Here is a 133,637-nt window from a genome sequence, read left to right as displayed (position 1 = left end):
GAGCGATCCGTGACTACTAGTACTTCATGACCATACAGATAGGCTCTGTAGTGTTGTATAGCCCACACAACTGCCAGTGTCTCAAGTTCTGTAATGCCATAGTTTCTCTCCGCCTGGGACAAAGATCTACTTGCAAAGGAAATTGGGTGAAGTAAGCCATCTCTTGACTGTGAGAGCACCGCTCCTAGACCACTAGAGCTGGCATCGGTCTCCAGTGTAAATTTCTCATCAAAGTTAGGGTACATCAGTATTGGGCTCTGTATTAGTCGTTGCTTCAGTGTCTCAAAGCTTGTTGACATTGCTTGTCCCAACTCCATTGGGTGTCCTTTTTGGCTAACTGGTATAATGGTGCAGCTATCCTGGAAAACCGTTTTATAAAGCGGCGGTAGTAGGAGGTTAACCCCAAGCACTGTCTCAGCTGATGTATTGAGGTCGGTACAGGGAAATCATGTACTGCTGCTATTTGTCTGGGATTAGGCTTTAGCCCTGATGGTGTAATTATGTGGCCTAGAAATTCAACTGACTGTCTAACAAAATGGCATTTAGTTGGTTTCAGCTTCAGACCAGCTTGCCTCAGCCTGTCCATCACTAGCCGGAGATGAGTTAAATGGTCCTCAAGCGAATGTGAGAACACCAGCAGATCATCAATGTAAACACATACAAAATCAGGACCATCGGATGGATTCAACCCACTGATCACTCTTTGCATCAATCGTTGGAACACGGCTGGAGCGGTAGTTAAGCCAAATGGCATAACCCTGAACTTGAAGAGTCCTTGCTGTATGGTAAATGCTGTTTTCTCCCGAGAACTTTGTTCAATACGTATCTGCCAATATCCTGCTGCCAAGTCGAGGGTAGAGAAATACTGAGCCTTACCCAGCTGATCCAGTAAGTCATCAATTCTCGGCAGTGGAAACTGATCTGCCTTAGTGACCATATTCAATTTCCGATAATCTATGCAGAAATGCATTGTGCCATCCTTCTTGCGTACAAGAACAATAGGACTTGTACATGGGCTGTTTGATGTTTGAATCACTCCATTGTCTTGCATCTGCTTCAGTTGGTGGGCAATCTCACTCCGTACTGCAAATGGGACACGACGTGGTGGCTGCCTTACTGGTGCTGCATCTCCTGTTTCTATATTCATTTCCACCCAGTTAGTCTCTCCTCTTTCACTGTCATTAAATGAGAAGACATCATGGTACTCTGTTATAAGTGACAGTAATTCTTCCCTGTCCTTGCCTTGCAGAGGGCATTCACTCAGGAACAACTCTGAGCTTGGCCTTCCTTTGCTCCAACGCTGAAATACCTGGCAAGATCTTATTATCATCAGTTGTCAAACTTTGCACCTCCAGATGGGGGTCTGCCATACCCTGGGTTGATTCTGCATGTCTTTCTCCTGCATCAACAATCTCAACTGGTTGTGCTGTTCCAATCTGTACTCCACCACCCATCTTCTGTGTGAACCCTAATCGGTTCAGGATAGGCACATAGAACTTCTCCTTGTGATTGAGCAGAACAGTCTCCATTGCATGTATCCTTTCCTCTGCCAATGACACATCAGGCTCAAACAACAATGGCTTCCCTAGCTCACTTATTCCCTCTCTCTGTAGTGTAACCTCAGCCATAACATGCTGATTGGGGAGTAGTCTGATATCATGAACCAACTTTACTCTCACCATTGGGACCTTACAGTTGCTGACTGCATTTGATTCTGCCTTCACTGTCACATTCCCAGGTTTAACTTCCGGATGGTACCTTATTACCCCCAACTGGCGACAGGCTCCTTCTGAAAGCAGGAGCTGTTCTGGTGCATCCATTTTAACATACACCCAAGTCTTCATGGTAAGGTCACCAAAGCTGATATCCACCTCTATCCGCCCGTCCACATGGAATGGCTGGAGGTTGTACGTACGTGGTTGTTTTTCTGGAGACTTAAAGTCCCTCTTGTGCAGCTTAGCTACACTGGCAACCTTCTTCTTGCCAATGATCATAATGTCAAAGCCACTATCCACTACACCATCCATTGGGACTCCACCTACTATAACTTTAACAGTTTGTGGTTGGCTGCCTTGATCCGCTATTCTGACTTCATTTACTGCCAGGGGATCTTCAGAATTGGATCCATCACTCAACAGGTACAACAGAGGATTGTCACTCTCACTGCTGGAAGGGCTGCTGCCACCATTCTCTCTATCTCTAGTCTCATTGCTGGAAGGGCTGCCATCACTCTCTCTGGTCCCTGTACTTGACACCATCCTGGAGCCACGTGGCAACTCAAGTTGCCCACTACTCTCATGCCTGGGTCCTCTACAGTCAGCTGCTATATGGCCAGCTTTCCCACAATTCCAACACCTTCCTCCTCTGAATCTGTCATTGGCTGCACTGTTCCTCATTGTGGTCTGAGCAGATGCCTGGCCACTAGAATTCTTGCCTTTGTCAGGATTACCCTTGTTGTTATCACTTCGCCTTAGGGTATTGCTGAGTTTTGGAAGATCTGACTGGTATTGTTGCCGCCGCTGTAGCTCTGTCAACCTCCGTTCTTCACTACGTGCTGCTTGACACAGTTCATTGTAGTTCCTGGCTCCTGTGACTTCATCAAGGTATACTTAAGTCCTTCTTGGAGTTGGCCATACAAGAGTGTGTCTCTAGTCTCCACTGACATACTTTCATGTCCATACCCTCTCCTAAAAGTTTGTTCAAGCCGCAGAATGAAATTGGAAACTTATTCCGACGATTGCTGGGTGGTATGACAGAATTCCTGGGCTGCCAGTGCCTTGGTGCCACGGTCTAGTCTCTTGCTCAAAGCTCTAGTGGCGGATGCAAACGCTAACTTGTCAGTGGCTGGAAGCAGTGTCCATTCTTGGGATGCCTTACCTCGCAAGTGGCCTGCCAGCTGCCACAGTTTCTCTTCTTCCGTCCAGTTATTCCAAGCCGCAGCTAACTCAAAGGTGGGGAGCCAATCTTTCCATAGCACATCACTCTGGTCTGTAAAAAGATCCACAGGGGGGGGGGGCCTTTCCTTTCCTACTAACCGACAATACACTGTTGTGCTCCAGCTTCGGGGAATACAAGAGCCGCTATTCCCTTGTTGAGATTTCGGAGTGGACGACACGATGTATGTAATTTCACTCTGTGATGCAGTGGCAGTAGTCCCTCCATGAGTTCGAACAGCAGCCAACTGGGCCCGCAAGGACGCTATCTCAAGTTCCTTTGCCTCAACCAGATTGTCGTTCTCCAGCATCTGCTCGCATCTCATTCTCCAGAATCACTTTGCTTTAGCGGTCTGGCTGCGTACTTCCGCCTTCAATCGCTCAACCTCCCCAAGCGGTATCGCGGACAGAGTCGCCTGCAACTCGGTGATCTCGGACTCGAGCTTATCTCTCTCAACACAAATACTCTCCAGTTCATTACACTTGGCCTCGAGGACCGACTGGAGTTTCTCATTTTCTAGGCGCGCCTCGTGCAGTGCACTGCGTAAAGACTCCACGGACTCGTGTGATGCGTCAGTAACGTGCATTATTTCATCATTGGGTCATTCCATGTCAAATCAACAAGGAATTTAGGGTCACTTCTCGGATTTTGACGAAACTTGGTACGTTTGTAGTACCTGTGGTGCTTATCACTCATGCAAATTTTTAGCTCCATACATTCCACAGTTTCTGATTTATAACCACAAATATTTTGAATATTTCATGAAAATTTGGTCCATCTCTAGTTACAAAATCAACTGCAACTTTGTACTGTGTAAATATTTTTACACACAATTTTCACCGATGGAAGACTGTTGATTGACCTTTCCAGTGATCCCTAAATTATGGGATATCTACTTAATTAAGGTTCAATAGTACTTCATTGAAAACTTTAAACCTTTATATTTTGAAAAATGCTGCTTGAAATTTTTTGAATTCTTTTGTGAATAATGATTGGGTCATAGTCTATGTTTGATAAAATTTTTGTGGTGGGACCACAATGGGCTCAAGAGGTATAATGAATTATGTTGTGGTATGTGATGGAATTTGCAGTCTATTATTGCTGTATTGGAGTCTACACCTCCAATAACCACCCACAACAAGGCCATGCCAAGTTTATCTTACAGAGTGAAGGTGTCTAGGTACATTGCAACCTGTATTAGTGACCACCTGTATTGGAAGACCATCTATAAGCTGCAGCTAATTTATACTTTAATTGGATCTTAATGTATAGCACCAAAGCATCAATCTTTTCTAGTAAATCCAAAAATGGTCCTTATTAGACAGGTTGACTATAAACGAGATCATCATGCGTCCATAAACACATTAATGTTGTACCATCTCTTCAGTTATACCTTATTTATTTTATTAAGTAAAATCTCGCCATTATGCACTTACATACATATCCCCACTCTACACTATTCAAGTTACGTACATGGCTGCATAGGTACAACAGACCTCCTCAAAAAGGATATCTGGGCACCTTGATAGCCTCATGATCTTACTTTATAATTGTACGTACATTTTGGACCCAAGATAAGTCTGTGGTTTCTCAAAAATGAACACTTCATCAATGGTCCAGGGAATAGAAGAGTTACACTATATACGATAGATGCATTACTTGTACCAAGAGTTTTTATATTATTAACACTTGTTTGCACCTCAATGTGTGATTTGTAGTACTGTAATTACTAAAATTAATGGTTTTTAAAAGTATTTTGCGTTCACGTTTTGAAGATCTTTACAGGTAAATGTTAAATATGTGGTCATCACGTTTAGTTCCTACGTGAGTATGTGTATGAATTTATGACTTGATCTTCAAGTGGTCGTGAATGTAAAGTAATTTAGTAGTTAATTTCACACATTGAGGTGTGTAGTGCATGTATACAGTAAAACCCCTCCATCCCTAGGACCATAATCAAGTGCTCATATTACAGAAGCCACAGAAGTATCTTGGTCTAAATGTACGTGCACTGCTAGAGTGGGAGTACAGTGTATAAACAGGTGTTCTGGTTATCAAGGTGTCCAGGTATCCCTTCTGAGGAGTTCTGCTGTTTGTACCTATGCAGCCACATATGGAACTTAAATATGGCTAAGTCCACTACAGTGGGATTCAACTTAATTAAGAAGGTACTTGTGAAGAGATGGTACAACATTTACATGATGTTTATGGACACATGGTGGTCAGATCTATAATTTATAGTCAACCTGTCTAATAAGGACCATTTTGGATTTGCTAGAAAGGGTTGATGCTTTGGTGTTATACATTAAAGAAGTATAAGTTAACTACAGCACATAGATGGCCTTTCAATACAGGTGGTCATTAATACAGGTTGCAATGTACCTAGACACCTTCACTCTGTAAGATAAACTTGGTATGGGCTTGTTGTGAGTGGTTATTGGAGGTGTAGACTCCCAATACAGCAATAATAGACTGCAAATTCCACCGCATACCACAACATAATTCATTATATCTCTTGAGCCCATTGTGGTCCCACCACAAAAATGTTATCAAACATAAACTATGAGCCAATCATTATTCACAGAAGAATTCGAAAAATTTCAAGCAGCATTTTTAAAAATATAAAGGTTTAAAGTTTTCAATGAAGTACTATTGAACCTTAATTACGTAGATATCCCATAATTTAGGGATCACTGGAAAGGTCAATTAACAGTCTTCCATCAGTGAAAATTGTGTGTAAAAATATTTACACAGTGCAAAGTTGCAGTCAATTTTATAACTAGAGATGGACCAAATTTTCATGAAATATTCAAAATATTTGTGGTCATAAATCAGAAACTATGGAATGTATGGAGCTAAAAATTTGCATGAGTGATAAGCACCACAGGTACTACAAACATACCAAGTTTCGTCAAAATCCGAGAGGTGACCCTAAATTCCTTGTTGATTTGACATGGAATGACCCCATTATTATTAACCACAAGTACGGTTGTGTAATTGTAATTATGTTGCACATGACTACCTGACCTCTCCTGCATCTCTGGACCTGCTGCGATGATCCCATCATCATTCACCGAGTAAAGCCGTCCATTCTCCTGGCCGATCACTACCTGGACACTTCGTGGTTCGAACCCTCTCTCCATCAGCTTGCCTTCAATGAGCTGTCTGGTCTGAGTGCAGGTTGCTTTCGCTGTCACTCCTAACATCACCGATAACACTCTCAATTGTTCCAGAACCAATTTTCTGGAATTAAGGGAGAAAATCCTTCCTTCTGGAACTTCGTCCATGCGTTGCTCTGTCGCCGCATGAATTACACTAGGCGATGCTTCGGTGTCCTCCAACCCGGGTGACCTGTGTTCTGCAGTTTCCATTGTCGAGTAATCTCGGTAGGATCTCCACTGTAACTGGTTTCACCGAAAACAACAGGTACTAGAATTGTTGACAATGTGTTCTCTCTTATTAACGCACACACTACTTTGTACAGGCACACGTGATATTGTATTACATAATGTTTATATAACACAGTTAAGTTACTAGTGTTACATGTGCGTGTGTGTGTGTGTGAGTATCAGTGTGTGTGTGAGTGTCAGTGTGTGTGTGTGAGTGTGTGTGTGTGTGTGTGTGTGTGTGTGTGTGTGTGTGTGTGTGTGTGTGTGTGTGTGAGTGTAAGTGTGTTCGTCCATGCGTTGCTCTGTCGCCGCATGAATCACACTAGGCGATGCTTCGGCGTCCTCCAACCCGGGTGACCTGTGTTCTGCAGTTTCCATTGTCGAGTAATCTCGGTAGGATCTCCACTGTAACTGGTTTCACCGAAAACAACAGGTACTAGAATTGTTGACAATATGTTCTCTCTTATTAATGCACACACTACTTTGTACAGGCACACGTGATATTGTATTACATAATGTTTATATAACACAGTTAAGTTACTAGTGTTACATGTGCGTGTGTGTGTGTGTGAGTATCAGTGTGTGTGTGAGTGTCAGTGTGTGTGTGTGTGTGTGTGTGTGTGTGTGTGTGTGTGTGTGTGAGTGTGAGTGTGTGTGTGTGTGTGTGTGTGTGTGTGTGTGTGTGTGTGTGTGTGTGTGTGAGTGTAAGTGTGTGCGTGCGTGTGTGTAAGTGTGAGTGTAAGTGTGTGTGTGTGTGTGTGTGTGTCAGTGTGTGTGTGCGTGTGAGTGTCAGTGTGTGTATGAGCGTGTGTGTGTGTTAGGTTTACGTCTTTAGGTATAATAGGGGTTGAAAAGCCTAAAGCATAATGCTGGCATAATGGAGCATAATTAGCAGCATAATCGGGTAAATTTCTGACACAATAAGTATAACTTCTGCTCATTTGTGGGTGTGTGTGTTCTTTCACTTCTTTGTAGTGCATGCATGCATGTGTGTGTGTGTGCTTGCATTTGTGGGAGTGCGTGGGTGTGTGCATGTACATGCGTGCATGTGGTGTGCGTGTGAGCGCGTGGGTGCATGCATGCATGGGTGCGTGCGTGTGTGTGTGTGCTGCTGCTGCTGCTGCTCTAATTACATGATGACAATGTCAGTCCCATTAGCAAATATCACTGGAACCTATCACTATTTTTGGGTACTTGTCATTAGCAAGTAGCTTCCTTAGGGTTCTGGTCTACTTTTCCTACCTAATATCACCTCCCTGTCTTTCATCAATCATTGTTCCTTAGTGGTGTTGAACATCAAGTATTGTTGCATAAGCTTCTAATAAATGTTAGTTAAGTAACATTGCAAGCATCCTACTCAATAATGTGCCAGGATTGTAAAGACCAACTATATAATGTCAATACCTGACAACAATGTACTGGTGATAACTGCATGTGTTGTTTTGAAAGACGATTTAGATGTAAACTACTTCATCTGCCACTTTATACACATGATAATCATTCTATGGATTCACAAAGCATTGTGCAATGTTTAATTTAGATGCCATTCATTACGTTGGTTGTGTTGACATATACCACACTCCAAATGATATTTAGATTCCCCACGTCATATCTGAATAACCACAGTGAATGATCATTATTGTCAATGTTTCTTCATTAGTCATAAAATTTTTATGTTCCCATATGGAATGAAGCCTTATATCAGTTGCAAAAGTGATTCTAGTTGTTGTTGCTTATAAATTTGGCTCTCAAGCTTACTCTTTGAAACCACTCATACTCTATTAGAGCAGTTACTACGTAATAGTTTAAACAACAACTATCCTCTCATCTGCTTTAAACTTTGAAACATCAGGATGGGTTATACACTCATAGTTGAAGTGACATGATCTTTCAAAAATTGTGTTATGGAATTTATGCAGTATTTCTTAAATGAAATGTCAAAGTTTACAAGAAATGTCAACCAGTAGTCAACTTCAAATAACCATCATAAACAGGTGGGGACATATCCAATCAAGACATGTCTTTGTGTTTGTAGTGTCACTACTGGACAAGTTGGCCTTGAAAATCCAATGAAATTTTCAAACAAACCTATGGAAAGTCAAAATTTCATTGGTGTACCCAATGAATTTTTATTTCCATTTTCATTGGACAAATCAATGAATATCCAATGAAAATAACCAATGAAAATTCTATGAAAAATAATTTCATAGAGTATTTATTCATTGGTAAAGTTTCAATGGATTTTCTTGTGTTTAATACATGTGTTGATGTTTATAATGCATACAATTAAATATAATTATGCTGCTGAACTGTACTCTAGTTTCTGATATTGCTACTACCACCACTACTACTACTTCAAGCACAGCTGCAGCTGCTACAATAATTTCCACTAGTAGTATTGTTAGTGTACTGAAATTACATTCAACAACAACTGTAACAACTTCTCCTTCACCCTCAACTTCTACTTTATCCCTAATTCATAATTTATCCCCAACTGCTGTCAGCAATTCTAGTTCCTCTAGTTCTGATGTCGGGTTAATAGTAGGAGTGATACTAGCAGTTATCATTATCACTATCATCATCATTATAGCTGTGGTTATAATTGTGATGTGGAAGGGAAAGAGAAGCGCATCCACTAAACGAGAGGGTGTATATTACAGTACTATTGATGAGGGAACATTAAAAACATCTCTACCAAACAAATCAGAACCAATTTACTCTGAAATGAGTGATGAACAAAACAGTGTTAAGAATATTTCCAACACCAGTCCCACCCAGCAACATGTCACCATGCAGGATAATCCTGCTTATTCTGATCCAAAAGAACAAGTTGTGTTACAAGATAATCCTGCTTATTCTGATGTAGTAAATGTCCAAGTTAAGTTACAAGATAATCCTGCTTATGGGAGTACCTCAATAGATATAAAGAATTGAAGGAATGATGACTCTTACTGTATTAACCATCAAAAAGTATTTCTCCCTTTTAGTTATGTAGAACTGAATATATCAGATGTTCATATTTGTACACTAGTTGAACATTATGATTAATTGTGACAAGATATAGCATGTGGCAAGTTTCTCACAAATCATCCAACACAGTAGCAGTAAGTAAACAAGATTTAAATTCATTGCATGAATTTCTGATGTACTATAGTGGAACAACATTGAGACCACAGCAAACTTTCAATAACGTGCACCACTGTACTTACAAAATGTGAGACCACAGCAAACTTTTAATAACATGCACCACTGTACTTACAAAATGATTGTGCGTGTACTGTGTGTGTGTGTGTGTGTGTGTGTGTGTGTGTGTGTGTGTGTGTGTGTGTGTGTGTGTGTGTGTGTGTGTGTGTGTGTGTGTGTGTGTGTGTGTGTGTGTGTGTGTGTGTGTGTGTGTGTGTGTGTGTGTGTGTGTGTGTGTGTGAACATATGTAACTCACATAATAACTGAAATTCAACAATGTGAATTATAATGCTGGAGTATTCACAACTAAAATGTGTATGCATGTTATTGAAATGATGAGCTAAGCACCAGTTATTGTGTAAGCCATCCAGCTAGAGTCAGTACAAGTTAAACTATACAAATGTTTGTGCAGATACATTGTCAGAGTTAGATGCTCATCACACTGTCTTGTGATCTATCATACAAACAAATAGGTAACAAAAATAATAAAGATTATTACCACACTATAGTACTTACAGGACATGTTTGTTACCCTGTATGGGTATGGAGGAAAACTACCTCTTGAGTAATGGATGTTGAGAATGTCTTTAGCCTGGTAAAAATAATTGTTAGCTATATACACCAAACATGAGCTTGCTTGTAGTACTTACCTCAGAACTACTAGTGATACAAAGGTTAGTACAATCACCCACATCTAAAGCAACTGTCATGTTCCACCTGTTTAAAATTAACCAACGAGAGAACTTACACATATATTATTTGGAAATTTTAACATATTTACTACAATGCACAATATTTGTACTAGCTGATACCTGTGTGTAGTCCTCTCCTCTGGTTCAACTATCTCCCTTACATCCTCAATGATGGGTATACAGTTCAATAGATCACCTAATGTCACTAGGAATAAATTCCAGTTTAGTCTCCTTGTAGAAATTCTCCCCCTTGCCGGTAGCGTTACAATAAATGTTAATAGTCCTTTTGCCTGGTTGGGAAAAGTTACTAGATCACAAAATACAGACTATGTACACAATGTGTATGGTACAAAGAGCAACATTGTTTCAGTTTGTGTTCATCAAGCTCTCGTTTTTCTTTTAACTCTTGTTACACGGGCCACCAGCCAAAACACTGCATCCTATAAAAGCTAGCCTAGAAATTATAAAACCACCGGTACCAACATGAAGAAGAACAAGTGTGTTATTTAATTAAGCTTGCAAGATTTCTTGTACATTTAGTTTTGGAAAATTTTGGTCATGAATTTGTAGCAAAAATGCTTTTATAGAGTAAGAGTCACATGTTTTCCTTGTTGGTAATACTGGCTTTGTGGGAGCAGAGGTATATATGAGTAGGTACATGAATTTATATAAATGTTTTCCTTATTCAAAACAAGTAATGTCTGCAATTTTATATACTAGAGGTTATATTTCCTGAGTGTGTACGTGGAATTCCAAGTGTGTATGTAAAAACTATTTTATGTGCATATTATGTGTTTTCGTGCAGCACAAGTGTGTGCATTTATGTGTGGTGCACATGTCTGCGTGAATGTTGAAATTCATACCAGTTTAACTTCAGTCTGTGATTTACAGTCACCTCCATCAAACAGACATTCTTGTGTGTTACACCTCTGGTCACATTTCTGATTTTGGAAACGGTTTGCACATTTCCTATATAGCCATAAAAAATATTTACACATCATCCCATAGAGCTGCACACTACATATCACTACATGTATCATGACTGTATAATGGCTATACATTAACCATTAACTGTATGATTAACATGTAATCATGAAATACTAATGCAATTGGTACGTACAGGCCTATGGACCTATATTATTAAAAGATAAAAATTCATAGTGACTTGTTAATATGTATGCTCATTTGCCAAGTGCATTGGCACTCAAAGCAAATACTTCTAATTTTACAATGTATGCAAAACGCAGTTGCGAGCAGCTAAATAGCTGTGTCAAGCTTAAACCAGAAATATTATTTTAACTATCATTTGTGTACATTCAATCAGCTGACAATAGTCCAATGTACTAATAAGTCACAACTGACTTACCTGCGAGGACACACTGGCAGACAATCTTTACCATCCAGAAGACACTTTGTAGTAGCACACTCACTGTCACACACTCCATTGTTGAATAACTCTTGACAAGATTTACCATCAACCATCACTGAACACTGATTCCAGGGGTCTTCTGTCTTGATCAGACGACACTCATCATTGTCCCAGTGACATTGCTCATTATTACACTCGTCCTAGTATCAAATGAAAACATGTGAATTATATATACATGTTTGGACTTTGGTTGTGCACATGATTGAAGCAGACTGCAATGAGTAGTTGGCTTGCAGTGGATGAGGCCTAGATATATGCATGCCTGTGATACTATAGCATGACATACATACATACAAACACTGTATGTACACTAGTACATATGTATAGTTTGTGCATACAAACCCAACACTTGTACACACTTACATCACATATTCCATTATTTCCCTTCTCTTCACATCCAGACACAGTACAGGCACAAAATGGTTGCAGGCAAACAGAACAAGTGGCTCCAGAATATCCAACTGGACAATCACATGAGAAACGTCTTCTAGTACTAGAGCAAGTTCCTCCATTAAGGCAAGGGTTTTCTTCACATGGGTCAAGGCAAGTTTTACATCTGCTTCCAGTACAACCATCATAACATGAACATTTTGGTCCAGTGTGAGTATTCCAACAAGACCCAGCATTGTTACAAGTGTTAGCCATACATCTCTCTATAGAGCAATTAATACCACTGTACCCTCGTGGACAATGACAAGAATAATATGTTCCACGATCTTGACAGGTGCCATTGTGGAGGCACGGAGAGTTCTCACACAAGTCCACATCAATTTCACACTCTTCTCCTTCATAGCCAGTCTTGCAGATGCAATGGGGAATGGATGGATTAGTGTAGTTAGTTATACACCTGTGATATCGATACGGACTGGTGCATGGATTCCTATTGCAATATGGAACTATTCCTTCACACAAATCACCAACAAATCCATCATTACATTTGCACTCAAATACAACAGTGATAATTTCCCCTCCAACAGAAATTTGCCTGCCATCTAACCCTCCAAGATTTTCAATACAATTTGAAGTGTGTCCAGGGGCACAGCCAAATCTAGTATTGTTAGCTCCTGCACAAGTTTGATTGGTTAACCACTGACAATATTGTCCGTGATAGCCAGAGAGACAGTTACACTGAAAGTCATCTGGAGTTGGGAGACAATTATCATTCTGACATGCAATGTTTGTGCAGATGTTTATGTTGATTTGGCAATGATCACCAGTAAATCCACTGGTGCAATTACAGTGAAATGATCCAGGAAGATTTGTACACTCAGCACCATTTTTGCATAAGTCATTCTCTGAACATTCATCAATGTCAGTGGAACAGTCTTGGCCAGTGTACCCATCAACACATTGACACTCTGTGTAATATTCGCCTGTCACAAAGTGTGACCAACAACTACCACCATTATGGCACTCTACGTCATCACAAGGATCATATTTTGATTCACAGAATTCACCAGTAGTATAAGGAAGACAAGAGCAGTGTTGCCCAAACTGCAAATTATTATAATCTGCTTCAACTTCATAGCAAGTTGCATTATTCTGACAAGGATTTGTGATACACTCTAGTAGCTCAACTTCACAGTGTTTCCCAGTGAAACCTGTGAAGGATTGATCCAGGTATATGTGCATAGTGTAAACACATGTGCAACATTATTTCACAAACACAGTTACCCTACTCTAAAACCTAAATCATAAAAAAAGAATCAGCAGTTAAAATAGTTGTACAAGTAAACAATTTCAAGGAGCATAGTATTTGCATGCAGATTTCTCAGATTTCGCATTTTTCATCTTTAAAAATTAAAGAGATTAGCTCTATGCTCTATAATAGGTAGTCTGAATGAACAACAAAGACTGTCTGACCGTCATTTTTTTCCTTTAATATACCACAACACAAACTGCACATAAATATTACAGTTTAATCTCTGCTACCATCACATTGTACCTTACCAGACCCACATGTCAAGGGATGTAGCTACGTATGTGCTGCAAACATGATTACTAGCTTACACAATAGCACTCGCAGAGATAGTCCATGCAATGCAACAAATATTTTACTGTTTTCCAAAATTTGTTTCAACTACTCTAATGGAAGATTCATTATTCCAATAAAAACGTCTTTTTGGCCATTTTATTGTGACTGTTTTCTTGTAATTGTGTACATAAGGGTCACAGGTTTCACTGGTCAAACCTCAATTTGTACCAAATTGGGGTTTGCTTAATTTTACACAAATATATACCAGAAAAACTTCAACTTTTAACTTTGACACATTTTTCTTTAAAAAGTTTTTGGTGTAAACTACAAACTATTCCTGTTGAATTAACAAACAAATAAAAATCAATTACACGGAGCAAAAGTGAAATAAATTCAAAGAAAAGGTGTGTGTTTTGTGTGTAAAGAGTTAGCTGCTATGCCTGCACCTGTTAGCTAATTAATACCACTAGCAGCTGAATGTCAGGCTTGAGAAGCAGTGAATCATGCTTAGCTATATAGGTGAGCCAGTGTTGAGCTCCTTGACTGCTTATCGTACTGAAGTACAATACTCAATGACAATAAATTTTGATGCCAAATTTCTTCTAATTCACTTTAATTGACGTATAAAGCACAAGGAAAATACAGAAACTGTAAAGATCAAGACAAACAGGCCCAAGAAGCCGGCGCGCCACACCGTGAGTATATTTACAGGAAGAAAGAAAACGCGATTTTCACACCTTTGTAGCTCCATGATCCCTTATCCGATTGGAACAAGTTTCACTACAGAGGTGTCCGCCAGGTAGGCCACGCCACATACCAAATTTGAAGAAAATCTTCGTAGCCGTTTCTGAGATATGAGTGGCCAAAGTTTCGTTTTAATTTCTTCGTTTTCTTTTCTCTACGCTGTAGGGGGCTACGGGGACTTCAATTTCTTTTCGCACACTTTGCAAAAATTGTTATAAAACACAAACTTTTAACTCCATTGTATCGATATTTGGCACACGTAAAGAGCTTATAAAGGTATATTCGTGTACCAAATTTACTATGAATCTGATAAATATTCAAGGAGTTATGAGCATTTATTCACGTAAAAAAGATGAAACTTTTGTCACGGCTACAGGGTAAACCAAGTAGAAGAATAACTTGAAAATTCGTGTGTACATAGGCTGATCATCGTAGGAGTGCCTTTTGGTGGTTAGAACAGCAACAGACTTACAGCTACAAAGTTATAAAGCAAAAAACGAGCAAGTGTAAAATCGTGGGATCAAGATACTCTAATAGAGCAATCACTGGGGGGCAAAAAAAAAAGCTACATAAATCTAAATGTAAAATACTACATATAGGTCAGTTTAATCCAAGATATTGTTATAAGATGGATGGGATAGACATTGTTAAGGTAAATGAGGAAAAGGATTTGGGGGTTTTGATTGATTGCAATCTCAAGTTTCATAGTCAGTGTTCGGCAGTGGTTAACAAAGCTAATAGACTTCTTGGCCTTATTAAACAGACCTTTTCGGATATTTCTGTAGATTCATTTACATATTTATACAAATCAATAGTACGTCCTATTTTAGAATATGGTAACTTGGTTTGGGGACCTTACTATAAAACAGTTATCCAAAAATTAGAAAAAATCCAGCAGAAAGCAACCAGAATGATCAAATCTATAAGAAATCTTGACTACGAGGAACGATTGAAAGTACTTAACTTGCCATCATTACATTATAGACGTTATAGAGGTGACATGATTGCTGTCTACAATATGCTACATGATAAGTATGATATAGACTATTCTGATTTTTTTACTTTTTCACCCATTACCCATACCAGAGGTCATACATTTAAGCTATTTAAATATTTTTCAAGAACAGATGCCAGGAAATATTCTTTTACAAGAAGAGTTGTTGAACCATGGAATAATTTACCCCAAGAAGTAGTATGTGCAGCATCAGTTGATGATTTTAAGAAATTGATTGACCACTATTCATCTAACACTATGTATAAATGTATGTAATTAGTCTACTTGTACTTTTTTACCTGTTGATCAGGTGTAACAGACTGTTTAGCCTTATAAGTTACCTGTAATAAATAATAATAATAAATAATAATAAAATGTCGAAAAAATCTACTGATCATGACCAGAATTCGAACCAAGGACCTCCATACCTAACGCCTCCATCCCCACTAAACCACTGCTATCTCGGCTGATCACTTCACTTAATTTCTACTTAATAAGTAAAACTGATCTACCAATAGAAAATCTAGGTTGTTCTAGAACATTCTATGTGTGTTCTATTAGATGATTTCGACGAAAGCAAAAACGTGCACTCTATTAGAGCATTAGCACCATACTATTGTTGCAACACTTTGAGGCTCAATCTAGTAGCTATAGAGCCATTTTCATATCAATCAGTGGTATATTTGCCGTATTAACTCAGTTTCTCCCCCAGGCAGTCTGCAAGCAGACTAGTATGACCGACTCGCACCAATCATAATCATCATAATAAGTACTATGCTAGCAAAACTTGTGATACAACAGCCTGGAAATCATATCCCAGTAAAAACGTGCAGGATTTGGTTTTTGAAAATACAAAAAGAAGTGAAATCCACTCAAAAACAGCCAAGCTGTAAAAAAAGAGTGCTGCCCTCAAAAGCCTGGGTGAAAAAAGGCATGAAATCAAAGGTGGCGGCCAAGAAATGGCTGCAATGATGTTAATGCTAAAAACTTTTAATAATGGCTGTGTGCATTGTTAAAATTTATTAGCAATAACATCATTGCAGCCATTTCTTGGTCGCCACCTTTGATTTCACAACTTTTTTCACCCAGGCTTTTGAGGGCCACACTCTATTTTACAGCTTGGCTGTTTTCGAGTGGATATATTGTATCTATAACAATTACCTGATGGACATGTACAGTTGTACTGAAGGCCATCATCTTCACAACTGGCACCATTATGACAAGGATCATCTGCACAGAGTACTGCACGTCTTCGACAACTATGAACTGCCAACCAAGGAGGAGGACAGGCACATTCATGTCGCTCTTCTTCTGGTACATTAATGCAAGTACCACCATTGGGACAACATATACCACTATGACAGCCATTGGATTCCTCAGCATTGTGTATAGAACAGTAGTCCACATCTTCACAATGACTACCAGTGTAGTTTACATTACAAGAACAATAATAGCTTGATATACCATCCACACAGGTACCATTGTTACAATTAACACCCACACACTCATCAATATTCTCTTCACAATATGATCCACTAAATCCTACATCACACTCACACTGATAACCAGATGGATCAAGATCATTATCTGAACAGTTACCATGTCCACTACATGTAGTGTTACTACAGTTAAAATGGCTGACTGTGCAAAATTCACCACTGTAATTCACAGCACATTGACATTCATAGTCAGTATAGTTGGCTAGTGGCTGACAAGTGGCGCCATTTCTACATGGGTTAGCTTCAGGACGATCACAGATGAACTCTGAACAGTCGTCACCATACCATAGAGCATCACACCTAAGGAATATAAATTATAATAGATAATATGAAGAACAGAATAGTAGGCACAACAAATATACATATGACCTATACTAGCTCTGTCCTTAGTCAGTATTGATTCACCCAATATGTACCAAGATAAAATAGATCACTAATCTATTAATGACTCTAGTGTCATTGAGTATTAGGGCCTGTGGTCTGTTTCTGTCTGAGCCTAGGTAAAATGTATTTTGACGTGTAGTTCCAATACTGAAGTACAGATGGAACAAATACAGGAAATATTAGCACATAATTTTTGCTGTGGGGGCTGTGCAATAATTAATTACAGCAAAAAATCATTATCATTATACAATTGTCAATTCCAAGGATACAGTCAGAAAAGTTAGTAGGTAATGAAACATGGCTGATCTATTAAATCCAAAGGTAGGTAGTGTGACTTCAGAATCTTTGCTATATTAGAGCTCCCTGATCTTTGTGGTATACTAAATTCTAACTTCTCTTAACTGAGACAGTTGTCTCATTGCCTCAATGGTAGCTACACAATTAGATTTTTTGACCCAACAATAATACCCTTTACAGTGTTGCTTAATCCACAGGTACATCCTATATTCCCCTATAGTGCCCACACACTATTTGCACTTGAAGAATCGTTGACTACTACTTACATGCCACAGTATTACCATAGATTATTAAACCAATACACAGGATAATAAGTTTGAAACATGATATGTATATGTAATGATAAGGATCATGAGAGATAGCAGTCTCATCTAGCTATACTGCATCATTATTACCTGTAAATTGTAGCCAACTGGTAATCAGAGTTGGCACTTGATAACACTCCTTACCTACACCATTTTAAAAGAAGTGTGGTAGCTAATCCACAAAAAGAATTCCATTGTATTTGGGGAACATGGTAGCCTACGACAAATACCATATTTACTGGTTAAATGTCACAGCAGTTATTACCTTAGTTTTAAAAGTTGATGTGGCATTCAAACTTGACCACTACTTGATGCATACACAAATGTTTAAGCTCTTATTTTCAAAACTGATTGAGGCAATACTCAAGTACAGCTACTATTTAAGGTGAGGCAGTAATATAAATACGCTATATGCTCTGAGTCATTTTAATCTGCAGTTTGGTCTATAAAACACTTTGAAGCTTGTGCCCCAATGTCCTTTAGGTTGTAGAACACTAAAACATAACTGGTATGGCTTAAGATACATGGCTACTACTCATGTATCCCCTAAGAAACCACTTCAGTTATGCTTATTTCACTTCAGAAATTCTGTAACTAAGGAATACACATTGTGACATGATGGTTTCTACATACTACTTCACCACTTGGTTTCCACCTCCTACTAGGGACCTGTAAGCCTGTTACTCTGTTGTATGTAAAAAATACCCCAGACCCAGTGGTGACTAGACTCTATACACCCAAAGCATGTAACAACACACAATACACAGGTGATAGTGTTCCACATAGTGGATTGAGGTGTTTATTTGTACATGAAGCCATTGGTGGTGTGAACTGAGAACTATACTGTTCCAATTAAAGCATGTACAGCAGCCATAAAGAATGATAATTCCATATATGGAGAGGTTTAGCTCTAGACATAGACATTTGCAAAAGAATTATGAATTTACCCAAATGACTGAGGTTGTCGTTTAGCTGGCTAGTTATACCATCAGCTGGTTGACAGCTACTCAATTAGTTCATGGCATTTGTAAAGTTGCTAAATCAAATACAGTTAACAAAGCAGTGACCAATATCGAATGAGTTTCACAAGTTCAAAATAAGAGTAAAAAATAAGAGTACAGAGGATCCCACTGGTATTTCTTTGCACCACTGTAATGATTGTGTACCTTAACATTGGAATTGTCTGTAGACAGTGGACATTGGCTACATGACTGATAAAATATTTCAATAAAAATGTATATCATTATTCAGGCTATTGTGGTGCATTCCTTCCCAGGCAAAGTGTCGGATTATGTCTGGGAAAGAATCTACCACAGAGACAATGTGTCGACCACATTATGTAAAGATATTTATTTTTTCTAACCACCATGATATAAACAGATGTTGTTATTTGCTGACTTGCCAGGTTTGCCGACCGCATGTAAATTGTGGTCAGCAGTGTAATCCATTCTCATCAAGAAGTCTTCAGTAGCTGTCGTTATCAGTTGGCCATGTTCCCATGACCATTCTTGGAATATACACTCAATACTAAAGTAGTCATGGTAACCTGTGTGGCTGATATGGTTCAGCTTATACTATTACATAATCACTATCTGTCCATGCTGAAAACGATAACTCCTCCTTGTGCGATCATAAATTGACTGTTATATAAGTACTGTATTAATTAATGTATTAATGTGCATGTAAATTTGAGAAAAATATCTGGACTTTGAAAAGTGACTTTGAGAGTTAGGAATTCCCTGAAACATCAATTGCCTATATGTATAATTTGATAGTCACACCACTTTTCCATAAATGGAAGTGTCTGGCAACTCTTTGTATTAGAGTAATAACAAATGACCCACTTTGCAAAGTAAGTACTGAATTTTACAGAATCACTGACACTGTATAGTTGGTAGGTATGTACCTTAGATTGCTTTGACCAACAAAATTTATAATCACTTATCTTATGATAACTACAGTACTGTATTCAGTTGCTATTAAACAAATTTTATTTAGGCATCATCAAAACAACAGCCATTAAGATGCAAAATGAAAACGTTTGGGACAATGTCATGAAACAACTCAGCAATAACATGATTCAATTTAATAATCATGTAGCATAAATATTCCAGTAACGCAGTACAGGCTCACATGCAGGCCACAATTATCAGAGAGACCTTTTCTTGTAAAGAAGTGAGTGTTATCACATTACATACCATCTCTGCAAGTGCAACATGAGGTGAGACCACGAGCTATATTTTCCAACAGTACATATTGTAAGTGTACATGTGTAAGTGTATGAATCTGGAGAGAAGAAAGAAGAAAAGTAAGCATCTATATAATACAGTTTATCATGATCTGGAACACCTTGTACTTATTCGTGATTAGCAGCAGATTAATTTAGTAAACAGGCCCACATTTTCTATAGACAGTTGAAACATTTGGACATTGGCTACATGACTGATGTAAAGCTACACAAAACAATGTATATCATTATTCAGGTTATTGTGGTGTATTCTTTCTCAGTCAAAGTGTCGGATTATGTCTGGGAAAGAATCTACCACAAAGACAATGTGCCGACCATATTATGCATATTATGCAAAGATATTTAATTTTCTAACCACCATGGTACAAACAGATGTTATTTCTTTGTTAATTGCTGACTTGCCAGGTTTGCTGACCGCATGGAAAAAAAATTGTGGCCAGCAGTATGATCCGTTATCATCAACAGAAGCCTTCATGATCAGTAGCTGTCGTCACTAGCTGGCTCTGTTCCCACAACCATTCTTGATCAATTAATACTAAAGGAAGTGCATGATAACTTGTGTGGCTGATATTGTTTCCCTTGTTCAGCTTATACCACTGCATATGCAATGTCTGTCCATGCTTAATATGATAACTCCACCTTACGTGATCATAAATTGACAATTGACTGTTTTTTATTTAAAGTAGCTACAGTACTCCCGTGAAATGTGTGTATAACGATGAGAAAATATCTGGACTTTGAAAAGTGACTTTGAAAGTTAGACAATTCCCTTGTCTACATATGTAATTTGATAGTCTTACCACTTTTCCAAAAAATGCAAGTGTCAAGTTGTATCACAGAAATCAACAAATTTGGTCACTTTGCAAAAATAAGTACTGAATTTTACAGAACCATTGCTTGTTTTGCACTGTATATAGTTGGTAGGTTGTTGCTTCCACCAATAAAATTTATAGTGATATGACTTCTCACAGGTCCCTAGTGGGATAGCATTTACAGAAAAATGATTTACTTAATGTGTGATGACTACAAACAACTCCAATTTGGGGATCCTCAAAATGACAGCCATTAAGATGCAAAATGAAACAACAGTCATGAAACAACTCAGTAGTTGCTATTTAATTTCAGTAACACAGTAAAGATCCACATGCATGCTACAGTCATCAAAGGAAACTTTGAAGGTGCTGTCAGTTTAAATACTAGTTAAAGCACTGCTGTGAGTGTATTTGGTGCAATACTGCACATGGATAAGGTTGAGAGACAATAATAGCATGAAGCGAAGCCAAGTGCTGTATTTGGTTTGAGACCTCACCAGGTGCTATATTTTCCATAGTGTGGAGTGTACATAGTGCTTGTTCTTGTTAATGTATGAATTGGGAGTTGCAATCAAGAAGAAAATAAGATTAACAGGGTTTATTATCACAATCTGATACGCCATGATGGAAGTGAGAAAACTAGTACTTACTTTATGATTAGCAGAAGGTTAGTTTGTAGCAAACAATGCCATGTTTTCACACAGTTTGAATGCAGAACCTGCTGCACAGGAGTAATCAGACAGGAGGATGAGGAGAATGACTATGGAAGGCTAGCTATTTGAATATTGAACAGTTTGCACTGCTATCTAATCGTTGTTCATAAGTGTGGCCTGAGGTGTGGCCAACAATGCAGAAGGCATCAATCTATCACTGAATCTAAACAAGAATTTGCTGTACTTACGATGGTGGACAATTTAAGACTAAGTCGTAATATTATTGTGTTGGAATTTGTGTACATGGCCATTGAATCTGTTGTTAATTTCTATGGTGATGATGTTGACATGCAGCTATGTTAGTGGGGGGTTATTGTGGTCATTCCAGTGTCTCCACACATGCATGGATTTCATCTGTGTCATGTTTACCTAAAGCATACTTTATTGCCATACAGAGGAAATTAAAGCAATTTTGTGGCACATTATGAAAAATAATGCACACTTTTCCTTTGTGAAATTAGAAGGAATAGCTAGGTAGGAGAACAGAGAAAATTTTCTTTTTATTTCTCTTTTACTGCTCAGACGCAGCTCTATAGGGTCTCACTAATACATGTAAACTTTTTCATTGATTGCGTAAGCCATACAGCTGAGTTATTTTCTTCTAGCACTAAGGGAAGCTATAGACTACTCGTAATACAAATAGCCAGCTAGGTAAACAGTATTACGTACTTGCAAAATTATACACTCCCATATTCTTACCTGCAAGCATCGTAACTTTTTGCATCACCAGCCACTGATATACACACTCCATGAACGCACGGAGGATCACACGTTATGGACACGGTGACTGTAACTAACACTGAGGTAAAACAAGATGCATGGTCGTAGCTATATACGTTGCAAACTTACTAGAAGGCAATAGCACCAGTACGAACACCAGTGAATAGTAGCACATCTTAGTATCTTACTAATACTGTAGTATACGAGTGGTACATACTTCTGTTCTTATAGTACAGTGTAATGCATCTAAAACGCGACATCACGTGACAAATCGGGAGATGCGTCATTGGTGAATGATCTATTAAAGTGTATTTCTGCCTTATACAATACACTAATACTGATACTATGAGGACAATAATATCATACATGTGACAGAGCATATACACCATCAATGTACTATTTGTTATGCAAAATGTTCCATCAACAGCTGATACAGTGATAGATGTATAAATACCTGTATTATATTTTTGAGTGATAAATGATTGGAATTCTTTAGTGATTGACTCCAACTCCCCCAATCAATTTAAGAATCTGCTGGACAGACACTATAGTAATATAACATGTGATTTTTAAATGGGTATAACTACTTTATTGTGCGTATGATTTGGATGTACAGGCCACGCCTCTATCCAAAATATTGCAATTACAGTTGTATATGAGTTAGCTACTAACTACAAAAATACTTAATCAAGAGACAAGAGGACATGACAATCAAGGAGTAAGTTTGACATTTTATTGACCAACACTACCAGACTGAGAATGTAGTTTCTAGAGTGGTTTGTATGGAGATGATGATTGTTCTAATGTCACTTATTCTTTAATTGTCATGGGAACAATATGTCCTCTATCCATCTTATCTGTACTCCTCCTGCCATTAGGGTGCCAGGTGTATTTCTTTGAGTGTTTCCATTTTACTAGCACTCCGGCCCATAGGCAATTCTAAGGGGGGGACAGGTAAGGCCATGGCCCCCTTGTTGAAAAATAACTTTTTAAAATTTTGGGGAAAAGTTGCAGTATAGATTGGCATTGCTATTTTTTAGCATTTTTCATGTTTTTAGCATAAATGTTAGGCTGTTTTCAAGCCTTTAAATTGCAAAAATCCTGTAGTTTCTGGGGGCTGCACCCCCATGCAGATCCCCCTGAAATTCTGCTTTATACTACAGCCAAACAACAATAGCTATGCTGTTCCCTACTTGGCCCCCTGTAGGTCAGGTCTAGAATCACCACTGCTCCGGCCAAAATTAGAGTAAACACCAGAATTATCAAAACTCCTACAAAAATAAATATGATAACAATAACTGCCACAGCACAAACTGATGTTGCTTGCATTGACACAATAGTAATGGTAAATACTGCAGCTACAATGGAAGTATTGAGATCATTTTACCCACAGAAATAGATACATAGAGAATAGGGAAAGGACCTTTTCCTCCACCACAATCACAAACTACATCAGTCTGTGTAATAACAGTAAAATAAAGATCTAATTTGAAATTTAGTGGTAGCTATTGTTTCTTACAATAAGCCCTCATCAACACTCCTCTTAATTGATGAGCATTAAGAATATCAGTAGCCTGAAGTGTATATAAGTACATGAACTATGGATGGTATTGTATATACCTGAGAACATGATTCAATGTACAGTTCAGTTCAGTGAGTTGATTACATCAAAATCAAGTTCAATAATCCACCTGTAGTACAAATTATAATGTAACTATTTATTGTTTTGTATACGGAACACAATTGCAAAGCACTACAACTATGTTGATACAGTCAAGGGTGGATCTAGGATTTCAGAAGGGGGAGTGCTAACAATTGTTGGTTGGCTAAGAAAAGTGAAACTGGTTACATCTAGCTATAGTGTGCGAAGCACACTCAGCATGCGGAGCATGCTCTATCTAGGGGGGTCTGGGGGCATGCCCCCACAGAAAAATTTTGCAAATTTAGCCTATTCAGTATTAAAATATGGCAATATTTTGACTGAAAAATGATGCCACTTTGTTTAAGTGATTCACAATGCTTTCACAATGATTGTAATTAAAGCATTATGATTCACCTAGGTGTAATAACGTTGAAACAACACCATTATTCCAGAACAGTTGTAACAGCTACTAGCTGCATGTCATATATGGCCACAGCCAGTAACTAAAAATATATTCTTTACAAGAACAGGAAGGAGAAGTACACATATGATCAATACTTGCTATTAATTTTGTGTTTGAAATGCCTTAATTTAGTGGTACATTAAATTTAGCAATTTTAGAGTTAGGTTTTTTGCTAATTGATTGCATCAATTCATGAATTAATAAAATTTATATGCTGAATTCATCAATATACGAGATAGCTAAATTTATAGTGTATTGCTTGGCTTAAGGTATAGCTAGTGTGCTTTACAGTCTCATGGCTCAAATTATGACGTCCAAACAGTAACAATGAAGAGAGGGCTTGAGAGGGCAAGTATGCACTCACCATGCAGTGTGTAGAGTACATACACGTAGAATTTTCCAGCTAGGGGTGATGCTCCTTTGGGAAATTTTGGAATATAGCTATCACAAGATTGAATCTGGAAGCTATTTTTAACCAAATACTCTATTGTACTGAAAGATTGTGGGGGTACAAGATGGATGAGTTCAGTTGTAAGCAATTTTAGAAAAACAGAACTACACCTTTAAATGCTATTGGATTATAAGGCAATACATAATAGTGGATTGTCAAAGACATACACAGGATTGGATCTTAAGGTCATTGTAGAGATTTAAAATGCACACAAAAATAACTTCAACTTTGTAGTGTATATAACCACAGACTGTACTGTTACTATTTCAATCTGACTTTTTACAACTATATGGCCCCATCACCATATTAATATTTTACAACCAGAGTCCCAAAATCACTTACATAAACAACTAGTTTTTGGCCACAACTAACCTCCTTATATAATGTGACAGCATAAATGCTGTGGTATCATTTGAGCTTATAAAGTTAAGCTATAAGGGGTTTGGGAGTGAAAACCCTGCATGACATTAAATTTTATTAGCTTCAATTGATGCTAGATTCAGATAAATGCAGCATGGAACTTTGGTACTGATAAAGCAAAAACAAAGAGTTTTCAGGTACTGCGGCCTTGTTAACTGTATGCATGCTAAGAAATTAACCATTTTACTTAAGCACGTCAACCAAAGCATCAATGTAGCAACAACTGAAATTAAACTATTTGACAGAAGTTGTTAGTGCACAAGTCAAGAAAACACCCTAGAAACTTCTTTTTTTTAAAACATTATGATGGATGTTCTATTAGAGTAGTTAACTGTTCTATAGAGTTATTTCAGAACAGAAGTTTTTTAAACATTATGATGGATGTTCTTTTCGTTTGACTGTTCTATACTGTTCTATAGAGTATTTCGATTTTTAGCAGTTTTTAGATTAAGTCTTACACCAAAAGTATAATTTGAACCTCTCTTAGTAATTCTAAGTAAAGATTAGCTATTCTCCTTTCTCTTTCCTTCTTTTCATTGCCCGTGCATACGTATAAGATTCAATTGCATCTATACTGAAACTTCTAGAAGCTTCCTAGCTTGCTCATGGTAAAATTTTGGAGGGGGGGTACTTGAGCACCCCAAGCACCCCCTAAATCCGCCCTTGACAGTAGTGCGCTAAACTATTTTTACAAACATACCATCTCACCTTTGTGTGGTGCTATCATTTGGAGACTGTTGGGTAATTTGTGTAGTATCCTATGATATTATAATGGGAATACAATGCAATAGATCAGCTATTGCTACTAAAAAGTCAACTTTCAAATCTCCCAAGAATATTACACCTTTTGGTAACTCTATTTCAATTATCAATGTGCCAAGAGCCTAGAAAAGAAAAATTACATTCAACAGCCAAAGAAAAAGAATACCACTGTACTATAGCTGACTTCAATGTAAAGTGTATAATGTGTAAATGGATCTACAAGAGTCCAAATATGGTTTAAAGATTATGAAATGTTGTGCTATAACCTATACAGGAAAAGGCCTAGATCATGATTAACAGAACTAATTCTTATCTTTCAAATTAATATGTTAGAATTTGCTTGTAGATTTCCTACCACTTTAAAATATCTTTTCCAGATGTGTTGCTGTGCTAGAGATACCCTGATAAGAGTGAAGTGACAATGTACAATGTTATACCAACACTTTTACAAGCATAAGAACACAAACCATTCTTACTGGAACTACATATAAGTTGATAATAATTTCAAGTCACCTAATATAGCACCATGTTGATTCCACCTGATCATGCAAGCTATGTATAGTCCTCTTATATCTACTAATGCAGTTCTGGAAGCAGATGAAGCTACACTGCTTGAAAAAAGAAAAACTAAAACTCCTTTTACGGTATGAATATATAGCTGGTTGATTTATCTAAATACTTTTACCAGCTATGCACTGGAGGGTGACACACTGCGAGATGTTCTCTGGGTAGTATAACACACTATGTATACCATGTGTCTTGACACAACTTCACCTCAGATTTGGGTGATAACCATAATATTATGTTATATTGCCATACAAGGGGGGTGCATGGGGAGCTGAAGCACCCCCCCCCCCTCTACAATTTTACTATATCATGCTAGCTAGAAAGATAGTAGAAGCTAAAGTACAGGTGCAGTTGCATCTGAGCCACACATGGGCAATGAAAACATGGAAAGAGTAAGAGAAGAGCTAATCTCTTCTAGGAGTCAACAAGAGGGGATCAAATTTACTTTTCAGGAGTAAAAAGCTGCTACATCGAAATACTCTAATAGAACAGTCAACTACTCTAATAGAACATCCATCTTTAGAACAAAGACTAAATTCTAGACCCCTTGAACTTCAACTTTGAACTCAAACCATATACAGCAGCATTTATGCTGTGCCATTTATATGAAAGCTAGTAAGCTACCACTGCTAGAACTAAAATAATGATTTTACTTAAAAGTGGCTCACAATGTTTATTCAATAAGGTTCAGTCTAAATTATTGCCAAATTCAACCTCAGATCTATAAATTTGCAAAATCTTGAGGGTTTGCCACACAACTCCTAGATAAAGTATGTTCCTCGTGTTGAGTGTGCTTCTCACACTGGACTACTATATAGTTGTATCAACCAGTTGCCAGATTTTTTAGCACCCACTATAGATGCCCCTAGCTTAGCACCCCAGATCTGCCCCTGCCCTAGTACTGAGATAGAGTTAAAGTGTGTTTTTCTGTATATGCTGTCTACATGAGCATGTGGGGGATGTGATTTGAGGATAGTCAATCAGTTGAAAACTCCACAAAATAATTTTTCAAATTGTGGCAACTTAATGGAAGCCTTTTGGGTCTTATTGAAGGCACTTTTATGCTTGAATAAACCTAAACAATAATTCCAAGATGTTGTGAAGGTATTGTGAAGCTGGGTTCTGGTCAATATTCTTGTGCAAAAGTACATCCTTTTATGACCCCTACTACACAGTATACACTACTATACTGTATGATGATATGGAGCATTAATGCGTCATGTGAACAACTTGCAAATAAGATGCAATTTTTAATACATCACAATAAATAGAAAATAACATGCTTGTATGTAGAAGTGGGATATTTACCTGCATACCTAAGTGCATGATTTATAAAGTTAATGTTTTGTTTCACAACTTCCTAATAGGTACATGTTTAATTAGCTAGGTAGTGACTGAGGATTGAGGATGGGTGAATTAGATGCTAGTTGTGTACTTGTAAAAACTTACACCAACTTTAACTTGTTTGACATAGCAGCTTTCAATGGTTATATCTGTTATGTTTGGTTGCTACTGATCAAGTGCTGCGGTTTGATTGTATGTTTATATCATCGGCTGTTTTGGAAGACTATAATATGCGTACTTAGCTGTGAATGCAATGCCCTCTTTGTGGAGGGACCCGTATTATGGTTGCCCATTATATATTTCATCCAAACTCATTATCTTAATATTATTATATAATCTCATGTATGTACTAATATCATGTGCTATCATCATGTCATTTTTACTTGTTAATTGTTTGTTATGCTTTGCAAAAAACATTATGTGCTTAGTGTTAGGACAAAGTAGGCAACATTAGAGCTAGTGTGGTGGAAGGGTGCTAGACAAATATACTTGACTGTGTATATATCAGCACACACACACGCACACACCCATACACATAAATGGAGCCCTGAATATATAGTGGCATCACCATTCTGTGTGCCATGGCATGTCTCCTTCGAAATTCATGGTGGCAAGTTTCACAAATAAACTGTACAGAAAGAGCAGTGTTCTGTACCTTCTTCAGTCCTCACACTACACTTTTCTGACTTTGGTAAGGCGGTACTATTGCACCAACGTTGGTTGCTTTGTATTTAACCAGGTGATTCTGACTATATGCAAAATATGTGTGGAGTGAGTAGGAAAGCCTAACAAATCTATATTATACACTGAGGTCATCATCATGGGGAAGTTTCCTGTGTTGAGTTTTAGAATCCAGTCTTTATCAGTCAAATAATAATGGCTACAAGATGAGATATACTCTATTAGAATGGTCACAGTGACCTATTCAAAGCAATGTTACTAGGTAAGAACTAAGAAACTTGCATAAATGAGTGTAGAGTTAAAAAGGAAATTATGTTTAATATAACTCAGAACCTTAAGTTCTTTTTCCTATCTTATAATCATATTGTTTCTCATTTCATGGCAGAGGTTGGAAGATGGACCCCTACATTTGCATGGGAGAAATAATTCTACCTAGATACTATACTTCATACTGATAAATTAGAAAGTTTACACTGGCACCACTTCCAGCTGGGGCAGATTTTACAAGCCTATTTACTTGATGTTGCAGTTGTAATCTTCTTCTTCTCCTGTAATAGGAAGTAGTTTGACCTAAACACCAGTGGAACTTGACTAAGCCAGTCACCTTCGGGCCAAAATTTCTTGATCTTAATAGGCAGGTGGCTGCTTTTGACAGGTGGATTGGTGTATAGACATCTCATTTGGGAAATTTATAATTGGCCTTTATAGAGAGGTGGTCTTTCTATACAGGTGGCTGCTAAGACAGTAATTATATAAAATGGAAAGTACTATAGTCACAAGTATGGAAAGTACTTTGTATAAAGGCTCCAATAGTGAATTTATCACCATGGTGTTATAAGCACTATCTCAGTTGGGACTTTTAATAAAAAGGTATAGACTTTACCTTCTTTGTACAATTAGTAAAATAACAATAGTGCAGTGGTCAAGTAGTACAAATATAAACTTCAATAAAAATCCTTGGATGTTTTAAGATTAGTCGACTGTTCTATTAGAGTATACTAAATCTAATTTTGACCACTCTCATTGATTCTACAGGATGTAAGAGCTCAGCTCTTCCCATCCATTGCTTAAGATGTAATTACACCTGTATAGCTTCTACTATATATGATCTATAGAAGTTAATGTATAATTATGGTAAAGCATTGAGGGCAGCTTCATTATCCTAAACACCTCTTAAATCTATCCTGATTTGTCTTCAGACAATTAAATTACTATGAATAACATTTGTGTCTCATTACAGTAGGTACTCAATTATCCAAACAGTGTGAATGACTGTTCTATTAGAACATTTTGACACTTACTGTATGTTCTATTAGAGTAGTTGAACTGTACTGTAAATAAACGAATGAAATTCACTTATCCACACAAATTCACTTATCTGAAATTGAACTGGCACACAGGTGTTCGGATAACAAAGAATCTAATTTATTTTTAAGTATTGACAAAATAAATACGATTGTGCTGGTAAGTGTCATATATCAGTGTATCACAGCTAGGTAGCTAACTATACCAATAAAGCCAAGGGCACTCCAAATCAGACAAGTAGTCTCATGTCCTGATGGTTTCAATAGAGGCTTATTAATCATTATTTAGATTTTAGTAGCTATATGGTTACATCAGCACTTTAAGAGCATGTCTAGGTATGTTGTTTCTCTCTTAGGAGCTGCCATTAGCTGATGTCCCAATTATGATGACATTGCTGGATGAAAGGCCAACGGGTAAACGTATCGTCATGTACAGACAAGGCTGTATCAACACCATCAACGAAGTTAATGGTGAGACAAAGCTACTCATTACTTTAGATGCCAAGGTACATAGGTAGCTATTTTTAACATCACTGTTTATCATTGAAGGTATTCTTTTTTTTGTGGCCCTGTTGGCATTTGAAGGAAACGATCAATGTTTGCTTCTTCTTGGCTACAATTGTAAGGGATAGATGTTGTGCTGGTGTACATATGCTTATATTCATAAACTGGATTAATGCATAATGGACTTGTATGTCTGTGTAATTTTACTTTCATGTTAATTCCCAGCCTTTTTGCTGTTGCATGTCTCCTGGTTACTCAAAAAGCTTTTGGCTACATACTAGTATGGTCGGTTCTGACTGAACCAGAATTGGGATGAGTAATGTGTGGACACATGCGCACACACACACTATCCGCATAGCTGTACATGTAATACATCATTTTGCAAGCATTATACAGTAGGTTATTACATCTTTAGCAATTATATTATTATGTGGTTTTGCTCCCTGAACTTATGCATTGGATTTTTTTTAAATCTTGCTTATACAGACTGCTATTGTGGTTGATGTACTGTGAGAAGCTAGCCACATGCTATATCACAATAAATCACAAAGTTTAAAAATGGTTACAGTATAGAAATTGTTATGCATGCTTGCTACATTATTCTACACAACTAAAGGGGCAAGAAACAGTTCATGATAACTGATTCAAACAGTAAGAGTCAGCATTCCTTCAATTCTCTTTATATCTAGAGGTACTTCCATAAGCAGGATTGTCTTGCAACACAACTTGTTCTTTAGGATCTGAATAAGCAGGATTATCCTGCATGGTGACATGTTGTTGGGTGGGGCTGGTATTGGAGATGTTCTTAGTATTGTTTTGTTCATCACTCATTTCAGTGTAAATTGGTTCTGGTTTGTTTGGTAAAGATGTTTGTAATGCTCCCTCATCAATAGCACTGTAATATACACCCTCTGGTTTAGTGGATACACTTCTGTTTCTCTTCCACACCATAATTGCAACCACAAATACAATGATGATGACGATAATAATGATGACAATAATTGCTACTATTACACCTGCTATTAACCCAATGTTGAAATCAGTGCTGCCACCACTAACTGGGTCAACTAAAACAGTAGTATGAGTAGGTGTTGGGGTAATAACACTTCTGCTAAAAGTAGTAGTAGCAGCAGTAGTAGTAGTAGTAGTAGTAGTAGTAGTAGTAGTAGTAGTAGTAGTAGTAGTAGTAGTAGTAGTAGTAGTAGTAGTAGTAGTAGCAGCAGTTAAAAATGTAGTAGTAGTAGCAACAACAACAGCAGCAGTAGTAGTAGTAGTGGTGGTGGTTGTGACTGTAGTAGCAATGGTTTCTGTTGTACTACCATAGGCAGCTACATGTGTATAGGAATTTTTTCATTTGAGTTGAGATAAAAAGTAATAAAACAAGGGAGCTGGAGGTGTAGATAACTTCCCATATTTCATTACCTTTTATTCTATAATCCCTACACTTGTATATGTAATAGGATGGATGGCTGTGGTATTTGGGATTAATAGTGTGAGCATTGTAAACAGGATGGAGTAAATAGTGTGAGGTGAAGCCGAGCAACTATTTCCTCCCTATTTCCTTCCTGTTTACAATGAAATCCCGAATACCACAGCCATCCATCCTAATCCAACAGCCATAGCAGCTGTTGCTAGGCAACAGAAATACCATTGCAAAAGACCAACCACACTCAGCACCGTGGGAAGTGAACAATGATTCTGCTATGTTTTCACCCATTATACAGCACTACAAACAAAAAAAAATTTGAGAAGCACCTCTGCAATCATGTGGTATGTGCATGGTAACCCACCATCATCATATGGTAATGGAGAACTCTAAATAGTATAGTAAGGTAATGGAGAAAGAAGTGGGACACAAAGGGAAAAAAAAGGAAGTCCATTGTGTATGCTGCAGCTGGCAGAAGGTATGTCTCGGGCCAAAACAATGTCAAACAGTGAAGAAATCAATTCCACAGCATTAACCATAGTCAAATTATGGTTTGTTGAAGGCATAAATCATCAATTAGTTAGTCAGGAAACTTCAGGTAAATAAGATATTTAAATTCCATAGAGAAAAACTTCTAAAGGTATTGGTTATGCCTAATTAAAACTGCAAAGCTGTTATGAAGGGAATTATGTTTGGTTTTTAGGTGATATTCTTGGGAAAGAAAGGCCTTACCTCCATGATTCCTACTGCATGATCACTATACTATAGAAAATACTACCATACTGCATGACATATATACAAGTTAAGTCTAGGTGTAGAAAAGGCTATGGGGTTGAATACTCTAATAGAACAGTCACAACAGGGTAAAAAAGTGGATTGAAACTACCAGCATTTGAACCAAGGACCTCCATATTGAACACCCCAAATCCTTAACCACTGAGCTGCTGCTATCTCACTGTTGTTCACCTCACTTAATTTCTACTTTATAAATGAAGATTCTAGCTAAAATTTACTAAATATTTAAAGTTCATAATTTCGTAGATCTACTAATGAAACTTTTAGATGGTTCTAGAACATTCTGTGTGTGTTCTATTAGAAATTCTCAAAAAATATGAGAATGCGACTTCTTTAAACCTCAAAAGGTTTTAGCTATGATGGTTAACCTATACGCATACTGATTATTAAGTTATTCCCATAAGTGATGTACCCTGTAGGCATGACAACAAGTCAGCCTTTTTTAATGCAAATAATTGTCCATAGCTCTACGACTATTAATCAGATTTGTACCAAAATCCTCTAATATTACTGCACCAATTTCATGGCCGCCACCTTTGATCTCACAACTTTTTTTCATCTTGAAGGCTGCACCCTTTTATACAGCTTGGTTGTTTTGGTGTGGATTTCACTTCTTTCTGTATTTTAAATTATACCCCAAAGCCAACCATACACCAGTAGCGTAGCTACCATTGAGGCAACCGAGGCAGCTGCTTCAGTAAAAATGCTCAACAACAGGCTGAGCAGGCCTGAGTTTTTGGCACCCCAAATTTTCTACTCAAACGTTACTAGACAGCATTACTGTACCCCAGTAGCTGAAACGTGTTCCAGCACCATGCAAGGCACCATATCATCATAGGCTCCAGCCCTGCTTAGTACTATTTTGTGTGGTTTGAATTTGTGAAAGATCGAGATACTCTAATAGAGCAGTCATCGTAATATACTCTAATAGAGCATTCAATACAGATTATAGCCACTGGTCTCATTACACTGCTTGATCAATGTTAACTGTCTTCACACTACTTTTCAAAAGTTCAATGAGTCAACTGCATGGCATTACATTGAGCTAAATGATCATGCATATCATGCATTAGCAGTTACAATCAAACAATAACCTGCTCCACATGCCATTTCAAAGCATATATTTTCAAAAAAAGTAGTGCACATGATTATGACGTCCATTGCAATCCATGGATGGCCTGACCGTTCAAAATATCTCCGGAGTAAGTTGTGTCGCATGCAATTAAACTAGTCTAATAATTGGAGCATGGTATACAGTAGCATTAACTTATGCTGGAGCATTACATATGACATGTAGAAAAATGCTCAGAGTCTTCTGAAACAGTTTCCTCCTTCCAACCAGATAGTCAACCTGCAAATGCTGTACCACCCATACTTGAAAGTATTTGTGAATCAGTTGAGCCAGAACCATTCCCTCTTAATTTGGTTGACAGTGTATAAACTTTGTCTCCGTAAAAAAATTCCTGGCTACGCCACTGTACACTGGCTTTGAGGTTTGTTTTAAACATATCATTGTTCTTCTTATCTATAGATGAAAGACAAACTAGTGCTCTACCAATACAGAAAAATATTTATCGATCTGATACCATGTAAAGACTGATATAATAAATTTGTGCTTGCTTTTTCATATAAAGTTACCTGTATTTATTTGCAATAGTCTTGTAAAGTCTTTCCAAATTAGGCATACATGATTGCATTATTTGTCAATTAGGATTTTGCAGTGATTATTCTATTAAAGTATCTTGATTTTTCATGCAAAACGTGGTAAGTTGCAGTTGCTCAATTTTCACAAAGCAAATCCTGTACCTTTAATGCTAGAATATGATTTACAACCTGTTGTCACAAGTTTTATTAGCATAGCACTAATTATTATGGTTATGATGATGACTATTGGTGTGAGTAGGTCTTATTAGTAGTATACTACCCCGGTGATCTGTACCAAAATGGCTATAATACCAGATTTGATTCGATAGAATACTAGAAAAGTTGCAACAGTATCGTAATACAGAGTTTATTTGATTATTTTTGTAATACTCTAATAGAGTGCACATTTTTTTGAGGATTTCTAGTAGAACACACATAGGATTTTCTAGAATAATTTAGATTTTCCATTGGTAGATATATAAAATTGTGAACTCTTACTAATTTTAGCTAGAATCTTCATTTATAAAGTAGAAATTAAGTGAGGTAACATAGCAGCGGCTCAGTATTTAAGGATTGGGTGTTCAGTATGGAGATCCTTGGTTCAAATGCTAGTAGCTAAATTTTTAGACATTTTCTATGCACTTTTTACCCCATGGTGACTGTTCTATTAGAGTATTTTGATCCTGTGATTTACAGTTGTTTGGTTTTTGCCTTGTAACTCTGTAATGGTCATTGCAATTTCTTTAAATCGCAAGAGGTTTGAATTATGACAATTAACCTATACGCATATTGATTTATAAGTTATTCCCATAAGCAGTGTACCCTGCAGGTGTGACAACAAGTCGGCCTTATTTAACAACACAAATAATCATCCATAACTCTATGAATATTACTCAGATTTGCACCAAACTTGGTACGTAATTGTGCCACACTATGTGGTTAAAGTGTACTAAAGCTCAAGAAAATCTAACTATGCATTTGCATTTAACAATGGTTTTTGTAAAGTGTGCAAAAATAATCTAATCCCCCACATGCCTCCTAAAAAACTAAGAAATAAAGCCAAATTTTGAAGGCTAATATTTCACGATTGCACTAGGCAAATTTGCTCATATTTGGTATGTAGGGTGCTGAATTTGCAGTATAAAAATGATTCTAATTCGAGAAGGGAGCATGGAGCTACGTATGCATGAAAATTGCATTTTATTACTTCCTGTAAATATACTCATGGTATGGCATGCCGGCTTTCTTGGTTTCTTGGCTGCACGACACACTACCACGTGTCTTGATCTTGCAAACACATGCCACACAACTCCATTAAGATCTGCCATGTGCAGATTATATACATGATATAAACAATATCAAATACACACTAACATTATATAGTTCACATAGAAAATGATAGGTCCCCATGCACCAAATCAGTTTATGCTCCAGCTGCTTTGTTAACATGCACCAATAAAAAGGTGTTTGATCTCAGTGTGGTTTGGCTTTATTTCATTTTATTACAATGACTACCATTACACTAAGTTTTACAACTCAAGCACCATTACTTTTATAGATAAGAGCACCAACATTATTTTTATAAGAAACTCACATGTGATACACTACAACCCTACAATACTATATACCATGCAAAATTGCTATTTCATTATGTGGGATCATATGTAGACAAGTTGACATCAGAGGCAGATTTAGTATTTTAAGGGACTAACAATTGTAACAAATTAATAGTGGGGCAGAGGCTAACAAATTTAATGGTAATTGTTTGATACAGTCAATACAATAATGGACAAAGCATGCTCTATACAGTGGGGTCCAGGGCATAAAAGGAACTTTTGCCTTTTGAGATGGAATTTAGTGACAATTTTGTCTGAATAATCATAAGCACTATATATAGTCACTTCATGTTGTAAGAAAACCATTGGTACTGAAGCTGTCAAACAGAGCTAGTGTAGCTACAGCATAAATGTTGAGACTTAGATTGAAGCTGCTAAAATTAAAATTCTACAACAACCATGTAGCATCACTTTAAATTCCAAACTTCAGATAGATATGTTCCAGAAAAACACAGTATGAATAAGTCAGACTAGAGATTACCTATACCATAAGGGATTCATTTACTCTTTGTAGAGTGCTTCAACTTCACTTGGTCACACAACTTACCACATACCGTGACTTATTGCACTCTTACGTACTTACCACAAAACAACACTTCACTTAGGAATATATATAACCCGTCAGTAAAAGCCACCACTATTCTTAATGAATGAAACATCAAACCTTCATTGATAATGTCAACATTTAGTCTGTGTAGTCTGTTCTCCACAGGTACTGGAGAATCACTAGTATCAATACTGATCTGATTGGATGGTGTAGTGGAGTCATCATTTGATGAATACAGTGTCAAACTGGGGATTTCTATACCACCGTTTGGTGCATTCCAGAACCACATACTGATCCTACGGATAATAACTGGTTGATCAAATCTGAACACCACAGACACATTTCTAAGTACTGAACTGGTCCTGTTCCATACAAAATAAGAAGATAAATCTGAAAAATTGATATTTCTGGTAGGTCCACGTTCACAGTCCATCAAGGTAGTCCCCACTCCACAGTTAATGGTCCCTTGTCCATCAATTGGTGTACATCCATCATTACTGGGTTGCACACCACCAAACTCATCTGACCTCATCGTAGTATATGATAATGGTGGTTGTGATATTATAACAACATCTACAACTCATCATGTTACACAATGATACAAAACATGTCATACTCACCATCACGATGACAATTACCACAATTAGGATACTGTTGACCACTAGTGGAGTGACCCAACAAAATAACCAGTGAAATGATAATCATGTTAGTCTGTATAGTCATCATACATGCTGATTACACAACAACACTAATACATTATACAAGTGTTGTGAATGAGTACAAAGTGCATGATACAATGTTTTAATTTTCCAGTGGGAAGTATAGCATAACTACCAGACATAGTTGCAAAATGTATACCTACAGTTAACTTGCTTATATATCAGAGGTCTATTTCTCTAGACTCAAACATGACTGTATACTGTAAGTGCTGTGAACACTTTGTGTGACTTGCTTTATTATATTTTATGTGACTGGATGCAAAAAAGGGCATACCAGTACACAAACTTTGTCTATACTTTTCCAAACTTTCAAGACTTGTAGTTACATTGAAATGAAATACTCTAATATAGCAACCAATTAAATAATTCAAGACTATGTGATGCTTAAACATCAATGAAAATGGTCTGATACAGCAATAAACTGGCATTATTAGCCAATTATGGTGGAATAATTTTGGGAATGATGGGCAGTTCTCAAAAGCATAATAACCTCATGCTTAATCACGTGACGCCTAAGATTATTTTTGTAATTGCTGCAGAAGATTGAGATACTCTAATAGAACAGTCAGTTGGTACAATTTTGATCTCAAATGTAATGCTAGTTATCTGATTACTTAAAACCAACGTGTTCCTCACCCCTGGCTATACTAATACATCAGTGCTCATTGAACTACTAGCTGTACATTTACAATTATAGTTACATACTAGAAGGGATTTGATAGGTCTGCATACAGCTAAATTTTTCTTTAATGTGACTTACATGACATAGTATATGACTTGTAGAGGGATAGCTGTCTAATAAATAATAAATTGTGACCAGAAATCATAAGCATGTCTAAACCTATAGTTACTAGCTGTTTTTTTTTGTTTTTTTTGCCTACCAACCGACACATTGTGTTGTAAAATAAATCTGAGCAACAACTTTTCAAATAGGTATGGCCTAAGTACTCCAGTACAACATGTGATGTGATTTTGTACCCATACAGTGTATATACATCCCATTTTGTGCACTCACTCGAGCTCGGTATAAACTATTAGCTATCATTAAAATATTTAATGAATTCTTTTAGTTACTGAACAATTATTATTAATTTTATTGGAAATTGGTTCTACAAGTTGTGTGTACATAATCTGTTTGGGAAAAATGGAATTTGCAAGTCAGCAGTAGTTGGGAGTTGACTTCCAATGATAGTAGTAGGCAAAAAGGTGTAAAGTCTTGTAAATTAAATATGTTTGACAAAAGGGATTCATATATCCATGCCATGCTGCTTGTTATATCAAGTGAACAGCTGGTTTCTGGATATATACACTCATGTTTGTTAATCGTACTGTATAGTAGTGACCACAAAGGTATGGTCGTAGCCCATGAAAAAACATCACTCAAAACCAGACTCACTTTTACCAGATGACAATGAAGCAGTATTGGTTAGGTAAAACTAAGCCCAAATAAGCCTTCAGATCAACCCAAAATGCTTTCAACAAGTTGCTATGTAATTAAAGATATTTTAACGGATTTTAATTTAGTGGCTACTTTGATTGCCGAGGTGCTTTTCAAACAATTCTTGATTCATCATGCTGTGTAACTTGTTGAACATAGCTAACAACAAAGCATTATGGATACTTCACTTTTCAGATGATAATTGATATAACTGGGGCGCTCGTAGCCCCATTTCTTTCTTTCAATGTGGTATGCGTAGATTGCAGAGGTGCTTTCTGAACAATTCTTGATTCGTAATGCTATTTAACGGGTTTAACATAGTTGACAACGAAGTGTAATGGATACTTCACTTTCAGACAATAATTGATAGCTGGGGTGTGTGGCATCATTTCTTTCTTTTGATGCAGTATGTATGGGTTCACCAATCATAATAATTATTATTTATAAAAAAGTTAACAAACAAGTACACAAAAAAATTTGGAATTTTCAACTAGAGTAGGGACCATAGCACATTGATAAAAAAAGTACTGAAATAAGCTGGAGTAGTGCATGATATTAAATTTCTCCTTTCTCCACTTTTTCAAACACGTTTTATATAACAATTAACTTTAAACAAGGCTGTAGGACTGGTGTCCTACAGACATCTTCAGCACTTATGCTGTAAAGTTTTAATAAATAAAAAGAATTTTAAAAAATAAAACAATAAGAAGTGTTATATCTCTATTGTGCATTTCCGTTATGGTATGGTATCTTGAACACAGTAGAGATATAATACTTCTTATTATTTTACTGTGATTTAATATCACACACTACTCCAGCTGGTCTCATCGATGTGCCATGCATGGTCCCTACTCCAGTAAAAATTCCATTTTTTGTGTGTACTTGTACAATAGGAATATATCAAGACACATGGTGGTGAAAATAAATTCTCCAAAAGTAGTTGCAATATACATAATTCAGTATAACATTCAGTTGCTGGTCATGCATGTCAAATTCACTAAATTGGCACAAAATTTTCCTGTGGTGGCATCCCCCTAGATAATACTAAGTGTACTTTGCATACAATACTACGTAACTATAGCTACTACTATATATGCAGTTGTCACATTTCTTAGTCCCTTCTATAGATCTGCCCTGCATTAACTATATTACCTGCATCTTCGTATATAGGCTCCGATATCTACGATTTAACCTTGGATTTAACTACATCTAAAATTCAGGCTTTTAGCTGAGCTGGCAGCCAGGTGGTGGTAGCCATACAGTGGATATGAGACTCTGACATAGCATTAAAAGTGACAAGACTGATCCAGCAAGCCCAGAAATCCGCTCTACTGAGCCTGGCTACAATTTTCAATGTTATGCACCCAGTTATACAAGAAGTTACAAAAGGCATTAGTGCTAGCTACCCACGTTTGTATGAAATCAACATGTGATCATTTCTCCCCCCACACAGAGTAAACCAGCTGCTCACAAAAAGGCGCCACTCAATGTATTGTATTTTTCAGCCTTCTGTGTACCTCACTCCCAGTTGTTATTGAAACTTGAATGTCTGGAAATCAAAGGTGATGTTTTGCAATGGTTGAGGTACTTCCATCAAAGAGTCATTGATTAGCTAATGGTTCATTTTTAAGGTGGCTGCCTGGAGTACCCCCAAGGTTCTGTGCTTGGTCCTCTATTGTTTTTACTATACATCGATGACATCCACAGCTCAGTTTTGATGTTTGCAGATGACATAGCACTCAGAATCACATCTCTTTCTGATCAAGATCTTCTACAAGCTGATTTGTCTCAAGTTATTTAATGGTCTCGCTAATGGTTAAACTTGAATCTTTCTGAATGTGAAATAATTATCTGAATAACCATCTACTATTAGTGATGTCAAACCCCCTGCGAAATTCTGGAATTTTTCTCCTGTAAATTGTATTGCAAGAGTGACACTGAGTGGCACAATGGTTGTGCGTTCTGTAGACGGGTTAGGTGGTAGGTGCATTCGTTTCATAGTGTTGACTTAGTAAAGATGGTGCTCTTCTGGTGAGTTTCTTCGTGATCAGAGCAGAAAGGCTTTTGGTTAAAGTTCTTCCCATAGAAAACATATGGGAGAAGAGCATCGTTGCTCGCTACATGTAGAAGTAGTCCAACTCGTGGGTTGAATGGTTTTTGCCCATTGCAAGATACAACTTGAATGTCTACAATAGTTTATTGGTGATGCTATGCACTTCATAATACTAAGTGACGTAATTCCGCATACGTCACTTGTTTTTGTTTTGTGCCATGGCTACCAATGGTGTTCAATAGAGATGTCTGGAGAACCGCCTACTTGTTTGTTTAACGGTTACTAGCTATTACAGAAGCAAATGTGGCAAACCTATATATCAATCTGCAGTATTCTTCATGCTCTACAAGGTGCTGTAGCTAAAAATTGACTTTTAAAAATCATGTGACCTCTCTACAGTACTATATCTGTTGTCCAATACTTTGACATGTAGTGGTCAGATCATGTCAGTTAATAAGTTTAAAGGCAACTAGATCCTTAATATTCTTCAACGTTCTCTCTGTACACATACTCTCCCTCAGTCAAAGCTGCCGTTTACAAATGTATTTACATTTGTAGACGGCACTATTGTCCGTTCCATCCTGGGTATGCCTCTCGCCTGTGTGGTATACGTACCTGCATTCATCTCGTGACTCGGACATGTGGGCTACTCGCGGGCCTAGTCGCGGCCAGCCAACCTGTAGTCTTTTTGTCATTTGGTCGCTGGTAACACTAGGTACACATTTCCAGGCTGATGGTGCCACATTTTCCTCCCCGTCCCAGCACACAACTGGTCTGAGGCGCCGGTGTGACGCCCCTCGTCTGAGCCAGCCGTGGATTACTGCAGTAAAAATTCTACCAATAATTATTGCATACGTACCTGTGTATTATGTGAGATGTCAGCAGCCATTGCGGTCCCAACACTGTCCACAAGTTGTCTTACATCACGTGACTGAGTAAATATACGTGGGAGAAGTGTTGGCAGTATGAAGACTGTGAACTTCATGCTTCTGTATTTAGTACAGTGCAAGATTTACTAGCTATCTATTGCTGACACTATAGCTAGTTAAATCATGAACAATATATAGCAACCATTTATAATAACATATAGCTAGCAGTAATCTGAATTGTTGTCTGAGAATAGCATGAAGTCCTGTTTTCTAAGGCATGTGGTGGCTCCTTATATAGGAAACAGGAACTTTACAGTTGAATGTCCTGTAATAGCTATGCACAGCTGAGTGGCATGATATAAGACCAAGAGTTGATCCAGCTGTAGTATACATCAGAAAGTAGGTTTAGATTAGCTGGGCCATGTTAGGGTTTATATATTGTATACTTGCCAATTGTGTGTACCTGTGTATACTTGCTTGTGTATATGCCTGCTTGTATATTTGGTGTATATATGTCTTGTTGTACACATGTGTACACCTGTGTTTACATACCTGCATATATACCTTGCTTTAAATAAGAAAGACATGCAGATACGCTAGCGTGACTGGAATCTTTGGGATGGCCTAGTTTGCAAAGCAGAAGAACAAATGCAAAACTGATGTGTTACAAAATAATTAATGATATTGTTGATGTTGACATTGATGACAATATGCTAGTACCAGTAACATGTCACTATATATGTGGTCACCTCATGCAGCCATACACAAGAGTAGGCATGAGGCTATTATACTCCAAAAATTGAGCATTATGCTTTGAGCAGTGCTCAAAAACTCATCTATTATGCTTTTGAGAATTGCCCATTATTCCCAAAATTATGCCACAATTATTGGCTAATAATGCCAGTTTATTGCTGTATCAGACCATTTTCATTGATGTTTAAGCTTCCAATAGTCTTGAATTCTTTAGCTGGTTGCTGTATTAGAGTATTTCGTTTCAATATGACTGCTTTATTAGAGTAAATAATATTCAGTGACTGTTCTATTAGAGTTTCTGACTGCTCTATTAGAGTATCTCAATCTTTTTAATGGAATTGTGCAATCTGCAGATTTTCCTACTGTTAAAAGCTTTATAATTACCTCAAAATGCTAGCATAATTCCTGATTCCCACACATACCTATTATGCCCAAAATTATGCCGGCATAATTGCCGCATCCCTACGCAAGAGTGGACGCATACAAATATTCATATATGCCATCATCGATTAAACTTTGGAATACCTTTCCGGGAGATGTTGTCAATCAAAACTCAGTGGAAATTTTCAAGCCAACTTACACACGTACATGCACACACTTGTAATTAACTGACAAACAACTAATGTTAATATACATTCACACACAATCATAATTGTGATTCAGATATGTATGATTATACTCCACTTGCGGAGGTAAGTACATCAAATCTATTACCTGGTATCACCTGCAGTATACTACTGTGTATATACACCAGTGCAACCTATATAATTATAGTGTATATCACAACACCGTCATTCAGTTCAGTCCATATCAGTGCATGCATATGTATGTGTTGCACTAGCTATGCATGTATACCCTAGCTGGGTACATCAAAAAACACTTAATCCTATATCATGTCATATCCTGCATGTTAATGTATGCATAGTAATAGTAATAACTTTACAGTACATGGCATGGTAAAATTACAGTAAAGAGACGGATAATTATATAACACAGATTACATATTGCACTGATGGTCTGCTAGCACAGGAGCAGCCAAAAAAACTTGAATTACATTAATGATTAATTAAAATTAAAATTAGGGGTATAGGAGCAATGTTGCAGCAATTATAATAAGGATAAAGGAGATGATATGTGCATGCATGGATTACTTGGCAGATTAAAGTGTTCTGTAAAATGGTTCGACAGGTGCTTGTAAATTATTGATTTGATTGTGTTGAAATGTAGTTCAGTGTTGATAGGGGGAAGAACATTCCAAAGTCTGTATAGGGAGGCGATTGGAATAGAATTTACAAATTTTATTATTTTGATGAATAATTGTGAAGCAACTTGTAATCTGTAGCTGATCTTGTCCTACTATTAGAGAAGGCTGCATAATTCAGAATATTAAAGTGATCACTTGGCTGTTTTAGTGATTTCACAAAAAAGTAGATCATAATATTTTTTTTAATCAAGAGTATACATCAGCGACAGTAGCTTTAGTTGAAGTGGTCTTAATCTGTAATCTGATGTGTGCCCCTGTACTCTCTCAAGTGTAGTAATGTCTTTAATTAGGTATGGGTTCCACAATTATGATCAATTAAGTCATTTGAGAATGGACAAGTGCCAAATAGAGAAATCTTCTAGCCTCCATTCTTCCAAATCTGCCAAATGCTCTTCTTAACAATGCAAGGAGTTTATATGCCTTCAAGCAGATCATACTGTAGTGATTATTCCATGAAAGATTACTAGACATCTGTATTCCAAGATTGTGATGTTCGCTTGGATAGGATAGCACATTGGAATCAATGTGGTAAGATGTCATTAATTTAATTTGTTGTTAAAACTAATGGGACACACATTTGGGAATTCCAAAATACAGCTCATTTACTAAACTCCAGTTGTAAAAAGAGTCAAGATCCTTTTGTAAAAGTAAACTGTCTGATGGTTGAAAGATGATTTTCAATAGTTTTGTGTCGTCAGCAAACAGAAGAGTGTGAGGAACTGGTAGCTGTAGGTAAATCGTTTACATAAATTAGAAATAATAAAGGTCCTAGAATACTTCCTTGTGGCATCCCAGCTAATAAATACTCACACAGTGCCTGTGATTAGTCAAATCATTTTCAAATCGCTTCCATAAGTTTCCACATATGCTCATTTTCCACAATTTAAAAGTAGTTGACTATGTTGAACCATGTCAAACGCTTTCTGGAAATCTAGGTATACAACATCTGTTTGATGACCATGTGAAATTGCTTCGTAAATTAAGAAATGACAAGAGCTGCTGGATAGTAGATTTGTATTAATTGAACATGCAGGAGAGATTGTGCAAAGCACATGCTTACTAATGTTATTGAAAATTAGTCTTTCCAGTACTTTAGGTGTGTTAGAAAGTAGTGATATGGGACGGTAATTATTAACAAGTGAATAGTCATTTGACTTATAGATAAGAATGATTATATGGGTTTTCCACTCTTGTGGTAAAGATCCAGTAGATAAGCTAAGATGGAATAAATGACAGAGTGCAGTTTGGAAAAGTGCATGTTAGAGGTCAAGCAAAGATTTCACTTCTGGTTACATGAAATCCTTTGGATGTTTTATTAAGAATAGTTGACTATTCTATTAGAGTATTTCCATCCATTGCATAAGAGATGCAGTTACACCTGTATAGCTTCTACTATCTATAGGAGTTTGTGTGGTTAAAAGATTGAGGATAGTTTATGTTCTTGATTGTACAATTAACAATTTTGAAAGTGCAGACTCTGATTAGAGAGCATACATATCAGGCAAAGCGTGAATGCCCCGTGTTACAGCTAATATGTAACACTTATCAGGCTGATAGCCTGTACAGGGTGATCAATCACTTATCTATGATAATATCCACAGAATTATAACTTGCATTGTACAACTGGCTACACAGTTACAATTAATATAACAGTTAATTCATAACATATGATCAACCTGTGCTTCATCACTCTAGACACCTAACCTACATGTATCATATTATATTAACAAGCTAACTGTTGCAGATTACCTGTAGACAAATCACTTAATGGTCTTGTTGTTTTTTATCCAGATGTCTCGTTTTCTTCTAGTTGCCTCCAAGTCCCTTTTACTAGCCATTATCAGGCGACTGTGGAAATGAAAAATACAAAATCAGAAATTCTAGTGGTGGATTTGACGTTCAAACCAAGAAATTACGTACTTTAGCTAAGACACTCTAATAGAACAGTCACTGAGCATGCAACACTAAATGCCCCCCTAAGTGTGTTTACAAAAATGTCCTACAGAGTATGCTCATAGCAGAGGAGGTAGGACATGCGTGTGCATTGCTACAATTATTATTATTTGGAATTTCATGTGTTTCAATAGTCGTAACAGAAAACCAGCAAACACTGGAGTTCACAAGGGCTTAGTTGATCTTTAGATAGCAAACTTCAAGAAAATGTACTTTGTCTTAAAAGAGCCCCTGTTATGCATGCAAAACAGTAATTCTTGTCATTATGCCTAGAAATCCAGGACCCCTTACAATACAAAGTGCATATTCTCAAAGTTTATGTGAAGTGCTATCTTATATTTAATATCTATACTGAGCCTTGAAATTCAACCAATTGTCATTCAGGATGTAAAGCAGCCCAGTAAGGCTTAAACTTATGATTGATGACTGTTAATGTACATTTTAAGTCACTGACTGATAATGTTAAAGTTTAGTTGCACACATAATGTAGTCATATCAACAGAACTCATTGATTATCAAAACCATTAAAGTGTCATATATCAGTGTATCACAGCTACCATGTAGCTAACTAAATTTTTGTCTTTATATGGGTATAACCAGCAAAGTAAAATCAATTCCTGAGCCAATCCCTAAAAATTTGACTAAAACATAGTGTTACATGTCTGCCAAGTTTGCAATAATACATTTTTACTTACTTTAAAGAAGACAGTTCATCCAGCAAGGCTGTTACTGTAGGATCACTGGTAGTTTTATTACCATCAAATTGTACACTGGTATCATTTGTTGGGAGATCTACTTGTATACCAACATCAATAAACTTTGTTGTGGACTTGTTAAATGTTGCTTCTTCCCCTTGCTGTTCAACTGTTGGGTTGGCTGCAACTTCAACTATCATAACTGCTTCATTTTCTACAGCAGGGAATGATGAATTGTCATTTGTGCTGGCCTTGAGATTTACAAGTGTTTCGTTAACAATTTCAACAGGTTGTAACTCGTTAGATGTTACGGTCTGTAACGGTTGTTCCACTGTGTCAGACTCACTCACAATAACTGTTGTATCTTGGCTCAATGGCTTTTGGGTAACATCACCAGTGACTTCTGGGGATTCTTTCTCATTATTACCACTCGTGCTCACACTGGTGTCCTTGTTGCTAGGAGCCGTGACAGTGTCTTCAACATAGCTGTCTGGGTTGTTGGAAGCTATCTCATTTGTACCGTTTTCGGTGGATTTCAGTCCGTCTCCTTTCGTCACACCAGCAGAAACCTGTAATGACACACATAAAGATCATCGTGGTCTCACGTACTCGGCATTTCCCTTGTACCTCCGCCTTGCCATCCGTTATTGCTATGTCTTCGAACTGTTCCGAATCTTCAGGTTCACTGTTTATCTTTAGCTTCTTATTGAACTGTGGTACGTATTTCCCAGAAGCTTCTTGGCTGTCTGTACGAGTAGCCCCCTTACGTTTTTTGCCTTTCGTCATTCCCTCACGTCGAAAATAAGGAAATCCCGGGCAATTATTAGATAAAGCGCATGCGCATTTATTCCAGTTAATACCCACTTGACTACAGCACATACACAAACACATAATTACAACATAAATACACAGACTAATAATTATAAATATTTACATGGCTGTTGTAAGTCACACTGTTAAATAATATTTAACTCTGCAAAATAGCAGCACTGGGAGTTGATGAGGCTGAGTTAAAACCACTGTCCAATTTGTTATATGTTGTAAGTGTTTCGTTCCCATCATCAGATTTATCAGATGAATCTTCAGAGTCATTTAGTTCATCAAGTACTTCAAAATGTTGTTTGACAGTTAGAATTGACATGCGTTGTGAGGAGGTAGAATTACCAAAGTCTTGTAGACAATTTTTTGTTAATTCTGGTGATGTGCTGCCCTGAGGTAGCAAATTCTTCACCATCGACTTTCTTATTCTGGCATTTGGTGATGCAGGATAGAGAAATTCTCGACTGCCATTTAAACCACTGTTACTCTTAGGTGATGTAACACACTCACTTTCAGAATCATAACTTTCCGTATCGCCGGTGACAAATTTAACACTCTTTTGGCTGGACACTTCTGGATCTGTTGTCTTACTTGTTGGAGTAGGTGTTTCAGAAAAAGTTGATATATCTGACTGAGTACTGATTTTATCAAGGCTTTCTTCACTACCATATGTGTTAAGATGGGGAGACAATGTGCTTCTGATTGTTTCAAACGTAATCTTGTGAAGACAACAAGCTTCGACTGGAATAATCTTACTACCTGACGTTTTTCTTGACAGGTTCCCACTACTGCTGCTCTCCATAATTCTTGGTAATTCCTGAATTGATGAATGTTGAGAGACAATTGGCGAAGTTGTAGTAAAATAAATGTCACCCTACGAAACAAAAACAAAACTTTATATCTTAGTATTACATGACTCTAACAACCTACCTTGTAGGACATTAGACGCAGGTTGGATGCTATAATATTCCGTACCAATGAGCCATTACTTGCAGTACGGATTTCAACGGCATTGTCAGTGAATCCCAGCATGTAAGGGTACTTGTAGACTGTGTAGACAGAACAATTGATAAGGACACATGAACATTAAAAATTACATCCAGTCTCAACATTTCAGAGGATAAATGGTGGCAAAATGTGGTGTACATACACGTGTGTTGTGGTCTATTGATATACACAACACAGTTGATGCTGTACAAACTAGACTAAATAAGTAGTAAGGGAGCAAGAGCCACCACTTACAAAAGGCATGCCCTACTGAAATGTACCATCAAGTTTATCTCATGTGAACTACACCACAACCATAGATAATATGGATTTGCAACAGTGACATTATTCCCATAGGAACTAATAGTTCCAGGCAATCCTCATTACGGGTCCAAGACTTGAGTGGCCATATCTCGCTAACTCACCTTGATGGTTTCCTATTCACTATTTACGTCGGGTGAGTGTTATCAAATCACGGCGGTACAGAGCCGGATGTCTCATACTTCATCATTACAGTTACTCAGGCCTGATACCAATAATTTTTGTGGTGCTATTGCAAAGGACGCTGACAAGGTATGAGAATTTTTTCAAGTCCATAATGGTTGAAAATGATTTGTATGAAGGATATATTTCATGAACTGAGGCTGATTCTGTCGACTACTGAACTCATAACCAAGACAAATCAAACGCATAACAAGGATTGTTCGTAGTGACATCACCTTTGCGAATCCCTTTTACTACATTATCTAATATCTATGCCACAACATCTTGTTCAAAATATTTTCAGCACAAACAGAACCATGTAAAGATCCATTTTAGGTACTAAACACATGAGAACTTGATCCAATAACATGTTGAGGCATATGTACATAATAATAGTGATGATTCATCACATTTCATTAGCCAATTACTAGGATTATTTATTATTCAATAACTGTAATTTGAGACATCTCATATTAATCTAGTTAAAAATGTATTTCCAAGGTAAACCTATTATGTATTTCAAACTTCACGCCATTTAATTAAAGCAGCGCACATGTACGCACGCACACACACATTATCTTACCATTGTATTTAGGCTCTGATTCCCATACCAGATCTACTTTAGTTTGTGGAATATCATCAACTATTGATAATACTTTACAGTTCACTACACAAATAAACAGACACACAAATAATAACACCAGTAAACCTCATTACAGACAATGCACCATTGTGGGAAGAAAACCAACAAATGACTTGTAACTGGCCGCTTGAGGGCCTTCAATATATGTGTAATCAAAACACTGTTACCAGGTGACACCATACTGCATGAGACAAAGCTGAGCACTGTACAAACAAAGTCTGAACCACAAGACTTCAACTATTAAGCTAATGCACACAATACTACCCATTCATCTTAGCTAGGAGTACAACTACAACTAACATTTGATACGCCTGTGCAAGCATGAATCAAACGACTTATGAGAACAATAAAAAATATTTTTATATCCAATCTGTAAAGCAAAGACAGATTCAGGCTGATGTTCATAAGTGGTATTATTCACCCCCAATTACAGGATTGCTGTTTGGTATACAAATTTATTAAAGAAACCCAGTGGTAGGTCCTCACATGACATAGGTATGACCCCATCAGAACACATCACAGTAGTAATTTAGTAATCAGGAGACGTACAATATTAGGCAGTTACAGCCCAACTACAATATTAGGCAGTTACAGCCCAACTACAATACTAAGGCAGTTAAGGCCCAATACACACTAACATCACAGTGTATGATTCTTTGTAATGTCGAGAAATTGTTTAATAACAAATGTTACCAAGTACATGCTCGAGAATGGCTTCTACTTTACTTATGCAAACTACATTAGTCTGTTACATGTTAATTCTCCAACACAAGATTGGCTTATATGGTATCAAAAAGGCTGGGAATTAACATGAAAGTAAAACTACACAGACATATAAGTACATTTATGCATTGACCGAATAAGTGTGTACACAATATCTGTTTCTTACAATCGTAGCCAAGAAGAAGCAAACATTGATCGTTTTCTTCAAACGCTGACAGAGTCACTAACTTATTCTAACAAGAGAATACCTCCAATGATAAATAGCGATGTTACAAAGTAGCTACCTACCTTGGCATCTAAGGTAACGAGTCGCTTTGTCTCACCATTAAACTCGTTGATGGTGTCGATGCAGCCCTGTCTGTACGCGACAATAAGTTTACCAGTCGGCCTTTCATCCAGCAACGTCATCATAATTGGGACATCAGCTAATGGCAACTCCTAAGAGAGAAACAACATACCTCAAGTGCTGATGTAACAGTATACTAAAAACTATTACAATGTGTTAAACACAATACTGTAATTTTATATCACTAATAACAGTATGAATTTTGATATGAAACCTGTTGGAATAATTGTGAAAACCTACGAATTACACAAAACACAGCCTTCAAAGAGTACACCTGTACTTTAAAATGGTATCAACAGAAGATACAATGGAGTTGATGGATTTATGTAAATGGTTTAGTCTGGCATCACTCAACTATACACTCACCTTGTTTTTCACAAAACTTTTGACAGGGCTGTCCATCGGTGATGGTGGTTCTTGTTGAGGCATTGGCAAGGCTGAATGCTTCCAAAACCACATGTACGCCTTGTTCTTAATGGCAATCGCCACACGTAAGAAATTGTCATTCAACAATGAAGTACAAAATAAGTGACAGCCTAGAAAATGGTATACACAATAAGATGGGGCACACACAAAGGCACAAACCTTTCGTGTGTGGCAAGTAGTATTTGTTTATGTTATGTTTAGTAACGATCGACTTGTGATCAGTGAAAACATTTCTCAGCCAAAAGACACAAAAGTGATTATCCTTGCTGAAACCTTAATGATGTAAATAGTGAATGAGGTATTGTTATGGACACAGAAGCCATTGCAATTCTCACCTGTCCTAAACAGTAGCAGATTGTGACGATGAGCTACAGCTAACTGAGCAATGGGAACTGTCTTATCGATGATCAAACTAGTCCCACCATCTGGAGAAGAAGGAAATACAATTGGTAAGGATTCCACAAAGCACTAAATCATTAACACATATAACATGTCCCACCAGGAACTCATCAAAAGTCCATCCTCTGGATTTGATGAGCTCCTGATTTAATGACATCCTGTAAAGTTTCCTCGAAAAACCATTAAAACTTCATCATGATGTATAAGGAATAAATTATGGGTGTACCTTCATTAGAAATGAAGTCATTCTTATTATATTTCCACCCAGGAAGTAGGTACTTAACTAAGCTATACAGCTTAATATAATTCTCATAATTCTTACCAGGGTATAGCAGGAATGTGCCATCTGTAGCTGTGTGTATAACCAATGAACCATCTTCTACAAGAAAAAGCATCTCAGTGAAACAACCCCATAACTTTGTGAGCAAAAACTAACCACAGACATCTCCTAGCACAACTGTATGAGCGACATCCCTTATAAGAAGTGTCGTCTCAAAAGGCTGTAACCACAAGGAGGTAAGCATATGTACTAGCAAATATATTGTGCTCACATTAGCACGATTCTCTGATCCTCTAAAGCTCGTAGGATGGGTACCTCGCTGGATACACTGTACCTTCAAACGCTGTGAGGGATAGAGGAGATCATAAAGCAGACACACCATACACAGAATCCTAATATGAAACCATAGTAAGGACAATCCACCAGTTGAAGATATTGGCTAGCTATTCATAAGGTAGAAAACAAATCAGGAAAGAAGAATCATTAGATATTCTAAAATGAAAAGGGAAATTACATTACCATTCTGACTTCTTAAAACTTCAAAAACAACAGAAGCAAAATCGACAACAGAAGCAAATTAAAATCACTTTCAAGGAATATTATAAACCCCTTGATATATTAGATAATGAATTACAACTCCCCAAATTAGGGCAAAAGGACAAAAGACACTTTAGTCCCACAGATCAATGTTAATAGAGGACAATCTCCCACTTGGACACCACAATTTATGGTCCCCAAGTGACTATAATAATGAGATCAGGTAAATACCAGTTTTCCTAACCTGTCCAAAATCTATAAATGCATTTTCTTTGCTCGACCGTCTGTTTACTGGTTGTGATGACGACAATGACTGCAAATAAATACGAAGAATGATATGTAATTCACAAATTCTAACCACCAAAAATTGCTAGGGTGTACCTTAGTATTGTTATAGTTCTCCTCAATGTGTTTAAGAAGGAGATCAAGAGTGCGCTCTCGCTTGTCGGCAAACACTGGTGCAGAGTTGGCTGCCTTTTCTCCATTTATCACTGTTAAACAGAAAGTTGACAATACATTGTACAAACTACACACAAAAATGCACGCACGCACACAATTAATACATACATTTTGTGAGTAAAAAGTCTTTAAATGATCTGGGGTCAGTGAAGTCGAAGTTTGCCACCAAAGGAGGGTTGAATTCTGGAACGCTTTCAGCTGAGTACACTATTAGCCTACAAGAAAAGCCACAAAATCACAGAGCAGTGCTTCAACAACAAACACAACCATACTTGTAGCTGTTCCTGCTCCTACTGTATGTGACAACCGCAAATATATCTTGAGTCCATGAGTCAAGGATTGTGTATATTTGTCATTACATGCCCAGTGAATTTTAAAGAGAAACAAACAAATAAAAATGTCTGTGGTATGCACAATTTAATATTAAAATTAGTGCCGCATATCTGTGTGCAGTACGTGTGTGTAGTGTATTGTGTGTGGATGACGTGTAGTGTGTACATGTATGTGTGTGGGGGCACTGTGTGCATGCGTGAGACATAAAATTTCACAAGTTTAAGGATACGGTTAAACTTAGACTTGATGTTAGAAGGATCAAAAGACAACGCAGCACCCATAGGATACTCATCATCGTTACTCTCAATATAAATTATCACAGCAATATCGTTACCAAGGTGACGTTTCCTCTCCACCTACCAACACACCATATATATCTTAGGCATAAAAACAAATGATTAACATGTCTATTTTTAGACACAATGTCATATTAGGAAATAGTACAAGAATCAACACATGGCTTGTGGTTTTGCAGGGCAAAAACATATTCATTATGGTCAGTTATCACCATACAGCAAGATTCCTACCTGTTGCTTGTTTTCAGCATGATAGGGGAGCATGGTTGAAACATGAAACATAATTTCGTGGCCCTGAAACACTGTGTAGAGTGACTGCTTTCCAGTGCTGTTATCTGAACAGTTGTTGTGGTCAATTTCAAAAATGTACAGTTTTAAAGAGGGCTTACTTTTAGTGTCCAGTCCTCCCTTGAATTGCTCCCAGCCTAGTAGGTCTACTTTTTCACCGAGTAGGTCTAGAAACTGATCAAATTCTGGACTGCTGAATTCTGTAGGGAACAACACCAGGAATTATTTTGCATCATGAAACATGCACATAATTTAATGCTAGATCTGAAATAACTTTGGATAATCAATGTACACCCAGGTTTTAAAATAAGTATTTGTACATGTGAATGTGTGTGTGTGTGTGTTCGTAATTAACTACACGCATGCACACACACACGCACGCACGCACACGCACACACACACACACACATTCATACACAAACAACTATATACACACACACACGCAATGACCAGACCACACAAGATTTACTACACATACAAACACTACACTGTTAAATATATTCATAAAGTGAATAAGACAAATCTTTACCATTGCTGAACATTTCATCGTCAGTTCTTTGACCAGCTTTGGCATAAAGTATACCAAACTTAAAATTCACAGCTCCTTCCTGCTCTTCAAGTGTGAGAATGTCCTAGAAAAAGCAACAAGAGAAAAACTCATCATAGTAAAACACAGACCATGGCATAGGAATTATGACATCACTGAGTCATGTTTTCTGTGACATTTATCTGGTATCTATTGTTAAATAAATGGACTGGTTTCTCACAGTTCTTTTTATTGTGGATACAATTATTAAGAAAATTACTTTACCAGTTGTATAGGCATGTGTACAGACATGTGCTATATACACATACAAGGCCATATGTATAGACAATGAATACACACACCATGCACATATACACACACCACACATACGTATGTACATACGTACGTACGTACACACACACTTACACATGCACAACACACACGCACACACACACACACACACACACACACGCACGCACACACACACACACACACACACACACACACACACACACTGCACTACACAACACATTTGTACATGTAAATAAGAAGCAAAAAAACAACCTATGTTTTTGGACATAGAGGAATAAAATAAGGATGTCTGCATACCAAAGTGATAGACTAATATTACACTCAATTTCCACTCAAGGAGATGGTATTTTACACTGGTGGGATGTCTCAACAATGATAACACGTCTCTATCATACCTTCTGTATTTCAGGATTGGTGATCTCCTTTAAAGGTGACTTTGGTAATGTGTATTTCCTGTAAAGAAAGAAAAACAAAATGATATTTTTGTGTAACCAGCAAACTTCAGTGCACCATTCTCCAAAAAAAATATCCACAAAAAAGATCACCTCTCTATACGTTTATCAAACTCTGAGCCAAATGGTCAATAGAGAACATGTATGTATACTGGATTGAGAGTGACAGATAAGTCCATACAACTTATCTTCTAACATAATCCCCAGAAGCCAATAATTATTCAGGCCAATTAATTTAAAATTAGTTTACTCTTACAGAACTAAGTAAATGTCACCATACCGAGCAGTGACACTAGAATATAATAAATTTGTAGTAATCTTAGACTGGAGACTACTTTACACTAATGAAATTCCACCAAAACAATGTCAGTTACTCCTACAGCTAGGTTGCTACACTGTAGCTAAACAAAGGGGTAGATTGATGGGCAGCAAAAACCATATTAAACAGTGGAGGTGCATTGAGGCACAAATACAGAACAAAATCATACACACAAATTGTAGAACTTGATACTACACAAGAATAAGAAAGAAGTCTTACTCGAGTATTAGCTTTAGAGATGGCATTTTTCCATTTGTATTTGTAACACTTAGCTTTTTGCTTCCCTATAGCCAAGATAATACAGCTTACATTAAAAAACATAGCATAGGTGCTTCTTACCACTTTCCGCCAGAGAATACAGCGACATATTTGGTCTGATGGTACCACAGAGAGCACATACGGAGACTTGTCAACATCGTACCCCACATAGTTTGAGTGGCCTGCAAGCAAGAACAAACAACAGATGTAGCTGACACCACACTACATGTTGAAATCTATCCCACTTCATGTAGGACCAGTACAACACATTAACCTTATAGAGTTACGTGTGTGGATTCCTTTAACAGCATAAAAAAGTTGATAAGGTGTACAAATTGACTTGACAGGTGTATCGTTGAACTCACTTTTTGCGAGAAAGTATTTGAAATACCACCGAGTCTCAGATTCTGGGTTTTCTAGCAACGCATGAGGATGAGGATCGTGGCTCTAAAGATGTACACCACCCATCTTAAACATTTTAACTAACATTTCATTACATACCTCCCCATTTCTTCTCTCCACGCCAAGTTCTTTCCGATATACCTTAAGATAACCATCATTGGCACACTTGAAAATATTGTCCAGCATCTAGATAAAAATAACATTCATAATCACAGCTAATGCATAACAAATGCCTTGGACTAAATTAGGAAGTAGCTATGTATTACATGGGTGGGATGGGACCCTATAACACAGATGGCTGCTCCAATACAACCACAAACTCTCACTTAGAGTAAACACTGTAGTGTTAGTCAACCAAGTTGTAATTGAGCCAAAACAAAAAACACAGCTTGGTTAGGCCCACTAGTGACCACTATGTAAACCAAACGATTTACATATCTCCCAGGAAGTATTTACTATTTACAAGTCTTATTACCTCTACTGATCCTCCAAGCCTGCCGTGCACTGAAGTCAGGTTGCTACAACTCTTGCTTGTCCTTTCCACGTGTAAATCGTCCGAGCAACTAGAAATGGGACAAACCTGTTGTTTAGTGAATCCACAACCATCTGTATCTTCTATTCTACACTCATCTAATGGTACACTGAACTTTCTCATCACGTTGCGTCGTGTTTTGGCCAGTCTGACATTTCTGTTCATTATTCGAGCCTCCTCTACATAACTACTTCTATAACTATCACTTTTCCTTCTGGGGGCCCCTCCAATTCTATCCAGATTTGCACAACTCATTCTTGTATAATTTTCTCAATAAAGAAATACAACACAAGTGGAACAAGACTCACTCTCTGTACACAAACTATAGAATACTACGTCAACACTTTTCTAACATTCTATTCACCGGTCTAGACCACAAATGTAGTAGCGTTTATTGGCACAATTTTCAACACGAAATTCAAACAAACAGTCCTTCCTCTCGTCTTCTTTGTCCCACAGGTGTTAAACAGTACAATCTGCCTCACGATATAAACACAACCACCCCAAATAATGTCGCACAGTTATTAGACACAATCACGCACCAAATCTGTAACACTACTCGCACCTCCTACTGTGAATAAGCTTAGTCGTCACACGTTGTGAATATTGATATTAAGGCGGGCCCAAAGTTTGCATTCACATTTTTTTATTACTGGTATTTTATAGCGTACCTTGAACCGAATCGGAATCTCTTCCTCACCCGTGGCGGAGTGGTTATCAACGCACTAGCAGAGACGTGGTCCGCCTGTAAATATCTTACTTGATTCATTATTTACTTTTCCTTTTCTATAGCTTAAACTAAGAAGAATCCCAACATCATTAATTCCTTATGTCACATATTTGTGTTTTGTTAATTGTGTCACAAGCAACACCCCTCCGTTTTAGGGACAAATAATTAATTCCGGATATTATCTTAACTTCCGGATATAACGGTTTCCGGAAATACCTCCATAAGCGTGGGGGCGATGAACAACCGGCCCGCTAAATTCGGGGCGGAGGATTTACGTCAGCTAGCTTGGCGTAATTCGTATTTGAAATGTAAAGAGCAAGAAATCCACTCTAATCCGCCCATTCCTCGAGTGTCAAAATTCGGCTTTAAGAGAGACTCGATAGCGGTTAAAACAACTCTACCGCCGCTGGTTGAAGAAGTTATCCCGAGTGTAGCCAGAAATGGCGTCTACAATAACGAGCCAAGAAATCCATGGTACAAACGACGGACATCTCTTCCCAGTAGTATAACTTCAACCTACAAAAACCAGGTGACGATTCTAAAGGCGTCGTTAGTTTTTTGATCTTTTCTTTAGCAGCAAAAAAGCTCAATAGAATTTAATTACACTAGCAGTCAGCCATTTAGTCCAGGAGGTATGGAGTAGTTTGTTTGATATAGTTAAAGATGTGCTATATTCTAAAGGTAATGGTCTACCACCAAAGATGCTACCGATTTCAACCAATATGATGAGTGGCTGTATCAACCAGCCACATCGACGCAGATCTTCCCTCCCTGTTACGCTCACCACTTTCAACAACAGACTTGGGATCAATGCAGCAAAGATTCTACCAGGTACACACACACACACACACACACACACACACACACACACACACACACACACACACACTTTTAAATAATGTTTTTCTTACCCAGTTGAGAGGCGTGAATCACAAAAGGATGATGCTGTGTTTAAAAGAAGAAAGAGCACTCACAACCAGTTCACTCAATAACTATTTCCCAGCCCCTGTGTACAGCAGTGTTTATTGGTGCTGACTTTTAAGTATGCCTCATACACACAATAACAATACGTGCGTCATTACAGATGGCATAATAAATGATATTCATATACTGCATATGTCACCCTCACTTGTTCTCACATGATTTATCACAATGGCCAGAGGGGCTGTGTTGTAAGGATTCACATGATAATTAGATTACAATTAGACACAAGTGTATCCAACCCTTGTGACATCATGATTAGATTTCCTTATAGTTTGGTAGTTTCAAATACAGGCAAAGTGTATGAGACTACGTAGGCAGGTATCAGTTTAGGAGTGAGAGTAGTGGTTCCATAATAGTTGTATTATGTACTGTGGTCACTAAAATGCATTGACACAATTGCAGATACGGTTCTTGCCTTTCTGCTGTGTATTCTTCACCTGATTGACTTACTGCTATCATTGAATTACAACACTCTTGGGTTAACTGTTTTTCGTGGAACATTACTTAGGCCACTTTGTTTGTATACTTATTGTTGAGCCATAATCTGTGTACACTTGTGTGTTTGGGTGGGCTGTCTGGTTGGTGATACTTGTGGTAGAAGTCATGCAAAAACAACATGTAATAACACATTATATTGAAATTTGGCTTATTTGCAGCAGTGCTTGACCCACTAAAAATGTTTCAAATCTTTTTGTTCAAATTTCTGACAGCCAATCAAAATTTTCACCATGCATTTGCCGTAGGAAGGCCATAGAAGTACAGTGCTCTTTACTGAACTATCCCGAACTTGTACAGTAATGGAGCCAAACCATATATATCTGTTGTTGACACCTTTGCTGTCACCACTAATCATCTGGTTTAATTTGCTGAAATGTTAATCTCTCTTGATAAATAATCCACTTTTAATTTTAGCTGCTTTTCAAGATCCAGTATGTTACTACAGTACGTGTATTAATTTGGCCATTTCATGGCCCAACCAACCCATCGATTTTTGTAGATTGAAAATCCAGCTAAATGAACAGTGTAAATTTGTATTCTTAACAAATTTCTTCACTACTGTCTGTAACAATCAGCTATGTCATTTGTTGAGACATTCCCCCTACTCATTGATTTTATGTTTCTGCTTGTGTGTTAACATTTTGTTATATATACTGATATTCTGTTGACAATTACACCCATGAAACAACTAATCTCATCGTAACATCACAAGTTGGAATATACATATACGTACATGATCACTTTGTGACAGCGTATGTACCTATGTACTTCCTGCAATGATTCAGCCACCCAAGGTCAATGGTACAATGTAATGTATTGAAAGGGCTGGATAAAAATAGACAACAGAAATTCATTTCCGATGGTCCTTTAAACATTATAAACTTCATTTGTCAAGTAAACTAGCTAGCTGTGGTGCCATATGGTGTTACACACGCAACTCGTACATAACATATGAGGTTTCTATATAACTTTACTCATTTACATCAAGTTACTGCCATCATCAAAGTCACCCACCCCTTGATGATCAAATTGTACGGTAACACCATGTGACAAAGCTTGTGACTCATAAAGCACACAAGAAATCATGAATCCTTAAAAGAAACAGATACCTTGGGCCAACCAAGGAAATGTGAGCACGTTGAGTGTCTTAATGGTTTCCTCACATGCTATGGGTGGGGTACTTCGGGAGCATTACCAAGTGTCCTGATTTCGCAGGTTTTCTCATGTTCTAGTGTCCTGATTAACAGGTTCTACTGTATTAATAGGTCACAATTATTATAATTTAGATTCTTAATAATATTGCTGAATTAATTAGAATACATCAAGGCAGTAGTAACAAAGTACAGAACAATTACAATCAAAAATGGTAACAAAAATTACAACAATTATTACTGATTTCGCTTTTTGCTATACCCAATCTATTACTAGCTTTTTGTCAGTGTCGTATCTGTGCGAGTCCTTATCGTTGTGTGTAGTTACAGGGTAATTGTTAGTAAGGGGTGCGGTTCCTTCGACGTTAGGGACACTATCGGGAGCTGGTTGTGTACTGTCAGAATGTGATGAAGTATCTGTAGCTTGCTCTTCATTGTACGCCATCTTTCTTGAACACTTGATCTCAGTTAATTCTTTCTTAGCTGCTAACAACTATGAGAAGAACAGTAAACATTTGTGACACAAGATAGGAAGTGTACTGTAATGTTGTTTTTGACAAATAGTACTTATTTGGTTTCAAAGTCAACATGTACTCCTAATAAGGATATGTAGAACTACTGCAGTATGGTTTTACACCTAAATACATCACAATAATACTCTAGTCCTGGAAGTTCCACCAATCAATATTCTATATTTTGTTAGAAGAGGAAAGTACATGTAAGTTACAAAAAGAATATTATTTGTCCTTCATAAAATTCTTCATAATGAAGTGCTCTTTATTCAGGACAATATGAGATGTTATTGACTAGTGAATTGGGATTAAATGTCTCATGTAGTCATGGTATATGTGACATCAAATGACAGTTTTGTTGACATATTAGTTACAGTAAATAACATGAACAAGGTGATTAAGTAGTATGTCATCTGAACCATGTTATGAATAAGCTACACTTACTAGTAAACAATACTAGTACTGGCTGTGGTTTAGGGATTAATCATGCCTATCAAATGTTGTGGTGATACCGTAAGCATATTAAATTTGTGGGTAGAATTTTCGTGGTTTGCCAAAAAGACAGATTTACAAGTGTATTAAATTTCGTGGGTAAATTTTTGTGGTTTAATCTCGACGAGCCAGTTTATTTTCTCGAACTGCAGGAGCAAAATTCGTAGTTTAAGGTCGTGTTTAAGGTTACAGCTTAACGGCTTTGGTTATTTACGCTGGCGTACTTATCTGGGACAAAGTAAACCGTTTTACCATTGACTCACCACAAAAGAATATTGCCTGCTGGAAAATATTTGAACAAGGCCATCAGTATCCAGTACCTATTCACGTGGTGAACAGGTGCATGTGTCGTCGTCAGGTCATACTTAGCGCATTACATAGAATTAACATAATTTTTTATGTGCATTAATAGTATAAGGAAAGTGTATTGGTGGCAATGGTTAATACATAGATATACTAACCCCAGGTACCTGGGGTTAGTATATCTATGGTTAATAGGTCTTGAGACGTGAGTTTCTAAAAGGATTGATTTTCATGGATCAGCTTAATGTGGATTAATTTTTGTGGATCAGCTGCAAACCACGAAATCCACAAAAATTTATACACCACGAAAATTTCTATGCTTACAGTACTTTATTATTTAATACAAAATGAAAACAGTGCGTGTTGTGCGCGCACGCGCATGTGTGTACATGTGTGTATGCACATGTGCATGAGTGTACAATTGTTTGAGAATTTTTGAACGTACATAATACAGTACCTCTTTCTGTAATTCTTGAACACACAATTGAGTTGCTTGTAGCTCTTGTAACACTAATGCCTCACGTCGAAGTGATTCTCTTAATTCTCTCCTCTTCTGCTCAAGCTGTTCAGCAGCATCATTGATCTCTTCCTTGGCTGCCATTAGTTCTCTCTCGATACTTTGAAATCGTACGACAGGAATAAGTTCACCACTAGTAACACTGCTGCTATCCTAAATGTGTATATAATGGCTTATATTAAAAACGTGCACGCGCCCGCACACACTATATATTATATACCGTACGCATACGCACACACACACACCTCTGTAGTTTCAGGTTTTTCAGTCAACTCTTGTTCTTTATCGTCTCCATCAATGATGTCATCATCATTCTCTTCTTTGCCATTCACCTTCACGACAGTCTCATCACCTTCAGCAGATTTGCTCCTCTCCCCATCTTCATCACTCTGTGTATCATTGCTAGTCTTGGTGGACAATATCCTCCTTAGCGTGGCAACTTCATTCCTCAGAGTAAACCTCTCTTCTGCTTCTTGAGCACGTGTTACCTGACCCTAAACACACATACCAATACTACACTGTACATTAATTTTGTATATACTAGGCCACATAAACTTAATTATTAGTTTCTCATTCCTGCCCGCATTTCCTTAATGCATCAAGGATTCTTTTTTTCGTCATTGGTGGAGCCATTAAGTACCTTTTAAAGTTGGAAATTAGCTATGGAAACGGTACAAGAAATCTTTGGTGAGGAAGTACTTATTGAAAAATAAAATACTGTGTTGAATAGAGATCTAGAATTAATGTGGAAAAGTTTTGGTTTGAAAAAGCTGTTTAAATCTGCCACTTATTTAATCTTAAGAGATTTTATGGCTACAATAAGGATTTCGACAGATATTTAGCAGTGATAGAAATCCAGCATGTATTTCCCACCATTATGAAAAGATATTTTGGTTGTTTTCAAATAATATACAGTAAGACCTGTCTAAGCTGGTCACCCTTGGGCCAAAAATTTCTGGACAAGTGCAGGTGTATTACTGTATAAACATCTCACTTGGCCCTTTCAAAACAGGAGGCAGGTCTACTGTATTAAAGCATGCACGTTATTTGTTGGATTGAACTTACTTGAATTAGCTTGTCTGCCAGTGAAGCACACTCCTACAGATCAACAGGTAAACAGTTTCAGTATCTGAACATTATAAAACTGTACCTTTTCTAGTGCAGTTATTCTACTTGATAACTGTGAATTATCTGATTTAACTTTCTACAAAAAAAAAGAGTATGATATTTAAAGATGAATTTCTAAGTACAGAAGGAATTACATGAAAAACTCAGATTACATACATAGCCATGGAAACTACTGTAGTAGGTTTCAAAACTTTAAAATGTTTATGTTTTGGCTATTATGTACTTACCATTAATTCATCAGCTTCTTGGGTAAGTTTTTCTCGCTTAATAATGTGGTCTTTCTCCCATCTAGAGCACACAATGCTTCATAAAATCATCACAAAACCAGACACTCACCTTTTCATCTTCTTAGCATTGTATTTTACCTTAAGGGCAACGTTTATCAGAGCATCCGGGTCTGAATCATGAGCAGCCTTTAGTGACTTTTGGAAAAACTGTGAGAAGATGGAAGTCCATAAAAACTAATAACTTGACAACCCCTAATTTACATCTATTCATACACAATGTATTTGTGAACACATCTTACACATTTCTAGGAATGTTTCAATGTACTTACAACAATATACCTGTACACTTTACCCCCACAATAATATCTAAGTCATTTATTTGAAACTACATTGTTGCCTGCATAGTACAAGGTACTGTAGATACTTCAAACATTTAAAATTCTTTAGATCTCTTTTATCACAGAGATATTCATGAACCACTTTTAATTTAATAATTACTGTACCTCACAATACATCATTACACATACTTTGAATGGGTTGCTATAAACAATGGTATCCAACATTCAACGAACCAACAATTCCCAGGCTTGTTACCAATTGAGCAAGCAAATTTTGAATCCACTGGTGGCCATAGCAACCAGTGTACACTATGGATTCTTTAAACAAAATTTAATGAGTATTGAATTCCAGTACTTTGTGAGCGTATAAACACCATTAAATGGATTTAATTACACAATAACTTGCGGCCTGTAGCTACCTAACAAATTTTATCAACCAGAAATGTTAATATCCATTCAAAGAAGAATTGGATACTTTATCGAAAATAACATAAACTGTCACACAAAAAATAGGGAAATTTTTTTCAAGCAAAAATACATTGTCAGGTGAAGCAGCATGTTGTTGCATGAGGGTTAAGAGGACCACAGATGTAAACGATAAATTCATTAGAGTTGTGATTGATAAGACACATAGCTACCATCCATTTGTGGACGGTTACCATTTATTTATGGACCCCAAAAGAAGTGAATTGTTGATTAAATGATGATAGTGATTTACAAAGTTGAGCAAGTGCCATCCATCAAGCTTTGCAACATGAAACCACGTGTAAGAGTGTTGAAGATACCTTTCTTTAGCTTGAAATGAACATAAAAGGTTGTCACAGAGCTCTGGAGACCATGGTGAGTTTTTACTGTTCAGTACCCAGGATTACTGATTTGATGATAAACTGTCTGAAAGGGAAAACATTACCCCAACTGTACAGAATTGAGACTAAAGGAAACAGATAAGCAGCAATTGTCTCACTTGGGTGGACAAAAGAAGAGGAAAAGGAAGAGATCATGATTGAAAACTGACCAATGACTGACCAAGCATTGTAACACTCCAACGCCTGTTAATACATTACTTCTAGTGATTCAAAAATTCTAAACATGCAATTAATATGAACTCTTTCTGATAGTACCATACTGTACCTCCACCACATGAAACACTTGCGCTCTTTTTTCCCTAGACAAACCATAAAACCATTGATATTTCAAAACTCCTTTAGTTTCAGTGGCCCATGAATAAAAATCATGTTTGCGTAATGACAAAAATTATCTGTTCATGACCATGGCATGAAATTGTTGTTCATACGACACGGTTAGCCCACAAAAGTATACCATGAATTTTTTCACTTTCATAGAATGAGAATCATGCAATGAACACTACTCACTCCTTCATGGGTTTGAGCAAAACATTATGAAACTTAGCACTCAGGTACAGATTACACTCATACAGATTGTGAAAATCAGACTAAGTGCATATAGCTTTGGGGATTAACACACATGGCTGTATGAATATGCTTTTGTCAGCAGCAAATAAGCATTGGAATTCACCTTTTGTTTACAAAAGTTTTCAGCCAACTTTGATAACAGACAAGAGCAAACGTACAATAACAGCTGTCAAACATGCAAATCATCCTATAGTTTCATTATGCAGCCACAATGTGGACTAAATCGGTCCACTTCCCACGACTTTCACTCTGCACCGATTCAGTTTCATGGCTCCCACAGTTCAAGTTTGAAGTTTAGTGTATACTACTGTTGGAGTAGTAAATGTGCCAAAGTCAAAATACTTTTAATAACTGACAACAGGCCTCCCTATCTGACACTGTTTCCTGCACCAATATAAGACTTTTACTATATGTATCGCCACATGTGTCAAATTATAGTATAGCGGCATTTTGGATCAGAGGTTTCACAGTATAATTAATAAAAACTTTACAGTTATATACAGACTGTATACCGCCAAGCAATAAATTTTCATGGGATATTAATTTTTACGGTATTGGGGGCAATATCATTTAAATACCATATTTTGCCAGTTGATAGCCATGGCTACTATAACCTAACACCATGCTAACACCGTTATGCAAAGGCAGCTACTATCCAAAGGTGGCTTTTATAAGTCAACTATTTTCAGACCCACACATTATTGATATGAGGTGTAAACAGTGCCTTGTAACTAACAGGTACAAGTAGAAATTAAGCTTTACAATAAAGAACACTAGTCAGGAAGAAAGTGTCCCCACAGTTCAGATGATTTTGTGAACCACAAAAATTTGGTTTGCAAAAAAAATTGTCCCACAAAATTACAATTGTGAGCACAGTTTGGCGAGTAATGAAACTTTAATATCATGAAGAAACTTCTTGTCTTATTGTAGTGTACACACATTAATCACTACCTTAATCATGTCTTCTAGGTCTAGTCGTAATAATTCGTTACTATGGTACTCCAGCAGTGCAACTGCTATTCTGAATATTATCTCTATGCCCTGAGGGGATAACAGATGATATACCCATTCATTTTGTGTATAATCAGTATATTGTTTATTTGACTTACATCTATGAAAAATATGTCCATTATTCTAAAGGCGACATTTAGTGATAAACTTGATGCAAATAAGGTGAGAAACCATGGTGATGCGTATATTGATGTGTGACATCCCTAGAATAAAGACAATAACAAAAAGTTTAACATTGTGTACATGTACGTGTGTGTGTGTGTGTGTGTGTGTGCGCGTGTGTGTGTGTGCGCGTGTGTGTGTGTGTGTGTGTGCGCGTGTGTGTGTGCACGTGCGTGTGTGTGTGCACGTGCGTGTGTACCATACACTCATACAGTCACAACTCACCACTGCTTGAAAATGTATATGCAGTTGTGGTAACAATTCCTATATAATGCATACCCATCATAAGTAACATCACCATGACAACAAAATGGTCACACCTCTATCATCTTCTCCAGCTGATAGAAGTACAAACTGAGATCAGCCATTGACGGCTTAAAAACTTCCCTCAGTTTGAAGTGTTCCATTAAACGAATGAAAATACAGAACACTTCTTCCTCAGGAATTTGCTGAAAAAAGGAGAAAGTACATACATATAACTCTTATTGTGTACGTATGCAGGTGAATTTAAAAAGTTTACACCAAGTTTAATCCCCAATACCAGAGTCTTACGGACCATGCTAAAAATGTTCTTTTCACCTGACCTTATCTGTTGTAAATGTTAAACCACAACATCGCTCTAACTCAATCTCTGAGTAGCTACAGTTAAATACTTTGATTGATATTTTTGTAATTCCTAAAATCCTTCAGCAAGATGGCCATATACATTGAATACTGGAGTCATATAGCTACATATAGTTTGAAGCACTGTTGTTAAACCACACATTAGAAGCAATTCAAAATGTGATCACATGCTTATCTCACGATCACATCAATTGTATAGATACGTAGCTAATTTATAGCAGTTACATTCACACATCTCTACACTTCAGCTCAACTTGCTACACTACTAATACACTACTGCACTTCAACTTGCATAGTACATACTAGCCCCAAACCAAAGTACCTGTCATTTTAATAGAAATTACCAGTGCCAGTGAAGATTTACATGTGTCATTTATTGTTATGTTTTTGTATGATCTCAGATTGCTCAATTAGAGTATATGGCTTACTACAAAACAGCCAAGCTGTAAAACAGGAATGCACGTAGCTTTTCAAAATGTTTTAAAAGATTTGATATTAAAGAATAGTGTACACTACAGTGATGTAAGTTTGTAATAACATCTCACATTAACACCACTGTAGATATTTATTGGCTGCCACCCTTTGATATCACTTAATTTTTCAAGCCTGGGTGCACTATTTATCACTAGTTTATTATGCAGTTTGCATTTGTGCATGCAAGCAAGCCCCAAGGTGGTCCACAGCTCTCTTGTTTATTTTCTGCAAGTAAATAGCAGAAATATTAAACACTTTGTGTAGCATTGTGTGATGTATAGAATAAATGTGAGTGCTCTATTAGAGTAACTAGTTTGTATGCTGGTCACATATGGTGTATGTTAGGTTATAACTGGGTTTACACCTGATAGATTGTCAGCTGGTATACATAAACAGTTCGGGCAGTGTGACAACAAACCGACTGCTCTATTAGAGTATTTCAATTGTGCATTTGTTACATGTCTGGTTTTCAAGATATAATTATTACTTCTTGATCTCTTGATCTGAAACTTTGCACCTTGATAGTTTTATCAAGGTATGCAAGAAATTTCAGCTAGTTTGCATGGGTGGTGGGTGGAATAACAAATCACATTTGTAAATTCGTGTATAACTTTATCCATCTAAGGATTTATCCAAACTTGGAACAATAAGGCCACTTAAACTTAATTATTAGTTTCTCATCTTCCTGCATCAAAATACCAGTGCAGAAGGGCGGATTTTTATTTTATTTTTTTACTAATTAGACAGCTGAATTAGCTAACTAAAATGACCGAGAATGCAGTTTTCTTAGACTGCTCTAGCAAGATACCAACTTTTAAAGATGCTGGATGGCTGCACTAAGCCACCAGTGATGCAAAATATTCTTGATGAGGTAAGGCGGTGTGGGCGGGGATGAGAAACTAATAATTAAATTTATGTGGCTTAACTGCATTGTAGTATATATATACTCTCACTACACTCCAAGATAATAAAGCAAACACCAGTTATGGTAATTTTACAAAACGAAGATAAAAACGAACTTCGAAAGCATAATACTGTATCTCAGTGATGGGTTCAGCCTAAATTTAGTATGGAAAGTGTCCAGGAGTTTTACCTCCAGAAATGCTCATTTTCATCCAGACCTTACTGAGCCAAGGATGCACGAATATCAGTTCATGTGTAAACACACTTGTCTTCGTTTACCCACACAGGATTCCCTTGACTCCATGTCACACTATTCTGTGTCTAAATACATAATGAATACCCTTTAGAGTATCTCGACCATGTGGTTGATGTACATTGCTTTAAATTAGATTCCCCCATCATTAATAGGCCTGTACTTCATATTCCATTAGCGTCTGCAATAAAATTCATCAGATTACTTAAAGCAGTTTATCTGAATGCACAAGTTATCCACACACTGCAAAAGCTTCCAAAAACAAACAAAAAGATTACAAACTTGAAGACATGAGATGGCTGAATGGATAGACTAGCTCCAAAAGTCTATGTTTACCTAAGTTATGAATGCATGAAAATCGTGTTTCTTCTATAATAAAACATGTGTCTGTTGGACACCACACCAGCATTCCCATGACTGTACAACACACTACTGTGTGTCTTGATAGTATAAGCGAAACTTTAAAGACACTATTTTAGGGTTGCACAACATAGCAATTATTTTGTACCAATACTGCTCACATGTACTCTTACCTGCATTAGTAGCATCCCTACAATGAAGGGACTTCCCTGACAATATCCAACTTCTCTGTCATACACTGAATAGGCCTGTAATAAATACACTGTACAGTAATTTAGGACACACCACAGCACATATACATACAGATAGGGCTGCCCACATGGGGCAACACAATGGGACCAGGAAAATAATTTATGAAATTAGGGTCCAAGGGAAATTAAGCCAAGGGCAAGGATACACAGACTGGGAGTCCCCAGCATGGAAAAATTGTCTGTCTCTGTGTACAGCAATACACTACCGTAACACAACTAGTAAGCTGTGATTCGAATAGAGAATTCATTTGTGGAATATACTTTTCTTACAATACTCAGTAACAGTGCAGCACACACACAAAAAAGCAATTTTAGAAATTATGAAAATATTTCAGTATGATTTATGATAACAGCAACACACACACACACACACACACACACACACACACACACACACACACACACACACACACACACACACACACACACACACACACACACACACACACACACACACACACACACACACACACACACTTAAGTAGCTAAAGTCTTTGAGCAGGCTGTAGGACCAGGTGTCCTACAGACCTTCAGCACTTGTGCTGTAAAGCATTAATAAATAAATAAATAAATAAAACACACACACACACACATACTGCAGTCTCATAAATATCCATATTTTAAGTGGTGAGATCAAAGTGCTGCAGTGTGCTGTAACATTATAAGTTGTGTGGTAAATTAAGTACAGGTGATTGTAACACATTTTACAACCAGAAAACTTATCCTAGCTGTTTGTTTTATATACAGATAGGTGATGGGTGATCAGGTGATGGGTGATCAGGTGATGGGTGATCAGGTGGCTGAAACTAAATCCTTGAGATGGAAGCTAGACTGCATAGATTTTGTGTAACTTAAATTCATGCCTTTTTCATCAGACAACCATTACCACAGAGATACAGGTTGGAAGCACTCCAAGCAGTTTTAAGCAAGTAGTGATACATATATTTAGATTGCACTTGTGCAAGCAATGTACTTTGTAAGGTAAAACCCCATTCCATATGTAACCCTCAAGCACTTGCCATGTATACATGTTCTTTATAAACAGTGGTTATTACATCATCCTTATCACAATTCGACTAACTTTCTGAGAAGAATAGGAAAAAGGCACATACAAGTGTAGTACTATTTACAATGCAGTACATACTGAAAGTGTTGTATATGAAATCATAAATCAAGAACTCCAGGGATACTGTACAACATACAAGGCATTACACACACTGTGCATGTGCCAACACCTTTGTATTTCTATTTGATGACCAAATAGTAGCCCATGTCTTTAATCTGAGACATGTTTTAGTTAAAAGCATTCTGGTATTCATACTCTTCAATGAATACACAAGGTACCATTCATACTCGCAATATAACATGTAACCAAACTAGTGTAATAATGTGCTCACAGCAAACGCTGAACGATTCAAATTTTCTCACCTTTAGAACATTTAGTAGGGATTCCTGCCCCATTCCATCTCTCTCCTTGAAATAACCCTGGTCAGGAAAAGTGCGTGCCAAGTCTCTGACAATCTGTTTTTCAAACGGTGACACTTCCTACACACAAACAGATAACTTGATAGTCATTTGACACACAACTGGTTAATCAGCTGTGAAATTTTATATGCTAACCAAAGTCACTGTGTGAAAGGTTATAGTGCTGGAATACCTGATCAGATTACGACAATACGTTTGTATTGATAAACCTGAGATCAGACCCAAGTATCATCTATCAGTATAATGGTATTAGCTACTGATATAACTATGGTATTGGTTTGAACTAGACATGTTCCGCTTGATGCATGGAAACAAGCAGCAAAATATTTCCATAAGGAGATGTTATATGTTGTGTTCATATTGTACGTACCCATACCCTGACTATTACTTTTGCTTTTGCTTTTATAACATCACTGCATCTTGTTGGACAATTTCATACTGTTTTCCAAACATGAGAGCGAGAATATATGTCACAGATTCTATCATGTGTGCTTTTATACTGTGAGTGTGTGGATGTTTGTGGCAACAACATTATGCTCACATACCGTGATTAATTTTGGGTACTTGTCCCGCACTTCCCGATTATGTGCACCAGACAGACACTGCCATGCCATTCCTCTCATATGCTCCGGTATCCCCTGGTAAACTAACTGTCTAATAAGCTTTGCTTTCTTCTTACTGTTCTCTTCCCAATCTCGCAGGATTATTCCCCATAACTCCCTACAAAACATGACTACATTACCCGACAAGAAAACAAACCTTAACAATATCTTTATACCATAGTTCTTCTTCTGTCGATTTTCTACTGAGTGGGGGTGAATCTTGTTGGGGTAAAACATCATCATTTTCAGATTTCGGATCAGAAACTGCAGAACTGATACTATTTCTTTCTGTCACGTCAGCTTTGCTTGTAATTCTAGTCAATGCACGTTTATCTTTCTCTAACATCCTAGACACAGAAATGTGACAAATACCTTCAAAAGCCTGTCAACACCAAACAACAGAGGGTACACATAAAACATTAAAATTAAATTCAAACCACAAAAGCCATAGAATTCATTGGCAGAGAGATAAATGTATTGAAACAATATCAACAAGTGATGCACACATAACTGTCACATTGGTGAACACAATTGGAACATATCACACACACACATGGTCACATAACATCCCATCACTCACTTGTTCTGCTCTTCCAACATCTTCAACAAGTCCTCATTGTCAGCAGGCTTTTCTGCTGACTGATCACACACAATTGGCTGTGGTCCACAGTCATCAGGCTCAATCGAGTCCACAGACATGACAGACCCTGTACGTGTCGATGGCATAATTAACTGTTATTAATTTTAGTTTAACAAACAAAATTTAATATATAGTACTATTACACGTGAGATAAAAGTTATTTCACCTGTTGTAGACAACAATAATAGGATTTTATAATAACGAAAAGAAAACAACAAAACAAACCTTTACATGAGAAACTAAGTTGAGTAAACCGCCAGAACTTGCCAAGGACTGCAGTCAAAGGGACCACTTAAAGAGACGCTGTCCTAGTACACTCCGCACTCCACGCACACTACGATCAGGCAAAACTGGCCGTGAAGTTGACACCGAGACCCGGTTGACACTGTAAGGGTTGAATGCGAATTATATTATTTTACGCGCCTAAACAGGGTGACGGCTAATTATTCAAAGGCGCCGGCGCGTCTCGCTCAAATTTTGAAATTACAAAGAAGGGAGGATTGGTGAAAAGACGTTGTAACGGCTGGCTGATTGGAAAGTTTGTAAATCAAGAGACTGTCTGAACGTAATAGCAAGCTAAAACATGTCCACGGATGCTAATCTCAACGCTAGTAAGAATCGCCGGCAACTCCCCACTCTACCAACATCCAAGAAAACATCCTCGCTGCTCAAATCTAGTATAAGCGCTGGTTCCCTACCTTCCACTGATACTCGTAAGGTGAAGGATGCGGATCGCAGAATGAGCCAAGGGGCTGTGCTGGATGCTACCACTAAACTCTTAAGCTCCACACAGGCCAGGATAATTGTACCGCCAGGAACAGTTCCTGAGAGTGAAGGCGAAGACTCTAGCGTCACTGTTGCAGTTAGAGTACGCCCATTCAGTGAAAGGTTAGTAAGAAAGTTAACATCAGAGTTACTGCACGTGTTTCTGTGTTTGCTCTATTAGAGAGATTAAACTGGGTGCACAGCTAGCTGTAAAAATGCGCGGCAAAGAGACCTCCATCACTTCCTCTGAAGGAGTAGCTAGAAAGTTCTGTTATGATCACTCATTCTGGTCATTTGATCGACTGCGTGGTGACTACTCTGACCAAGAAGCAGTTTACAATCAAGTTGCAGCTCCATTGTTGGACCAAGCTTTCAAGGGCTACAACACTTGTCTGTTTGCTTATGGCCAAGTGAGTGTTAATAGCTGTCACACTGCCTCGACTCTTAACACTTTGATGTGACATGTTATCCCTGCTTCTGTTTAGCTTCATTTGATGCCGCACCCCTGTGTTTATTATGTGTATGATAACGTTTTACCATATTTAGCAATATAAGGACAGAGTAGTTTTGGAAAATCCATTATTAACCTCCCAAACCTCTACCTAAGCCTCCCATTCTTACATACGTACTCAACTATATGGGATCCCCAGCTATGCTCCTACATTTGGACTAGTGAATGATAACACATCTGCTTATAATTGCTGCTAATTTTTATTACTTTGCTTTGTAAGTAAGTATATTTCCTTCATTGGTGATTGACAACATGTGTATGGATGCGTGTGTTTGTTGGAGCTGTATTGCAGCTATGGTAACATGCCTGAATTGTCAGTATAGGACACATTCTGATAGACAAGTGACAAACCCGAATGATAGCATTCGAAAATTTTGGTACCATTTTAACATGATACATAACCTGACCTCATAATGTGGTATTGACAAGGATCTACTGCACATTGCTGACTTAGCTATAGTCATTGGTACAACTAGCCACAGTTGGTTAAATGCTTTTTGTGACTATATCAAGTGTTCTTAGTGGATAGAGAGGCTCCCACAGGCCTTTAATGGGGACTACCATCTACACTCATAACTATGTAGTCTGCCCACTACCCCTACTGTTTGCAGCACTGGTTTGCAAAATGCTGCTAATTTTTATTACTTTGCTTTGTAAGTAAGTATATTTCCTTCGTTGGTGATTGACAACATGTGTATAGATGCGTGTGTTTGTTGGAGCTGTATTGCAGCTATGGTAACATGCCTGAATTGTCAGTATAGGACACATTCTGATAGACAAGTGACAAACCTGAATGATAGCATTCGAAAATTTTGGTGCCATTTTAACATGATACATAACCTGACCTCATAATGTGGTATTGACAAGGATCTACTGCACATTGCTGACTTAGCTATAGTCATTGGTACAGCTAGCCACAGTTGGTTAAATGCTTTTTGTGACTATATCAAGTGTTCTTAGTGGATAGAGAGGCTCCCACAGGCCTTTAATGGGGACTACCATCTACACTCATAACTATGTAGTCTGCCCACCACCCCTACTGTCTGCAGCACTGGTTTGCAAAATGGCTGCCAATATATAATGTCCCAAATTTTATGCAGTCCAATACTCCAACATTTGTAGTGGTGAAAGTTTGATGGGCTCGTGTAGCAATTTTAGGGAAATGCATAACCAGGTTACATTATGGAACAGCACAAAAATAATTAACAAGGGAATAGCAAGTGAAAAGGTATTATATTTGCCATAGAAAAGCGAGCTATTTACAGAGTTAACAATCTTTTTTTCTTTTTTTTCAGACTGGTTCAGGCAAATCTTACTGGTAAGCGATGTGGTGGTCAAGTGTCACAAGTGTTTACTTTGTGGTGTGTTTGGTTGTAGTATAATGGGAGAGGCTGATAACACTGGGATAGTCCCTCGGTTTGCTGAAGAGCTGTTCTCTAGAATTGACAGAGCATCCACTGAAGAGGTCAGCAGCAGCGGCAGCAGCATAGTTGAAAGCTTTTTTCTTTTTCATAGGGTGAAAGTTTCAAAGTTGAGATTAGTTTTTACGAGATCTACAATGAGAAGATACACGACCTCCTAGCCTCAACTAACAAGAAAAACAGAACTCATGTGAGCTAATATTTATATTGTTATACCATGTGACATCTCCAGTGTGGTTGGGTTAGTTATGTGTTTGTGCATCTGTCAAAGTTTTTGCTGACCAAATTCCCAAGTTTTAATACGAAACATGTGAATATCTACAGTACTACAGTAAATGCCGATAATTTGCAGATGAAGTTTTGTGTTTCAAACTTTTTGTAGTTGCGTGTCCGAGAGCATCCAGTGATGGGACCATATGTGGAGGACTTGTCCACGTAAGTGATGTCACTGTGTGCTGTGTTGTGTCTGTAAATTTCTACTTTGAATTGCTTGGGAGTTGAGACCATGCTGAATGGACCCAGGGGATAGCCAATACCTTGGGACTCTTGTACACTATCTGAGAAATCCAATTAAAAATCCATTAAATATTTAGAAATCTCAAATCCCGATTCACATGCAAAATAAGTTATTCTCGTTTCTGTACATTTATGAGTTCAATTACAGCTGCTGCTCTATACAACAATTCAAGTCGACAGTGCAAAGTACACCTGTCTCTCTTCTGAAGTTCCTCTGATCCCCTTTCAGCTACTCTCTTAGGTGTTTCCTGCACAAGCATATAAAAACTTGAGGTAAAAACATCACGATATAAATCGAAATTAGAATATTTTTAAATACTGAAATATTTTGAAATACTTAAATATTGGGACTTTCGTACACCATGTTGGGTTTTTGCGTGGGCATTGGCTACCCTTCAAATGGGCCATATTGGAGAGGTGTCTTGATTTCAGAGGTCTAAATGTACTTTAATACAAATGGGACCATGGACTAGTTTCCTAGCTATTTTATTGCAGTGAATTTTCTGTCCATTTGAACATTGTGTACTAGCTGGTATTACTTGCCACATATTGCGTACTGCATAATTACATTTACAAGTATTTATGCAGCACAGTGGAACCTGTGTTAACAGTCAAGTAGTCACCTTTGTATAACGGCCGTTGTCATGAGGTCCCAAATATTTTCCAATACAAATGTATCCATTGTGGTCTGTATTAAGTGGTCACCTTCTAACACGTATAGTGGCCAACCAAGAATTCATCCATGAATCACTGTATACATAACTTCAACTCTCTTATAGCTATAGCAGTCACTGCCTTATAAGGAACAGTTAGTGGCTTGTTCAGTTAACAATCTAGCTTAACAGTCATAGTCACTAAAAATGCTGTTGACTGGTTTTGCAGGTTTTTCAGGTTTTTCTCTGTAACAGCCACCTGTATATAAAGGCCAAAACTTTCTGGCCCGAAGGTGACCATTATACACAATATGCAACAACACACAGTATGCAGTACACAATGTTTAAATGGCCAGAAAATCTACAGTAGTGAAGAGTCTTGATTTCCTAGTATAGTAACTGTACTGATGAACAATACTTTTTTTGTTATTATTTGCAATCAAATAATAGTGGTATATAATTTTTGTGTGGTATGGGAAGATAAAAGTATTTTGTTTTGTGTTGTTTGTACAGATATGTGGCATCCTCCTTCAAAGACATAGAACACTGGATCACACTAGGGAACAAGTATCGAGCCACTGCTGCAACTGGGATGAATGAACGGAGTAGCCGATCTCATTCTGTGTTTACAATACTGTTTACCCAGATGTCTGTAAGTGTGTGTGTGTGTGTGTGTGTGTGTGTGTGTGTGTGTGTGTGTGTGTGTGTGTGCACGTGCGTGCGTGCGTGTGTGTGTGTGTGTGTTAGTGGTGTGCGATATAAGATATTTTCCTGTCACAATTATTGCACACAGCATATCACGATACGATATATATCACAATGTACAACTCATCACTCAGATAGTGTATTTACACTGATGACACTTGTAGCACTGATGTATATACTAGAAGTACAATACAACATGGTACATGACCAGCATACAACATTGCAAGCTCTTTTATCAAAAAAAAAAGTGCAGTGTACAATGACATCTTGGGTACATTTTTCTATAAAATCTATACCTCAGCTTATATCACGGTATAAAGATTTTATATCATATCACGATGTAGAAAGTTTTATCGCGATATATCGATATATATCACATATCACACATCACTAGTGTGACACTCTGTGTGTGTCTGTCTGTGTGTGTGTGAGACACTGTGTCTGTTGTGTGTGTGGTGAGGTGTGGGTGTGTATGTGAGTGCACAGGTGTGTTGTGTTTCTGTGTGTGTGGTGTGTGGTGAGGTGTGGGTGTGTATGTGAGTGCACAGGTGTGTTGTGTTTCTGTGTGTGTGGTGTGTGGTGAGGTGTGGGTGTGTATGTGAGTGCACAGGTGTGTTGTGTGTCTCCCCCATATGTGTGTGCGTGTGTTACCACAGTTACTGGAGGGAGAAGAACACAGCAAAGTTAGTCGCATCAACCTCGTTGACCTGGCTGGAAGTGAACGTTCCACTCTCGCCCAGACCAGTGGAGACAGACTAAAGGTGAACCATCACTGAATTACATCAAGAACTACTAGTAAAAATGCTTCTCTTCCCCTCCCATCCCTGACATGCAGGAAGGAGCTAACATCAATCGTTCATTGCACACTCTTGGGAAGGTGATCTCCTTACTGGCAGAGAAGGCTTCTAACAGAAGAAAGAAAGTATTTGTACCATACAGAGACTCCACTTTAACCTGGTAAGAGTATTGCATGTGTAGTAAAGTGGGACATTTCAATAAAGTTGTTTCTTGCTTCAAGGTTACTGAAGGAGAGTCTAGGAGGGAATTCCAAGACAACCATGATTGCTACAATAAGTCCAGCTGACCTGTATCATGATGAATCACTGAGCACTTTGAGGTCATTTTACATCATAATGTGTAGTCACCATATTGGCCCCACTTGTCATGCACGTTGTACGCAATGACCATTTAATAATAGTACAGGCCAAAAAAAAGGAGCATGTTTTATTAATTTTGATGTTGATGGACAACGTGTTGGTTTTAAATTGCAAGTTTTGCTCGGCCTTCCAATGTGGGATGTATGGTAGTGACAAGGCAGATGACTGTTCTATTAAGTTAAATGTGCTTCTTATTAGAATATTTTATGTACCGTATAGCCAAGGGAGAAACATTTCACTGATTTTAAGGTTTGGGAAGTTAACAGCAAAAATTTTATCCTTTAAATATTTTGACCTCCATATACGTAGATACATTTAGGGATTGTTTGCAAATCCGCAAAAGAAAAAATTAAATTAGGTAACATTACTGAACTTTGAAAATTTTACCCCTTAAAATATTTAGGCTATATATGGTAGATACTCTTTATGCAAGGATGTTAATGAATTCACTGTATGTTTGTTATTGGCTGTATGTTTTATTCAAGTATTTTACACTTTGTATTTGATGTCAAGTTTGACCTTAACTGAGTGTTTTGTTTTCTATTGAGCACTAGCTGCACCATCAATAATGTCTGTACATGATCACAGCATTTATGTGTATTAATTTAGTGTATTGTTTTGTTAGAACATTGACAGTCAGTGTTATCACAGGTATGCTCATCAAGCAAGGTCAATCATCAACGTGGCATGGATCAATGAAGACCCAAGTGCCAGAGTGATTAGAGGTGAGCTTCTTCACCAGTAGCATGCTTAGCTGGTGCAACTAAATATTGATTGTGGGTTGCTAATATAAATAGCCGTTGATAAACTTTACACTTTTAGTTAACTCCAAGAGTTTATTCTACTATTGTATTAATGCGAAAATGTAGGCATGTACAATCCAGACACTTAGTTGCATGTAAGGTTACATGGAAAATCAAACCTTAATCAGGAGACTTTTGATCGGTCCAAACTGTTTTCTATGTAGAATTAGTTCAAATTTAGGACAGTTACAGTAAAAAAATTATCTTTTATAGAGTTGAGGGCAGAAATAGAACGACTTTCCAGCCTACTTGGCTCCAATGTTAATACCCCAGTGACCAGCCAGCCTCCTCAGCTTAATGGCAGCCATGCAGCAGACATGGAAGAGCTGAGAAAGAAGCTGAGGGAGACAGAGAAGCTAATAGCAGATCACTCCAGGTAGGGAAAAATATGATGCCTGCTGAGTGACCACATGCATGGTTTTGTAGAACTTGGGAAGATCGTCTTCTGGATTCAGAAAAACGTAAACGTGAAGAGGCAGAGGAATTCAAGGTACAATTAGCATAATTGTAAACAAAATAGAGAATTGTACTGATTTTTTTTTTTTTTTGCAGAAAGCTGGCATGTCATTCAAAGTTGATAATAAGATGCCAAATCTCATCAACCTCAATGAAGACCCTCAGCTGTGTGAAATACTAGTGTACGCCCTCAAGGAAGGAAGTACAAGCGTTGGGCGGCAGTCATCAACCTCTTCATGTGATATTCAACTAACTGGTGCACTTATAGCTCCAAACCACTGGTATAGTTTTTGATTGTGGGTTCTGATTTATTTCAGTCATGCATTCTGTTGTAGTGAGATACTCAATAATAGTAGTGTGGTATCGATTTCACCACAAGGTATGGCTAGTTAATTTTTCTACATTTTAGTTCACTTTTTGTTTTCATTTTGCAGAAAATGCACAGACATACATTAATGGGAATCTTATAGCCATCCCCACTGTCTTGCATCATGTGAGTCACATATCATGCAGCCATGCCCACTAATTTTACTACTGGTTTAGGGTGACCGGTTGGTGATCGGAGGTGAACACTACTTCCGTTTCAACCATCCTGGAGAACTGGCAGAAAAGGGTGTCACCTCTCAGAAAAGTGATCCTAATGACCAGAAAAGCTTCGAATATGCTTACAATGAGTTTGTGCAAGCACAAACAGCGAGGTAAACAAAAACTATTCTGTTAGGAGTATTTTATTTGGGTAACACAAGGATTGAGGCTGAGATTGAAGAAGCGCGGCTGAAGGAACGAGAGGCATTAATGCAAGAAGTTCAGGCTATGAAGCAGCAAGCACAACAAGAACTGGAGCACGAAAAAGCTACTTACAACCAAAAACTCACTTCACTAGAGTGTGAACTAGTGAGGGACATAAAAGGTCTGATGGCTTGGTATAAGATTTTACCTTACAGGAACAACATGAAACAAAGTCAAAGGAATCGGCTGAAACCAGCAAAGTGGCCTCTAGCAAGATAGCAGAGTTGGAAGAAAAGAACAAAGTACGTCTCTTACAGTGTAATGTACTATAGAGAAATGCTTTCATCATGGAAATAATCCAACCACTGGTATGTTACTTCAGCCGCTAAATTACATTTAGTAATGTAGACTTTGGAAAATTCAAGCACCACCGTCAACTATAAAGTGATAATCTCAGGTGCTACAAGTTAGGTTAAGAATTTGTAGTGAATTTATATTGCAGTCACTGTAGTCTGCTCATGTTCACTTGAGGCCTTGTTTTCCTTAATAGCCTCCATAATACATAGAGACCACCTGCCATTAGTAGTGTTGTGATCCCATTTGAACATTGGAGCTTTTTAATGAAAATTTACACATTGACAAATAAGCAGGGGCGTCAGAGTAAAACTGACAGCGGTAATGCACAGGTCTGGGGGCATGTCTCCCACTTTCCTGACATTTTGAGATGCTATTTGGAAGCAAATTTTGGGCTGTAGCTAACACTGTGTGCAAGGTGCTAAGTTAGCTAGCTACCTGACAAGTGTTTAATAATATAACAAGACACTACCAAATAGCACCGCCATAATACTGTTTAACTCATAAAACTTATCATTTCAGTAGATATAAGCTGTAAAGAATGCTTCCAAAACAGCTACAAAGAAACAATGCCAAATATAAATATAACGGTAATTATTTTTAGAGGCGCCTATCATGGACGACATCTGCATGAAGCTGTTTTGAGTGAAAAACAGGTTAGATAATGTTGTTTCTGTAAATTGTTGCCAGTAAATAAATGTCATTATTGCATGTTCACTACTTTTGGCTTTGGCTTCATCTAGTTTGACGTACCACAATGGTTACAATCCTTGGCTCACACACTGGAGGCACCGGGTTCGATTCCAAGTCAAGGCATGATTTTGCTTTTTTGTGTGTTTGTTTGTTTGAGGACCCTTTTTGTCAAAGTTTTTTTTTATTCATGTGACTGCCGGACAGATATCCACTGCCCAAAATAAAACTTTTGTGGCTCCCAGCTACCTCTACCTTATATATGCCATTCAAGAAGAAATCTATATAAGAAGAATACCCAGTGAAGAAGAAACCAAAGCTGAACCCAACCCTAACGCTAACATGACGTTTGCCTGTTAAGCACAATGATGACTTTCACTGTCTGTATGAAGGTAAGTTTTTGGGTGAGTTCGAAGCGAGCTAGGGTTGGAGCAAGCGAAGCAAGCATCCCGGCAAAGCCGGGCGAACCCTAGCTCGCCTCAAACTCACCCAAAAAGTTACCTTCATACAACTAGTGTGTTTGATACTCAAGTTATGGGTGACACTGCCGGACGGATATCAAACAGAAATAGCGTCCGCTGCCGGACAAATATCCACTGCGTTTTTTTATTATCAGCCAAAAAGTGCACACCTACTCTGACGCCCTTGCAAATAAGAATTTGGCTCATATACATATATGGAAGCAGTTGTTAGTAGATACTACCATGCAAACCATTGTAGTCTGCATATTTACTTGTTGGTAAAGTTGATGTGAATATGAACCGGTTAATCATCATTTTAAGTACTCATATGCAGCAAATAAATCACTGTAAAGTGTTTTTTGTTTGTTTGTTTGTGTTTATTGTTTATTGTTTAGAAATTGGAAGAAGAAACATTGGTTCAACGGCATATGCTGCAGTTAGAGAAGATGCGAATTCAAAAGGTATCACCTCTTTTAACTTCATCAAACCAATTACGTTTCACATTGTTAGGAAGATGAGGAGATGAGGATGAGCAAGACTCGGCTCATTACAGAGTTAGAAGAAGAGAAACAGAGGTTAGAAATGGAGGTCCGCAAAATGCAGCAGCTTAAGGAAACACCTACAAAACCATCAGCTGGTGATTTTCATACACTCTTAAAATGTTGTATGTATGTGAGAATGACTTAGATACATCTTTGCGGAGAAGATCTGAACTCCTGCAAGTGTCCATGTTAATACAAGAAGCAAATAATCTTAGCCAGACACTCAATAAGCATGTAGTACGTGTGTGTGTGTGTGTACATGTGTGTGTGTACATGTGTGTACGTGTGTGTGTGTGTACATGTATATGTGCATGAGCATAAGATACTGTTTCTTTTGTGTTCAGAAATTTAGTCGAGATGCTCTGTACACCAACGACTCAGATGTAAGTTCACTTTACACACTGCAGCATCTTATCGACTCTTTTCTGTACCCTTTAGCCAACCTTGCGAGTAAAGCTTACCAATTCTCATACCGGCTTGAACACTATTTGGGACCTCTCAAAGTTTGAGTCACGACTGGTACAGATGCGAGAACTCATACAGGTACAGTAAATGCAACCACAACTGTGTGTATACAGTGGAACCTTGATTATCCAAACACCGATTAACCAAACACTCGATTACCCAAACATCAAATTAACTGCTCAATTAGAGTAGTTTATGTATGAATGTTCGATTTTACATACTCTTCGATTATATGAAAACCCCAATTAGTTCGGGTTCCACTGTATCAATATATGTTACCAAGAGCACCCTGTTATATGTGATCAGATCTGCGAAAACCTGACATAATGGCACATTTTTCAAATGGTTTTTAAGGGGGGTGGTGACCTCAAACCTGGGATTGATTGGTGTCTTTAGCTCCAAGAGAGCATGGAGGTGGCGTTTGCCTGCCTCTTCTGAGGGTGTGACTTTATTGGAATCCGGGGGAAGCTTCTAGGTTGTGACTCAGGTATGATGTCAAAGTTAAGGTCCATCAGTAAATCATCCTCTAATGTTATGTCATTGATGTCGAATAATTGCCGACTCATCCTGCTTTGGGAGTGAAAGTAAAGACACTTTGTTTTGAAAGAATGGTGGTTGTGTAAAGCGTGTGCGTGTGCGTGTGCATGCGTACATGTGTGTGTGTGTGTGTGTGTGAGCGTGAGAGAGAGAGAGAGGAGAGGCAGCATAGCCAACATGATCAAAAAGTTCTAGCTTCAATGCCCAGTTATGCCAATTTGGTGTTGTTGTTTCCTTGAGCAAGAAACTTTACTAACATCGTTCTAGTCTACCCAGCTATTTAAATGGTGAAAAAAAGCCACAAGCCAAAAGCCACACCCCATACCAGGAAACGTAACTAGCTAACTGCCAGCCACAACAAGAAACCACACTAACATCTCCTAACCGTAACAGGAAACCACAGAACCACGCTAAACAAATTTCGAGGTACAATATAAAAATGAATTCTTTAATCAATTACAAATGTGTTATTACAACAAACACACTTTTTTTAAAACTACAGTCCTCCTTTTAACCTTTCACTTTGGCTTTTCCTCTTTCGAACAGCATTTTTCGTCCCCCTACAAAAATAAAACAGTTAATGACACATAAAATTTACCAACCTAACAAACCTCATCAGTTTTAAGAACTATAGGTCCCTCCAGCTTTATCCTGAGTCTTACTCTACTATATTTTTCCAGTTTCTAGCTTCCGCATTTAGTATCATATTGTTCCCCTGCAAAAACAAAAACAGTTTAACTTTCAAATGACATAAGAAATTTACAATTTTTTCATACTCAGACACACAAAAGCACACACATGCAGACACAAAAGCCTTCATACTCTGGGCATCGTCCCACACTTCTAAGTGATTCTCCTACGCCCACATTGTTGAGTGTTTTCCCTCCTATTGGTACCATTACCTGACGAGATCCTGTATAGGACGAAACACGGTGTAGTAACTGAAAGTACCAATATCACTGTCAGTGTACACACTCATAACACTGCCATCACATTGACTATAGCTACACTTACTTGCACACACACACACACATGCACACACTTTACACAACCACCATTCTTTCAAAACAAAGTGTCTTTACTTTCACTCCCAAAGCAGCAATTATTCAACATCTATGACATAACATTTGAGGATGATTTACTGATGGACCTTAACTTTAACATCATACCTGAGTCACAACCTACGAAGCCTCCCCCGGATTCCAATAAAGCCACACCCCCGGAAGAGGCTGGCAAATGCTGCCTCCATGCTCTCTTTGAGCTAAAGACACCAATCAATCCCAGGTTTGAGGCCACCACCACCTCAAAAACCTATTATATGTGATCATATCTGTGAAAACCCGACATAATGGCACATTTTTCAAATTCTTTATTATTGAATATTTATAATCTACTTAGCCAAGTGTATGTTCTGGCCATGCAAGTATGCTAATAAATTCAGAGTTACAGCCCTACAAAGTAGCAACCACAGAAAGATCGATTTGTACAGCAAGTATTGGGAAAATAAATTGCAGGTGCTTATACAAAAATGGTTGTAACTTACAAACACAATGCAGTACAGAGTTGCAACTTGCACCATTGTGTTTGCCATGAATGGGGAGTCCATTACTGGGTAAGTTTTTTCTTCTATCACCTTTCTTCACTACATACAGAGACGGAATCAGTGAAGAAAGATTGATCGCATACGATCGCTTCGATGTGACGTCCATAACTCACGTTTTCTTTAGTGTACTGCAACGAAACAAAGATTTTCGAACTCCTCTTGAGTAAGCGAATAAGATGACACCCTGTTTTTATCATTGGACCCTTTCTTCACAAAGAACAAAGCATTTCAAAATTTTACATTTTTTTCAATTACACAAATATTTTACCCATTGCAATCAATGGCTTATACTGAAAATTTAGGCTTGCACCATTATGTCGGGTTTTCACAGATCCGGTTACATATTATTATTAACTTTTGATGTGACTATATATGTGACCGAATTTGGAAAACCGTCGATATACGCACAACAGTACTTTTGTAATAAAACGCATTTAAAAACTATGGGTAAAAAATGCAAACTCCAGAAAAAAAATTATGCAAGTTTTTATCACCTCGCTGGTGAGCGACGTAAGCCGCCAATGGATAAATCCTGGGCATCATCGTGTTCGCCTGTCCATAGGGAGTACAAAAATCTTTGCCGGTTTCATCTCCATACACGAAAAGATTCCAAAGTTACAGACGTTTGTTTACGTTGCGGTGACGAAAGAATTTACCGACACTCGTTTTTCAGTGAATTTGCCTTCCTTCTCGAACAAAGAAGTACGCCTGGGGGAAATCTATACCTTGATGGATGTACAAAATCATGGCGAACGCAATGAGCCAAGATTCAATTCCGTACGTCGTTGTATCAGTAAGTTATGATGGTTTATGTAAGCGCCTGTAGATTCTTTTCTCGATAGCTTCTGTGCATATCAATTTATTTGCACGTCCGGCTGTTTAGTGCTGTATTTCCAACGCTGCTTAACTTAGGAAGCTGAAACTTGACTAGTCCATTCTTCTGTCCCTGTAGAAAACAAAGAACAAATAAAATGCATTTTGAAAATTGTGCGGATATCGACGGTTTTCTAAAATTAGGTCACATATTGTAACAAAAGTAGCAGTAAAAAGTTCGCACGAAAAGTTTTTTTGTATGGCATATATAGATACTTAATATGGACAAAAAGTAATGCTTATTTTGTAGTGCTCTGCAATATACCGGTAATACCATTTATCGTAATAAAATTATCATAACCGATTAGCCCTAAACAATAACTTGAGGTTGTTACATTATAACACATGCCTATACTTGTACTGAACTATATAGTTTTGGTTTTTGGGATGCATACCACTTCTTACTACGCCCAAGAAATGATGCAATAGTTACAATAGCAAGCTAACTATGTAATAGTTATACCATGGGATTTTGCTGATATATACATCCAAAGCCTGAGGGCCGCAGGCCCGAGGGCTGCGGGTGTATATGTCAGCAAAATACCAAGCAGCCATGGTACAAGTGATATATATCACTTGGGACACACTCACCTAAAGAACTAACGAGAACTCATCCCATTTGTTTTATACAGTAGCATCTGAAGATCGATTGTGGTTTTAATAGCGTGGGCTAACAGCCATTAAAACATTGTCCATACGTTAAAATGTCATTAATACGTTACTATGCTTCAACACGCAATGTTAGAAAACTTGCAATTGTGGGATGGAGTTTATATTGTTATCATTTTTGTACTAAGTTAAGCCAACTAACTTCGCTATTGGGACAGTAAGTAAGTTATTATATTAAATTAAGTACTTAGAACTGTAAGTTACTAACCTATAGCAGTAGTAGCTTTGCTGTTCCGTGGTCTGTTCAAAGGCTGATATGTGGTGGGTAGAAATGCACATCCACAATCGCCCAAACAATTATTTTGTGCCTTCATTATCCTTTAGTAACAACCAACTACTCTATCTTAGCCTCTGTACTAAGCTTAGCAACCTCTACAAAAACGAGTCCCACAATACAAAGCTCTATGTCGCTCAATATAACGAGTCAAAGCGCATCGATTCTTTGAACTGGCTGGGTATCGAAGTCATTGGCAAACCGCTTTCCCATGATATTGCCCAGGCAATATGCGAGTTAAACACCGAGCGGCACCTTTGAACGCCCACGCTAAAGTGGTATATACATTGATATATCGTGATATTTTCCTGTTACTAATACCGTGTACTCAAATTTCAATACCACCGAGCACTACTCACTTGATTAACCAGAAAATCTTGAGAATTTTTATGCACCACTTAGCATGTGAATAGTCATGCTGTTTTTAGTTATGAGATGGTCCCTATGTAGTAGTAAAAAATATATATATAGTGACATCACATGTTGCTCAAATGTAACTGGCTAAATAGCTATTCATGTATTTTAAATTTACTACAACACAGAGTGGTCAGGATACAGAGAGTGTGTGCTCCAGTGTTAGTACTATGAGTGAAGAGGATCCATTCTTTGACCCAAAAGATGTGTGGGAGGAGAGCTTTACATCACCATCCAGAGGGTGTGTCATCACCAACTGTGTGTATTATTGGACTTCAACAGTTGCAGTATATACAGTGAAACGTCTCTACAACTAACGGTTTAAAATTTGGCTACTTTTACTATAATACAGGAGGCAGGCTTGTTGAGACTTAAATTGTCATCTTACTAGTGTTGTGGTCAAAATGTTTAATTTTCTAATACCCTAAAAGCTACATAACCAGATGTACTGTGAGACATGTTCTTATCAGGTCACTTGTAGGTTAGGTATCCTATTAACTTAATATGTGCCATTTAATATAAGTTGGTAAATGTGATCATCTGTGTATTTAGTGCTTTACAACATAACAAATTAAGTTAAAAAGTGACCAAGTTTAATATTGAAGAAATTTCAGTGAACAAGCCAAACTTGTTTCCATTATATGTAAAGCAAAATTGTGACTGGATTTGTGACTTTTTGTGCCAACCCCTCTCATGTATCATAAACTTACATCATGGTCTCTTAACAAAGTTTCCAAATTATATAAGGATCAACACAGGTTTTGGGTCCCAACAGGTTTAGCAAGTCCTACATGTACATATTTAGAAGAAAATATTTCAGTGAATATGAGCAATTACAAATAAGTTATTCCACTGTATAATGTACAAGATTACTGTGAAATGCGTTTCTTTCTCTAGGACACCATCAACACATCGCTCAAATTCTCTACCAGCTTGGTCCATGTCACCTTCTTCATCCACCAAACTATTACCTGATTTGCCTTCCTCTATTCCTGTTAGTAGTTATTTGCGTGCATTAGTAACTTACTGTTGTGTTGTTATAGAAACATGTGACAGACGCTCTTGCATTTACTAAGCAAAGATTGGAATTAAGTAAGCAAGCTTGCTAAAAACTGTGTCTAGAATTAGAAATAATATATCTGTCAGAATTTTAAACAGTGGCTACTATATTTGCACTGCTAAAATATCCCTTTGTTCCATGACATTCACATATTTACAATTTTTTACATGTGAAAAGTTATGTATAAAATACTTGCTGCAACTGTTTTATTTATAACTGGCTGAATTTAAAAGTTTTATATTTCCCATTGCAACTTATTCACTTATACTCTTGTAAAGCAATCAACCCCCCCCCCCCCCCCTCCCCCCACTCTTGTTGGCCATTTGCATTCTGTAATCATGCACAAGAAGTACACAGAAAATTTGGAAGTTTCAACTAGAGTAGGGACCATAGCACATTGATAAAAAGTATTGAAACAAGCTGGAGTAGTGCATGATATTAAATCACAGTAAAAAAATAAGAAGTGTTATATCCCTACTGTGCATTTCCATTATGGTATCTTGAGCACAGTAGGGATATAACAATTCTTATTGTTTTACTGTGATTTAATATCTTGCGCTACTCCAGCTTGTTTCAGTACTTTTTATCGATGTGCTATGGTCCCTACTCTAGTTGAAATTCCAAATTTTTCTGTGTACTTGATTGCTAACTTTCTGTAAATATTATTTTATGACTGGTGAACCCACGCATACCGCATCTGAAATGGCACCACACACCCCAGCTATATCAATTGTTGTCTGGAAAGTGAAGTATCCTTCGTTGTCAGCTATGTTCAACCCGTTACACAGCATTTCGGATCTAGAACTGTTCAAAAAGCACCTCTGCAATCAAAACAGCCACTATGAAAAATACGGACAATTTCTGTTACGAAAGAAAGCCATCATGTGCTATCGCCAAATTGACACTTTTTGCTGTGAGCAAAGATGAATGGGACACAAAGGAGGACACTGGTAAGTCCATGAAGAATGCATTGTACATACTGCAGTATGCCAAAAGGCACCTGTCGGGCCAAAGCAACATCGAACAGTGAAAAAATTAAGCCCGTAGCCTTAGCCGTTATCGAGTTATGCTTGTCTGAAGGCATCAGGCAGTCAGTCAGTAGCATATTCCGTTAAATAAATAATTTTTAAAATTCCGTAGCTACTTGTTTAAAATGTTTCGGGTCGATCTGAAAGTTTGTTTGGGCTTAGTTTTACCTAACCAATACTGCCTCATCGTCGTCAGGGAAAATTGAGGCTGGTTTTTAGGTGATGTTATTTCGTGGGCCATGCCTACTCCTTTGTGGTTCCTACTATACAGTACTATCATACTGTATGATATGCGCTTTGGTTTGTTGTTTGTAAATAGCAATGAGTTTGCAGTGTTAGTGAACCAGAGAAATGCTTCCCAATGCACACAATAAGGTGACATATATTACATTTAGTGGAACAAATTCAAACTATTAATTATGAATTCACACCATTAATTTTAATAGACCACTAAAACTAGACTACAATATGTGCCTGCAATACGCAAGACAAGTTGAGTGTGTGGTATACAAAGTATAATGGTCATAATAACTTTTAGTGGTTAAAAGGGTTTTCAAACTTTATGTCCAGTTCAGTGAATGGATACAAGTGTATGTAGTACACATTTCAAAGTTTATAATAATATCATTGCTTATTTGTAAGACAGATCACTATAAAATTCAATTAACCCTTAATCTGTGATATCATATGCCCCTACAGAATAGAGTACCTCTTTTTGCTAATTTACTACCAGTGTACCAAGTGCAAAGCTCAATAAACGCTAATGGAGGATCATTCTGATTACTCCAGCACCGGTCATTACAAAACAATCAGGATGTAGGATGTGGATTTGTGGTTATATTGATGATTTATACCAATATCATGTATACTGTACATTGGTGTAAACAACAAAATATCCAACAATCAAAAATCACTTATAAGTTATTCAAAGAAATTTCTTGCACGTGGATATATCATGTACATTATGGATAAATACAGTATGTAAGGCCACAAAAATTTAATTATATGTTTCTGGTTCCCTTCTCTGGCAATTTTTTTTGCTGAATGAATTATGTAACCACCCAGCATACAACAATTTATAATAGTTGAAAGGTTTCATGTCTTGTACGCACTCTTTAAAGGATGCACTAACTTTATACATCAACTTTGTTTTTCCCTATAATTCCATGTACTGCTTTGTCAAATGTAGTGTACCATGCAGATCAAAAAGTTGCCCAAAAAAGTTTGTTCACCTGGTCAATTTTGGGGAATCAGGAGGACCAGAAATGTATAGTTAACTTTGCTCGGCCTAAACTATGTTATGAAAAGTAATAACCATATCAGTGCTTTCTACTTCTCAGGGTAAGGCTTATAGTTCTTGCTTTTGTGACTTGCTTGGTTTGATATGCATGCCCAACCATGAAAGATAACCACACAAACTTTAATATGTATTGAATGTTTTTGTTATGTGTAGTAGCAGTAGTAGTGTATGGTGATGCATATAAACAGTCCCATTTTGCAGGTTTACTTACACTGTAGGAGTGCTGCTCTTAGTCACAAACAACAGATGTTTCAAAACAAAAGCCTGCACAGTTGCGAACACGCCACAGGGGCCTCCCTGTTGAATGCTTAACACAATACATAATTGTAAAGAAATAAGCACACAACGTGCACAGAGACTAGGTCTACATAATATACATTTTTGTGTTCACAATTAACACAACGTTTTAACTATGATTCCATTCTTGGGCATACAGTACAGGGATATATATATATATATATATATGGAATTTTCAACTAGAGCAGGGACCATAGCACATCGATAAAAAGTACTGAAACCAGCTGGAGTAGTGCACGATATTAAATCACAGTAAAACAATAAGAAGTGTTATATCCCTACTGTGCATTTCCATTGTGGTATCTTGAGCACGATAGGGATATAACACTTAGTGTATCATGTACTACTCCAGCTTGTTTCAGTACTTTTTATCGATGCGTTATGGTCCCTACTCTAGTTGAAAATTCCAAAATTTTCTGTGTACTTGTTTGTTAACTAAATATTATTATAATGACTGGTGAACCCACGCATACTGCATCTGAAATGGCACCATGCGCCCCAATTATCATCTGAAAGGTGAAATATCCATTATGCTTCGTTGTCAGCTATGTTCAACCCGTTACACAGCATTTCGGATCAAGAACTGTTCAAAAAGTACCTCTGCAATCCATGCATACCGAAAGAAAGAAATGGTGCCACATGCCCCAGTTATATCAATTACCGTCTGAAAAGTGAAGTATCCATTACTCTTTGTTGTCAGCTATGTACAGCCCGTTACACAGCAGTATGAATCAAAAAACTATTCGAAAAGCACCCCTACAATCAAAATAGCCACTATGAAAAATACAGACGACTTCCATGCTACCACCAAATCAACATTTTTTGCTGTCAGCAAAGATGAATGGGACACAAAGGAGGACACTGATAAGTCCATGAAGAATGGATTGTACATACTGCAGTATGCCAAAAGGTACCTCTCGGGCTGAAGCGACGTTGAACGGTGAAAAGATCAAGCCCGTAGCCTTAGCCGTTATCAAGTTAGCTTGTCAGAAGGCATCAGTCTGTCAGTCAGTTCTCAGTCAGAAGAAAATTCCATTGAATATATATATTTTTTAATTTCGTAGGAACTTGTGGAAAGCGTTTCAGGTCGATCTGAAGGCTTGTTTGGGCTTAGTTTTACCTAACCAATACTGCCTCATCGTCGTCAGAAAAAAAATTGAGGCTGGTTTTTGGGTGATGTTATGTCGTGGGCTACGCCTACTCCTTTGTGGTCCCTACTATACTGTATGATATTATCAGGATACATGTTACCATGAATACTGTGCTCTTGTTACTTGTGTATCATTTATTTTCAAGATGCCAGCTCCCCAGCAAGTGAAACTTCAAGCATCGCATCAGAAGCTCCAAACTTCACAGGTGACTATACTATCAACATAGCTTCATAAATTCTAAGCTCTCTTTTACAGATGTCTTCCAGCTGCTTCCCTCAGTGCCTTCACTTTGTAGAGACAGAGTGAATACACTGCTAACTTCTCTCAATGGTATACTATATGCCTAGCTTGTGATTGTAATTACTTCTCAATTCTTAACACTGATACAGAGAACTACACTGGAGTAATCCAAGAGTCAGTCTATCATAGCGTACTAATGAATGCTTGGGGGGTATCCAAAGCTGCTGGTGACATGAGTATGTTCCTGAAGAGTCAGCTGGCATCTCATAACAACCTTGGTGTGTACTGTATAACTATGTTACTGCTGGTGGTAAATATATGTGGACGATGGAGTTCCATATGAAGGATACCCTGAAATGTGGATACCCAGATGAACAAGATGTTTCTGTACTCCCATTTTGCATAAAATTGATGTAGATATATTTAGGATGTCCATTGAAAGTAAATAAGGCACACCTCTAGTATGGACACCTTGACTATCAGGACACTTATCCATGGTCCTTAACGACGACACTTTAAAATAGTACAAGGTGTCTAGTATAGAGGGACTGTTGTTTTAGTTGAAGATTTACAGTGGATTTAATGTTTCTTTACATAATTTGTGTATTTATATTTTAATAGTCCCCTTGTGTGAAAGCAGTGATTTCAGACAGACCAGTATCAGTATACAGACCTCACTGGAGTTGTTGGTCAATTCTCTTTACCATCTACCTCGTCCGTCCGTCAGTCAGTCAATGGATGCTGACTTGAATCCACAGCACTACAGATCAAAATTAACAGACGTTGTCAAAGTATTAACCACTCACATAGCACAAGTGTTAGAAGTAAGTACGTCTCTCATTGCATACACTTATTTAATCCTGCTTAATAGTGCATTGAAAATGAAATGGAATCTGCCATCCATAATTCAGTACGGAGTATTTGTGATTCAGTCGAGAATGTGTTCTCTGTTTGTGGTCAACTATCACTAGCAGAATGTACACTACACCTTCTCTCTGGGGACCAGCCATTACAAGAAGACATGTCATGGCATGGAAAAGTAACTCCTTAGCATTATACATGATCTATGTGTATTTGCAAATTATTTTCCTTTAGCTTCCCTTTAAAATACTAGTTCACTTTTACACTGGTCAGTGTGAGTATACTGAAGCAGTGTTGGGTAGTGTAGCCAGCAGTATTGAGTTAAAGGCTATTGGTGAGCATACTGAAGGGGTAAGTATATTATAGTTGACTTATTGATGTAAAGATGACTGTGTGTTTGTATCTTTATCTGAATTGTAGGCTGGTGATGTTGTAACTTGCGTCAACCAGTTGATAAATGCCATTGCTAACTTGATCCAACAAATGGCAGATACACAGGTTTGTGTGTATATGAGGCTGTTTTGTTTGTTAGTACTGCCACTTACAGTGTGTGTAAAATTAACTTTACCACTCAGCATGAGGCTGAGATGCATACATAAGATGTAATGTGCCAAAGTATTTGCCATATTTCATTGTAAAGGTGAATAAACAGTGAGCTTAATTTATGTTGAGAGTTTTCCGGGGCATATAAAAAGAAAAACAAATGTCTCGTCTCATTCAAAAGTTCAAGCTATTACCGTTAGGAGTTACTTCTTTTCCTTGCTGCTATTGCTTTTTAAATTTGAAACCATCTAATGGTTACCATTACAACAATTGTATTCCATTAGAACCAATTTGAATCTTATTCATTGCTGGGCATTACTCTGGCCTATTGAAAATGAGTACCCGATACTTATTTAAAGGCCAGGCCTTCATTTGAAGTACAGTAATACCCCTACATGGTGAAGCCAGTGTGGTCCATTGTAACTTTGAACACATTATACACCTACGTACATATGTATGCAACAAACTTAAATCTCTCAGGTACCCATCATGGTATCACATTTTGTCTGTGGTCTATTGTTAACTTTTTCTATTGTTTTACAAACTGTATTGTTGTTATTTGAATCATGTATTAATCACTTCCAGTAAATATGTACATAAACTATTTTATCTTTTGCATAGGACCAGATGTGGCCATCGGTTGAAGATCAAGATGAAGAAGACTACCAGTCAGCTCTTAATGCTCCTAGTTTGAATTACGTTACAGAGATGTTGGCACTAGCATATAAAGTGATGTCCCATGTAACAAAACTGTGTGACACCACCAGTACCCAACGTATTGACTGTGATCAACTCAAACATTGCAATACTGATACTGCTGGTACATGCACACAACTGGCTGCTTCAGTATTGAATGTTATCAAGAGCTCGGGATGCCAGCAAGACAATATACTGACAGGTGACATTCAGACTTTGTCAAGGGAGATTATGAGAGCAGGGAAGAACCTTAATCATGCAGCAAAGAAATATGGACAGCAAATCAGTTATAGAGTTGGAATGTCCATGGCAACTGGGCAAGTAACTAGTTTTGATGATGGTATTATATAACAATATTAAATTATTTATCCAATTTTTACTATACAAGTATTTGTTATACATGATGTATGTTTATTTACAACTAAAGTACAGTGAACATAAAGGTGATTAGATGGTAGTGGAACAATACAAAAGAAGACATTTGCATACATGTACTTGACTATGCAGTCTGTGTGAATGTTTGTGATGATGCAGCCACAAAATGTTTACCTGTGCTGGAACGTCCTTTACAAGGGCTCAATGTTACTTCTTTGTTTACCCTAATGATTGGTGTAGTACCAGATAATCGCATATGTTGTAGAAAGCCATCCTCAATGACATACAATCGTGATAGTGTTGTGTTATAGATTTATCATGTGTTCGTTGCATTGATGACCTGAATGCAGACGATTGTGGATTCATGGTGGTAAACCTAGGAAAGGTATGTTGTTGAGTTTGATCCTGAAAGCAATGAAATTATTAGGAAGACATGAGTATACATACAGACATTATCTTTGTGTGAGTTTATGCTCCATAAAAGCATACGCACTTCGATATTATATACTCTTTCCATAGAGAATATTCTATATAGTTATTTGATTGATGAGAATAATCAAACAGTTCAGTATGCTAGCTGTAATTCAGTACATCTTTGAGGATGGAAAATAAGATTCCCCCTACCTCCACATGGTAATGCGAAGACAACAGTATCTTATCACCGTGCAAAAAAGAGCATGTTTACTCAATTGCAAAATAGCTAGAAGGAAAGCCAAAATGTGTAATGTCTAAGTTAAACAATTGCAAGGAAGTAGCTCTATAGGTGGTATTTTAGAGGCTCCGATCAAGTAAATTGAAGCAAGTTACCCTGTAATCATTGTCAAGTTTACAATATTCATCATTCCACCACTACCAAAGCTGATCCAATCTTTGAACTGCTCAACAATGCAAGACTATATATGTCAGAAGGAAGTTCATTAGACCCGTTAATTTTGAAACAAGCCCAAGTTGTGTTCTTGCCACTGACAGCCAGTTACAGAATGTTACAAAGTTCTGCAGGTTCTCAATGTGTTTGGGGAATAGACCTAACATTCAACATGGGATAATTTTATGTCATTAGTACTGTTACAAATACAACATAATTATAGCTATACTTAGACAATAGTTAACAATATAAGTAATCAAGTGTGCCTGGCCTTACTTGTTGCATAGCTACTGCATGACTAGCTGGTATTAATGAGTGTGATTGGGCATAAGTATATTATTATGCCAGTACATACAAAGTAGCTACATACAATAATATTAAATTCATATTATATTACTGACTGATGAGTACAATGAGTTACAATAAAAACATAAGTTGAAATACATGTAGTTGTTATAGCTGTAATTGTTTCTCATCCACAAAAATTGGGATTTCCATGCAGGCGGGAGGTCATTTTTCATTATTCATTATTAAAGAAAATACTCCAAATCAATTGCAAGCTGTCTGTTAGTAGTTGTTAGCTAAAGCCTTTTAAGAACTAGTGCTTATGTTTTAAGGTGTAAGTGACATTTGCTGTGCTGTAAAATGATAGCCAGCCTTCTTAGCACCAAAATAGGTGTGCTCGTGATTGATAACAGCAATAATGAAATCAGAGGCAATGGGGTAAAAAGATGTGGGCGGGGATGAGAAATAATTATTCAAGTTTGCCTGGCCTGATGCAGGTGAGTTTTTAAACAGCACGCAATTGAAGTAGCTACTTAGAATTAGCTTGCATGGTGCATAATATGAATGACTCAAATGAACTTGAGCTCAAAATTTTATCTTCAATGTATGTTTTGGACATTTGTGACATAGTGTTTTTTTTTATCAAAAGCCTTAAAGCCCCTACAAATGCATTTAATATCACTGACTATATTAAATTCACTTTAGGAAACACACGATCAGGATCTAGCTATAAACTGCAACACATAAGAAATACTAAATAAATGTTTCCAGCAACAACTTCTATTTCAACAGACTCAAATGTTTTACCAATAATAGATTACAATCTTACTATCAAGTACAAACATACAAACTTTCTATGGAATCATTTTGAACTAAATTTTGATCCTGACAATGCATGCACTTTTTCTTTTGTTTGTCCCTGTTGTAATTGTAATAAGTCCCCCAAACCTCCCAACTTTGATCACCTGTAACCCTTGCTTTAAATGAGTTTTATATAATATAAGTAACTATAGCTAATCTTACAATAACTATAGTTATCATAATATTATCATTATCTTTTCACAATTACTTACCTGAATTGTGTTCACTCACAAGTAGCTGATCAACAACTTTCCTACAAACCAGAAATCATACAAGTGATTTCCACCCATGCAACATATTACAACTACTCTACATGTACACATACGGTACGTAAATATTGAACAATGCATGACTCAACACCATAGTAATAATGTGCATTCTTTTTTTGCACAACTCTACAAAGTGGGTTTGCCTCATAATCAAGTACTCTGAGTTTCTCTAACAACTGGTCTGCTAGTAGTCATAACTATTACGCATTATGTGTGCATGTCACAGCCTCATTCTTAAGACAACATTGCATCACATTATTTTAACAAGCACAGTGAACCTTGCCTAATCTGGTCACATTTAAATTTTCTGGCCACAGTAAACAGGTGGTTCATCATTTTGTAGACAGATTACATATTATTTGATGTTTTTTGTGCTGATCAGTGTAAACAGGTGACCTGATTCAACAGGTCTCACTGTACTTGGGTATAATTTCTAAATCAAATACCAACAAGTGTTCAAGCATTTGCAGTATTTATTTCAAGCACTGTAGCGATGATCATCAGAAATCGCACACTCTGTAAAACACAGGCAATCTATTAATCACCAAGTGGAAATCTACAAATCATTCATATCAGCATTGAAACCGGGTCACTACTGCTGACCCGGATGACCAACTGACCCGGATAGCAATCTGGGTCAGACCCGGATTAATTAAAGCCGAGGCGTGCGATAAGAGCTATGTTTCAGCTAGTCTCGAGCGAGCGAGACTACGTTTTGAGCATTCGATTTATGTTGAGTAAATAGGGGCGGATCCAGACTTTTAGAATAGCAACTTCAGCCTAGCTGTAGGCTAAAGACCAAAAATAAAAAATAAAAATCATATCACAGCTACCCCCTCACCATAGATATCCTCAGTTTCGTGCTACATACTGCACTTACTAATAAATGGGCATGGCTGAGTGTATGTTTGTAATGCGATAAGTGGGCGTGGCTCACGAAACACGCGATAGCGTTTATAAATTTCCACGTCATCAAACGAACAATTTAATTTCTCACGTGATCCAATCCGGGTCAGACCCAGATAATTTGTAAACCGGGTCAGACCCCGATGACCCGAAAAAAATGTGACCGGTTGACCCGACCCGTTTCAACGCTGATTCATATGTACACAATTTCAATACCTCTGTGTTGAAAATTGCCTGTCGGGTCCGGGTCCAATGTTTTTATTGCTAGCAACTTCCATTATACAACTTGTTATAGTATTCCATAAGTGTACTTCCATTTAGAAGGGAGTGGCACTCCAATCTTCATGCTCAGTCAAAATGCAAAAAAAAATGAGATCGACTTTCACTAAACAATACAATTGTCTTATGGTATATTTTGTGAAATTATACTTTTGTTTACTATTAGCTTTGCTAGCTAGGTAGTAGCAATTCTAAAAGCATTGATGGTGGTATATATGCTTTATTATCTGTGCCAACAGGTTTGACCAACAGCAAATTCCTAGCTTGACATTTCTGCTTACAAAGATCAGAATACAGAATATTTTGGAGTGCCATCCTCTTGTTACAAATTACATGAATGTTGAAATGTGCAAATGTCTTAAATACAACATGCATTCTGATTACTAACTCAATATTATCAGCAATTTTTATTTGAAGCACAAGTGGGTATCATGCAGGTACGCGCTGTAGGTAGATCTGCGACTGCGGTCAAAGTCTTGACCAGCCAAAATTTTGCTTTGGCCTGTGACTAAGAGCCTTTTTCGACTTTTGACCTGTGACGATATTTAGCACCTTTCAATTGTGGTTTGGAAGCTTTTACCCTTGACTGTTGAATTGGCACGATTTTGGTGGCCTTGACCTTTGACTTAGGTCGCAGATCTACCTACAGGCTACAGTGAGTGCCTCTGTGTCACTCTCTTGAAGCAGCAATGGAAGCTCTCTTATAATGACATTAATGGGCCTAGCTGATTTCGAAATAATATGAGGTTGCTCTCGTTTAGAAGCGGGAAGAAATAGGGTCCACAGAAACTGAGAGGTTAAAGGTGTACAGTGCCCTTGTAGGCCTGAGGGTGCACATAATCCATATATCATATGGTAGTACGCACCTTGGTAAGCGATAAGTGGCATCACTTTATATAGGCTCCGTGATCACTTGGGAACTTCACCATAACAAAGAACTTCGCGAAGAACGCGATCATGGGGATCTTGTCTGAGATGTGGTCAGCCTGTTCTGTCTACATCACGTGGTATGAACACCACAAACGAAATGATTCCTGTTTTACTACGTGACATAATGCAGATAATTTCATAAGGGTATTTTTAGGGATTCAGTCGGTGCACCGATTCAGTCTCCGTAAGCTGGACATTTGCGGTGGAAACACAGCTATGCGTGTATAGGATCGTAGCTATTTCCTACATCATATCAGACTGATTTGCTTCTGCAAGAGGTTCGTTCGTACTTATTAATTATTATTATAGTATAATATATAGTTATCGTCACAGCATCGTGTATGGCATTGTATAGCTACGCCGGTGCATGATGCATTACTCATTGTCAGTTGCAGTTAAGTTATGACATACCGCATACCTGTAGCTAGCTATGCCCGCCGTCAGTATTGCATGGGGGCAGAAACCGCTGTGATATACAGTATACTTATTTATATAAAGTGTGTATTTGACTCGGCCCGACCGTATTTCTATATTTATAAACTGTTAAAAATATTTCGTCGAAGCTAGCATCCGACGAAAATTAATTACGCGAAATATTTTACCAACGTAATACCATTAGTATTAGTATTAGTATTACAGGTAAAGAAGGCTCAAGGAACCTGTAAAGCCTGATCTGTACAAAAAGAATTTAACAAATTTGCAACTACATAGCAAAAACTTATATACAATAATAGTTAACTAATTAATAATCATACAATAAAGTAGACCAGCCACTGTCAAGAAAATTTTTAAAATCATTAAGTGTGGGAGCATTAACTATGTGATTGGGTAAACTGTTCCAGTCATTGATGGCTCGTACAGTGAAAAAAGTAGATCTCACTCTTGATGTTGCTTGAGGTTTAAATAACTTGTAATTGTGACCCCTAGTTGTTGATGAAGTTGCAGTAGTAAACAAATCTGATGTATCATCTAGACTGAAATGGCTGTGTAATAGCTGATAGAACATTATCATATCTCCGCGCAGTCTGCGGTATTTAAGTGATGGCAAGTTTAGAGCAGTGAGGCGATCATTATATGTGCAGTTTTGAAGATCCTGGACCAATTTTGTGGCTCTTCTCTGTATCTTCTCAATTTGTTCTTGATCTAGAATGTATTGTGGTCCCCAGATGATGTTACCATACTCTAACACTGGGCGGATATATGATTTATACAAGTTGATGAATGTAGCATGGTCGAAATTCTGAAATGTCTTGTGAATAACTGCTAGTAGTCTGTTAGCTTTCTTGGCAACTGTGGTGGTATGATCGTGAAACTTTAACTGATTGTCAATCATTATTCCCAAGTCCCTTACAACATCACAAGATGTAATAGTAGTGCCATCAATTACATATTCACCAAATCCGTGAGGTTTACCTAAGTGTAACCAATTACACTTACTAATGTTGAACTTCAGTTGCCATTTCTTAGACCATGCAAAAAGCAAATTTATATCTTGTTGAAGTTGGCAAAAGTCGTCCACAGTCCTGATAGTTCTGAACATCTTCACGTCATCTGCAAATTGAAAAATGGGACTATTAACTATTAAGGGCATGTCGCTGACATATATATTAAACAAAATAGGGCCCAAAACAGAGCCTTGAGGCACTCCACTACTGACACTTGACCAATCTGATGCATGACTGTTCAGTACAACTTTCTGCTTCCTTCCCACAAGAAAATTCTTCACCCACGCTAGCAGCTTGCCAGATATGCCACACCCTTGCAACTTGGAAATTAAACGGCTGTGTGGGACGGAATCAAATGCCTTAGCAAAATCAAAATACAAGATGTCAACAGAATGGCCATCGTCAAGCGCTTTGGTCCAATCGTTCATGGCCAATAACAGTTGAGTTGAACAGGATCTTCCAGGAGTAAAGCCATGCTGATGAAGAAGTATCACATTATTAGTCATCAAATGATCTTGGATGTTGTCTTTAATGATGGATTCCAAGATTCTTTTTGGGTACCGTTTAAGATGATTTGCCACGGTACATTAGAGAAGTTGAATCGAATAAATTCGGTTTACTGCTTTCTGGCCACCTGGATCGAAGCTTGGCCGTTGGCATTTCAAGAGTATGTCTTTGCTGCAGTATTTTAATAAAACAAGAATGGCCTCCTGCATCCCAGGTCCAGGAGAGAGCTGCCGCTGGGTCCTCGCCTGGGGACTTCGCGGCCAGCGATAGCAATGATGCCATGCCATAATTTATGATAGACAGCTACTACAAGACCCATTAAATTAAGTATGTATATATACGAATATGTAAATTGCATGGAATGAGCTTCTAGCTACAGCAATTCCACTCCAGTCCACTCGGCTTGAGTTTGTGACCGCGGGCGGACAACTCTCAGGGTGAAGCCTGCCTATGGAGATGCTTAGTACTATTTAAAGTTGTTAATTGTCTTCAGTTAACAACTGAACAATATTTACCCTCACCTGCAAGACTGACATCAACTTACTAGATCAAATCATCCTTGTAAATTTTACCACGTTCAAACCTCTTGTGATATTTACAATTCTCCAGAACAATACCTGAATGGAACAGTCTCCAAATCAATAACATTATAACAACCTACCCCTTGTAGATTTTAAACGTGTATTAACTAATAACTAACTTAATTTTTGTATTAGCGTTTTACCCCTTTAGGAGGGGCTTTGCTAATTACTAAAATGAATTCTATATTTACATAGTCTTCCTCCTCTCACCTAACTCTTAACTTAACCAAATGTGTTCACATTCCCTTCAAGTTTACCTGCAATACTAGCTAGCTAGGTATTTCATTTCATCTGCTGAAGTGGAGTGTCACAAAACCCAAAAAAAACTAAGTTGGGAGTAATAGCTTCTAGCGACCTGAAATGGGTCAATACAAATCACTTCCCCTGATACGGTATACTTTTTTTGCCTCAATCATTGTCCATTAGCCAAGGCAAATCTGTATATTTCTATAGTTCATCCCCACCTTACTTACTGCTCACAGTTATGGTGGCCATATCTAATTAAGAGTTCAAGTAGCCTGGATTTATAACTGATTACATAGTTGTTTTCATTGCATGACATTGAATACACTCAAAGCACAAGATATCCTTACTCAGACTCTAACCTTTAATGTATATTTTTGAGATCCTGGACATTTTGTTTGCAATTAAGTCACTCAAGTCACACACACAGAATTTTGATATCAACAACTACATTACGTTTATTTAGGGACACACCAGATCTTCAACATGCAATAAATTTGTACCTTGTATACATACTTATTAAATAGGAGCTCCTATTTTCATCACTTGCCTCGTTTGTGGAATGCTCTTCCAGAAATTAACATCTGCAATCTTTCTATTGCTACCATCAAAGCCAAACTAAAGGAATCCATGTGGAAACATCAATTTTATGGACCATTTTGATGATGAAAACCACTGTACTTATCATTGTCTATGCCCATGCAGCAAATGTCACAAACTTCCACCACCAACTAACTTTCAGACACTATAAATTAATTTGTTAATTCATTATTGTATACACATGTTCTGGGCTGTAGGCACTGGTTACCTTTGGCTTCTTAATTGCCATAAAGCAACAAAAAACAAATAAATAAATAATTCATTGACATTATGGGAGTTTTCATAGACTTTTATTAAATACTGCCTGGTGGGCAACAAAAAAGCTATGCTTAACTACTAAGAACAGAACTTTTGTTGCACACCACCAGTATTTAATAAACCGCATGACTGCACTTGATAAGCTGGCCATGTTGAGAAAAAGCAGTCTGGCTATGCGAGACGACCTGCCACTATTTTGGAGCAATCTTCTTCACTGGGCTCTCCTTGAACCTTTCCAAATGTGAAGCATACATTGCAGATGCATCTCGCACCCCCTTTATTGATGAACTATGGCAATTAGTTGCACCTTGTGTCCATCTTCTCGATTCTTCAAAGGTGACTTTGTTGAGTTCCCCTATTACTCTTGATGCACTACCTTCAATTTTTGAGTCCAATCTTGGATGTATTTGAACTCATAGCTATTTCACATCTGGTTGCTCATGATACATTTTATCTTTCACATCATTATTTTGCCATCCATGATCCCCATCTCCTACGCACTTCTCCATCCTCTGGACTTTTTTTTTAGAGAAGTTTGACGAGTCGATTCAGACTTCCCTCAGATTGTTACTAATATTAACATCATTCTCTGCATTGGCTCAGTCTATTCTTCCTGCTGCTAAAGGAGGTTTGGGAATTCGTAGTGCTATATTAATTTAAGTCTGCCCAGCTATCTTTCTTCCCTTCATAGTACCTCTGATCTAATGTTTTCTATCCTGTCTCCTTCAGATTTAACTGTTAAATCTTCTCTAGGCTCTTGACCAGTGGTCCATTTAGTATCCTATGCCCCCTAAGGACTGCACATGGTTGGGACAAACTATTGTATGAGCACCATTTTCATCACTTTTGATCTCTGCCTCTCATGCTAAAACCAAGGCTTACTTATTGTCTATTTCCTCCTCAGAGTCTGGTGCGTGTCTTAGTGCTCTCCCTGTACTTTCCTTCTAAGCTGGGTAATGAATCTTTGAGGATTGCTCTTGGTCTACGTATTCCCATCGTTTTTGAACATTGTGGTAGTAAAGTTGATGTTTTTGGCACTCACGGTTTGTCTTGCAGGGGTAGTGGAGACCGTATTCCATGAAACCTGAATGAAACTATTCATCATGCTCTGATGTCTGGAGGTATACCTGCTGTTTTGATGACAGTAAGAGGCCAGATGGAATGTCATTGATTCCTTGGTGGCGGGGCTTACCCTTACTTTACCTTTCCAGACATCCTTGCCCCATCCAATTTGTCTACTTCTACAAGTGGTGCCAGCCAGCTTGCAAACTCTGCAGAGTCAGAAAAGATCTGGAAGTATTCTTCTTTAACTCCATATTTTTACTTCTCCCCTCTGTGTGTTGAGACTCTGGGCTCTTGAGGATCGTGTGCATAGTCGTTGGTGTGGTGGATAGGTTCCTCAGAGTCTGCAGATAATAAGGCCACATATTCAGAAGGTCACTATTGATGTTCAATGTTGGATTGCTAATGCCATCCTCACAGGATTGGGCAGAGTTTTCTTCTCTGCCCACAGTTTGAACAAATTAAAGCAAAGACTTTCTTTTTCTTTTTAAAATGCTGTATTTGTAAAAAAGCTGCCACATGTATTTCTCCAGGCAAAGGAAAGCTGGAATGAGAAAAAATGTAGTGGGGGGAAGAAAACAGAGAGAAAACTACTTTTTATAATTAATATCAATGTTTTAATTCAATGAACACATAGTTAATATCGAATGCTGTAATCCACAAACCATGCATCAATGCAATAAAGTGCAGCCATAGGCAATAGCAGCATTGTAAATAAAGTACACATTCATACAGTGGTTAATTAAGTTGCAGCAGCTAAGAATTCATTGGTTACAGCCTCATCAATCCAAATAGTGGAGGATTCCCATGCATGCATGCAAGGACCTGTAGGCATCATTAGTATTAGTGAAAATTCAAATGTACAATGCATGGATACATAATATAATTGCTTCTTTGTGACAGCTCTTCACTGGCATGGCACCTGCTCTTTTGTTGACAAAAGTGACAAAAGCAAGTGATGTTAATGTGCTGATATTATTGCTCAGTGCTCCTCCACCTGTACTTTAAGGTCACTGCAGCTGTTCAATTGAGAATTAACTGCAAGATCAGATGAGAGGCAAGCTAGACATAATGCAGCAAACCTTTACAGGATCTTTCCAGTTTGCCTTACCATTCCACCTCAGTTTTAGAGTTTGTGATGGATGCAAAACAATATACTGAATTACCCACACAGTGACTACAATGTGGCTGACCCTTTATGCTGATAGACCTGATGGGTTTGGAGGAGTACTCATAGCCTGCCACCATGGCATCATCATATTTAACTATTGATGAGATTAGCGGTAGTGAGATATAGATGCTGCACAGTTCCAATTACCTAATACATCCGAGTCAATAATTGAGCAGCCTTTCATCTACCTAAGCCAGATAGCCTCAAGCTAACCAACTTGTGTGCATTCCTTGGTAAAATAATCCAAGATCTACTATCTGGATAGCAAGTGATTTTACTCAACCAAATATTGACGGGAAACTATATCTTTAAGTAGTCAAAACTATCCAATTGAGCTTGTAAAACTTTTATTAACTTTTTAGCAAACTACAATCTGACCCAGATGGGTAGCGGATTTTCCAGCTTGACTCACTAATGTACTGGACTTGTACATCACTAATATGCCATCCTTAATACTATCTTGTAAATGACTTTGTATTAGTGATAAAGATTCCATCCACTACGCCATAATGAACATTTCTTAAATAGTTTACTGACACACCAGTGGACAATATGGTTAAGAATATGTGTCAGTTGTGTCTAGATAAATTTCCATCTTAAATACTAATAAACACTGTCCATGGATGATAAATCGTTCCATCAAATGCCAGCAACAATTAAAGAGCAACTAATTTTGGAGATCCAATCCGTCCACCGAATCCTGGACAGAATATCAAAGAATTAAAAAAGAAATGCAAAGACAATGCCAATGAGCTTACAATGCATATGTCCACAAGTTGGTTGATCCAAAAGCAAGTAAGAACATAAAGGCATAGTGGTCTTTTATTAAAAACAAATGGAATTAGGACTACAGTGGAGTCCCAATCTTACAAAATGGTAGTACCCTGACAAGTGCTAAGGTAAACTGTTTAAACGATTATTTTTATATGGTGTTCACTAAAGAAAACTATGGACTCCTTCCCAATATCATCCAACAATGAACAGTACTAGAAATGGAGTCTATTATTGCTACAAAAGAAAGAGTTGTTACTATAATTTATATCTAAACAAAGTAGGCAGTCCCGACAAAATACCATCCAGATTCTTGAAAGATTTTTGCCCCTTTATAGCACCTGGTTTAACTCTAATATTTCAAGCATCACTTAATCAGGGGAAATTACCATCAGACTGGAAATATGCCGCTATTGTTCCAACTCACAAGAAAGGAAATCGTAAATGTCCATATAAGCCCATATCACTCACCTGTGTTTGTTGTAAACTTCTTGAACATATAATGTATTCATCAACTGATATGGATATCAACACATTGGAAGACTCGTGATAAAGAACAGCATGGTTTCCAGCAATGTTAATCTTGTGAATATCATTTCATATACATCAATGACTTCACAAAAATATTAGGAGAACAGATTTATGCTCTGTTTCTAGACTTTTCAAAGGAATTTAACAAGGTTTCCCACCCCTCAAGCTAGTTAACTATGGTCTATATTGGATCAATGGTTTTCTTATTGGTAGAACACAGTCAGTAATACTTGGGGTAATAGTAGTGATTCAAGTGTAGTGTTATCAGGAGTCCCACAAGGCACTGTCTTAACTCCGTTGTTGTTTATTTGCTATGTGAATGATATGTGTGGCCCCGATTAGACATTGGATGACCTGCGGTTCGAATCCTGGATAGGCTTGTGGGAATTATGCTCAAAATTTTCATCATTATTCTATTCCGAAATTCTTTTAAAACCTTATCATTATGCTTTTTATTATTCCCAAAAATACTCATTATTCCCAAAATTATTCCTAATTTTTGTAACTTTTTCTTCATTTTAGTAATTAAATTGTACAGCAAGACTTTAAAACAGTAAAAAGTACTAAATCCAGCTGTGTCAATTCATCAGAAAAGCTTTTTTGTTAGCAAGATGCTTACTTACCAGTAGTATTAGTAATGAATTATTCCGCATTGATCGTTCTATTAGAGTAATTGATCGTTCTATTAGAGTAAGTGACTGTTCTATTAGAGTATCTCGATCTTAATTTATTTTTATGCCGATTATGCTCCAAAACTGCATCAAAATGCTGGAATAATGCTCTATTCTATTACCCCATCATTATTCCCAAAATTATTCAGGCATAATTCCCGCATCCCTAATCCTGGAGTAGGAGGGATTATTTTTCCTTTCTTTGGCCCTTTTCTGTTACACCTTATTGTTAGCTAGGTCAAGTACTGTTCTTAGGTTTCCAGTTTGCTAGGTTAGGTAATCCAAAGGCTGCAGCACATGTTGCTGCCAGACCTTCAGTGCTGGTCACTGTAAAGCTTTAATAACAATAACAGTATACCTTCAACAGTTAAATACAAAGTAATATAAGGCAATGACATACTACTGTATAGGATAATTCATACTGATGAAGACCATTTGGCATTACAGGAAGATTTGCAGGCCCGTAGCCAGGGATTTTGAAAGGGGGGTTCTTTTTGACCAAAAGTGGACCTTTAGTAAAGGTCCAAATATTGTGACTGTTCTATTAGAGTGGTTGACTGCTCTATTAGAGTATCTCGATCTTGCATTGCATTTAATCCATGCAATGAATGAGTTACTCGAAGCGCTTAATTTAGTTTCTTATTAGTGGTATCTAGTAAACTGTAGCTAATGGACTGTTGCTCCTGAAAATTTGGACTTGTATACCAAAAATTGTGGACCTTTTTTCCAAGAGGGCGGTTCTTCAGAACCCCCCAAATCCCCCTGGCTACGGGCCTGATTTGAATGCACTTATCCAATGGTAAAATTACTGGCTAATGTCCTTCAACCCATCTAAATGTGTTCTTTTAAAGGTGTCAAAAGGACATTCCTTATCAGCTACATTATTCAGAAAAAAGTCATCTTATGTAACACACCTTGGAGTAGCTATCAATTAACCTTTTAATTAGACCAATCATGTTGATAGTGTAGTAGTAAAAGCAAATCCAACTATTGGTTTTCGCAACGAAGTCTAAGTTCCTGTACTTTAACAGTTTAAAAGAATTATTACCTTACCATGGTCCAACAAATTTCAAATTATGCTTGTGCCCGTATGCACAAGTAAATATACATAAGCTTGAAATGGTGCAACATTAAGCCGCTTGTTTTATTACAAACAATTACTCCTACCAAGCAAGTGTTCTACTACATGATACCTTATCAAGAAAAGACTGTCATCTATACTCCTACTTCCCATTAGCAATAAAGTTATGGAGCAACTTACCCACTGATGCAGCAGGAACAACACCAGACAATTGATAACCTTCATAACTAACTTTTAGTTATTATTGTACAAAATTGTACTTTTCCTGTGCCTTATACTCCCTGGTGGAGGCACTGCACAGTAATAAATACAATACAATACAATTTTGTACAAATAAATGATAGTTTGTGTGCAAAGTCAGGGATCACATGCACGTGGTGATGATGTCATGTAATTGCTAAATACATAAATGCACTGATAAACAAATGTAATATGGAAATGCATCACGCGTTACCTGCTGGCATCATTGAGGGTGTTGTCTAGGCTGTTATGCTGTGGGTAGCCTACAGCTGGGTAGTACACAACTGTAGGCAGCTTAGGTGGCAATGGCATTTGCTGTGTAAGTAGCACTGAAAATCACTGCACAACAGGTGGCACTAGTGGTTGCTACACAGCAGGTAGCACTGGAAGTCACTGCACTGCAAGTAGCACTGGTTGTTGCTGCATGGTATGCGGCACTGGGGTTCGTTTCACAGCAAGTGGCACTGGCAGTTGCTGTGTTGGTGGCACCTCTGCTCCTCCCAACAGAGATTGATGCCTTTGTTGCTGCTGCTGACTCTGCTACCATACCTCCCTCCTTTCAGCTCTCCACTGCTCTAATAGCACTTTCTGCAGGAATTTGCACAGTACTTGATGCCATAAAACTATGAGTGCCTGTCTCCACTACCAAGTTAGAGTATTAACAAAGAATTTGGGACTCCAATTCACCTGTTGGCCACACTTCTTGAATTAATATTCCTTACCAGAATTTCTCAAGTCCTCTGGATGGTTCTGGCACATCAAGATAAAACTGCTTCAACAATCCAGCTACTTGCTGGGCAAAGTGGTGGAGGATTCCCAGAACATGAGGAACTTTAGTATATAAAGCTTCACAAGTGCATTGCATACATGTACCTTCTGACTGACTCCTTCGTTTCTTTGGTGACAAAAGCAACCTCGAAGTTGAAAGCATGCATGCAGTATACTATTATGGCTATGGCAGCATTCTAGGTGAAAAAGCAGTATATAGCTGGAAGAAATCATAATCACAAAACATGAACTCTTTTGTCAACCTCCATTGGTAAGATCAAGATACCTTATGGAGCACTAGATACTCTAACAGATCAGAATAGTCAGAAGGTGATTTCTTGTAGAAACATCACTGAAACTCTACAATAACCACAAAATAATCTACTATGTAGTATTTATGATGTCTATTCCATGGGAAATTGAAATTTCAATTGTGCAAGCGCTGGTTTTTTGCAATAAATTTTAATTGTCTGTAATGAAGCCTTCACCGGACATTTATACTATTTTGGGAGATCATTTCCTAACTTCAGCACACTTAATGGTGCTAATGTTCACAAGGCTGCTGTCTTTGTTGGATCTCCAATAAATTTTTCACTAAATCATGTGACACTAGCTTGTCTCAGCTATAGACGGTCAACAATCTTCAATCTACACCATTTTCTGCATACAAGTACTTGGCTTAAAGGTAATTACTCTGGTACATTTTGCAGTATTTTCTGCAATAATGCGGTGTTCCTGATCATGAATGTTTTCAATTAGTGATATGCATGATGTCACTATCAAAAGCTTACCCAACTACTTATACTCCATAGTAAGGGTGGACAACCTCTCAAAGTATGGGAGATAGTTTTGGTACAAAAAGATAAGCTTAAAACATATAACAGTACATGACAAGTTGACTTGAAGATATTGGTTTGCAGATGTTATGTAGTCTTCTGTAACAAAAAGTAGACATGGACAATAAGGTGCAGGATGAATTTTTATATCCCTGAGCACAGACAATAGATGCCCCTTATCTATGACCTGAGAGATCATTGTGATGCCACATTTCTGGAGCACTATTGACCAAATGCATGAACATTGTTGCCATCATTATCTATATGTGTCTAAAAATCATTCTTTATGATACCAAGAGTGTTTATTTATATGTGAAAAAGGATTATTGAAATGCATAGTGGCAGGTTGAATAAAGTTTACACACTCAGCTTTGCAAGTGTTCAGCAAGCGTGTGCAATCACCTGTACTAGTGCATACTGTTATCTGCACTGAAAGTTATTGCCATGGTAGTTTAAAGTGAACATATCATAGCAGAAGACTTCACAAATTGGTTCACAGCTTACTACTCTCAAACAGTCACACACAACTTGAGAAGCTTTTTGAAAAGTCACTATCATCCATCTCACAAAGCTCTGCTAGTAACAAAAATTTCAAGGGTGTAAGAGTAGGCTGAGGTAGGTCAGGCAACTGCTATACCATTAGTGATTTGTGAAATAAACTCAGTTATAACAATGGATTATATGCTATCCTACAATCACTGTCACATGACTAGCAATGTTGAATAGTGAAATGCTAGCTTCCTACATACCTACACAAGAGTATGTATTAGTAAACGTAGTTTTACATGCTGTGATGTCACTCACACTCACACGCATGCAAAAGTTTGAATTTATTAATGGTTACATGTTTGTACCTATAGACAAGCTGATCAAAGAAAGCAGTGAAGGGACTGTTGAACCACCTACTTATGATACAATGGCTGATAAGTGTTTGAATTTTGATATTGGGCCAAACTTGAAACCATTTATGGACAATTCATTCAATTTGTTTGTACAACGCAGTGGTGACGGGGGAATATATTTCAATCCAATGAAAGAAGGAGGTGTCAATGCAACTACTAATGTCAAAGAAGAATTGGTTACTGGAATACCTCAGACTACACAAGGAAATGCTTCTACAGGAGAAATGGTTACTGGAATGTTATCTGATTCTGTAAAGAGTCAAAACCAAGGAAACCATACACCCAGCTGATGTGTGTGAGAAAATTTGATTTTCAGAATTTGTATTATTTGGAATCACTTAACATTTCTACTGCACATGGACCATAACCTCATGATCCTAGCTAGCTAGTTATATTATGTTAGATATAATGCAATTTAATACTTACTTATTTTTATACTTAATTATAAGGAACTGGCAACCCTTAGTGACAGGTAATATGTTTTGAAAGCTGTATTCATGAGCCACACTCTTAGTGGGAATGTTACCCCTTTCACTATTGAACATATTGTATTATTATCAATTGCTATTAGTATAATTAAATGCCTTACATGTGCTAGCAGTGCTAGCAGTATAATTAAATGCTAGCAGTATTTAATTTGCGAGTGCTAGCAGTATAATTAAATGCCTTACATGGCTAATTATTCATGGTTATTGGCTAGCAACAACTTAAAGCGTATGTAATTTTATATTGAAAATAGCTATCCTCCTATAGGCTCCTATACCTTCGGATGATAAGCTGTAACTCAGTCAGATTGTCTGGCCCTTTAGTAATAGTAATAGAAGCCTTACAGTATAGTACAACATGAAAACAGAATGATGATAACTATATCAGATGATGAGATATGAAATTTATAGATGTTTGCGAGTGCTAGCAGTATAATTAAATGCCTTACATGGCTAATTATTCATGGTTATTGGCTAGCAACAACTTAAAGCGTATGCAATTTTATATTGAAAATAGCTATCCTCCTATAGACTCCTATACCCTTGGATGATAAGCTGTAACTCAGTCAGATTGTCGCAGTGCCCCTTTAGTAATAGTAATAGAAGCCTTACAGTATAGTACAACATGAAAAGAATAAAAGACAACAGTAGACTACTTATGTCACTGCTTGAAGTATCTTAGTTTACTACAGTGGTATATCCCCAGTATATGGAACAGTTAATTGTTTGTTATTTTAGTAGTTTTTCAGTAAACCCGCATTCACTGATGTTTTACTGAGAGTTTAAAACTTAGTAAAATAATTATGTTCCATATACTTAAGTTTACTGACACTTTACTATCAGTATAACTACAGTAAGGCATCTTAACAAATTAGTAAACTAAGAACCTTCAAGCAGTGTGTTGCACTGAAGGCCTACTAGCAACCTGTGCTATAGCAGCCATATCATAACTTAAAAGTTACATCGAAAAATGGACTAAACTGATGCGTGATAACCACTGAACTCAGCATATGTTACATATCAAAGAATAATCCTTGACACAAACTCTGAGTTACACTTCAAAGACTATAAGTTTTGCTGAAGTATGCACCCTGTTCCACTTTCAGTTGCAAATACTCATAGAAGAGGATCAACTCCCAATGTTGAAGTGCAATAGAATTCAGTGTCTATGATATTCACCAACATCAATATTAATTTATGCAATTTGACCAGTTGTTGATAAAGTGTGCCACAAACCTGTGGATCAGGTGTAGGAATCTATTAAGCTATAAAGTATGAACTTGTGATGATTGTCATGGAATTCTGTATGTAAATAAACTGTCTTAGTGATAAAATAAGTAGCTAAGACCAGGCAAAGCAGATCACAAAATTTTCTGCATAAGCATTAATTCATTTTGTGGTAACATTTTTTCAATGTTTGCTAGTTAAACAGAGGTAGCACAAAAAGTAAGTAGTTGTGCTAAATTTTAAAAAGAAACCTGTTTGTTAAGGATATATTTCATTACGTACGTACAACATTATTACTAGCAATAAGCTCACATAACATTGAGATGGGTTCTTTTACCCCACTTGTATTTTCAACATTAAGGGGTGGCATGGGTCATGCTGTATTTTACAGAAGACTTGCTCTCTTTAAATTGTCTCTCTTCAGAAGGAGTAGTGTCATATAGTTCTGTGACGTCAGGGTGGTGGTAAGGGGTGCTAGTATCCCTGGGAGTAACAATAAAAAATCTAAATAAAAGTCATGTATCCGTAGCTCCATAGTGCTTGAACGGTATAATGCAGCAGAAGCTTCCTCAGGATAGGGCATCTCTCATTTCCTAGTTTGAGTCGAATCTTCCCAGCTATCATTGGGATATATGCACCTTCAAAATTCATCTTATGTCAGCCACGCAGTCTGTGAATTCCTGTAGTAAAGGGAATAAAGTTAAAAGGAATTATCAAGGTCAACCATAGGCTAGCTTTGGAACTTTCTGTTACAAAAAGAAGTGATATTCACACAAAAACAGCCAAGATGTGAAAAAAGGTGTGGCCTTAAAAAGCCTTGGGTGAAAAAAGTTGTGAAATCAAAGGTGGCAGCCAACAAATGGCTGTATTGATGTTAATGCTAATAATTTTAATACTGGCTGTGCATTATTAAAATTAACATCATTGCAGCCAATTGTTGGTTTTTGCATGCAGCCAGTCTTTCCATTATTTATCCTGTGGTTGCATAACAGTAACTAGTTTAACATTCAGAAAGCCCATTTAGCTAGCTTTTCACTGTTCAGGTTCTTAGTTTACTGTATTCTTACCTGTAAGTTAGTTATGAATTTCGAAAATTAGTAGAAATATCTATAATGAATAATGGATAATGAACCGCCCGCCCGCATGTATTTTTGAGGTCAATGAAATGGAAAACAAGGAATTTTCTTGGAGTGACCTAATATTGACAAAAAAGTAATGCTTACTTGATTAACTCTGAGTCAGTAAATCTTGCACAAATTTTATGAACCACTTAGTATCTTAGTATGTGAACAGTCATGCTGTTTTTAGTTATAGGATGGTCCCTATATATTCTTTTTAAATAGTAACATCACATGTTGTTCAAATGTAATTGGCTAAATAGCTATTCATGTATTTTAAAATTTACTACAACACAAAGTGGTCAGGATACAGAGAGTGTGTGCTCCAGTGTTAGTACTATGAGTGAAGAGGATCCATTCTTTGACCTAAAGGATGTATGGGAGGAGAGCTTTACATCACTATCCAGAAGGTGTGTCATTACCAACTGTGTGTATTGTTGGACTTCAACACTTGCAGTACAGTGGAACATCTCTACAACTAACGGTTTAAAATATTAAGAATTTTGGCAACTTTTGTAATAATACAGTAGGCAGGCCTGTTGAGGCTTAAATTGTCATCTTACTAGTGTTGTGGTCAAAATGTTTAATTTTCTAACACCCTAAAAGCTACATAACCAGATGTACTGTGAGACATGTTCTTATCAGGTCACTTGTAGGTTAGATATCCTATTAACTTAATATGTGCCATTTAAAGTAAGTTGCTAAATGTGATCATCTGCTTACTTAGTGCTTTACAACATAACAAATTTAGGCTTAAAGGTGACCAAGTTTAATATTGAAGAAATTTCAGTGAACAAGCCAAACTTGTTTCCATTATATGTAAAGCAAAATTGTGACTGGATTTGTGACTTTTTGTGCCAACCCCTCTCATGTATTATAAACTTCCAAATTATATAAGGATCAACACGGTATAACAAGGTTTTGGGTCCCAACAGGTTTAGCAAGTCCTACATGTACATATTTAGAAGAAAAATATTTCAACGAATATGAGCAATTAAAAAGAAGTTATTCCACTATATAATGTACAAGATTACTCTGAAATGTGTTTCTTTCTCTAGGACACCATCAACACATCGCTCAAATTCTCTACCAGCTTGGTCCATGTCACCTTCTTCATCCACCAAACTATTACCTGATTTGCCTTCCTCTATTCCTGTTAGTAGTTATTTGCATGCATTAGTAACTTACTAGTGTTGTTTCAGTTAACTGTAACTAAAACTAAAAGTACTTTTAGTAAGGTGAATATATTTAAGTTAACTAAAACTAAAACTATAACTAAAAACAAATCTACATTATTGATTTGTCTCCAAAAGAGAAAGAAATTGAGCGTTACAAGCAAGAAATTTTTACAGTTGAGCTTGAAGATGATCTGTTTTACTTTTGGAATTGTACCACTTATTTCCCTCTTATTGCAGCTGTTGCTTGTGATGTATTATACACACCTGCTTAAACAGCCCCTATTGAAAGAGTATTTTCTTCAAGTAGGGAATTGACATCTGGCAAACGCAACAGATTTACTGATAGTAACTTGGAAAGGGAAGTTCTACTAAGAAAGAATAAGGAATACCTGTGACAGAGATTGCATCAAATGCACTGTATTAAGTGTTGTATTAATCTATATTATAAAAATGTTGACAGGTCTTGTAATACAAAGATTTTGTATCACTAAGCTTGGAAAATGGTACTGAAATTATAACAAGAGATTCATTCATATAAAATATAGTCACTTGGTGCTTACTATTAAAGCTAAACAAGGTTTTCTTATGCACAACTAAAACTATAACTAAAAGGTTTTCAAGTTTTTGACTATTACTAGAACTAGAACTAAAACATTTTCATGTACATAACTAAAACTGTAACTAAAACTAAAAGGTTTTCATGTTTTTAACTGTAACTAGAACTAGAACTAAAAGATTTTGATGTACATAACTAAAACTGTAACTAAAACTAAAACAACAAAGAGTGAATAACCATAACTAAATCAATAACTAAAAAGAATTAAGAAAGATTACTATAACTAAAACTAAAACTAAAATTATTGATGAAACTAGCTACAACTATAACTAAAACTCCATACTAAAACAACACTATAACTTACTGTTGTGTTGCTATAGAAACATGTAACAGATGCTCTTGCATTTACTAAGCAAAGATTAGAATTAAGTAAGCAAGCTTGCTAAAAGCTGTATTTATAATATATCTATCAGAATTTTAAAAAGTGGCTACGTACTATATTTTCACTGCTAAAATTTCTCTATGTTCCATGACATTCATATTTACAATTTTTTACATTACATGTGGTAGGTGATATATAAAATACTGCTGCAACTGGCTGAATTTAAAAACTTTTATAATTCCCAACTTATTCACTTATACTCTCATAAAACAATCAACACCCCACTCTTGTTGGCCATTTACATTCTATAATCATGCATATTATCATGATACATATTACCATGACTACTGCACTCTTGTTTACTTGTGTATCATTTGTTTTCAAGATGCCAGCTCCCCAGCAAGTGAAACTTCAAGCATCGCATCAGAAGCTCCAAACTTCACAGGTGACAATACTATCGACGTAGTTTCATAAATTCTAAGCTCTCTTTTACAGATGTCTTCCAGCTACTGTACCTCCCTCAGTGCCTTTACTTTGTAGAGACAGAGTGAATACACTGCTAACTTCTCTCAATGGTATACTATATGCCTAGCTTGTGACTGTAATTACTTCTTACCATTGATACAGAGAACTACACTGGAATAATACAAGAGTCAGTCTATCATAGCATACTAATGAATGCTTGGGGGGTATCCAAAGCTGCTGGTGACATGAGTATGTTCTTGAAGAGTCAGCTGGCATCTCATAACAATCTTGGTATGTATTGTATAACTATAGTGGTCAATATATGTGGACGATGGAATCCCTTATGAAGGATGCCCCGAAATGTGGATACCCAGATGAACAAAATGTTTCTGTACTCCCGTTTTGTATAAAATACGTTTAGGAGGTCCATTGAGAGTAAATAAGGCACACCTCCAGTAAGGACACCTTGATTATCAGGACACTTGTCCTGACGACACTTTATGACAGTACAAAGTGTCTACTATAGAAGGACTGTTGTGTTAGTTGAAGATTTACAGTGTATTTACTGTACATTACTTTACATAATGTGTGTATTTTGAGATGATATTTTAATAGTCCCCTTATGTGAAAGCAGTGATTTCAGACAGACCAGTATCAGTATACAGACCTCACTGGAGTTGTTGGTCAATCCTCTTTACCATCTACCTCGTCCGTCCGTCAGTCAGTCAATGGATGCTGATTTGAATCCACAGCACTACAGATCAAAATTAACAGATGTTGTCAAAGTATTAACCGCCCACATAGCACAGGTGTTGGAAGTAAGTACGTCTCTCATCACGTACACTTCTCTGTTTAATCATTTAATCCTGTTTGATAGTGCATTGAAAATGAAATGGAATCTGCCATCCATAATTCAGTACGGAGTATCTGTGATTCAGTTGAGAGTGTGTTCTCTGTTTGTGGTCAACTATCGCTAGCAGAATGTACACTACACCTTCTCTCTGAGAACCAGCCATTACAAGAAGACACGTCATGGCATGGAAAAGTAACTCTATAGCAATAATTATACATGATCTTTGTGTATTTGCAAAATATTTTCCTTTAGCTTCCCTTTAAAATACTAGTACACTTTTACACTGGTCAGTGTGAGTATACTGAAGCAGTGTTGGGTAGCATAGCCAGCAGTATTGAGTTAAAGGCTATTGGTCAACATACTGAAGGGGTAAGTATATTATAGTTGACGTACTGATGCAAAGATGACTGTGTGTTTGTATCTTTACCTGAATTGTAGGCTGGTGATGTTGTAACTTGTGTCAACCAGTTGATAAATGCTATTGCTCACTTGATCCAACAAATGGCAGATACACAGGTTTGTGTGTATATAATTACAAGTACACGAAAAAATTAGGAATTTTCAACTAGAGTAGGGACCATAGCACATCGATAAAAAGTACTGAAACAAGTTGGAGTAGTCCATGATATTAAATCACTGTAAAACAATAAGAAGTGTTATATCCCTACTGTGCTCAAGATACCATAACGGAAATGCACAGTAGGGATATAACACTTCTTATTGTTTTACAGTGATTTAATATCATGGACTACTCCAACTTGTTTCAGTACTTTTTATCAATGTGCTATGGTTCCTACTCTAGTTGAAAATTCCAAATTTTTTCGTGTACTTGTTTGTTAACTTTTTTGTAAATAATTTTATTATGACTGGTGAACCCACACATACCACATTTGAAAAGGCACCGCACGCCCCAGCTATATTAATTATTGTGTGAAAAGTGAAGTATCCATTACGCTTCGTTGTCAGCAGAGTTGGGGGTAACTAGTTACTTTTGTAACTAAGTTACATAACTAATTACTTTTAAAGTAACTAGTAATATAACTAGTTACTTGCATTGTAACTAGTAACTTGTAACTAGGAGTAATTGTCTGAAAAGTAACTAAATTACAATAGTATTTAATTACAATAGTTACATTGTAACTAGAAGTGTGCGATTATCTAGATATATTCGATTATCGAGATATCACAATACTTATCAAGATAACGATGATAGGTTTATTAATCTGTAAACTTCCATAAATTATTTTTATACCTGATGGTATAGGCACCTCCTGGGGGCTCCAACTCTCCTACCACTTGGGAACAGTGTTAAGACTAACATTTTTCACTTTTTTATAGTCTTCAGATTGTAATTTGCTCACTTTACTGGTTACAATATTAGCAGTTTACTAAAATAATAATTGTTTCAGTTATCAAGATATGTTAGATAATCGAGATAAGTTCAAAGGAAATATCGAGATATGTCTAAATTAGTCATCGCACACCTCTAATTGCAACTATTATTAATTATGCTTTAAAAGCAAGAGCACTTCAATTTTTGTGCCATATATGCTACAGCCACATTAAGTAGACAGATTCTGTGTACTGTTCTCTATGATTCAGCTTGAGTAACAGATGTAGCAATAACTAAAACTGACCTGCAAAAGCCATAGAATTGTTATTTTAAATGCACAAGTGTATTGCATCCCTTAATGATGCATATATGAGCAAAATTCATGTTACAAAAGTTAAAAACAAGTCATAATTTATACCACGAAAGTAACTAGTAACTAGAGTACTTAGTTACCTTTTGAAAAGTAATGTAACTGTAACTAAGTTACATGAAAATAAATGTTGAGAAATGTGCTGTGCTGAGGTGTACTCGTTCCCTGAACCCCATACAATATACGTATACCTTATCAGGTCATAATGTCGATATAAAGAAGTGCCATACATACTTAGGTGTAGCGATCGATAACACTATGTCATGGTCATCACATATACAAACAGTAAGTAACAGAGCAACCAAAGTGCTAAATTTTATTAAACGAAACCTAAACAACAGCCCAGCTGATACTAAAAGAACAGTGTATTTAACATTGGTTCAACCAATTATGGAATATGCCGCCCCAGTTTGGGATCCGTATTATAACACTGACATTTATAAGTTAGAAAAGGTGCAAAGAAGAGCTGCTCGATGGATTTTATCAGATTACTCCAGAAATAGTGTTACATCATTATTGTCCTCTCTTAGTATACCTACATTACAACAACGCCGTCAGTCATCAAGATTAACACTATTCTATAAAATAATTAATAATACACTACCGATCTCCATCCCCTCACATTATCAAAGAACTCAATTTTGTACCAGGCAACATCACCCCAATCATTTCATTCTGCCACAAGCAACCCTCAACACCTATAAATATAGTTATTATCCTAGAACTGTTAAAGACTGGAATGAGTTGCCAATTAATATAATAGAATCAAGAAACTTGGATGAATTTATTTACGTACTTAACCTTCACTACTGTAATTAATTATCAAATTGTATGTATGTATGTATGTATGTATCACTGTGAAAAAGATGGGATATAATATGGTATTTCCAGTGGCTTATTGAATACAAATAAGCCTTAATATAAATCCTGTATTATACTCATCTTATACTTTAGTATAATGCATACTATACTATTGCATGTATGGTTTCAGTTTAATTACCACAATACTTGAAATAGCTTATATCTGATATAATGCTCACACTATACCATCACATATATGGTTTCAGTATGTTTAACACATTTACCAAAGCTTTATGTGGGATTGTTAGTATAATACAGGTTATACCAAGCTTTTTTGTATTCAATAAGCCACTGGAAATACCATCTTATATCCCTCTTTTTTCACAGTGTATGTATGTATGTATGTATGTATATGATTGTACCATTTGGGGTTTTCACCCCCTGGGCAAACCAGCTGAGCTGACTGCCCAGTACCTAATCTTAAATCTTAAATGGGATAAAAGTAATGTGTAACTAGTAACTAGTTAAATTTCTGAAGTAACTACCCCAACTCTGGTTGTCAGCTATTTTCAACCTGTTACACAGCATTTCGAATCAAGAACTGTTCGAAAAGCACCTCTACAATCCACGCATACCAAAAGAAAGAAATCGTGCCGCGCGCCCCAATCATATTAATTATCGTCTGAAAAGTGAATTATCCGTTACGCTTCGCTGTAGGCTATGTTCAACCCGTTACACAGCAATACAAATCAAGAACTGTTTGAAAAGTACCTCTGCAATCGAAATAGCTACGATGAAAAATACGGACGATTTCCATTTCGAAGGGAAGCTCGTGCCAAATCGACACCTTTCCCTGTCAGCAAAGATGAATGGGACACAAAGGAGGACACTAGTAAGTCCATGAAGAATGCATTGTACATACTGCGGTATGCCAAAAGGCACCTGTCGGGCCGAAGTGACGTCGAGCAGTGAAAAAATCAAGCCCGTAGCCTTAGGCTTAGCCGTTATCAAGTTACACTTGTCTGAAGGCATCAGTCAGTCAGTCACTTACTCAGTCAGTCAGTAGAAAATTCCGTTGAATAAAATTTAAAAAAAATTCCGTAGCAACTTGTTGAAAGCGTTTCGGGTCGATCTGAAAGCTTGTCTGGGCTTAGTTTTACCTCACCAATACTGCTTCATCGTCGTAAGGAAAAATCGAGGCTGGTTTTTGGGTGATATTATTTCGTGGGCCACGCCTACTCCTTTGTTGTCCCTACCATACAGTTACTATCGTACTGTATGCAGTGGCGGATCCAGGGGGGGGGCACAGGGGGCACGTGCCCCCCCTCCCTTAAAAAAATGTATATAAGATCGAGATACTCTAATAGAGCAGTCAATCACTCTAATAAAGCAGTCACAGTGTTCATGGGGAAGTGTAGCTTACTTAGGAAGCTATAAATGGATTTTATTTTACATAACATACGTGATATAATATACTTGGTAAAGGATAACTAGCTATTATTGTTGTGACCTTTTTTTTTTTTGCTCTTCAACTTTTTTTCAGCAAGGTGCCCCCCCTCTTTCCAGACTCTGGATCCGCCCCTGGTATGATGAGGCTGCTTTGTTTGTTAGTACTGCCACTTATAATTATAGTGTGAACCTTACCACTCAGCATGAGGCTGAGATGCATACATAAGATGTAATGTGCCAAAGTATATGCCATATTTCATTGTAAAGGCAAACAAACAGTGAGCTTAATTTATGTTGAGAATTTTCCAAGACATACAAAGAAAAACAAATTTCTCGTCTCATTCAAAAGTTCAAGCTATTGTTTGAGTCTTACCGTTAGGAGTTACTTCTTTTCCTTGCTGCTATTGCTTTTTAATTTTGAAACCATCTAATGGTTACCATTACAATAATTGTAGTCCACTAGAACAATTTGAATCTGATTTATTGCTGGGTATTACTCTGGCCTATTGAAAATGAGTACCCGATACTTATTTAAAGGCCTTCATTTGAAGTACAGCAATACCTTCATGGTGAAGCATTGTAAATTTGAACACATTATACACCTACATACGTATGTTAAATCTCTCAGGTACCCATCATGGTATCACATTTTGTCTGTGGTCTATGACAAGCAATTGTTAACTTTTTCTATTGTTTACAAACTATGTATTGTTGTTATTTGAATCATGTATTATAATCACTTCCAATAAAGATGTACATAAACTAGCTATTTATCTTTTGCATAGGACCAGATGTGGCCATCGGTTGAAGATCAAGATGAAGAAGACTACCAGTCAGCTCTTAATGCTCCTAGTTTGAATTACATTACAGAGATGTTGGCACTAGCATATAAAGTGATGTCCCATGTAACAAAACTGTGTGACACCACCAGTACCCAATGTATTGACTGTGACCAACTGAAACACTGCAATACTGATACTGCTGGTACATGCGCACAACTGGCTGCTTCAGTATTGAATGTTATTAAGAGCTCAGGATGCCAACAAGACAATATGCTGACAGGTGACATTCAGATTTTGTCAAGGGAGATTATGAGAGCAGGGAAGAACCTTAATCATGCAGCAAAGAAATATGGACAGCAAATCAGTTATAGAGTTGGAATGTCCATGGAAACTGGGCAAGTAACTAGTTTTGATGATGGTATTATATAACAATATTAAATTATTTTAGTAGCTATCCAATTTTTACTATACAAGTATTTGTTATACATGATGTATGTTTATGTATAACTATAGTGCAGTGAACATAAAGGTGATTAGATGGTAGTGGAACAATACAAAAGAAGGCATTATCATGTATGTACTTGATTACACAGTCTGCATGAATGTTTGTGATAATGACTATCATGATTCAGCCACAAAATGTTTACCTGTGCTGGCACGTTAAGTCTCCCAGGACAATAACAAGAGTTTGCAGGAGCCGTATTTCGGCGAATTTTCGGTAGTGACACATTGGACGCTGGTGCATGATTTATCCAGTTTGTTTAGTGACTGATTTCAATGACCCGTGACCTTGTACTAGTCGTATATTTGAAAGAACGGACTTTAGATGTATTCCATTCCATACCATACTGTCCTGCAAGTGTGTCTGCAACTAGCTAATAGAACACTTGGTCCACCAGGCCGGGCCACATTCTTCAATTCCCAGTCCAGGTCATTCTATGATATCATAGATTTGCAGGAGGCCTGTATGGAAGCTTCAGTACTTAGGTGGCATTATACTACAAAGTGGATAAACATGATTGATTGGTCCCAGTATGACTTCAGTTAATTACACAAGCCATTCACCATTGCTACAGAGTTGGCTAAAGGTAGCCGCACCAGTACAGCCAGACTGTGTTAAGTCGACAATCCGTCACACTAACAAAGAAACCATACACTTTGAATATTTTAACTGTACAGTGTAATATGTGTACATTGATTATGAATTACGTGTGCAATGTAGCTAGCTATAAGTGTTTGTCACTTCTTTTGAAAGTACACGTACTGTTTAAACATATAATTTGGTAGTGCATCTTGAGCTCTTGCTTGTTGGTCATCAGTACACTGTCATTTGGTGTTCTTTGATGGATGTCTAATCATGTGGCTTGGATGATTTCTTCAAAATTTTGTGTCTTATTAGAAGTAGTGATGTTCGATATATCGAAAAAATATCGATTTCGCGATAATTTTGTCGATATTGTTATCGTATCGATTTTCGATACTGCTTGAGCAGATTTCGATATTTATCGAAAAGGTAATATTTTGCGATAATTATCGAAATATCGAAGAATATTTCGATAAATCTACAGCATTTAGTGTGTGATTGCGCAATCACGCTAGAAATGAAGGTTGGTTCTGTGCTATCTAGCCACTTTAAAAATTTGTCTACCAGTTTCCTAGGCTTATTACTAGTTTTATGCAATAGTTTGTATGTAAAGTGTATTTCAAGCATATTTATAAGTATCGTCCGCCCACGCAATTACACCATCCACACAATTAAAAATTATTGGTGTTTTTGTAGGCCTGCGGTGTTTTTGTAGGCCTGTGTAGGCTCTGTAGGTTTAGCTGCTTTTTCTTTCTTCTGCTTTTTGTCATTTATAAATTAAATTAGGTTTAACTTCTAGCTAGAGATCGGGGAGGATGGGAGTGCCATTAGGGCCGGAATTAAAAAAATTTAAAAAAAATAAAATAAAAATTATCGAAAATCGTATCGAAATTTCGATATTTACCCCAATATCGTATCGATAACATATCGAAATAAAAATCCTGATATCGCACACCACTAATTAGAAGATTCTGTCTTTCATCCCCGTGCCATACAGCTTTGGTTTCAGAGCAATCCAACACACACTTTACACCCCCCAAGTGTGGTAGTAGTTGATGGTATGGTAAATTGATATCTAGCATTGGTCATGGGCCTACTAAAAGTCCACAAGTGTAAAGTGGTAAGTAGTAATTTTATACAATATGACAATTGATACAATAACTCCAAGTTGCCTATTACACTACACACTTGATATAGATTTCAAAACAAAGCTACCTAAGCTGCTTCCCAACACAGAGAATTTGTGAAAAGTCTACAAAAATGAGACGGTGTGCAGGGGCGGATCCAGAGTTTGGAAAGAGGGGGGGCCTTTCTGAAAAACAGTTGAAGACCAAAAAAACTTGCTGAAAACCAGTCAAAGACCAAAAAAAAAAAAAAAAAAAAAAAAAAAAAAAGGTCACGACAATAATAGCTAGTTATCCTTACCAACTATATCACGTCTGTTATGTAAAATAAAATCCTATTTATAGCTTCATAGGTAAGCTACACTGCCTCATGAACATTGTGACTGCTTTATTAGAGTAATTGACTGCTCTATTAGAGTATCTCGATCTTGTATGCAATTTCTTGAAGGGGGGGGGAGGGGTGGGGGGGGGGAATTTGCCCCAAATGCCCCATCCTGGATCCGCCACTGGTGTGGCCATAACATAATTCGCTTACCTCTTGACATACTGGTGGCTTGTTTATTACGAACAACAGCCTCTTGTGGTTGTACACGCATTCCTGTTATTGTGTACAAGGCTAGGTTAACCAATTCGTCAAGTTAAAAGTCGACAAATTGCTAATAGTTGGCAAATAAAGCCATTGAGAAATAATATCGTGCTCGTAACTACGGACAGTATCTATGGCGACTAACTAGCGCAAGCGAAACATGGATGATTTTTCGAGCTCGTTACGTCACATTGGGAATTTGTACAGAGACGTCACGTGAGTTACTTCCGTTTCCAATCCCTTTGTAAAGTTTAGTCATAGATTCTATACAGTCTATTTCAGGTTGGTTGTCCACGTAAGCCAAATGCAAAAATATCACGTGAATAGAAATAACCAATGAAATTTCACACCAGGCGGATGGCGCTAGTTTAAACTGAAGGCTGCTGATCTCATTGGCTACTTTCAAGCACGTGACTTTTTAACACTTTGTCTCTCTAGTCAACCAACCGGAAATAGACTGTATACTCCTTACCCGGGATTGGAAACGGAGACACGTGATCTAATTACTCGTGTACATTTACTCGGCTACTTCGGGTGGCATGGGAAGGGCTGCCACCACCACTTATAAACATCTTGCCCGCCTGCTGAGCGAGAAGTGGAATTCCCCATATTCTGTGGTGATGGGCTGGCTCCGTTGTAGTTTGGGGTTTTCCTTGCTCCGTTCTTCAGTTATGTGCATCAGAGGATCACGCTCAAGATCCAAGTGTCCGTGTGTGCCTCCAGCAGTTGATCTTGCTGTCGCTGAGGGGCACCTGCCTGCCCATTGAACCCTGGGCATGCTGTAGGTTCTGTGTAGGTTCTTTTCTGTAGGTTATAATTAATTTTTCAAATATTTTGTTAGCATTCTATAGAGATGTGTGGGAAAAAAAAAAGAAAAAAAAATGTATACGAGGTTAACATGTAGTTGCCCAAGTGGTACTAGCTAAGTAATTATGTCCCTTTCTTAGCTGTTTTGTTCCTACCCCCTCTACAAGAATATGGTAAAACTCTTAAGTGCTTCTGGTCTCAATCATTTGTAAACCGGACGATTTCAGAAGTTAAAATGATAGGCAATTCCATATAGAGTGGTACTGTACAGCTCTCGAACTTGAATAATACTTCAGCTAGTCAAAATATTTATCCAAAGAAGACCTACTAATAGCTAAACAGTTTTAACATTTAATAGTCACATGGAGCACTGATTGAGACAAGTGTACAATGTTTCTGTGTTGGAACAGAAAGTCAATTGAGTGTACATAATGAATGTTGTAATAGAGCATGTTACATCCTACCACCATACTCAATTTCACGGCAGTGGCTGTTTTAGCTACATGTATTCACAGCAACTACAGAGTCTAGATAAGTGACATGTCATACCCGACTCCATTGCTGGATACACACAACCATCCCTCTAGCAATATGTTGCAACATACACTGTTGTGCCGTACCGTCATGTTGTTAGTTTATTACTAAGAACAGCCTGAGCTTGGTACAGCATAGAAATTATATAATTTTTCTATAGTCAACTTGTCCACTACAAAAATCCTATCAGTTTCAATGTGAGATGAATCTTTCACAGCAACAAGCACTGTCACTGTATCCTTTGACAAGTGGTAGAAAGACACAGCACAGGAAGAGTTTTGTTGACCTACAAAAACAGTCTACATATAAAGATTGAGCTACATTAGCAAATGCAACACTAACATTGTATAATGTATAGTGGAACCTGTCCTGTATAGAAAGGTCACCTCTTGAAATTGGCTAACTTTAATTCCTTTAGTGAGGCAGCTATACACTAACCCAATTGTATAAAGCAAATGTCAAGAAATGTTGGCCTGAAGGTGACCGGCTTAGGACAGGTTCCACTGTACATCAAACACATTGATGTCATGCATTCACAATGCAACAGTCAAAAGAGAGGGAAATCACAGTAATCATATACTGCACTGTGCTAAGCAGAGATGCCATGTACGTTTATCACCACTACTCTTCTCACTACTATGGTACATTCACTTTAAGGTAAGTAGGGCAGGTAATTCTGGACACTTAGCTTGTCCTCTGCAATGGAAGAATCCCACAATGGTTAATGGTATTACAACGTAATATTGTACAAGAAATGCACCATACTTGCAACCATAGCTACAGTTACTGTTACCCCGTCAATGGAACATGCTGTAGTTGTTTTAAGACCGGTACCCATACCGTTAGGCCAGACCACTTTTTTTCTCTTTGTCACTGGGTGGGGGAGAAATGGTCTGTTTCAAATCCCCATTTGTCTTGACATGTCATGAGGTTACATCACAAGCATGCAGTATTAGTGACCCCGTGTGCTTAAATTACATTACATTATGATAAAACCAGAAGACTTCAATCATTGGTAGATTCCGATACAATTTTAGACACCAACTGGATGGTTCAACTATTTCATTACAATGGAAAGATCCACCAGGCTATACCATCAATGTCATAGTCTCATTCTCCCAAACTCATCACACCAGTAAAATTTCTACTCTAAGGGCTACTTTCCATCTAGAAATGCACTCTAATTTTGTAATTGCATAAAATTTAATTTGTTTTGTAATTTCCCTTGCCATATCACGTGTGCTGTCTGCTCTGTAACAATAACGTACGTACCATTGTGTCTGAGCATGGTCTGAGTAAGAATTCAAAGAACCGGTGACCCCGCCGCTGACCGCCCATTCCTGTAGAGTTCACCTGGTCAGCTAACTCCAAATAATGCCTTCATTTAGTAAACCCACGAAATACGAAATGTTGAGTTAAGTAGCCTTTATATCTCTATTAGCTAGCTATGAACTCACAAGAAGATGAAAAGAATCAACTACTCGCCTGGCTAGGCGCTTCGTTGTCATAAGGGTGCACTCCAACGCGGATAGTTTGGATAAAAACCGGCGTTTCCAATCCCGGGTACGTAGTATATATAATCTATGGTTTAGTATATCTATGCTTTAGCGCTCCAACTCTTTATTTCTGTTATGGGTTCTTCCAGAGATAATTCTTCGGACAAACAGCTGCCGAAGACTAGCATAGAATATATAATCTATGATATAAAAGCAATGTTTGTGTAACAAAAGCACCTTTCCCTACTGCCAGTTTCGTCAGTACATGGCAGACAGTCCATGCAGTCACTTTCCTGTCATTGGGGTTTATGTAGGATGTTTTGTCAGACTAATATGTAGACACTACCAGGCTTAAAAGAGCGAGGATTTGTTGGCAGTTTTGACTACTTATTTAATTGTACAATGGGTCAGTGTAAGAAACGATTAGCTAGCTGCCAGGCTTTACAAACATGTACATACATATTACTGTTCTAGTATGTTTATTTAAAACCACCAATTGGATTTGTATCCATTAATTTTAAAATATGATATGTTGCTTATGTTCTGATATATTATAGACACCACATACCAGCGTCTTTGGAGGTTCTATGTTGCATCATTCTAACACCTCCTACTCAGCATCTTTGCCTTGAAGAGGCTTGTATTGGTGTCAAACTGTTTTAAAGAAAATAGTCAGCTAGCAGTGAAAAAGACATTGTATGCATGTACCTCTCATCATTGTTTTGCCAAGTCAGTGAAGAGTTTATGAAAGACTGCACAGGTAATACCTTGCTCATAAATTTACCTGCCTTCTGAAGAGCCAGACATTTCACTGTGGTAGACTGGTGATACAGGTTGATTACTGTAGTGGCATCAACAAGTATTGCATCAGTTCGAGTAAGAAAATTGTGTTGGAATTAAAATCGTGAACTATAGTATGTTTTGTCGTAGCTACCAGACAAGTATCCTCACAACCAGCACAAACTAATTTACCTCATGCGAGATTCAATGGATCTGGTGTAGAAATGAAAATGGAGCCAGCTAGAAACAGTAAATGCATGCTGCTTGTTAGTGTTATGTCACGGCAATGCATCCCATTTTGTAGGAAAGTAAGACACCAATACCTGCCTTGGCACTGCAGCTAACTTACCAGTATCATGTGTAGGTGATGAAGAGCACTAGCTAGTTACTGGGTTCAACTGTACCAATTATTACTGGTGTAACAAGATGGCGTGGCACTATATTACATAGGGCTGGGCGATGTCAATAAAAGTGCATCACGATAATCATGGACGTACACTGTATGATAATATCATGATATTATATTCACATTAGAAAAAAACATGTAGTGTTTATAAGAACAAGTTTTGTTATGGCTTGTGCTGTTATATCCATCTCATAAAAGTATAAAAGTTGCATATTAAATGTAATTGGGATTTAGTTGTATATGTATAAGAATGTTGCCAGAACATTTTTACTTAATTGATGGTTATTGTTGGTTATGTTATATGGTTGTAATTGGTAATTGTTTGTGTGTATGTTGTGTAGACAGAGTTAAAAATAATAGTTGGCAAGTGGCCAATTTCTGACCACTTTCAGACCACATGATAATGTACAAAGGTCTGTTGGGTCTGTGTTTTGCTACATAAGAGCATGTAACAAGCAGCTGGCAATAAATAAATACTACAAACATGTGTTGTGGCAACCTCTGGCCCATCCTTTTGTATCATATTACAACAATATCTCATGAATGGCCACCCACTTCAAAATGACCTAATACTTTGCAAAGTATTTGTCCACGAACTTTCTGCTTTGAGCTCTGTATAGATACATAGTAATATTAGAGATCATGAAGAATTAGGCTATTCTGACCAAAAGTTTCACTAGCCTCACAATGACTTCATTGCATCTTGGCAAAATGAGGTGTAACCAAGTCCAAAAGTGTATACTGTAGTAAAACCTATTCCAATCTGATGCCTTCAAAACAAGATAACCACTAAGGCTACAAGCTTGATTTTTTCATAACTTCAGCCAGGCTGATTACTACATTCCTCTGTATCCCATTAATTCTACTGACAGTGCCAGACTGCAGGTGTTGATCACAGGAGCACATATGGTTTCTTCTCTGCTGACTATTGGGTTTATTACAAAAATTGTTAGTGTTTTCTGTAGTGACTGGATTAATGTTTCTTGTTCTGTTTTTTTGTCTGTAAAGCTGTGTAATGTGCTGAAGATACATAGCTGAAAATGCAGCTAAATGGCACTTCACTTCTTGTAATATTTGTTTCGGCTTGCATCTGGATGTTGTAGTATGTTGGGCACCTTTCATGGCAGCATGTGCAGGTTCACCAGCCATAATGATGTTAAAAAAAAGTAAATGAACAAGCACAGCGAAACCTTACTTAGTGGCCACCTCGTTCACCTTTAGTAGGTTAAACACAGCTAAGATGTACTTTGTAACCTCATTAATATGGCCACCTCATTGTTGAGGCCATTCCAAGAGGTGGCCCTATTAGTGAGGATTCATTTTAGTAAGAATATTTAAAGTTGGAATAGTTTATAAATAGTGTACTATTGGGCATTTAATACCTAATTGAGTTGACTGAAGTACGGCGGTATAGAGATTCAATATCCGCTAGTATATCTACAGGTATAGACAAGCTCTATGTTTTAGGTATTCCCTTGCTTCACTACTTTTTTCATCCCTAATCCAACCTTCTATTTGTGTAGTTATTTGTATTTTACTGAGTGCTGAGAGTTGAAATTATAAATCATTCAATCTAACATTGGACATTATTCGATAGTTAGCCCCAAGCATAAGATATTAGAGCACAAAATATTCTCTTTCCGTGATGAAAAAAGCTCATGACCCCTGTGAGACTAGCTTAGTGCATATCCTACACGTTTACGTGACTAAGCCTTACCACTTTCATCTTTTCTCTGCTGTTGGTGGATATATCCTAACGTATGTAGTCAATTTATCATATATATTTATACTTTATTACAAGTGCAACACTTAATTACAGACAAGTATTCAGAGAAGTGAGGATGATGCAGAGGTGGATGTCTAGATGCTATGAAGATCTGAAAGGTGAAAATGTTTGAGAAGCACCAAGCCACCTGGTGTGGTATCCATTTGTATGTCTGTGTCTGTGTGTTTGTGCATGGTATAGGTGTATATATGTATGATGTATGTGTCTGTCTGTCTGTCAGCATAACCAGATGCCTAACTTGAATAGGTAAATTGTGGGAATCTGTGTGTGCTTGTGTGAGGCAGCATAGCAAAATGGCTAGAGAACATCAGCCTGATAATTAAAAGGTTCCAGGTTCATTGCCCAGTTGGTGTTATTGTTTCCTTTAGCAAGAAACTTTACTCACATTGCTCCAGTGTACCCAGCCATATAATGGGGACCTGGTATCAACTGGGGGAAGCAGCTATAGAATTAATGGGTACCTGTGGTTTACTGGGGAAGCAAACACCCCTGTCTTTGTAGGTTGCTGTGGCCATGACATCTCTCTGGACAGTCTTCCTGCATGTTACTCATGGTTTCATTTAAGAGGGGGAGGGGAGCGAACTTGATAAACTATTGCCCCCCTTACACTTTTAGCAAAGTTTAAATGGAAGTCTGGACAACAGCTGTCATATTGAAAAATGCATGATGTATGTGTGTGCCTGTGTACGTATTATAAGTAATTTTAACCTAAGAATGTAAGTGATCTGGGAGTCCAAAATGCAAAAAACAATCTTGGGGTGCATGCCCCCAGACCCCATAGATACTATTTATACACATGAAAGGCACATAATTTTGACACCATCCCCCTTTCCTCTCATAAAAACCTCCTTGAAAACTAGACAAAAGCCTATATGCAAGTCGAGTGGTACACAGGAATCCCACTGTTGAATTGCTGGACTTTGCTTTGTTTTGTGTATACATGCTTAGTATAGTGCGTAAAACCAACTCTTTAATGTGGAAGGTAATGGAAAAGTAAAACAAACTAATAGATGTGTGCACTAGTCTGATATTGTATAATGTGATAGGAATATTACCAGGAATGCGGACAGCTAGGTAGACTGGAGCAATTTGAGTAAAGTTTCTTGCTTATTTAAGTAAAAAGCAACAACACTGATTTGCCATCAAGCCTGGAACCTTTTGATCACCACGGAATAATCATTTATCTTCAGGTCAGTGCTAATTGGCAGGTCCTTTACATTTCATGCTCATAAACCACCCATATCAAAAAGCCACCCTGCTTGTTCCTTTCAGCAAAGTCATTGATAAAGTGCAACTACAAGGTTTCTAGTTCAGGTATATAGTGATTATCTGATGCAGTAATGCAGTGTCCAAAAATACTTCGAAAAAGTTTGCCTGTAGTGGTTTTCCCCAATGGTCTTTTTCTCTAACATGCATGTAAATATATAAATCCTGCAGCTGATTGCTATATAGTGCAATGCCTTCTAGTTAAACCCTTCTATAAAATTACTTCATTAAAATGGTCACATCAAGTAGGTCTCAAACATAGCTAAGGTGTACTTCATGACCTCTTTAATAATTATAGTGACCACGTCAAGTAGGATGCAAGCACATCTAAGGTGTGCTTCATGACCTTGATAGGACGACCTTATTAAAGTGACCACGTTAAGCAAGTCACAAAAATAGTGGTGTACTTCAGTAATTAGAATAATGGCCATTTAAAGCAAGTCCTAAGTACAGTATGGGTATACTTCGTGATAGAAAAATTTGCAAAAAGCAAACCAACTTCTTTCTATGTACTTATCGAACCCAGACCATCTAAATCAGCACCACCGAAGCCATTACACTTAATCACATTGTGTGATATGGTATTTGGTTTTACAAATATGGATGGGAAGCCTAACCAATTGCAGCAGTAATGCATTTTATACTATAGCAACATATACTTTAAAAGGTCCCCACTTAGAAACTGTACATTACAGATTGTAATATTAGTGCTGTACACCTACAAAATTTTTGTCACCAGTTAATTGCCTACAAATAATTGGCAATAATTGGCAATAACTGGGTAATTCGGTTAATTGGTTTGTTTGTATATTGGCAGACATAATGCAAGTCAACAAGCCTGCTGGAAGGTTTAGGGTGGTACCAAAGTGACCATCAACATCCTGTCTAGCAATAACAGTTATTACAATCACATATTTACACATTCTTTGAGGTTATGTTATGATGTTAACACTTGTCAGCAGGGGTAATTTATGGTTTACCAAGTGGGTGGGCAATAACAGGTTTAAAGGTTTCTTCACCAGTTATTGGCTGACCTAGACAACACTGGTTAATAACTGGTTAATTGGACACCAGTGTACAGCACTAGATTGTATATGATGAAACACTACCATTACCTAAGTAATTGTATTACAGTTGTATCTAGTGTATGTTATTGTCTATCTGACTCTATCACTAATTGAAGTGGCCATAAAATGTCAACACTAATAATAAACTCAAGTTTATACAGTTGCTAGCTAGATAGGACAATCAGTGTACAGAGCATTTGCAAAGAAGATCACACCCATGAGCTTTACGAATGTATTCCTAGAGATAAAGTGGCTAACATACAGTAGTGGCCTTGACTGTAAATATCTCTGCTTCAGCCCAATCTATGTAAGTATGGGCATGCACTCAATACTCTCATCCCCGATGTTGTCTGGTGACATCAGTTTGACTTCTTTGCCAAAGAAAAGTACATCATATACCTGGCTTAGTTATTGTCTATATAGAATACCATACATTATGTGTTAATCCGTTCAAGCCAGCGAGTTTATAATGTGACAATTATTTAAGTGACTACAAAGTTATTTGTTTTTGAATGTATATAGCATGAGAAGTACATTTGTAGCACTGTTTCACTAGGGCCAAGAAGGTGGACTAAAGTCATCACTTGACGTGATCAAGCACGTAGACGGATGGGAACTATGACTCTTTAGTACACATAGACGTAAGCAATATTGCTGTCATTACTTATTTTTAAACACCTTCATGCTTGTATTTGCAATTAAACGTGGGGCTAAACTTACTGTACACCTGGTGGGAGTAAGTTCCAACTCTGCAGCAATTACATATATACAAGCAGTAGTTTTTTGAGTTGAATTAAGTATCAAAAAAAGGAAGAAGGGAATAGGTTTTAAAAGTAGTGAAATAAGAGAGGTTGATATACCTGCAGATATACTAGTGGGCAAGTTTAATCCCTAATTCAGTCTATGACAGAATAAGGGATTGAATGTCTAGTAAATCTGCTGGTATATGTAACCTCTCTTGTTTCACCACTTTTTGATCCTTTACAATTCCTAATTATTCCTTCTACTTGATTGTTTACTATTTTGTAATGTATTTATTGTGGGTGAACTTGTATATACATACTGCAACAAAAGTAAGAATGGCGTCCAGCATACCATACTGTGTCTAGGTACATGCCCTAGCTTTATCAATAATTACTGTAAAAGCAAAGTTCCCTTATGCTTCATTTTCAGCCATGTTCAGCCCATTACAGATGGAAAATAGTGGTAGGAACACCTCTTCAATCAATCTAGTTGTTAAGACAATTTTTGTTGTGAACATCATGTAAACAGAGACTGAACACGCTAGCTAGCTACCACGAACTTACACCTGGCACTATCAATGGAAATTGATGGGAGACAATGGTATATTCATAATACATACATTGTACGTGCTTTGGTCTGCCAAAGGGCACCAGTAGAGCTAAAGGGACACCTAACAGTGAAAGCCCTTAACCACCAAGTTACGCTTGTCTGAAGGAATCAGGCAGTCAGTAGAAAATTCTTAAATAGATTTTTTTTTTAATTCTGTTGCAACTTGATGAAAGCATTTTAGGCCTTGCCAAGACACCTATCTTGAGACTGATGATATTTTTGGCCAGAAAAGCCCAATTCTTCATGATCCCTAATAATTATATAGTACCACTGTACGTACTTTGATTCCAAACTACTAACCTGAACCCATTCCTTTGGACACTGCACATATGTAATATACTGATGGAAATGATGGTACTGCAAATGGTAGAAATCTATACATTGAGCAAAGTCCTCAGTTTCATGTGTGAAACTAGCTAGGGGTGTTGTTGCACACTATGCCACTTATGGTTATGTCAACTATGTCTTATTTCTATGCAGGCTTATAAGCTCCTGGTAGAATGAATCTATATAGTGACTGTAAATGATCTATTAGACAAAAGTTAACTAGCCACAAATCCATACAATGATTTTAAAGTGTCTTTGTTGCTTTGCTAGCTTATAAATACTGTGAAATAGGCAATCTTCTGAAAGTGTCATTATTCCAGTGTAAAAGTACAGGTACAAGAAATTATCATATGGTTTGAAACATAATGCAGTGCTCTGTACATCTTGAAAAAATGATTGGATGGACACCTCTCAAGATCACCTTCTGGGTCTGATAAAATTTTACTTGTCAATAAAGACATGAATCGTGAATGGGTAGCAACCATGTAGTATGAATATTATAATTGTACATGCAATTATCGGTAGATACATAGAGCACTACTGCATGGAACCTGATTGTCATTGAGTTATAAATTGAGTACTTACATAATCATTTGATGCAGCCAATGGCCTGGGGGAGATGTGCCTTGAATTGAGAGCTGACACACTGGCAGCACACCTCCATTGACCAAGCAAAGCTCTCCT

General features: G+C 37.4%; 8 protein-coding genes and 2 long non-coding RNA genes across 13 annotated transcripts in view; 4 read left to right on the top strand and 6 right to left on the bottom strand.

The window, feature by feature from the left end:
- Window positions 1-9,382, top strand: part of LOC136267364 (uncharacterized) — a 40,612-nt gene extending 31,230 nt beyond the window's left edge. Inside the window, exon 4 of the mRNA XM_066062482.1 lies at window positions 8,644-9,382. Coding sequence (XP_065918554.1) covers window positions 8,644-9,257 — 614 coding nt within the window. The 3' untranslated portion in view covers window positions 9,258-9,382. The remainder of the gene's footprint in view (window positions 1-8,643) is intronic.
- A 389-nt stretch (window positions 9,383-9,771) lies between these two features.
- LOC136267363 (neurogenic locus notch homolog protein 1-like) lies at window positions 9,772-22,494 on the bottom strand. The gene is made up of 10 exons (XM_066062481.1): window positions 22,449-22,494; window positions 22,299-22,398; window positions 16,503-17,140; window positions 11,992-13,229; window positions 11,566-11,768; window positions 11,063-11,168; window positions 10,320-10,489; window positions 10,158-10,224; window positions 10,024-10,099; window positions 9,772-9,961 (listed from the first exon to the last, which is right to left on the bottom strand). Exons 1-10 carry the CDS (start codon window positions 22,492-22,494, stop codon window positions 9,945-9,947), a joined length of 2,661 nt encoding a protein of 886 aa, XP_065918553.1. The 3' UTR covers window positions 9,772-9,944.
- An 8,477-nt stretch (window positions 22,495-30,971) lies between these two features.
- Window positions 30,972-41,617, bottom strand: LOC136267221 (uncharacterized). The gene is made up of 4 exons (XM_066062308.1): window positions 41,555-41,617; window positions 37,106-37,196; window positions 36,522-37,058; window positions 30,972-31,785 (listed from the first exon to the last, which is right to left on the bottom strand). Exons 1-4 carry the CDS (start codon window positions 41,582-41,584, stop codon window positions 31,127-31,129), a joined length of 1,317 nt encoding a protein of 438 aa, XP_065918380.1. The 5' UTR covers window positions 41,585-41,617; the 3' UTR covers window positions 30,972-31,126.
- Window positions 41,618-45,147: 3,530 nt separating this feature from the next.
- Window positions 45,148-47,120, bottom strand: LOC136265741 (uncharacterized). The gene is made up of 4 exons (XM_066060651.1): window positions 46,857-47,120; window positions 46,230-46,798; window positions 45,331-45,429; window positions 45,148-45,285 (listed from the first exon to the last, which is right to left on the bottom strand). The coding sequence occupies exons 1-3, from the start codon at window positions 47,118-47,120 to the stop codon at window positions 45,342-45,344; spliced, it is 921 nt and encodes a 306-aa protein (XP_065916723.1). The 3' UTR covers window positions 45,148-45,285; window positions 45,331-45,341.
- LOC136265739 (GTPase-activating Rap/Ran-GAP domain-like protein 3) lies at window positions 47,073-57,813 on the bottom strand. Of its 3 annotated transcripts, none has more exons than XM_066060650.1 (26): window positions 57,691-57,813; window positions 55,993-56,080; window positions 55,617-55,703; window positions 55,481-55,562; window positions 55,197-55,297; window positions 55,077-55,141; window positions 54,482-54,539; window positions 53,778-53,880; window positions 53,350-53,448; window positions 53,192-53,295; window positions 52,894-53,020; window positions 52,604-52,649; window positions 52,440-52,546; window positions 52,254-52,363; window positions 52,117-52,185; window positions 51,607-51,678; window positions 51,492-51,555; window positions 51,378-51,434; window positions 50,992-51,081; window positions 50,816-50,929; window positions 50,597-50,766; window positions 50,173-50,322; window positions 50,051-50,117; window positions 49,102-49,185; window positions 47,979-48,097; window positions 47,073-47,922 (listed from the first exon to the last, which is right to left on the bottom strand). In XM_066060650.1, exons 3-26 carry the CDS (start codon window positions 55,701-55,703, stop codon window positions 47,197-47,199), a joined length of 2,871 nt encoding a protein of 956 aa, XP_065916722.1. In that variant the 5' UTR covers window positions 55,993-56,080; window positions 57,691-57,813; the 3' UTR covers window positions 47,073-47,196. The 3 variants fall into 3 exon arrangements, with proteins under 3 accessions (XP_065916722.1, XP_065916721.1, XP_065916720.1); XM_066060649.1 differs by lacking the exon at window positions 57,691-57,813 and adding an exon at window positions 56,721-56,957; XM_066060648.1 differs by lacking the exon at window positions 57,691-57,813 and having other exon boundaries at window positions 55,993-56,689.
- LOC136265742 (uncharacterized) lies at window positions 56,986-57,958 on the top strand. Its single transcript, XR_010705714.1, has 4 exons — window positions 56,986-57,308; window positions 57,354-57,411; window positions 57,461-57,610; window positions 57,695-57,958. It is a non-coding gene; the product is annotated as an uncharacterized lncRNA (long non-coding RNA).
- A 1,584-nt stretch (window positions 57,959-59,542) lies between these two features.
- Window positions 59,543-96,805, bottom strand: LOC136265971 (EVI5-like protein). 2 transcript variants are annotated; one of them, XM_066060910.1, is made up of 18 exons: window positions 96,679-96,805; window positions 95,500-95,540; window positions 71,068-71,194; window positions 70,664-70,834; window positions 70,431-70,605; window positions 69,829-69,945; window positions 68,323-68,397; window positions 65,856-65,984; window positions 65,761-65,799; window positions 65,472-65,576; window positions 65,314-65,403; window positions 62,701-62,798; window positions 62,592-62,652; window positions 62,387-62,440; window positions 62,302-62,334; window positions 61,482-61,730; window positions 61,177-61,389; window positions 59,543-59,905 (listed from the first exon to the last, which is right to left on the bottom strand). In XM_066060910.1, the coding sequence occupies exons 1-18, from the start codon at window positions 96,777-96,779 to the stop codon at window positions 59,669-59,671; spliced, it is 2,115 nt and encodes a 704-aa protein (XP_065916982.1). In that variant the 5' UTR covers window positions 96,780-96,805; the 3' UTR covers window positions 59,543-59,668. The 2 variants fall into 2 exon arrangements, with proteins under 2 accessions (XP_065916982.1, XP_065916983.1); XM_066060911.1 differs by lacking the exons at window positions 95,500-95,540; window positions 96,679-96,805 and adding an exon at window positions 71,353-71,564.
- Window positions 71,570-93,343, top strand: LOC136265967 (kinesin-like protein KIF14). The gene is made up of 35 exons (XM_066060905.1): window positions 71,570-72,015; window positions 72,074-72,302; window positions 73,699-73,721; window positions 73,781-73,868; window positions 73,919-74,014; window positions 74,207-74,259; window positions 75,507-75,645; window positions 76,355-76,459; window positions 76,534-76,655; window positions 76,717-76,815; window positions 77,507-77,580; window positions 77,872-78,034; window positions 78,085-78,148; window positions 78,211-78,395; window positions 78,450-78,493; window positions 78,549-78,607; window positions 78,658-78,812; window positions 78,861-79,008; window positions 79,059-79,145; window positions 80,744-80,809; window positions 80,859-80,985; window positions 81,036-81,127; window positions 81,235-81,273; window positions 81,329-81,433; window positions 85,854-85,966; window positions 86,623-86,719; window positions 86,769-86,817; window positions 90,707-90,766; window positions 90,817-90,891; window positions 90,951-91,079; window positions 91,423-91,625; window positions 91,673-91,840; window positions 91,897-92,013; window positions 92,083-92,160; window positions 92,827-93,343. Exons 1-35 carry the CDS (start codon window positions 71,711-71,713, stop codon window positions 93,250-93,252), a joined length of 4,182 nt encoding a protein of 1,393 aa, XP_065916977.1. The 5' UTR covers window positions 71,570-71,710; the 3' UTR covers window positions 93,253-93,343.
- A 19,198-nt stretch (window positions 96,806-116,003) lies between the features above and the next one.
- Window positions 116,004-120,776, top strand: LOC136267114 (uncharacterized). Its single transcript, XM_066062181.1, has 2 exons — window positions 116,004-116,118; window positions 120,341-120,776. Exons 1-2 carry the CDS (start codon window positions 116,104-116,106, stop codon window positions 120,764-120,766), a joined length of 441 nt encoding a protein of 146 aa, XP_065918253.1. The 5' UTR covers window positions 116,004-116,103; the 3' UTR covers window positions 120,767-120,776.
- A 3,766-nt stretch (window positions 120,777-124,542) lies between these two features.
- Window positions 124,543-125,859, bottom strand: LOC136265978 (uncharacterized). The gene is made up of 2 exons (XR_010705854.1): window positions 125,745-125,859; window positions 124,543-124,758 (listed from the first exon to the last, which is right to left on the bottom strand). It is a non-coding gene; the product is annotated as an uncharacterized lncRNA (long non-coding RNA).
- Window positions 125,860-133,637: the final 7,778 nt, after the last annotated feature.

This window comes from Dysidea avara, chromosome 9 (assembly GCF_963678975.1).
Source record: "Dysidea avara chromosome 9, odDysAvar1.4, whole genome shotgun sequence".
NCBI classification, from domain to species: Eukaryota; Metazoa; Porifera; class Demospongiae; order Dictyoceratida; family Dysideidae; genus Dysidea; species Dysidea avara.
The sequence above is the reverse complement of the archived record's forward strand: the minus strand, read 5'-3'. Positions and strand labels throughout refer to the sequence as shown.

Excerpts from the sequence above, each read along its gene's own strand:
- LOC136265741 (XM_066060651.1), bottom strand. The coding sequence starts at position 47,120 with ATGTGTTTGTGTATGTGCTGTAGTCAAGTGGGTATTAACTGGAATAAA. Across the intron at positions 46,799-46,856 it reads TAACGGATGGCAAGGCGGAG|GTTTCTGCTGGTGTGACGAA; the intron begins GTACAAGGGAAA and ends GTGTCATTACAG. Across the intron at positions 45,430-46,229 it reads GATGAACTGTCTTCTTTAAA|TCGCCTGATAATGGCTAGTA; the intron begins GTAAGTAAAAAT and ends TCATTTCCACAG.
- LOC136265739 (XM_066060648.1), bottom strand. The coding sequence starts at position 56,304 with ATGAGTTGTGCAAATCTGGATAGAATTGGAGGGGCCCCCAGAAGGAAA. Across the intron at positions 55,704-55,992 it reads GGCTTGGAGGATCAGTAGAG|ATGCTGGACAATATTTTCAA; the intron begins GTAATAAGACTT and ends ATTTTTATCTAG. Across the intron at positions 52,364-52,439 it reads AGACTTTTTACTCACAAAAT|TGATAAATGGAGAAAAGGCA; the intron begins GTATGTATTAAT and ends TCTGTTTAACAG.
- LOC136267221 (XM_066062308.1), bottom strand. The coding sequence starts at position 41,584 with ATGGCTGCTGACATCTCACATAATACACAG. Across the intron at positions 37,197-41,554 it reads ACATCTCACATAATACACAG|ACTAACATGATTATCATTTC; the intron begins GTACGTATGCAA and ends ATGACTATACAG. Across the intron at positions 31,786-36,521 it reads AAGTGAAGTGTTGTTTTGTG|CTGCCTATGGTAGTACAACA; the intron begins GTAAGTACGTAA and ends ATACACATGTAG.
- LOC136265971 (XM_066060910.1), bottom strand. The coding sequence starts at position 96,779 with ATGGAAGTACACTTATGGAATACTATAACAAGTTGTATAATGGAAGTT. Across the intron at positions 65,985-68,322 it reads TAGGGATGCTACTAATGCAG|CAAATTCCTGAGGAAGAAGT; the intron begins GTAAGAGTACAT and ends TCCTTTTTTCAG. Across the intron at positions 62,799-65,313 it reads ACCTAGAAGACATGATTAAG|TTTTTCCAAAAGTCACTAAA; the intron begins GTAGTGATTAAT and ends ATCTTCTCACAG.
- LOC136267363 (XM_066062481.1), bottom strand. The coding sequence starts at position 22,494 with ATGTGCTACTATTCACTGGTGTTCGTACTGGTGCTATTGCCTTCTA. Across the intron at positions 17,141-22,298 it reads AAAAGTTACGATGCTTGCAG|GTGTGATGCTCTATGGTATG; the intron begins GTAAGAATATGG and ends TATATTCCTTAG. Across the intron at positions 10,225-10,319 it reads GAGGAGAGGACTACACACAG|GTGGAACATGACAGTTGCTT; the intron begins GTATCAGCTAGT and ends AATTTTAAACAG.
- LOC136265967 (XM_066060905.1), top strand. The coding sequence starts at position 71,711 with ATGTCCACGGATGCTAATCTCAACGCTAGTAAGAATCGCCGGCAACTC. Across the intron at positions 75,646-76,354 it reads TACTGTTTACCCAGATGTCT|TTACTGGAGGGAGAAGAACA; the intron begins GTAAGTGTGTGT and ends GTGTTACCACAG. Across the intron at positions 78,149-78,210 it reads AAGAGGCAGAGGAATTCAAG|AAAGCTGGCATGTCATTCAA; the intron begins GTACAATTAGCA and ends TTTTTTTTGCAG.